Raw genomic sequence first — 144,179 nt, 5'->3', positions numbered from 1 at the left:
CTCAAGCGGAGAACCCAGTTGAGTTATATACAATTCTGTGAGACAATAAATGTATATTTTAAGCTACTAAAAAATATTCCCTTTTTTTAACCTCAAACCTCTCCTTACCATGAGCTACCATCCCATCTCTTCTTTCCTTCACAGCCATACTATTTGACATTCAATGTCTACTTCAGCTCTTCTATTGACTCTACTTTCCAAACAAATATCAGTGACTTTCTTTACTTCCCAGTTCTGATGGGCATTTTAAAAGTTTTATCTTTGTGGCATTTGGTGCTCCTCACTACTTTGTTCTTTATGAAACATATTCCCTGCTTTAGATTCTGTAATTTAGCCTTCTGGTTTCTCTCTTAACCTCATTTGCTGTTTCTTCCCAATCTCCTTTGTAGATTCTATTAAATCTAATTAACTCTCAAATTTGTTGTCCTCCAGGGCTCTCTTATTTACCCTAGCTTTTCTGCTCCATGTACTCTCCTTGGAGAATTTCATCCACATTCACAACTTCAACTCTTAGATATATACATATTATTAACTCCAAACACATTTCTCTGGCTTGTACCTCTTGTCTAAACTCCAGATCTGTATATACAACTGCATATGGGACATCTTCACTTAGAAACCCCAAAGAACTTTAAATTCATTACATCCAAATCATTCTTTCCTTACTAAATCTGCACCTTTTCTTGCAGTTGCCATCTAGGTGAATATCAATCTTCCCAACTTAGTCACCCAAACTAGAAGAAAATAGGATTGTCCATATTCCTCTTTGCCTCTCAAAACCCCTGCTACAATCCAACCACTTACCCAATCCTAATAGATTAATACTCCAAAACAGTTCTTGAATCTTCCCCCCTTCTATATCTACTGTGAGTTTCTCAGTTTGTGCTCTAATCACTTCACACTTTATTATTGCAATAGCTTCCTGTTTTTCTGTTTCCTGAATGGCCGCCCTATTTTCAGTTTGCCCCACTGCAATTCATTTTTCACCCCAAAGTGATCTTTCTAAAATGTAATTTCCTTGATTAAACTCCTTTAATATAATAGCTCTGCACTTTTTCATGATAAAGCTCAAGTTCTTTTTCTTAGTGTGCAATGCCCTACATGATAAAGCACTTGCCTAACTCCCCAACTCCTCCTCCCTCTGGGCACCTTTTACTTGGGACACACTAAATTACTACAAATTCAATAATATGTCAAGCTGTTTCTTATCTCCATTCCTTTGGATATGTTGTTCCTTTTTTCCACAGTTCACCAGCTCATTCTTCAAATTCCTGAAAACCTGTTCCGATTACACAGTTGCACCTAGGTGTCCTCCTTTTCCCTGTTAAGATTGTACCCTGTACAAATCAACAGTGCTACCTTTTCACAGTTCCCATTCATAGTGGTCCTTGGTCTTCTCTGACTCCGCCATTTGCATGTATCCTCCTTGAGGATGAAGAATGAGCCTTACTGATCCTGGACACCTAGTATTTAACACAATTTCTACACTATAAGGTACTATAACTATACCTTAATGCATGCATGTATGAATGAGTTGTCTTTTATTTATTGCTCATTAAGAGCTGAACATATTTGGAAAATGATACCAGCCCAAAGATATTATGATTGCCAGCTTGGTAATAGTAATTACTATCATTTGCTATATTCTGGGTACTATGCCACTTTACATTTATGATTTCCTTTATGCTTAGAATATTCCTAGAACATTTACAGAGATGTAAATACTATTAATATAATATAATTATACCCATATTTTAGATGAGGAAACTGAGGCATCGGGAAGTCTACTAATTTGCCCAGAAATAAGATTTGCCCACAGATAAGAAATCAGGATTAAAAACCAGATCTTTTTGAGTCCACTACACTAAACTACTAACCATGTATAATGAGCTGCATAGACAGTCTAGATTTTCAAATATACTTTCCTATTGTCAGACAACATACCAAACCAAAATGTTAGAAAATTGTCACCATACCTATATATGGCAAATATATGAAAACTAAATCATAATAAAAATTAAATCAATATTTTTTTCCTTCTTTTCTCCCCAACAAAAATTGATGTGCACATGTGGTCAAGTAAGCAAAGAGCTATCCTCCTACCTATTCTAACTCTCGTGCATGTGTGTTCAAATGAAATACCATAAAGGAAGTTTCAGTCTATATTTTGAAAAGTAATTCATACTTGGAATTTTTAATTTTAATTAGTTTTTAATTTTTAATTAATCATACTTGGAATTTTTAAATTTTGTGGCAAAATGTAACAAAATTTCTGCCACATAGAAGGGGTACGATGAATTTGTCAACTGCTTCACGGGTAAGGAGGCTTTCAGGGAGGAGGCAGCAAATTGAGCATTTAACTCTGAGTGCTCACCACAGTTCCCGCTTTGTAGCATCACTTTGATCTCTTACTTATCTATCTTGCTACCTTGTAAGATTTTATTTGGGAAAAGATAGTTTCACTTTAAATAAGCTTGAAAGCCATTTAAATTATAAAAGTGAATTTTCTATGACTGTGTCTTAATGGATTTTCCCAGGAAATTTTCCTTTTGGGGCATTTCCTTTTGGACCCTCCTTGTCCATCTGCTACTTGAAACAAGTCTTTCTTCTTTTGGTCATCAGATTCTCTTGAGATTTGTTAAAGACTACAAACATGAAATATAAAATAGGTTTATCCAGTTTAATTGTAATGCAAGTTTAAATATAGGCACAAATATTACATTTGAATTGTACAAATAGGATTGTCAAGTGGGTAAGAGCACAGAATAGTGCTCTAAAGTTACACTTGCTATGTTCACTCTTAGCTCTGCTACTTTTTAGTTTCATGACCTTAGATAAATTATCTGTAAAATGAAGTCAATAATAGAAGCTACTTTACAGTGTTATAGTAAGAATTAACTGAGTCAACATATAGAAAGGCTCTTTGAAGAGCCCCTGGCCGATAGTGGGAGCTGAACCCTTGGTAGTTGTTAGTAATACTGTTATGATTACTTATGCGTGAGCATTGCAATCCTTGGATGCCTGGACATTGTCCATAAAAGCCAGCACTACTCCTAGCCAGCTTTATAAAAATAAGAGCTCTATGGTTTTCTCTCCTTAGCAGGCTGAAGCAACACAGCATACATCTGGTTCTTGCCTCTATGCAGACCCACTGGCAGGATTGCAAATTCTTGCTTGACTAATCACTGTAGGACCCAAATGCTTCAGAACCCAGAAGATTCCAGAATAATGCTCATCCATCCTCTCTGCCACATATGTGTCGCTCCCTGCCTAGGGATATGAAGTTGTCACACTTTTATTTTCCTTTGGGATCTTCCCTTTGTCTTCTCCATTGGACCAGGGGAGGATGGGAGGTGTCCCTAAACCTTGCTTTTGTTTTACTTATATTAGGTTGAAAAATGGAGTAAGACATAGCCACCACGGAAGACTTTCAGTTTAGAGGGAAAGACAGACAAGTGAAACTATGATTATAGTAAAAGTTTAAGTGTTGGTGTAGCAGTGGATAATATTTTTGTAAGACATTAATGATTTCTTTTTTCACTCTTCTTGCACGAGACTGTCCTCTACTAAACCAGATACATTTTCTTTTTTTTACCACTGGGAAGATTTTATTCTAACTAGAATGCAAAGAAAGAGCCACCATTCAGCTTTTGATTTGCAAAAGAGGGGCCCATGGCAAAACTGTAGTCACAAAAGCCAGGATTTGCTGAGAAATAAGTTATTTCTAAAGTTGAATAGTTTCCCTCTCCATACCAGGAGAAAAACTTGGAATTTGAAGCATGCAATTTTACTGTATGCTCTAGATGGAGAGAAATTTAAGTATTACAACTTAAGGGAAGTTGCCTTGTAGCTAACTAGTAAGAAGGAAGTGGAAACAACTTCTGACTTGAGAGACAGAAGTCAGACAGGGGGATCTAAAGGTGATGAGATGAGAGAGAGGATGATCATGGGTCCCTGAATAGAGCCCCAGCACAGGGGCCAGGTGTAGAGACAGTAAAGTTTTGCTGCAATTGAGATTGCCACAAAAAACCACAACAACAACAAAAAAAAACAGACACATTGAGGCAGAACCCAGGAGTATACATGCTAGTGCCCTGTTTTCCCAGGTGTCCAAACTAGCCTTGAAGCAGTAGAGCTAGAAAGAGTGGAGAAAGTGTCAGCAGAGACTGGACTGCTATGGAACAAATGACTCTCCCTTGGTGCTTACATGATGTAGAAGGAATCCAGAAGCTCCTGGAATGTGGATCATGAGTGCTGACTGGCGAACTTACTAGAGGCAAAGACAGGCCAAGCTGCAGATGGGATGGAGTCACTAGGAATCGGAAGCACCAGCAAGAGCCAACGTGGGGCCTGATTGACAGGAGGGGGTGGCCAAGCTTTTTGGGAGCCATAACCATGTATCACCACCCTGGAAGGACAGAACCTGAGTTACAACAGCCATATGCTCAGTGGAAACTTTAATATAAATACATGCTGCCTCCCAAAGACCAGGCAAGATGAGCTTATCTAGAGTGCCAGAAGCAAGCAGAAAAGGACAACATGTCAGTCATTCACCTCGTCACCACTTCTGCACACCATTAGTTCAGCAAACCTCACCATGCTCCCAGACTCCATCAACTCCCTGGAGAGGACAGTTAGAACATTTGAAGTGTGTGGTTATTTATCCAAAAGAGACAATTACCTTGAAATTGAAAACTTTATGGTTTTCTAACATTGCCAGAAATTCCAGAGCAAGATGCAATCAGTCACCAAAAAATTGAAAAATCATACTTTGGTCCATCTGCATTGCAGGTTATCAAATTTGACCCCTCTGCAGTATAACTGAGTGTACATAGTGCTATGGAAGCCAAGTCAGTTTCTTCAGACTATGGAATTAGAAAAGGCTTCCCAGAGGAGTAACATTGGAAGCAAATGTTGAAGGGCAAGCAGGAATTAACCAGCTATGAAGAAGCTGAAGTATATTTCAAGAAATGCAAAAAACATGAGTCAAGGGACACTAGTCAAATTAAGCATAGCATGTTCAGAGAAAGCAAAGTTGTCTGAGAGAAGGTCAGAGTTTAGGTGCAAAGAGAAATCAGGTTGAACAGGTAGGCTGCCTATGGCTGTGAAGGTTGTCTTGCAAGGGCCTCTGAGTGGCTGAGGGCTAAATAACAGCCTATGTCCTGCTCTCCAAGAGGGATGTGACTACCCTTTTTATTTATTTATTTATGTATTTATGTATTTATTTATTTATTTCCTTTGGGGCAAGGCTGGGTTCACTAGCTGAGCCTTAAATCACCAGGCTTCCTCTGCCCATGGGGGATGCCATCTCAATTTTGCCCAAAGGCATCATAGAAATTAGCAGGGATCCTTTCAATGTGGTCAGATTAAGGAAGGTTATGCAAGTTATTATAAAGAATTTGGACTTTAGGTAACAACAATGAGGAGCCACTGAAGGTTTCTGGGCAGGGATATGACATGACAAAAGAAATTATTCCAGCAGCAGCTGTATGCAGGACAGATTGGAGCCGAGAGACTCAGGAAGTTAATGCAGTTGTCCAGGCATGAAGCAAAAAGGGAGATTCGATGGTATCCATGGTAACTGAAAGGGAAAGATATGAAAATTATTTTGAAGGCAGAAACAACAGGACTTGATTACTGATTGGATATGAGTGTATGGAAGAGGCAGCAGTAATAAATGACTCAGGGGTTTTGAGCTTAGGCAGCTATGAGAATAAATCTGAAATAGGGACGCTAATCAGGACGGCTGCTTTGAGGGAGAAAAGAGAGAGTTGGGTTTAAGGCATGTTGAATTTCACATAATGATGAAACGTAGAAATGGAAATGCTCTCTATACACTTAAAAGGGCAAGACTCAGGCATTTATCCTTTTTTTCCCCACTGTTTTTGTTCTTCCTCCATGATTTTGAATGCATTTTAGGCTCTTTTTCTGAGGGATGTTTTTGGAATAAATTTGTCACTTCCTTTACTTTTAGTAAACTGTGAAGATCATCATCGACCTTGTCTTCAAGTTAATACAAAGTATTATTCAACACCTATTTGTGTTTGTCACTTTGTAGACACAGTTCACAGTAACGGATTCTATGCCCTTAAGAGATTTCCACTCGGAGACAGCCAACATTTGCAGGATCAATATATAGAGAATACAAAGAGTAGAATAATCACTGAACAATGCCAGCATAAGATTAAAAGTAGTATTCATATGTTACGGGAAGAAACAAGGAAAGAGGAAGGACACGGTGCTGGGTAAGACCAGTGGTAGGATACCAATGGCTGGAGATAAAAAGAAAATCCACTAGAATTATTCCTTTTTTGGACAGGGCTAATTTAAGTCATCATCTCCTTAGGAAAAGAAAATGGATTTGAGATGCTCATATCATAATAATTACTATTTTGATTCATCTAGGACTGAATACATTATACCAATTATCTCATCCTCTCCATGGATTTCATGGTCTTCCCTATGCAAGACCATACAGCTATTCTTCAGGAAAGCTGAGCCTCAAACTCAAATTTCCAGCACATCAGATTAAATCACTTGAATGTAGACAAGAAAAACCACAGTGTTTCATGAGGCAATTCAGCTACTTTTTAAAAAGATCAGCATGTAAGAACCTAAAAATATTGTTGCTGAGGGCAGCTTCTTCAGTAAGATCTTCTTCCACGCCTTTTACAAACAGAGGCTCTTCTGTTTGAAGGATCCCAAGGGTAGGCTGCTTATCTCTGCCCGTGTGAACAGCACATCCCTTCCTTCATACATTTCTGTTTGCCTCAGCCAAGAAGTTCCTGGATTTCACAAAGAGGAAGTTGTTTCTTGTGTGGAGCAGTTCTGCTGTGAGTCAGTGTGAAAACACCTGCCTGCCATATCACCTCGCACTATCTTAGAAAGGAGGGTCAACCTTCATCAAAGAGAGAAAGGATGCAATGGCATGTTTTCTTTTTTGACTTTCCACATTATTAATTTCCATTACAGTTTAACACTGTAGGTCCAAATCTGGGCTTGGATTGAGGTGATCTGGTTCATGTTTTTGGCCCATTGATGGGAAAGTTGTTTGACTTTTATCCCAGTGTTTGCTCTGCTGTGAACAAGATTTAGTGAAGGCTTATATGGATATTGAGAAGATTAAAAGCTTGAATGCAAGATGGTGCCTTATGGACACAGGCACTATTCACAAAGTCTGGGGGTGCTAGTAGAGTTCCATTCACGCCTATGGAAAAGTCTCCATTAATTTAAGTTTCTCTGTTGTAGAAATCAAACATTCACTTTTTACTTACATAACATGTTTTCTTGAAGTTTCCTTTAAATTTTTCACTATGCTAAATAGAGGGACTTAAAAAAAAAAGGATCTTTATCTTTTGCAGCTACTTCAATGTATGAAAGCTTGATTTCTTTGCTACCCACACAGTTTCCTCTGGGGCCTTAGCCTTACCAGTAGTCTATGACTCACTGCTTTACTTTTCATAAATAGATGCTAAATACCGTCCCTGATTCTACTGGAAATGGCAGATAAAAATATTCAAGGAAAAATTTTAACTAATGCAGTTAGATTTGAACTAGCAATCAATTTCCCACATCTCTCTTTTTTTTCCTCCTCTTTCTCTTCTATTTTCTACACACCAACCTGCTTGTTATAAACATTGGTTGTCAACCTTTGTCAGATAACAGTGTTCTCTTCATTTCTTATCCCCCAAAATATACTGTAAAATCTTTTTACTGGGAGAAGGATGAGCAGTCTTTGGTCCTCCTCTCTCTTTCTCTTTTATCCTTTATTTTTCCATTCTCCCCCACACTTCAGTTTTTCCTCTCCTATTTATTCTCTCCCTCCCATACCTAGGTCAATCAGGTAACACTACTGACCCTGGAAAAAGTTACTTCCTCCTGCCAGAGACCTAGATGAATTGTCATCTTTCTTGAATGCAAAGATCCCTCAGAATCATCAAGGGGCAGATTCAAGGAAAATAAAGATACCCAGGATAATTTCAAGCCAGGTTTGAGAACAGACCCTGGAGACAATAAGGATTACTACATTTCAGTTAAGATGGTAGCCTGAAAGTAGCAGTGGAAAAGAGACAGAGAGCATGCACTGGGCATAGATACCACATTCTTTTAAAAGCCCTATTGGAAGACAGTTTCTCCATAGGATTCTCACTTTCTGCACATCTTGTAATTAGAGGCACTCACTTTTTTTGTTCTGGACTATCTATCTTTTCAAGGATGTTTGTACAGAAAGTTGCCTTGCAACATATAGAATCTACCTCCAGTGCAAAGGGTAGGCATGCTTACTGCCCACTGTGACAGATCTGGGGCTCCTGGTTTCAGAGTTCTCCCCTGTCATGCAACCTACTCCATGTGCGGGTGTCACCTGGCCTTCTTCATATCACTCTGTGGAAACTGAGGCTCAGGGAACTACCACAAGAAAATTCTGATGCTTTACCTATTGCTGCTACTCTAAGTAATAAAGTCCTTTGTTTGTGACCAGGGAGCCTTCTGTCAGCATCTATGAAACTGTAGCAGGCTAACGTATTAGCTTATAAGCAGGGTAAAATCTCAACCCTTCACAGTCTTGACAATTTCCAGACATGATGATTTTTAGGCTGTCAGAAGGAATATTAGGCTGATAAAAACTTAGGAGCTAAAATTTCTTCTCTATCAACATTTTGAGATAGTTAAATGCACCACCTTCCCCCACTAATTCCCCTTCCATCGAGTCTAATGCACCTTTTTAACCACAGTAATGATGGGCTCTAATGGCCCATTTATTCAGCAGAGTGGATTTCCAAAACCCATTTCCAGATTACAGTTTGTGTGCCAGGATTACCTTTGTTTTTATTAATAGAGAAAGGAGGCGAGCAACTGACTTTTCAATCACTTAATCAACAAATGCATCCTGAGTACCTTTTTGTTACTGTGTTAAGTGCTGCATGAAGCAGCTTCAGTTCTCAAAGCATTTTAACTTCCTTCACACCAATAAAGAAAACTTCCCTATAAAAAGAACCTAAATGTCCAAGCCACTCATTCAGGCAGTAACTAGGAGAAACATTTTTATAAGTCTTTAAAAATGTTGTCTCTAGTCTACCTCTCTCCCAAACAGAAAGGTAACCTCAGGACCCAGACTTAATACCCTTCTGATGTTTAAAAACCTCTGACCTTCAGGAAACTCAAAGACTAAAGAGTCCAGCCCTACCAAGCCAACATCCTTTCGCTACCACTGATTTATAGTAATAATAAAATAAAACATTGCTATCTGTCATTTCCAGTTAATTCAATTCATAATGATGATTATTTATTGAGGGAAAGAGAGCAGTATGAGTCATGGTGAGGCTTTAAGAGCTGGGAAAGGAGCCATGTGAATACACAGACACACACACACACACACACACACACTCTTTCACATCAACTGGAATCATGGCATTTTCTAAACAATGGTGCTCAAATGATAAATGCATTTTACAGTTCAACAAAAACTTAGTCTATCACCTATCTTCAGTCCTTCTGAGCCTCTGTGTTTCCCCAATTCAATCCAGACTTTAACTTCCAACCCAGCACAGTACTAACCACTTCAATTTCAACCACAGTCTTCAGAGAGAGATTTAGGAAAACTGGTACAGCCTGGTTACGGGGTGGGGTGGTGATAAGTGTGCAAACTCACTGGGTTCTACTCCCAGGGTACCCAGCAACTAGCCATTAAGGTAGTGAAGGGATTATATGGGATAGGATAGTCCCAGGTCTTGCATTCTTTCTGTGGGGGCAGAGGAGCCCCCAAAGTTATTCTGCTTCCTGTGACCTACCCAACCGTTTCGTGGCTTGTTTTTTTGTTTGTTTGTTTGTTTTTTTGTTGTTGTTGTTAGCAGCACTGCCTCTTTTCTTTGTATTGGTTGCCCTTTAGAAGACGGGCTACATACATTCAGCACACAGAGAATGCATAGGCTACACTGCTTGCTGTCTTGGCCTCACTGCCACCCTAGGATGAGAAAAGACCTGCTCTAAGTCTGCAAAACCAAATGGGCAAAAAATGGTTAAAGACTTCTATGCAACCAAAGAGATGGAGGAAGAGCCTAAGTTAATGGCATTTTCCTAACGGAAAGACTTTTAGGTAGTTATTGACTTGGAAGTTCTCTCTTCTCAATTAAAAGCCACAGTTATTTATATAACTACTTACAGTGCCTCCACTAAATGAGAGAACTGAAAAAAATAAAGTGAGGCACAGGACAGAGTTATGTCATTCCCAGGTGACCCGCTCTGTGAGCTGACTTGAAAAAGAGAAACTCTCTAAAAGTTCTAGCATGACACAGATCCAGGCAGTAGTAGTAAGGAAAAGAGTAATTAGAACTAAAGAGATACAGCTGATAGAAACTCATCTTAAGGTGTGAACTCCAAGCAATTGCAGACAGAAAGCCTGAGAATTCTCAAGTAGTTTAAGAGCTCTAATTCAAGATGTAACCATTCCAATACAGACCTATGGGAGACATGGAATAGCATCACATGGAAGATAATAAAATCACATCCCAGAATTAGATGAAAAGGGGAGGAAAAGTAAAGCCCTATACATGCACCAAGCAGAGACATTTGCTTAGGCATTCCTGGCTAAATCTTTTACCGGTTCTCTAATGACTTAAGATAGGAAATAGGGCAATTGCTTCATTGAATATTATTTGTAGTTTCATGTGTGTGTGTGTTTATATTATATCTGCTTATTAACTATTTAGTTGAACTTATCACATTCCTTGATATGAGTTTAATTATTCTCAATCCTTTTTGTATTCATCATAATATCCAATGTGAAACCCCCTAGCAAAGTCATAATGAATAATTATTTGGATTAGATCTGCCCAATGGAAAATCATAGAGAAGTTTCTGATAATCAGAGCAAGCAAACAACATTAGCAACAGCTCTTGCAGGATGTTGCTTTAGCAGGTTATTTGGATATGCTACACACATACTGGTAGGCACAGGGCTGCAGAAGAAGGCTCCCAAGAGATTTTGCTGTGGTCTGTAACTCTCCTCAGAGAGGGTATGATTTGAGAAAACTAAATGACTCACCCACCCTCAAATCTTCTCCTTCATCAGGCTGCCATGTGCCTGAAATTCTTTACTCTCTTTGTTAAAGCAAGCATTGTGTTAAAATGCAATTAGAGGGAAAGGGGTGATTAATGCTTTTAGCCACTAGCTTCTACTCAAACACTGATCAGGCCGTTTCTACAGATTAGCTACCAAAGGCTCGTGAATGTAATAAGCATATTTTATGAATCTAATCATTGGGTCAAGTGGTTGGACAAGTAAAAATGTAATTATGAATTTAAAAAGTTTTTGAAATCACAGCAGTGCCAGAAGAACTGAGATGTTAAGTTCCCATGGGCATGAAACAGGGTTGTTCTAATGGAACAGGAAGAGCAATAGACGCAGGTGGAACGGAGGCGTGTGAGCCATCATTGCCAGGGAGCATCACGTAACTCACAGCAGAACAGGAAGAGAGGAGAGGAAAGGGAATCAGCTGGTCCTGAAAAACAAAATGGCTGCCCTAGGCGTTTCCACTTGGCCCTCAGTATTTTTGCTAGTCTTCAGACAAAAACCAAAAAAAGTGGACAAAGATAAAATACCCTACATTCTTGAACATTAAATATGTTAAAAGTGGGTGTTCAATTCAACATTTCTTGAGTCCCTACTCTGAGCCCACCCCTGAGCCAGGTATTCTCCCTCCACAGGGCCACGGACCAGGCTGCAGGGTGAGTGTTACCATAGCGACACGCCAGCTAGAACACCTCATGCCCCACTTACACTGAGCCTTCTATTCTAAATATCCCCAAGGTTCCTCACAAACAGAAATAACTTTTCTTCACACTTCTGAGAAAGGGCTGTAATTGTTGATTACTTATTTATCTATTGCCATACAATTTAGCAATGTCATGCAAAAACTAAGCACTGGGAAAGAAAGAAAATAGACCTTCAATGAGCATGCAAGGTGTTTTTGTCTAAAAGACTACCATCGACTTGACATCTGAGCAGAATATCAAGAGCTCTTAATCCAACTCTCAATTTCATCTGCCAAAATGAGCTTTCATGATGTTTTTAAGAGATATATTTCCCAGCCCCCATCCCATCATGATACAGCTAAATAGTTAAAACAAAAGTGGTAAGTGATACACTAACTGAGGTATGGTAATTCCTTTAGTGGGTTGGGAAGCTCCTAACTTCGGATTTAAGGAAGGGTAGAGTAGCGGTCTGACCTTGCCTAGTGAGGCGTTGCCGGCTGTTGCTGCCCTGGTGGGAGAGCGCCACCTGCTGTATCTCCCCTTTGTCAGCTCCAAGTATCTCAAATGCCCGGGGCTTCTCTGATACTCTAAGCCCCAATTGGACAAGTGTGTTTTCAATTGTGGAATAACAGGAGAAGAAAGGGCCAGCCTTGGAGCTGGGAAGAGAGGAACAGATTGAAGGTTTGGGAGGAGGATTTCTGGTTTGTCTTCACCACCCAGACACATGGTCCTAGGATGCCTTTGGGGAATGTCAGACATGGTTTGATTAAAGAACAAAAGCAGCTGGCATCAGAATTTCTTTACCCCTGACCACACATAGAAGTAAGAACAAGAGACAATCAGAAGGAAGGAAAAAACAAGCCGGAGAAACAGAGGAAAGGAGAGACCAAGTAAAAAACAAAAAAAACAAAAAAATACTCAAAAGGAGAACAAGCAGAGAGAGGAACAGAAAAATAGCTAGGCAGAAAACAATAGAATAGTCTTTATTTCCTTTTCACTCCCTCCTCCTTTTAAAACATTGGTTCCTAATTAATGCCTAGATTCATTACATCACTCAGGCAACAATTCAGCTTCAGAAATTTCTGTCCAGGCTTGTTTATCTGTACTGTAATTTTCAGATTTTGGCATTTTAAATGGGTTAGGTGCTGGGGGAGCTGTGTTCACTTCTGCTGGTGATTTTGCACTATTTGTATGTCATCATCATTTAGTAGTTCTTCTTGCTGTTTAGTTGCTCCATCAGCTTGTGTTTTGTTGCAGGGCAGCTGTGCTGCTGTCTTCTTGCTTCTGGATCCACGTCACTGCTCACATTGCCTCATCCACATATCACCTACATATCAGGACCCAGACCTAAACATGTTTCTTTCCCCCTGGACAAGAACCCTGGGACAGTGAACTTTAGCCCCTCCAAGTGATTTTGAAAGGGGGCAGGTAACTAAAACTTATTGAGGATGTTGGGGAACGGAACCATCATAGGTTATTTTATTTAATATTCCTAATAATATATGCAGTTGAGAGAGGTTAAAGTGTTGTCAAAGGTCAAACAACTAGTAACAGGATTTGAACCTGTGGATCCCAAAGCTCATTCTCTTAGCCTGCATCACTCTGCCCCAGAGCTCTGGTAGCTCTGCCAATCTAGGCTAACTCCAGGAAAAATACTCCTCACTTGCAAGTGTTGCTAGAACTGCCCACACTACCGAAATTGTTATATCTCTGAGTTTTCCTTTTAATAGGCATGTATACTTGAATTTGCATAAGGTAAATGTAGTCATGATGTAACTACCATGTAAGTATAACTACTATGTGTTATGCGAGATCCTTCAGAAACCACCCTACAAAAATCCTGAGACCATCTGAAAACAGACATTTTTTCTGCTCCTAGGAAGCAGATGACGTCATTTCTTCTTATGCAAAGTACAATAAGGCAGTAGGGTGCTTGGTAAGTATTTAAGCAGCTCTCTGTGGGGAAAGGGGAGCCCTAACATGTAGTGTTGATTTCTGTGGTGTACCTACTCCCACTGTAACTTTAAGCTACCCATATGACATCACTGCCGAATTGGGGCAAATTGTGCATAATCAGCTCTTGCAGTCCCACACAACCTGCCTCCAGCACCCCACAGCACAAAGGTCTGTGCACTTATTGCTGGAATTAGACTGTGTGTGCATATCAAGGAAGAGAGCCTGTAGCAAGTACCATGACAGGCAGAATAAGGTTAAGAGTGTCAGTTCTGGAGCCAGATTACACGTAGGTTTCAAAAGTCCAGCTATGCCATTGCTAACTGGGAACTTTGCCAAATTATTTAAATATTCCATCTCGCATTCATCTATAAAATAGGGATAGTAATAGTACTTACTTCATAAGATTGTTGCAAGAATTAAATGAACTAATACATGAATAGTACATATAACCATGCCAGGCAGAGAGTGTTTAATAAATGTTACCCATTGTTATATATTATGTCTTTAGTAGTATTAACCCTAATGGTTATATATATTTGCAATGTCTCAAATAAATTATAAGAAGAATAAGAATGACTTTCACCGTGGGCCTATAATTTCAGTGCCAAGCAAGTCAATGGGAGTGTTGGGAATAATCTCACCCCCAAGAATAATCACCTATTCAGGCTCCGACACTCAGCTACTCTTTGGGCAACCCCTCTCTCACCTCCTGTTGTTGCAAAAAAAAAAAAAAAGCTATGCCAGCTCTGAAACCAGGATTGTTCAGACAGGAGAAAAGTTCCACCCTCAGGAAGAGAGCAGGGAACCGTGTAATAGCTAGATATACTTGGCACCGAATTTCTTTTGGAAAAGAGGGAGTGAAACACTTTCATGAACACATGTCCTTCAGTATCCCATAATTTCTGTGCTTGTTATCAAAAGAACCTATAAAGGTCTTACCCAGAAAAATTAGGCCTCCCTAATTTTGGCAGACACTAAGACATAAAGTCCTAGTCAAAGAGAAAAAGAACAATGAATTAACTAGACATATGACAGAATTAATCCATCTTTCTTTCATTTTCCATCTCTCCTTTTTGAAAATGCACGTGATTATCTTTTCCATTCTGGCTCTATTCCCAATAAATTATGTTTAAGATTTTATTACCTCCTGCTTGGAATATTATAATAGCCATAAAAAATAATGTCCAGATTCCAGTTTGTTCATCAGTTCTTTCAATCTTTTTTTCCTTTCTTTCTTCTTCTTCTTCTTCTTTTTTTTTTTTTTTTTTTTGTCTAACACAGGCCAGGCACTGCTTAAGGCATGAGGGGTCCAGTGGTAAACAGTTGAGTATGACCCCTGCCCTCAAAAAGCTCACATTGTATTACAGGAGAGAAGCAATAAACAAATCAACAAATAAATGAACACTATAATTTTGAATTATGGTCATTTCTATGAAGGAAATAAAGAGGGTAACGTCAAGGGGAGTGTCTCAGGTGAGGTCTTATTTGAAGGAACCAGCCATTTGAAGAGCACAGAGAAGCACGATCCAACCAGGGCAGTGCAAGATGAAAAGCCACAGGCAGGAAAGAGCTTATTCCCCCACTTCCACACCCTCCTTCAATACCCATTACCCACTCCCTGCTTTATCTTCCTAAAATGTCCTTTAAAAGTATCTTTTCTTCCTTTAAAAAGCCATGATGGCTTTACACTTCCTGGCCATCCAAATTCCAGGGCATGACTTTAGAAGCTCTGTACACTCAACCCCAGCCCACTTCCTTGGCCCTATCTGCCCCAGTCCTCTATACCAAGTCTGCACCAAATTGGTTTCCTCACCACCTCCTATATTGTTTCTCACAGTTCTGCTCATTCAGTTTCCACTGAGCTTGGCTTCATCACTTAGCCAAAAACTGTGTATCTTTCAGGGACTAGTTAAGAATGGTGTTCTCTCTTCGTGCATGCTTTCCTTCCAGTCTTTACAATTCTTCATACCATTCATGGTCAACACCAATTATGTGTCAACTAAACTGCCTAGTGAAATCTCTTGTAAGTTTTATTATTTAATTTGTGCCTGGTTCTCTAAGTAGTCACATGCTTTGGGGTAACATCTGCAGCAGGTTTTTTAAGCTCCTGGAGGGCAGCAGCAACCGCTGATATTTAATCGTATCACACAGCACCAAGAACAAGGCCTTGGACCTAATAGGCACTTTCTCTTGATCTGATCATTTCTTCTCTCTGACTTCTTTCATTGCATTTTGCACAACTCCTCAGAGGAGCTTATCTTTGTGAGAGAGCTCTGAATTCAGTTGTAAACCACATACCCTGTACTCCCTTAGCCTTCATAGCATAGTGGACAGGAGGATGGGGTGAGTATAGACAAAAGTGGGAAGAAGTGTTGGGAAAGCTGAAGCACAAGCCAGTTTTCTTTGTTTCTAGAAGTTCCTCACCCCCTAAAAGTCTGAGCTTAATCTCAATTACCCAGACATACTATGGAAATTCTTGAATTCCTCGTTTTCATTAATGTTCAGCAACAGGATATCTATAGCCAGATATAATGCATATGTAAAATTTTAAAATCATAAATTTTAGAGAAAGAGAAGTGAGTTCAAATCCCAACTCCACCATTTATATCCCATGTAACTTTGGGCATGTTTCCTGGCATTATTGAACTTGTTCCTTTATCTGCAAAATAAAGATAATATTCACCTGATGGGATTTTGGGGAGGATTAACTGAATAATATGTGTAAAGCACTTATCATAGTGTTAGTACTAGTAGGGGATATTGTTGGTAGTATTTAGATTCACAAGGCTTAGCAGGGAGCTGGCCCATAGAAAGTACTCAATGTATACACACATGCTAAAGTAAAATAGAATAGACAAGAATAGCTCCATCCCATCCCAGACCCCATAAACAGATCTAGCCTGACCGAGCAATGGATGTTAAGAATGTGCAAAACTCCATCTTTAGGGCCTAGTCTTCAATGTCCAACATCTGTCCAAACAGTTCACTTAAAACAACCCGTTCTTCTTGTTCTCACCTTCTCTGGCTTTCTGAATTCTCCTCTCAGTTTCCACTTCAGGCCTCTTCAGGTTTGATGATCCAGTGGGACATGCCCCTCTGGTCTGACCCTCATGCTCTTAGACCCAGTTGGCAGTCAGTCATATTCTGGGCCCACACCACTCTACTCTGAGTAAAGGTTGTTTCTGCGTCCCATCCTATCTAGGGAGGCCCCTCTGATCTCAGCCATCCCAATCATCCTGATGAGTTACTAGTTACACAGAAATATAAGTCATCTACTTGAGAGATGAATACACATTCAAGTTTGTGATGATATTTTTACTGGCTTCTGGAAAACAAAGTAATTCATGTTTTAACATGGTACATTAACCTGTGCACAGAGACTAATGTTCACTACTGTTAAATCTTGAACACAACCCATAATATACATCCTACAAATGGGATGTGCCAAAATCTCTTGCAATGGAATGATTATTACACACATAGAGAGGACCAAAAAAGGTGTGAGTGAACTTGTCAAAGTTTGTCCTTGGTTTCTTTAGCACCATTCCCTGGCAAACTGTTTCTGAGATTTGCTGCTTTCCCTATTATTTTGCTTTCAGCTAGCTGTCAGTGAATACCCTCAAGGTGTGGACTGACATTGCCTTCATAAGTTTTAAGTGCAAAAAAGTATAAGGCTTAAAATGTAATACTTCCCAATGGCATTTACACTTTTATATAGGACTGTTGAAAAAAGCCTCCAAAGAATGAATCTCTCAGGGTAAGATATCAGATATCTTGACAGAGGTCGAAAATTACATCTGTCCCTGAGATTACATCATCAGTGGGCTCACTTAATCCATCCTCCATGAATGTCAGAGCCCAGACAGAGTACACAATAAGCCACAGAAAGACAGAGGTGAGTTTGTAAAATATGTAGCCCTCTTCTTTCACATGATCTCTGAGGTTAGAAGCAGAATCATCTGCTCCGAGCTGCTCCAAGAAGAGTTTTAGAACAATCAAGGACAGCTGTGAAAAAATCCTCTCGTGGTTTGGCTTCTGACTATAGCTTTTCTATGAAAAGGAACAGCTCCTTTTCTTCAGATGAAACCTGAAAAGGGTGTACTCCCTGTGAAATCCAAATTGCCCAATGATTTTGAAAGAATATTGATACTGAAACATCAACATAGAGAGAAAGCAGCAATGTCCCTTTTCACAACAGTATGACACATAAAGACTGGACATAAAGGTATATAATTCAGCCTACTTGCCATTATTTCCAAAGGGCGATGAATATTTAAATTCAATGAGCTCCACAGCCCCAATAGTCTAATATTGTATTTTCTCTGTGCCTGATTCAATATCACAAAACTTGCCAACTCATTTGGTTAATGAGAAAAACGAGTTATGGCTTAGAGGAGACCACGAAGGAAAAGCAAAGCAACCAGTAAAAAGCATGACAGAACATGAAGTATGGATATAACTTAGCTGAGACACCACAGTGTCATAGACACGGGGAGGGCGTGGTGGATGCTGAGCACAGAGGGGTAGAGACTCTCACCAGAGACTAAAGATGACTGTGGCCAGAAAAGAAAGGGACCTGTAGGTAGGGGGTAGTGAAAGTGATTACTTCCTCCTCCTGAGGCATGTTAGGAAGCCGTTGAGCCAAGAGTATCAGAATGAGCTCAAGCAGAATGATTCCTGTAATATTAAGCCATTATAAGCAAGGTCAAAGACTCTCGCTAGAGGAGAAATATGGAGATGTGACAAAGAGGTTTCCAGCTTCATATAGTAACCCCTGAATTGATGTTTTATTCTAATTAAACCTTAATATAACTCTGTGGTAAGAGTTCCTTGTCCCATACATTCCAATATTTACTTCTGAGAGAAGGAAATGTGCCAACCCAGAAATATTCCATGAAAGTCATTGCCTGGTAAATTTGTGCAAAAATACATAATATGGAGATATTAAACAGCAAAGCTGAGAGAAGTTCTATGCTAAAGTCAAGAGACTAAAATCAAACCAAAATGGTACAGAGTGTGGGATAATTCTGAGAATGTCAACCCAGGTGGGTGGTAAGGAAGTGGAATTATCTCTGGCATCATTTTCAAACTACACATACCCACACACTTGTAGATTCCAGTGGGCCCCCAAAGGAAACCTCCCACCTCCCCACCAAACAGAGGCACACTGCTATTGAGAGACTCAAATTATCAGGAGCACTGAGTGAGAAAAAGGTTTGAGAGCCATCAGAAAAATGGGAAGAAACACTGGTCTACAGTCAGATGGAACTAGAATTGAATTGGGTTTTTTAACTATTTGGTTTGGGAAGATATTTAACATCTCTCTGCCTCTATTTCCCTGTCTTCAAAAATAGGGGGGACAGTAAGAGCTCATTTACAAGTTTAATCTAAAAACTAAATAAGATGATGTATGTGATAATGATATTAAATAAACATTAGTGGAATCTGAAATATATTGTGCCATTCATAACTATCTATGGTATTTTAGTAAATAAATATGTCAGACTCCACCCATTCTTTTTATTTGACCTTGTTTTCATTTATATCAACTTCACCTGGCTTGTAGTAAAAGGATTTCCTGGCCTATGTATTTTTAATCAGTTGGTGGAAAGAAAATTCTCAAAGGAAAGACCTTTTGCTCTATATCCAATGGAATCATTGGCATAGAATTTAGGAAGTTAAGAAGAAATAACTTTCTTACAATTATTTGATTCAACATGGAAATTTCCTTTAGGATTGAGCTTCTTTTTGCTGATGTCATTGGCTCAAAGTAAAACTGCAGAATATAAAGATATGATTTTAGTATGAATAGAGCAAAACTGAAACCATATCCACTAACCTGGGTTTTATTCCTATTAGTGCTACCAATTTACTTGAAGTTGAACAAATAATTTTCTCATATTACAGTTTATCCTACCCAAAAGCCTAAGAAATGCCACCTGCCCATCAAAAAATAACTAAACATGGCATAATTTCTGTAGAATACCATCATATAACTAGGCTTCTGTAAGTCTACATACACACTTAGAGATACAATCTTATTTATTTCTTCCAATTAATGTGTTCTGACATTGGCATATTGATGCTGTAAGATTTGTTGTTGGATCAGATGAGAAGATTATGCTAAACTGACATACTCCTTTATCCATCTAATGGTTTATTCACCTATCTGAAGTTTACTGTGCTCTTTGAGAATCCAAAGTGGCCACTGGTGAAACTGACAAAATGATTCATTTTCTTAGCATTTTGCAAGGTATTCATTTTGAAACATTCAGACCCCCAGAGAAGGGTTAAGTGTAGAAAGAAACACCAAAGAGTATTTAAGACCTCCAAGGATTTTCCCCTTCCTCCCTATCACAGACCTCTTTGCCTCCGCCCACTTAAATTCTGAAAAAAGAAATACAATCAAATGAATATAAGTGTGGGTTTATCATTGTATCTTTAAGTAGAATTGTGCCCCGGTTTTACAAGTTGCATTTTCTTTAGTGTTATGCTGTCATAAACTAAAGTTTCATTTAGCTGAGGTTCAGAATATTGGGCAGAGTTAAGGTGAACATCTAGCGAAAAGCTTTGGAAACACTTCAGGGAAAAAGCTGAAGACATTAGTCACCAAAATAACAGATGAAACAAAATCGTTCTAGAGTTTGGCTCCTTCACCTCCTTTCCCACTTTTACGTTCACTGTGGTAACTAGTTTCAATTCTGGCCCCATGCTGTCCATGAAATAAAACCAAAGGAAACAGAAACTCTATGCTATGCCACATTTACTTCTTTTTATCTTGAATCTAATCAAGAAAATACGGCAAAGTTTCTCATCTCTCTCCTCAAAGATGTTTTAAAATGTAGCTAAGTAAAATATTCAAGAGTTTTTAGAAATCAGATTATCATTAAGAAATAATTTTTAGGGCCAGAAATTTTGCCTAGAGAACTTCCTTCTCTGGAGTTCTGAAATTGCAAAATAATACTCATCATAAATATTCAAATGCAAAGGATTATTTATAAAACAGTTTACAGATAAAGAAACTAAGATTCAGGAAATGTAAATGATTTGCCCTGGCACGAAGCAAGTTAATAGAAGAACAAGATGTTCTCTACTCTTACTACCTTACTTTTTTGTTAATCACTTATACACAAATCTTGAGTACCTATCATATCCAGTACTAAGAGCTGTGAAGGATACAAACCCCCAAAAGTTACAGTTCCTGCTACCAAGGTTATTACTATTACTTTACAGAGCAATAATGATAATCATGATTTATCAAATATTCACTATATGGGAGAAGCTGGGTCAACGTCACAGTCACAGACATTATCCTCTTGATATGAGTGTTATTTTCCTCAATGTACCGAGAAAGAACTAGGATACAAAATGGTCATGTAATTGTATCAAACGACACAAATTCATCATCAGCAGACGTCAAATTTGAACCTAGATCTGCCTGATTCCAAGACCTTAGCTCTTAATTACATCTTAGGCTATACCACACCTGAAACTTAACACTTATCCCCAGAGACATTGGAAGATAGTTTAGCTAAATGTAAAAGAAATGTCCAAACACAAGGTTTATTCATTCTGAAATAATTTAACATAGGAACCTACAGAATTTCATCCCACAGTGGGTTAAAAATGAAAGGATGTTGAATTAGAGGTTTCATTTAAGAGTGGGCCTCCCTAAGTGCCTAGTAGGAAGTGAAACCAAATGATATCTCAGGCTTTCTTTCATCCTATGACTTTAAGAAGAAATAATAACAACCAAAAAACACCACCACCTACAACAGTCTCTTTCTGTGTTTTCCCTTGAATTCAAATGAGCTAAAAAGTGGTAAATACACTGCCAATAAAATAGCTATGCAGTGTCCTTAGGAGAATATGCATGGACTGTAAAGCTTCATGGTGGTGCCAAGGAGATGTGGCAGAGTCTTTCATTGTAAAGCCTGGTACTAAAGTTTGGACAAAGGTACATGTTTGTGTGCAGTGACTAAGCTTGTGTGGGTGAGAGGCAACCACTGCAGATGGCTGAAAAATATGCTAATGTTCAGAGACCCATGTGATGGTTGGCATCCCAAAAGAGAGACAGATGTCTCCTCAAAAGAACCGCAGAACAAGTTGCTTGCTGACCTATTCAGGCTCAGTTCTTTGACTGCATCTCAGGGTCATACGCACATTGGAACCATGGAAGCAACTATGCTTCTCATTCTGCATCCCAAGAAAGAGATAGAGCACCAGAAAAGAGGCAGCTAATTAACACTTGTTAACGATAACTTTCATTGGAAGCACTTTTTTAAATTTTCAGGATGTTTTCACATTCTGTAACACTTGCTTTAGGAATATTGCCTTTGTTCACATGCTGGGGCCGCTACAATGCTCTCACTACTCTCTGTACCTTTTTTCCCCCACGAAAACCATTCTTATACTGATTTTTTTTTTCAGAGTATTACTGGGGTACAAAAAGCTTTGGTTACATAAATTGCCTTTGCGCCACCCAAGTTAGAGCTACAAGCATGCCCATCCCCCAGACACTGTGCACCACAACCCTTAGGTGTGAATTTACCCATCTCCTCCTCCCCATCACGTCCCACCTTCCCAACCCAGTGAATGTTACTTCCCACATGTGCACATTAGTGTTGATCAATGAATACCGATTTAATGGTGAGTACATGTGGTGTTTGTTTTTTTATTCTTGTGATACTTCACATAGAAGAATGGGCTCCAGCTCCATCTAGGATAATACAAGAGGTAGTTCACCTTTTTCTGCCTGAGTAGAACTCCACGGTATACATGTACCATTTTATTAATCCACTCATGTATGGATGGACACTTGGGTTGTTTCCACATCTTTGCAATTGTGAATTGTGCTGCTATAAACATTCAAGTGCATGTGTCTTTTTTATAGAATGTCTTTTTTTTTCCTTTGGTAGATACTCAAGAGTAGGATTGCTGGATCAAATGGTAGTTTCTACTTTTAGTTCTTTGAGGTATCTCTATACTCTTTTCCATAGAGGTTGTATTAGTCTGCAGTCCCACCAGCAGTGTATGAGTGTTCCTGTCTCTCCTCATCCATGCCAACCTTTGTTGTTTGGGGACTTTTTGATAAAATCCATTCTCACTGGAGTTAAGTGATATCTCATTGTGGTTTAGATTTGCATTTCCCTGACAATTAGAGATGTTGAGCATTTTTTCATGTTTTTGTTGGCCATTAGTTTATCTTCTTTTGAAAAGTTTCTGTTCATGTTCTTTGCCCACTTTTTAATGATTTTTTCTTGCTGATTTTCCTGAGTTCTATATAGATTCTAGTTATCAGCCCTTTATTGGATATATAGCATGCAAAATTTTCTCCTATTCTATAGGTTGTCCATTCACTCTAATGATGGTTTCCTTACCTTGCAGAAGCTTTTTCATTCTTGTATTGGCTTTTTAAATTTCTCTCTTCCCCACTAAACTATATGTTCATTTCATGTCAAGGAGCATGACTGAACTTGTTAACTACCCAAAATCCCAAGGACCCAACACAATGCAAGATACATAGTAAGCTCTCAAAAACATTTTTTTCCAGCACCCCTTAGACTATCTATTAGATACTGTCAGATATTCTAGAGGAGAAAAACCTAGAATGACTCTCACAAGGCTGCTTGAACAATATTGTTCATTCATTCACTTATTCAACTAACATTTACTTTGTGTCAGGCATTGCTTTAAGTGATTGGAATGCGTTAGTGAAAAGAAAGGCCAAAACTCCCATCCTTATGGAGTTTGCATGTTATCATAATTACATTTGAAAAAGAAATTGAAAAAAAAACAGGTATTTGACTACAAAAATTATTTTGTTTGCAGATTACATAATGTTGCTAAGTATCACACAAGTTTTCTATCTTAATCGAGTGGTGATTGTCTCCATAAAATCAGATGATTTTTAATATGCAAAATACAACTTAAAGGGGTAGAAAAATCTATTGTAATGGACATCAAAGCTAGCAGTATACTATACCCACCTTAGCTTAGAAGCTTCTCTATAGCTTTAACATAAATGCATGTGTCCTGTTCTTTCTTGCCATCTATCAGGGTTCTGAAGGTAACAGGCACTGGGTTCTGATAAGAATAGAACCATCTGGAGTGTGGGCATGTTCATCTAGAGAAGGAAAGTGAAACTAACATGTAATGTACTGAACTCTTTACACATACTAAGTGATGACTAGTATTTTTACATACATTATCTCATTTAATCTTTACAATAAACAAACAATAAACTAAGTCATATGCCCCCCTTTGTTTTCTACCAAATAAGGAAATAGAGTAAGAGGTAGAGCCATAATTTTATGTATCTATAGAGAGATTATAGCTTTTGCAATGGTCCTAAATCACTAACTTTCTAACAAGTTTATAGACTGACTTAGCAAGTATATTAATGATCTCACTAGATACAAAGAAATTTTGTTGTTCACAACCCTGTGCCAAAAAAGAAATGGGAAATCATTAGACCAGAGAGAATGGCCATCTACATTCTATTCAGCCAGGGAAGATTTTGTAGAAAAGACAGGAACTGGCTACAGTTGATGCTATTTAAAGAAATTCTGACTTTTAAAATTCTTCACTCCTTTTCTTAACAGCTTCTTCTTCTTTTTTTTTTTTTTTTTCATTTCTGTCCTAAGGTCAAAAACTTTTCTCCAGCTGAAAATACAGCTGTCTCATAGAAACGCTGCATAAGAAAATTAATAACAATAAACCCCAGAGGAATCAGGGAAGTGGTGATAAGGCTGCTTCATACTTTCCCATAATCCAATTGGCAACTTCCTTTGGGCTTCACTTGCTGAGTGCTAAGAGGCCGGGAGGGAGGAACACTGGGGCATGTAGGAGGGAGACAGGATGGTGGGAAGGAGCAAACAGAAGAGGGAGCAAAGGGAATTTTAAAAAGGAGAAAGGTCTCCAGCTGGGGCTGGTCCAAGGAAAAGTTGAAGGTCAGCAGAGGAACTTTTCCACAATCCTCTCCATCTCCCTCTCTATTCTCTGCTGCATTTTTCGTCACCTTCAGTTCACCCTCTTCCCAGCTGCTCTGCTTCCCATCCTCCCAACCACCTGAAACAACAAATGTTCCAAATCCAAAGTGAATTTGGGGTATACAGTGGAGCCTCATTTTGCACAAATGTGACTTATATTCTGACTTTAGAACCTAGCCTTGCCACTAATTTTTTTTTCTTTTGATCCTCAACCACAAACAAATCTATTAGCATGTATTAAGGCTATAGTGGCTTAATAGTAAAAACCAGACTGGACTATACCCTGCAAGCAAGCTTGAGAATGTACGCCTATCCCCCATCCTCCTCCAGAGATTAATTGTTACTGCAAAGGCAGAATGCTGTGAAGAGCCAGACATCAGCATTCTTTTTATCCCATCTTTGGTCTAGATCAATGGTAATCAAGTTTCAATATGCTTAGTAATTACTGAACAGCAATATACTTAAAAATCATTTACACTATACTTCAAGATGACTTAAAGGCTTTTAAGCAAAATTTTGTCTCTACAAAATTTTCATCTAGTTTGGACTTTTGAACATGCCCAGCTGCAAATAGCCACCTCCACTAACGTACATATTTCTGGGGAGAAGATCTATAGCTTTTGAAATACTCTCTAAGGAGTCTTTAACCACCAAAGATAAGAATAATTCCTCTTCCCATATCAAATCTCATCTGTCTCATCTCTTATTCCCTTAGAAATAGCTTATTCCCCTGCTAAATTACTGAGGCTTAACTGATAAATTAATCTGAGTTAATTTTTTATGGCTCCTGCACCTAAACAGCATCTGCACTTCCCATAAGACTTTAGTGTCTAAACCCAAGGGATTAAAAACTTTGGGAAAGTTCAAGCACTTTGGCAGATCAGGAAGGGAAACGTCTGGGTTAGGAAGTCAAGAGCTTTTTTAGAGCCTCTTCAACCATGCCTTAGAGGCGAGTGCTTCTTCCTCCTCCAGCAGTTTTCTTCTTGGCTCTCTCTGCCAATCCTACTGCCAGCTCTCATGCCACTGCTGGTGAGTGACAATATCAGTGGGATATTTGTCTGGCTCTGAGTTATCTTTAGGGGAATAAAGTAAAAAGGGAAGCTGAAGAGACTTGAGAACCCTGAAGCAGAGAGAGGTCTTTGGAGGAGACCACTTTGAGACTGCTGCCACCTCAGTCCTCGATTTGTTGAAAGGAAATAGAATAAAATCAGAAAATCCTATAACCAAGCTTCTTTTGAGATCTACCCCATTTACACAGACAAGTACACAGAAATTACAGATCCCAAGGTGATTCATCAGGGCATATACTTTGCTGTTAGAAAGTGCTGCCCTTAGGAAGAGTCTGGGACCCAGGTCCACCCTTGGACAATTCTGGGCAGGAAGGAATGACACTGGGAGCACCTATTCCAACTGCCAGATGAGAAAATCACAAATGTCTACTTGATCAATCTAAAGAATCCACAAATTCTGTGCCTTTGGGGAATGTTTCAGGTCATACCTAGTTGGGCACCAGCTCTCTTCTCTCAAGGCAAAAATCCATACCCTGCCCACCATTGCAGCATAGATCAGAGAATGCATGGTGCACAGAGACATAGAAAGCTGAATCCAGTATTTTGCAGAGCTTGGTTGTAGCTGAACAATTATATTTAAAAGATGGTTAGAGATAATAAACATATTTCCACTCAAAACGTTGCATCTGAACTTTGGGCAATTGCAAGAAGAAATGCAGAAAATTCTATGCAATTAAATGTTAAACCCATGAAGAAAGGAATCTATCCGCACAGAGAGTCTGGGACATAAATAGTGTGACGTATAGAAGTGTAGGCAAGTCAGGCCCTAGATAAAGAACCAAAACAGAAACATTTTCCTTGGTCACATCTGGCAGAGGGTTTTATCAGTTCCTTGGGATGCAAGAATCAGAACTACATCCAGAAAAACAGAATTTTTAGTTTGTTAAATATTATTACTATTTTTCTCATGCCCACTATATAGCAAAGTTCATATAAATTTCATTTCATAATATAGATTTGCTAACCATTCATTAATTATTTTATTTTCTTAATAAAATTCAAGTTAAAGAATTCCTTTAGGTATCATTGTAAGAAGATTTCTGGACTGAGATGAAGCTTCACTGAATCTTGCAATCAAGATTCTGGTATCTAGGCAAAAAATCTAGGTAAGCAACAGATGTTTTTTATCCTATCTCTGTGTCTTATAAACAGCAACTATAATAAATAAAAGGGTATATTTCTGCCACCAGTGTTCTATGGATTTCCTCTAAGTATTTAAGGAGATGTAATCTCATGATAAGGAAGCAGAGATGTCCTTAATACAAAGCTACCAGGGCTGGGCATAGTATGATTTCTTCCTCAGCCTCATAAACATGGTCCCATGTCACCTGAGTTCAGGGATCCCACAGAGCCTGGCCCCCCCAAAAATCTGCTCATACCCACAGTTTCTGCCTCTGGTTCTGAAGCTTTATAACTTTTTAAAAAACACTACTTGCCAGTATGAGTTTTTCAAATTTTAGCCAATAAAGATAGCTCTACCATTGTAAAAGAACAGAAAGAAAAAAAAAAAAGAAAGAAAAAACAATTGTCACATTGATGGCCTCAGTATGATGTTGTGTTCCTCCAAACTCCATTGGAACCTTGTCAAGTTACTGTTCTTCCCTGGTCCTCAATTTACTGACTTGTAAAACAAGGGTTTGGTCCAGAAGATGAGCTGTAAGTTGTCCATTTCCAAGGAATGCAAGAGAATGGTACCCTCCTCTGTGAAAAATTCATCCATTTAACAACAGAGAGACATACCACTGCACATCTATTAGAAGGGCTAAAATCCAAAACATTTAACTACCGTCAAGTATGCAGAGCAGCAGAAACTCTCATTCATTGTTGGTGGGAATGCAAAATGGTACAGTCACTTTGGAAGACATTTTGTCAATTTCTTATAAAACTATTACAGTCTTATAAGCAATCACACTCCTAGGTATTTACCCAGCTGATTTGAAAACATATGTCCACACAAAAACCTTCACATGAATGTTTATAACAGCTCTATTTATAACTGCCTAAAACTGGAAGTAATCAAGATGTCCTTCCACAAGTGGATAAACAAACCTTGCTACATCCATACAATGGGATATTATTCAGTGATAAAAAGGAATGAGCTATCAAGCCACAAAAAAATATGGAAGACTCTTAAATTCATATTGCGGGAGTTAGTGAAGATGGCTGACGAGAGACACCGTTTGTTGGACTGTCCCGGCAGGAAGGCAGGATATCAGATAGTGGAGAGGGGAGAAGAGTTGTAGCTCAGTGCAGATCACAGAGCGAGAGTACAGAGATGTCTGGAGACTATGTGGAGAAAAATTGCGAAAGTGAGAAAGAAGAAGATAGACAGGAGAAGATATCAGTGAGTATCAAACCCAGAGAGGCTCAGAGCCCAGTGAAAGGGCAAAGGGGGATTCCTCTCCCTTTCCTATGTGCCTTCAGTGAGCAATGGGACACTAAGTTTACTGAAGGCTTTTCCGCCCTCCAGGAATCCAGGCATGGAGGCAAATAAGAAATAGTGGGGTAAACTAGTGAGTTGTAGGAGTTTGGGCAGTCTGTGAGGGGCTCCCCACAGGAGAGTGCCATGAGAGGCTGGATGGCCAGCTTTCTGCCATCCAGATACTTCCTCCCCTGTATCTCCCCTATCCACTGCAATGGAGAACGCAGTTTGAGCTCTGGCTGACCAGGAGCTGCAGCCCCTCCCACACCCATTACCACCCTGAGTGTAGTTTGAGCCAAGAAGTTCATGAATAGCCAATTCTCTCCTATGGGCATGCATCTCAGGCTGTTGTCTCCACAGAGAGTAAGTCCCACCCCTCTTCCCTTGAGGACTTGTGGTGGAACATGGGGTGGTGGGGAATTTGGGAACTTCTTACCCAGCAGCTCAGATAAGCAAGCCAGTCCTAGTAACCCTCCAGACATGAGATGGGTGCATGGGGACATAGGGGTGAAGTCTGGGAGCTGGACATGGTTGGCAAGGAAGTCCTCACAGACATATCCAATGGAGGAGTGTGGTGGGGAGCTGAGGAATGGAAAGCACCTATCCCCCCACCACTGGAGAACCGCCATATTGGATAAGAGTGTGGCCTTTAGAGAGGAATAGTCTAGCCCCTGGTTCCATGGCAATAATCATTTAGCAGTAGGTTGTTTAATTTCCATGACTTCGTGTAGAATTGAGTGTTTCTGTTGATTTCCAATTTTATTCCACTGTGGTCTGAGAAGATACAAGGTATAATTCCTATTTTTCAAATTTGTCAAGGCATGTTTTGTGGCCTAAGATGTGATCAGTCTTAGAGAATGTTCCATGTGCTGATAAGAATACATGTTAACAATTCTGAAACCACTGTACATGGAACTGGAATTGTATCCAATTGATAAATGGATGGTGGATAGTGGGCGCCAGGTTTCTCACTGTTGGGGTGAAAGAGTACAGATAAGCAATGGGAGGAATCTGAAGTGATCCACCTACAATAAGTAAAAGTTGGAAACCTCAGTATAAACTCATGTTTAGCCTAATATAGATACCAATGGTCACATATAGAAATGATTCAGTAAGTATAGACAAATGTCTCCTCATTTTGTCATCTGAGACAGCCTGGAAGCAAGATACCCCAGTTGTAACAAGTGTATCTAGTGCCCAGATCTTGCTTTCTAATACCATTCTCCAGTAAAAGGAACTAGGGAATCCTTGGAGAAATGGCTGATTTTAGGACTTGGGCAGAAAATATACAAGATTAACCTGGAACATTTGTAGTTACAGAAAGAAAGAAAGTGCTCAAAACAAAACAAAACAAAACCTCACAGATGGGGTATGTCAAAAGGATACAGAAGGCAACTGAAAGAGCTCCCAATGGACAAAGCTGGAGCAATCCTATGGAGAAGAATTCCAAATAATTTTTGGACACTCCATCCTCAAGGAAGAGGAGCACAATGCACCACTACTTAAGTATAGGCCATACACAAAGATTTTCTTCCAAGAGCACAATATGGAAAGAGAGAGAAAAGAGTAACTTCACTGTGGAGAAACCTGACAAACACTACCTCAAACCAGGAGATCAAGACTAATATCAACTGTGATAAATCATATTGATAGTATGTGCCTTGATATGATGTAATGAAAATGACATTTTATCTCTGGGATCATCCTTTCCAAAACACATTACCCAGTCTAACCCTGGGGGAAAAAAATCAGACAAATCCCAATTGAGGAACATTCTATAAAATACCTGTCTTAGTCCATTTTTGCTGCCATAATGGAATATCTGAGATTGGGTCATTTATAATGAACAGAAATTTATTGACTCACATTTCTGGAGCCAGGAATTCCAAGAATAAAGGGCTGGCATCTGGCAAGGGCCTTCTTGCTGCAACATCCCATGGCTGGAAACAGAAGAGCAAGAGAGGTCAAGAGGGGGCTGAGCTCACACTTTTATAATGGCACCAATCCCACTCATGAGAGTGGAGCCCCCATGGCCTAATCACCTCTTAAAGGTCCCACCTCTTAAAGCTGTCACAATGGCAATTAAATTTCAACATGAGTTTTGGAGGAGACAAACATTCAAGCCACAGCAATATCTGACTAGTGTACCTCCAAACTGCTAGGGTCCCCTAAACAGGGAAAGTGTGAGAAATTGTCACAGCCAAGAGGAGACATGACTACTAAATGTAATGTGGTATCCTAGATGGAATCCTGGAATGAAAAAAGAACATTAGGTAAAAAACTAAGAAAATCTTAATAAAGTGGGAGTTTACTTAATAATAATGTAGTAATCATAATAATTAGTTCATTAGTTGTGAAAAATGTACCATACTAATGTAAGATATTAATATCAGGGGAAACTCAGTGTAAGGTATATGGGAAGACTAAACTGTCTTCACAGTAATTCTGTAAATCTGAAATGGTTTTAAAATAAAATGTTTATTTAAAATATTATTCATTCTACATTGAACAAATGCCCCTATGGTTTTGCATTGCTGGGCTGCACTTTTTATGAAGCAATGAGTAAAACTAATCTCGTCCATGCCCTCAGGGAGCTTATGGTCTAACTTGAAGCAGTGACATTCAGCAAATACATACAAAAATAACAGGAGTGAACTCATGTTGAGAAGTTTATAAAGTCTAATGGCTTCCCATAGGGAGAAGCATCATGTCTTTTATTCTGGGCCTTAGAGCCACAGGCTGCCTGTTAACCTAGACAGCAAGCATTTTCTGTTGATGACAAAGGGGACTCTATGGAAGGTGGTGATGGGTAGGACATGAGGATGCATTAGAATGAGAAGACCCAAGATCAAATTCCGTGTTCTGTCTCACATTAGTCACATCAATTATCTAAGCTGCAATTATTCACTATAAAATTAGATAACAATATTTGCCCTGCAGAGTTGGTATGACGATTAAATATGATTGTATAAACTGCCAAGCACACTTAATATTTACTTTCTGGGGCTTAGCAGAACTTCACACAAGTCTGTTCACTTATTCCAGAACATGTTCTACTCCAACATGCTGTGTTCTCTTTTCTCAGGGAGATCACAAACTACAGCCTTCCTGAGTATGGTTTTCCCCTCTCCCCTTAAATAGCCCTCTCTCGCCTTAGGAGCGCTTGTCTCTCCACACCTGACTTCCTTATCTGTAAAAGCCTGGAATGCAATGATGCTATAACTCAAGAGAACTGCCCAAGATAGAAAAAATTATGTTTCTAGTTGCTTTGCTTTCACACAAGGAAACTCAATATATCTTGCAGAGGGTGAAAAGAAGATTCATCCAATTTATTTCTGGAATCAGGGAACATGCTGTAGAGAAAAGGAAAAAACTAGAGAGTACATTTGAATTTAAAATCTAGGAGATGCTATCTCAATTTGTACACCACTAATTCAGAATTTTTGACAATTCATACAGAATTCATGTTGGTTCTATTGAATAAAAATAAAAGCTAACAGCTCCAGTGCAATATATTTAGTGATAATTCTATTCATATCAATTGACTTGATAGAAACAAATCCATTTTAAATTATATTAAATAAATAAGAACGCACGTTTTTAGACTTTTTAAAATGCAATAGCTAATTTAGTCACATTCTTGATATATGATGCCATATTGTATTAATATTACCAAGCCTGCTATAACTGAGCCCAAGAATACAAACAAAATACACATAAAATAATGCTGAAAACAATGTTTTTGTTAGAATAGGAATGAAAGGAGAAAGCAATGTTTAGAACCTCAAATAAGAAGTAAATAATCATCAGCAAGTCATAAAAATGTATTTAAATTCAGTCCAAAATCCAAACATTGAACATTGTCTAGTAGTCAGGAAGTTAACATTGACTGGTTAATCTTAATTTTCATCTAATTCAGGTGATGACCTCTAGCACCTATTAAAGACATGGATATCTCAGGATGGGCACGGTGGCTCATGCCTGCAATCCTAGTACACTGGGAGGCCAAGGTGAGAGGATAGCTTGAGTTCAGGAGTTCAAGACCAGCCTGAGCAATAGCGAGACCCTGTCTTTACTAAATATATGTACATATATTTATATAAATATATATAAAAGAAATATATACATATAAAAGAAATGGATCTATATAAAAAGAAATATGTATAATAAAAGAAATACATATATATAAAAGAAATGGATATATATATAAAAGAAATGGAAATGGATATATATACCTAAAAGAAATGGATATCTTAACATCTTCACCAACCTTTTATCAAAGACAGGATTAAACATTAGCTCTGTCTCCCTTCTCCCCATCCTAAAATCTGGCTGAGTTAGAGACTATTTAGCTAACTTCAACATTGGTAAATTTGCATATTTATCCACAACACGAGCCTAGAAATAAGGTTTCTATGATAGTATATCCAGATAAGACATCTGTACCAAACACTAAAAAGACTACAAAGAAGATTCTGACGGAAATCCATGTTTTTATCTCATTTATAAATTCATAAATATGTATTTTATTCTACTAAAAATATTCTTTCAAATACATCATTATTATTTCTCTAGCAATTTTAGCTTTAATGCTATTTGAATTTTTTCTAGTAGTATTTCCAGACTTATTATGAAAAAGGTTTAAATAAGAAAATGTTGCAAATCTATCTTATCTAGGGAAACTAAGACAAAACTCTCAATATCCTTTTGTTTACTATATTCATTATCTCTACTTTTTATAGACTTCATAGTTTTCAATGTGTTTTCATAACACTATGTCATTGGTCTATTTTATAGATAATGAAATAATTTCAGAGATACTAAGGATCTGAATTGAAGTCATACAGCAAAAAGTGATGAGCCTAGGACCAAACTGCAGGTCTCCAGGCTATAAAATCCAACTATCTGTAACATAGCAGTACTGCTGCAAGAAGAGTGGTTTACTAAAATAACATTTTTAATTCAAATATTTATAAACATAAATAAATTCATGAGATTGAGAGTGATAAATTTTGCAATCTCAGAGGAAAATAAAATTACCAAACAAGGTGTTCAATTAATCAATGCTGATGACAAATCACATCAGACAGAGAAACAAGTTGAGCCCTCAACATTAATTACCCTGAGAGAGCTTCATTGTGTAGGATATAACTAGTGATGAAGTGTTTGGGACAAACTTGGGAATTCTGCAGACCTGAAATGATTTAGAACATAAAAAGTAAAAATGCTCACAGGCAAACAGATCACCCCTTCCTGCCACACTTGTGTCAGTTGAGATTCTTTTTGTTGGAAGTGACAGTCAGTAACTTAAGCCTGCTTAAGTAAAACATGGAAATTTATTACAAGGACACCACACGGCCTCAGAACTCAGGATCTTGGGTCTGGGGCTTATGATACTAACGTCTATTTTTAAGCATATTTTGCATGGATACTTTCTAAGGAAAAGGGAAGAGGCTGGAGTAAAGAAGAGACAGCTTGAAGGAGGACTCTGGGTAGAAACATCTAAACAGATCTGTTTCTGAGTGCACAAAGCTGCAATCTAAGGGTTCCCACTTAAGTGGGAAGACTTGGACAAGGATGGGGATTGCTAAATTACTGCAGTTTTATAAATGAGGGCAAAGGAGCCAGCCAATTCTAGGCATTATGATAATGTGATTTCATTTCTACCAACAGATTGGTGAGGCCTCAGGACATGAGTTACATGTGTACTAGGAGTGTGATACAAAAGAGAGGGGGGGATTCTCCACACACCAATGGAGAACACAACATGAGATTTCTGCACCAAAGCTGCCCGCATCAGTGGCTTTGGCACAATGAAATAGCTTCAGTACTGGGGAAAGCAGGGGGCAGGAGGGAGGAGGGACCATGGCAAGAGCCCTGGGCAGCAGCATCTGCTTGTTTGGCACTGGGAAATTCGGTAGCAGACCTTACCCTAGGCAGCAAAGCTGGGGATGGAAAGAAGTAAAATGATAGTGTTTGGGGGTGTATGTTCTGGTGAAGTATTCTGAGGATAACTCAGAAGTAATCAGTAAAGACTTCAGATGTCTGGGGTGAATGACACAAAACAAAAGGAATACCATATTTGCATATCGGAGGAAAAAATGGCGGATTAGTGGTGACCTACTGACTCTCTGCTCCCCAGAGTAGCGGGTGAGGAATGTGGACAGCTACACACGAGTGGGTCGCTCTCCCACAAGAACAGCATCTTGAATCTAAAGAGAAAGAGTGCGAGACTAGCAGTGCTGGAAAAAAAAAAATGGTGAATTGGAGAATCCAGCGCAAAGTCCGGAGAGTGCCAGATATACAACAGGGAACAGAGCGTGGGACGGCGGCGCCTGTCGGCTGGTCTGACCCACAGGAGGCGACTCTGCCGCCACCGACCTCACACCCACTCAGGCGGGGAAGCGCCTGAAGTCAGCGCGCAGCTGTGGCACGGGGTGACAGGCTAGGTGAAGAGACAAAAGCGGGAAACATTTTGAACTCTCGGTGCTCTGCGCTAGGTCCGCACTGGGCGGGGAGACACTGGTCTGAGGGGACACTTCCCGGGTCCGCAGGAGGAGTCTGGAGACAGACACCCGCCTCTGGCGGTCACCGGGCCCAGAACAAAGGAGGTGAACCCCGAAAGGGAGGCTGTGCCCCTGGAAACCGCTGAAGATTCGGCTGGTGCAGGGTGGGACAGAGAGTGCAGGACTGACGTGAGCCTGCGGGTCAGGGAAGCAGTGGGGACAGCCAGCAGCTCATGGAGACACCTGCCCACCCCAGCACCGGCTGCCCCGCCCTCGCAGCGCGGTCGCCTCCAGCGCCGGCTCCCTGTGGGCGGCGGCCGCCATTTTGGGGCCCCATGGCCTAGCAACGCTGTGGCGCGTTGGGGTTCTGGGCACCGCCCCTCCCCAGCCCAGCAGGGCAGACTCAGGCAAGGGTCTCACGCAACGCCCCTGCCCCGCCTGGCAGAGCAGGCCCCGCCCTTGGAGAGGGAGAGCAACAAAAGAAGCCGCTTTCTGAACATTCCGCCCCCAACCCGCCGCTTACCTTTTCGCGCTGGCAGGACAGGCCCCGCCCCTGCAGGTGCGGAGTGACGGGAGAAGCCGCCTTCTGAGCTGAGTCCCATGCGGGCCTCAGGCGGGCACTGCCCCGTCCCCTGCCCGCCCGGCTGCTTGTATTTCACGCCTAGACAAACCCTGCCCTTGGAGGAGAGGAGAAATAAGAGAGGATGTTTTCTGGGCTGGGATGTGCCGTGGTCTCAGGCAACAAGCCCCACCGCCAGCCCAGCAGGGCCGACTCCGCCCTTGAAGGCAGGGAGAAGGGAGAAAAGTCTCTTTCTCTGTGTGACTTGTGTGAATCTGTGGGACCTTGGAACTAAGCAAAAGGGGGCAGACGGTTGTTTCCGTCCAGCGGGTTGGCTCTGATCATCTGATAAGAACATAACACTAGGGCTCGCCTTTGGTGCTCAGGCTGCTGCCAGCTTTGGAGCTTACGGACTGGGAAGGAAAATCCTGGTCAGAGTCCTCAGCAATTGCACCAATTGACACCCCCAACCTGGAGCTGCCTTGCAAATGTGGCAAAAGATCCCTGAATAACATATTAGCAGCTCTCTCGTAGCAGCGGATCAAACAACTATAGAAGTATACCCTCTCAGGCTTGCAGGTACCTGTTGCTCTTACCCCACCTAAAGTGACAACAGGACTCAAGTCACCCTTGGGAGTGACAAGACATTTCCCAAAGATTGGGGCACTTGTATACCCTATTCAGGGGTTAGAGTCCAACACAAAAACATTGCAAGGCCGGGCGCGGTGGCTCACGCCTGTAATCCTAGCACTCTGGGAGGCTGAGGCAGGTGGATCGCTCGAGGTCAGGAGTTCGAGACCAGCCTGAGCAAGAGCGAGACCCTGTCTCTACTAAAAATAGAAAGAAATTATCTGGCCAACTAAAATATATATATAGAAAAAATTATCCGGGCATGGTGGCACATGCCTGTAGTCCCAGCTACTTGGGAGGCTGAGGCAGTAGGATCGCTTAAGCCCAGGAGTTTGAGGTTGCTGTGAGCTAGGCTGACGCCACAGCACTCACTCTAGCCCAGGCAACAGAGTGAGACTCTGTCTCAAAAAAATAAAAAATAAAAAAAAAAAGCATTGCAATACCTTGATAATCGACTCCTCCACGCAAACTAAAAGCAACAACAGAGAGGATAACCTCATACCTCAACAAGTGCCTTCCATCTCAAACTAGTGGAGGGCAGCAAAGTCACACACACAAGAGTGATTCACCACCTGGGAGATTAAACAAGGTGTCCAAACTCATCAATCTCCTTTGGCAAGAGGTGAAGACAACAGGTCAGAGATAACCCAACAGGCTAAAACACCTCTAAGGCAACACAGGGCCAGAGCACATCTCCCCAGCACTGTCAAAGAACCTCCCATGAGGGACTTGGAGATAAGGACATAAACCAGTCCCAGGACCCCCAGTTCTCAACACAGTAGCCTGCTGAGAAAGAATCAGCAAAACAACACAGGAAACATGAAAGATCAGAGAGAAAAGTCACCCCCAAAAGAAAATATTCAATCTCCATCAATAGATACCAATTTACATGACATAATTAAACTGACAGAGGAAGAATTACAAATTTGGAGTGTAAGAAAACTCAATGGAATTGAAGATAAAATAGAAACCCAACATAAAGAAGCCACAAGAACAATACAGGAAATTAATGAAAAATTCTCTAAAGAAATTGAAATACTATGGAAAAACCAAACAGAAATTCTGGAAATGAAAGACTCATTTAGGAAACTAAAAAACACAGTAGAAAGCCTCAAGAATAGAATGGATCACACAGAGGAAAGAATCTCAGAGCTTGAAGATAATGCCTATTTGCTAAACAAATCGGATGAAGAAAAAGAACACAGAAACAAGGGATAAGACCAAATCATAGAAGAAATGTGAGATTATGTAAAGAACCCAAATTTAAGAATCATAGGCATACCAGAGAGAGAAGAAAGTACATAAGGGCTGGAAAATTTATTTCATGGAAAACTGGAGGAAAATATGCCTGGCCTGGCCAGAAATCTAGATATCCAGATACAACAAGCACACAGACCTCCTGGGAGACTCAATGTGAAAAGGCAATCACCATATCACGTTGTTATTAGGCTGACCAAAGTAAATATGAAAGAAGCAATCCTTCAAGCAGTGAGATGAAAACAGCAGATTACCTACAAAGGAAAACCTATCAGACTAACTACAGACTTCTCAATTGAAACTTTACAAGCCAGAAGGGACTGGGTGCCTATCCTTAATATTCTAAAACAGAATAATGGCCAACCTAGAATTCTCTACCTGGAAAAACTAAGCTTCATCTATGAGGGAGAAATAAAGACCTTCCCAGACAAGCAATCACTGATGGAATTAGTGAAGACCAGAGCAGCCCTACAGGAAATACTCAGACCTGCATTACACACCAAACAGTGCAAGAGACACTATCCAAAGTAAAATCACTCAGGAGTTAAAGTCTAGAACCTGGATTCCACGATGACTCAAGGAGTAAAACAAAACAACAGGAATTCACTCAACAATATGAATGGAAATCTACCCCAAATATCAATCCTTTCAATAAAAGTGAATGGCTTGAATTGTCCTCTGAAGAGACACAGACTGGCAGAGTGGATAAAAATCCACAAGCCTAGTATCTGCTGTCTACAGGAAATGCATCTAACCCACAAAGATGTTTTCAGGCTCAAGCTCAAGGGATGGAAAACAATCGTCCAGGCAAATGGAAGCCAAAAGAAAGCAGAGGAAGCTATACTTATTTCAGATGACATAACCTTTAAAATAGCAAAAGTAAGAAAGCACAAAGATGACCACTATATAATAGTGAACGGGAAGATCCAACAAGAAGACTTAACAGTTTTTAATATTTATGCACCCAATTCAGGAGCACCCAGATACATAAGCAAACCCTGTCTGATCTAAATAGCATGATAAACAATAACGCCACAGTAGCTGGGGATTTCAACACCCCACTGACTAAACTGGACAGATCTTCCAAACAGAAAATAAGCAAGGAAATAATAGACTTAAACAGAGCTCTAGAACAAAAAGATCTAACAGACATCTACAGAACATTCCACCCAAATAAAGCTGAATATACATTTTTCTCATCAGCTCATGGAACTTTCTCCAAAATTGATCACATACTAGGCCATAAAACACACCTCAAGAAATTTAAAAAAATAGAAATTATACCATGTATCTTCTCAGATCATAGTGGTATAAAATTAGAGTTCAATTCCAACAGAAATACCACTTCACAAATTCATGGAAATTAAACAATGTATTGTTGAATAACTATTCGGTCAAGGAGAAAATACAGAGGGAAATCAAAAGATTCTTTGAACTAAATGACAATGGGGACAAAAGTTATCAAAATCTGTGAGATACAGCAAAAGCATTCCTGAGAGGAAAACTAATAACATTAAATGCTCACATGCAAAAACAGAAAGCTCAAAAATCAACAGATTAATAAATAGTCTCAAGGAACTGGAAAAGGAAGAGCAAATCAAGTCCAAACCTAGTAGAAGAAAAGAAATGACTAAGATCAGAGTAGAACTAAGTGAAATTGAGAATAAAAGAACTATACAGAAGATCAACAAAAGTAAAAACCGGTTTTTCAAAAAGATAAACAAAATTGACAGCCCCCTTTCTAGATTAACAAGAACTAGAAGGGAAAGGACTCTAATAAACTCAATTAGAAATGAAAAAAGAGAGGTCACAACAGACACCATGGAAATACAAAACATTATCTTTGAATACTATAAAAACCTATATGCCCAAAAACTACATAATGTGGAGAAAATGGACAAATTCCTGGAAACATACAACCTCCCTAAGTTCACTCAAGAGGAAACAGAATTCCTGAACAGACCAATATGAAGCACAGAAATTGGAGCAGCAATTAAAAACCTTCCAAAAATGAAAATTCCTGGGCTAAATGAGTTCACTTCTGAGTTTTAACAGACATACAAAGAACACATACCTATACTACAGAAATTATTCCACAACATTGAGAAAGGTGGTATACTCCCCAACTCATTCTACAAAGCCAATATCACCTTGATACCAAAGCCAGGAAAGGACACAACAAAAAAAGAAAACTACAGACCAATATCCATCATGAATACAGATGCAAAAATCTCAACAAAATTTTAGCAAATTGAATCCAATAGAATATCAAAAAAATAACTCACCATGACCAGGCAGGCTTTATCCCAGAGATGCAAGGCTGGTTCAACATACACAAATCTATAAATGCAATACACCACATAAATAAAAGCAAGAATAAAGATCATATGATTCTCTCAATAGATGCGGAAAAAGTATTTGACAAAGTGCTGCATACTTTTATGATAAAAACTCTTAACAAAATAGGCATAGACAGGACATACCTTAAAATTAAGGCCATATGTGATAAACTCACAGCCAATATCATACTGAATGGGGAAAAATTGAAACCATTCCCACTTAGAACTGGAAGCAGACAAGATGGCCCACTATCTCTACTTCAATTCAACATAGTGCTGGAAGTCCTTGCTAGAGCAATTAGACAAGAGAGAGGAATTAAGGGCATCCAAATAGAGGCAGAAGAGACCAAACTCTCACTCTTTGCTGATGATATAATATTATATCTAGAAAACCCCAAGGATTCAACCAAGAGAACCCTGGAATTTATAAATGAATTCAGTAAAGTCTCAAGCTACAAAATCAATACACACAAATCAGAGGCATTCATAGACACCAATAACAGTCAAGCCAAAATTCAAATAAAAAATGCAGTACCTTTTACAATAGCCTCAAAGAAAATTAAATATCTAGGAATATATTTAACAAAGGAGGTGAGAAACATACACAGAGAGAACTACCAAACACTAAGAAAAGAAATTGTAGAAGATGTAAACAGATGAAAAAATCTACCTTGCTCATGAATTGACAGAATCAACATTGTTAAAATGTCCATACTACCCAAAGTGTTCTGCAGAATTAGTGCAATCCCTATCAAAGTACCATCATCATTCTTTACAGATCTTGCAAAAATAATTCTACACTTTGTACGGAACCAGAGAAGACCTCATATAGCCAAAGCAATCTTAAGCAAAATGAACAACCTGGGAAGTATCAGTCTACCAGACTTCAAGCTGTACCACAAGGCTATAGTAATTCAAACAGCCTGGTATTTCCACAAGAACAGAGATATAGGCCTTTGGAACAGGACTGAGAATCCAGAGTTGAAACCATCCACATATTGTCATCTAATCTTTGATAAAGGAGACAAAAATATACACTGGGGAAAATAATCTCTTTTCAATAAATGGTGCTGGGAAAACTGGATAACTACATGTAGAAGATTGAAACTGAATCTCCACCTCTCACCTCTTATAAAAATCAATTCACAATGGATAACAGATTTAAACCTAAGACAGAAACCTTAAGAATTCCAGAAGAAAATGTAGAGAAGACTCTTTCAGACATCAGCCTTGGCAAAGAATTTATGAAGAAGACCCCCAAAGCAATCACAGCAGCAACAAAAATAAATAAATGAGACCTGATCAAATTAAAAAGCTTTTGCACAGCTGAAGAAACTATCATTACAGCAAATAGACAGCCTACAGAATGGAAGAAAATATTTGCTGTCTACACATCTGATAAAGGGCTGATAACAAGAATCTATCTAGAACTCAAAAAAAATCAATAAGAAAAAATCAAACAACCCCATCAATAAATGGGCAAAGGACATGAACAGAAACTTTTCAAAAGAAGAGAGAATAATGGCCAGCAAACATATAAAAAAAATGCTCAACATCTCTTATCATTAGGGAAATGCAAATCAAAACCACAATGAGATAACACCTAACCCCAGTGAGATTGGCCTTTATCAAAAAATCCCAAAACAACAAATGCTGGTGAGGATATGGAAAGATAGGAACACTCTTACACTGCTGGTCAGACTGCAAATTAGTATCAACCTCTGTGGAAAAGAATTTGGAGATACCTCAAAGAGCTAAAAATAGAACTACCATTCGATCCAGCAATTGCACTATTAGTCATCTCCCAAAGGAACAAAAGACATACTATAATAAAGACATCTGCACTCAAATGTTTATGGTAGCACAATTCACTATTGCAAGGATGTGGAAACAACCCAAATGCCCGTCAATCCATAAGTGGATTAATGAAATATGATATATGCATACAATGGAACACTACTCAATTACAAAAAATGATGGTGATCTAGCACCTCTTACATTTTCCTGGATAGAGCTTGAGCCCATCCTCTGAAGTGAGATATCACAAAAATGGAAGAATGAGCACCACATGTACTCGCCATCAAATTAGCATTAACTGATCAACACTAAGGTGCTCACACAGCAGTAATATTCTTTGGGAGTTGGGGGGTTGGGGGTGGGTAAACTCACAACTAATGGACATGGTGAGCGTTGTAGGGGGGAAAGGGCACACCTCAAATCATGGCTTGGGTGTGGCAAAGTCATAACATGTAACTAAAATGTTTGTACCCCCATAATATCCTAGAATAAAAAAAAGAGAATACTATATTTGTACGGCCTTCTGACCTTGTTATTTTTTACCTCTTACCTAATGTGGCTTTGAAAACATGTTGTATGCATCACTAGAAATATGTGAATATATCTCTCTATCTCTATATCTATGGAGTTCAATGAGTATGCCTCTTTGTCACACTATTTGATGGTACATAACAGTAGAGACTTTGTTTTGTGCATTTGTCTGCCCTTGCCTGAGCGCCTTCTGACACATTGTGGGAGTTCAATAAACCTCTGCTGGTTATGACTAAGGCCCTAATGCCTCACATATATGTTACTTATGTGTTACTTCTATTCTCAGTAAAGGATTCTACCCATGATATTAGTGAAGATGTCAGGAAAGTATACATATGGAATAAAGCAACAAAGATCTTTTAAAGCCAAGAACACATCTATGGTATTAATTTTAAAAGACATGCCTCATGTTATATAATACTTACATTCCTGAAAAGTGAACACATTGTAATGAGTTGTATATGAAGGCAGATGGTATTTAAACACTGATCATTTTTTAAAGCCTAGAGTGGATTCATTTGAAAGCCTCTGATTAATATTTTTTGCAGATTTGTATTGCCTCCTTAGTAGGTGTGCAGAAAGGGGATAGTGCAGCAGAGTGAAAAGAGCATGGGTTTAAAGCCAAATAGGCTAGGAATCAACATTTATGGACAATTAACTATTAATAGCTCTGTGACCTGAAACAAGTGTCTTAGATTCACTGAGCTCAGTTTTCTCATCTGTAAAGTGAGGCTACTACTGATTGCACAGTTTACTGTGAGGAACCAGGTAAAGGACTTGTACATAGTAGATAGATATATGTATAAAGATAGAGATATAGATAGATATGCATATAGACAGCATGTTTTATGTTTCTCTCTATGCATTTTTTCAATGCCTTTTCATAACACTATGTCATTGGTCAGGTAGTGAAATAATTTCAGAGTTACTAAAGGTCTGAATTAAAGTTATACAGCAAAAAAGTGATGGGCCCAGGACCAAACTGCAGGTCTCCTGGCTATAAAGTCTGTACCATCTGCAACATAGCAGATATATATGTGCATATATACATGTATATGTAGGTAAACACACCTACATCTCTCTTTTTCCCCTCTATGTATGTATATATTGCACCCATATTTCTTTGTTTCCAAAGAAAATAGCATTTTTTAAATTTTTAAAGTATATGTACAGAAATAAAAGGTAGAAAAACCTATGCGACACAGTCGAGCAAACCATCACAAACTGGAATATTCTGGATAAGAACTATAAAATTTATACTTTTCACCCATTTTTTAATTTTACTGAAATTGGCATCTTAGCCTGCTATCTCATTACTGCTTAGATAAAGTTGACAGCTTCACCTCCGTTCTAAATGAATAAATAAATGGACAAGATGCGCCTTTTCTATATTCAGTCCCTTCATTCCTATGAAAACCCTATCAAGTGACCAGTCAGTACCTGCCAAGGGCTCAGAACTGTACTGAACATATCAGGTAAGATTTTATTGTTTTTCCCCTCATTGGAATGATACACCCAGCTTCCTAAAAAATATTGTTTTTTTATAATTGTATTAATCTTTTAAATCTTAGAAAACCATTTGCTCAAAATAACAATGAAGTACCAGAGTCAATTTCAGATGCCTTTTCTTCTTTTATAACATAAATAGTCTCATAGATGCTGGGACCATTAGTTGCTGTTTAAGGTTCAATATTTGTATATTGGAAGTTGCAAAATAGGCCTCAAATCTACTCAAAACCAATGTGTTTCAATTGCAAGTTTTTTCCCAAGAGGAAATTAGAATAAATTTTGTATGGTAAAATCACTGATTTGCATTCTGAGACCTTAGCTGATTTCCCCACTAATGTGGAAGAATTATACGAAATCATTTCTAGAACACATTTGCCATTAAGTTTCCTAAAAGATTGCTGTTTGAGGGCTTAAAGAGGCCAAAACACAAGTTGGAATTATATGTTCCTCAATGTTGGGAATTCTTTGTGTCAAACAAATTTGTCAGAGTGTTTATCTCCACACAGGACATTAGTTCTTATTTTTAGATTCTCATTAAACCCAGTAAAGCAGGTGTCTGCATAATCTGAAATTCCATTGATATTCTTGCTCTGCAGATAGCAGCAAAAATTATATTGCTCCTTATTATTGGTAATGCTTACCTTAAAATCAGAATCTTAAAAGTATTTTAATAACTGGATTTAAAATGCTCTTTAGTTTCACAGCAATGCAAATGGTTCAATTCTATTCCTCCAAATGTAGTTTCAGAGAGAAAAAAAAAATAACTCTTTACCAAAATCTTGGCTTAGTACCAATATGCCACTACTGATCTCAAGTGTTTCAAATCAAATGACACAATTTGAGATTTAGAAATGATCTTGTAGACTATCATATGGCCCAACCTACTTATTTTAAGGTGAGCAAATTGAAGTCCAAAGCTATCTCTCTTGATCTCATAGCATCGAATAGTGATATGACCAGTTTTGGGAACATTCTCAACTCACAGAGATATAAACAGTAAAAGTTTTGGGGTTTTTTTTTCCCCAATAACTAATACCACCTGTGCTCTGGGGAACACCCCCTCATATCATTTTCCAGACTGGTGAGCATGATCTCTTAAGGTGTCATTCTGGCTCCATAACATTGTAGTCACTTTCAGTAGTTAAAATAGTCACATTTTGGATCTTAAAAGAGTGTGCTCTTCATTAAGCTTCAATGCTCAAGTTTGACCCAAATCCTTCTTTCTCTTTGCCCTAGCTTAGTCTAAATTCATGACTCTAAAGCTTGAGAGGAGAGTGAAGAGAAAGAAGAGGGTTGATGTCTTCTCTCCTCTTTATCCCTCTCCATCCTGCTGTCTATCCTCTGATGTTGAGCTATAAAAGAAGGAAAGGGAGACTATGTCTCCTCTTCTGTGCCTGCCAACACTGAGGATTCTACCCCTTTCCTATTGGGGACCTCTCCTTTCTGGCTAACATGGCCAGACCAGCTGGCTACCCCTTCAGCGTTGCTGATATCCAAATACCCTTGGACCTCTCCTTTCTTCTATTCACATCCAATTCCTTGGTAATCATACCAGTCTGGTTGCTTTTTAATAACATCTATATATTAAAAACTCCCAATATCCAACTGTCTAATCATCATCTCTACTCAGATGTCCAATAGGCATCTCAAACTTAACATGCCCATAAAGCCTGTGGTCTTCCCCATCTCAGCTAATAGCAGCTCCATCTTTCTAGTTGCTCAAGCCAAAATTTGAGTCACTTTTTATTCCTTTCTTCCTCTCATACTCGAAGTCCAATCTTTCCACAAATTCTGTCATCTCTACCATCAAACTTGTATAAGAATCCAAACTCTTCTTAACCATCTGCACTGCTGCCACCCTCATCTTAGCCATCACTAACTAGCTCTAGCTCTGATTATTGCGTAGTCTTCTGATGGATCTGCCCACAGTCTTTCTCAACGCAGCAGCCAGAGTGATCTAATTAAAACGTATAGCAGATCATTTAGCACCTCTGCTCAAAATCTTGTAAAGCCTCCCTGTTTCATCCATAATGAGATCTGGAGGTCTTATGCTAGCCTACCATTCCCTATCATCTCTTTGGCCTCATCACATGCTACATTCCTCCTCACTCACTCCACACCCAATACTCTGATTCCCGGCTTGTCCTCAACAAACACTGCAGGCACATATTTTTTCATTGAGATGTAATTTACATATAATCAAATGTGCAAATCTTAAGTTCACAGAGTTTCAACAATTATATACACCCTTATAACCACCATCCACATCAAGATATAGAACATTTCTGTCTCTCAGATCCTTTTCCAGTCAATTCCCACCCATCCTTATAGGCACTGTTTTAATTTCTGTCACCATAGATTAGCTTTGCTTCTTCTTAGATTTAATATAAATGGAATTAAATAGTATGTATTCTTTTGTGCCTGGCTTTTTTGACTTAACATAATGTTTTTAAGATTCATTCATGTTGGAGCATGTATTCATAGTTCTTTTCTTTTAATTGATGACCAGTATTCCATTGTATGAATATATCACAGTTCATTTGTCCATTCTCCTCTTGATGGATATTAGCAATGTTTTCTATTTTTGACTAACATAAATAAAGCCACTATGAACATTAGTGTACAAGTCTTTGTGTGGATATGGTTTTCATTTCTCTTATGTAAACACCCAGGAGTGGGATTACTGGGTCATAGGCTAAATGTGTGTTTAACTTTATAAAGCAACTCTTGCCTTCTGGCCTTTGCATTTGCTGTCCCCTTTACCTGGAATGCTCTTCTGATAAATACCTCATGGCTCCCTCTTTTGCTTCCTAAAGTTTTTGCCAAAAGTCACCTTCTCAATGAGCTCTACCCTACCCAATCCCATTCCATCCTCAACCCCAACCCTAGCACTCTTGCTATCTCCAGATTTTCCCATTGCACTCTTCACCCTTTAGCATGCTATATCTTAATGACTTATTTATTATACTTCTTGGCTCTTTTCTCTCAAAGCAAGGGTTTTTGGTTTTTTTGTTTTTGCTTTTGTTTTTTGGTCTCTGTTATTTATTAATACGTCACCATTGCCTAGAACAGGGCCTGACACTTATAAATAATTGTCAAAAGGAGGGAAGAAGGAAGGAAGGAAGGAAGGAAGGAAGGAAGGAAGGAAGGAAGGAAGGAAGGGAGGGAGGGAGGGAGGGAGGGAGGGAGGGAAATACAAACGAAGGAAGGGAAGGAAATCAGAAGCAAGGGGCCAATGTCTGGGGTGTCTCTCAAAATGCCAGGTCATCTCTGCTCTATGTGATTTCTCAAGTCTCCAAAGCTGCCGAGGTGTTACCCAACTGTTCCCAGTGAATTTTAGCACTCACTCTTGTCCCATCTGTGCTATTTGTGGGTTTTCTAACCTGTTTCTCTTCAGCACATGCAAGGCGTTCTCTTGTGTAAAAAGCCTCTATATTTTGAGACAGAATTACTAAAATGTCTCACCCATCAGGAGTTAATCTGCTTGGCTTCTACTTTGGTGTGTCTAAATGTGCCTATACGGTATCCCTCCTCTCCTCCCTTGCAACGTGCACCATCAAATAGAGAGAGGAGTTTCAAGCTTCCTCCTCCTCTCCTGTAAGCAGTACCCAAACCTCAGCCCCACCTCTCCTCCATTTTCTCAGACCTCAAAGGCACTCATATGCTCCATTTCCATTTCCAGCTGAATAGATTCATGGCTTGTGTTTCTCTTCAAAGCATTAACTACATAGAAGTAGCTATTATTTACTACATTGCCTAGCAGAAAATTCTAGGATGCTACATTTCTTTTGCCCTCTCAGTACAAGCTCTCACAAATAGAACAACAGAACTAGGATTGCTATTCATTTATTAAGTCCTCTGTTTTTGAGAAAATCAAAAAGTAGTGATGGGCATGTGTGGGGCCAGGGGCTATTTGGGAACTCTCTGTTCTTCCCACTCAATTTTTCTGTGAACCTAAAACTGCTCTAAAAATAAAATTTATTAATTTTTTAAAATGAAGTGATGTCTCTACCTTCCAGATAACCATGAATTCATGTAAAAATCACCGCCTGTTCATTTTCCTACTGATCCACTACAGTGAAATGTGAACTCATTCAGAATCACAGCCAATTCCCTCGTCAAGAAAGTCACTGTTTACTACTGTTACAGTTTAACAACACTGTCTGTCTCAGTAATCTTAAAGCGATTATCGGTGCCTGTTTTGGTCAGGGCATAATCAGGAAAATGCACTTGAAGTATTTATGCAGAGGGTACATAATGCAGAAGTTGATTCCACAAAAGATGGAGCTGAGAAACAAAATGAAATGGTGAGGGGACATCCTTAGCACATCAGGGAACCACTCCTATGCCTAGGCTGGGTAGCTAAAGGGAAGAGGCAAGGTTACCAGAGTCCAGGTGCCAAGGTTACTCAGCAGAAGCCAGTTTCATGGCAAGCCTGTCAGATAGGAGTTAGTGCCCTGGAAAACACATAGCCTAACCAGAGATAACCCCCAAAAAATGCAAATGAAGAGAAATATCCCCATTTCTCTCACCCCTCAATCTCCCACGGGGTTTCCCACTGGCCACAAGTAGCTAGAAGGCTGCTGACACATGGAACCTGGGAAACAGCCTACAAGGATAAGCCCTTCAAGCAGGGGGAGGGCAAGGAATAGATCTGAGGGCAGCAATCAGCACTGTGCCAAAACGAGAGTAAACATATATAGAAGAATTTGGAAAATATTCAAAAATTTCTATCAGAGAGATAATTCTCTGTATGGTGCTATTTCAGAACATTTCAAAATACATATATTAGCATAAGGAAGTATAAATGGCTTCTAGTTTCAGAAAGAAAGGAAGGAAGGAAGACTACTTAATGGTAAAACATTATTAGAATAGATCAATACTCAAGCTGAGCCTGAAAAAGGAAATCTTGTTAGATTCCATCCCACCACAATCCTATTCTCTCAGTCTCTTGTAGCACAAAGATTGGTGGTAATGAAGTGAAGAAAGGAGGTTAGAAGTTTCCGTGTTATTTCTGGCTATTCCAATTGCAGGATAGGAAGAAAGAGAAAGACTAACAGTAACAGTTCAGATCTTATCTTGATACTAACCTTGATGGTTTGTCTATTTTTAAAGAAATGAAGTCAGTAAATAAAACTGGAAGGTAAAGTTTCTTTTCCTTCTATTTGACATCACAAAGTTATTTCATCAAAAAGAAAAGATTTAATCTGAAATATGGTTGTGCCCCCTAAAGTTCAAGAATTCATATATTTCTTAAGTCTATAATTTACTAAGCATAATGTTATGATGAGACTTACTTAGGCCGTTGTTGCATAAGGATTATGATAACTTATTGGCAGTAGAGAGTGCCAAGATTTTGGTTCCAAGACATAGGTCCAAGTACAACTTGGAGTACCTTTCCTAGCCATGTATCTTTGGACAAACAACTTGACAACTCTGAGCCTCCAGTCATTGGAAATAAAATAGTTATGGTCATGGTGCCACTCCACAGGGTCATGGTGATGCTTTGATGAAATAAAGTTCGGTGGCCCCTGCTGCACAAATGTTGGCTTCTATTGCTTCCCTTTTTATTTCAGGGACCCAAGAATAAACTCTTCCTTTTATCTGAGGAAAAAACACCAAACACAAACATTATGTAGTCAGAAGCAACCCTAAAATAGCCACTATATAATTAACCCAGTCTTCAGAAGAGAAAACAATTACAGGATTAGAGAAGGAAAAACACAGACAATTTTCAATGCCTTCTCAATTGCAGCAGCTGAATGAAGACCCGTCAAACTCACTTATGGCACCCAGCTGCATTCCTGAATATTCCCAGCCCTAAAAATTCCAGATGTATAGGGTTCACCTGGTCTGATAAACCATTAAACAAGCTAGCCAGTGATTTTCTAAAAAACAGTGGACTAAATAATCAGAAAAAGAAATGAACATCACCTGGACATTTTTTGTCTTGAAATAATTGATGGAAGGGATGGGGAAAGATTAGTGCTGTGAGTCCAAGTTCCTGGCAGCAGCTTTTTTATTTAAATACCTCCTGGGAAGGAGTTTTTCTAACCAAATTACCCGGTTCTGGTTTTAGTTAAGTTGCTTTGTCTTCCCCTCTAATTGAGAGCCTGAGAATGATCTATTGCAAACCCACTCACTCTTTTTTCCAGAGGATTCTTTTTCTTCATAAAACTACTTTTTCTTTTTCCCATGAAACTACCTCCATGTTACTCCCTTGGAAGAATTTGGCAAAAAATTCATCATGAAACAAATATTTGTTGAAGATCTACAGCACACCACACACACACCATTCTAGGCACCTGTGACACACTAAGGAACAAAGATCTCCATCCTCACGGAGCTCAGGAATGCTGAGTTGGCACTGGGAGAGGGGTAGAGAGTTCTCCCCTGTCCCCTTAACACTCAGCATTCCAGTGAGTGAGGTTTCTGTAAACACTGTAGCCTTTCCCCTGAAACAAGCTTTCATATTGGCAAATAATGGCTTTGTTCCCTTCCCATTCAAACAAGTAATGGAATTTTATATAGCATTTTTTACTCTTTTCATTTCCAGATCTGATTTTGTGGAACTACATATTAGGATACCCTGGCTTTCGTATCCATTATATTTCATTAGAGCTAATTTAGCTTCTCTATCTCCAAGTCCTCAATCTTTCCATCTTCCCTTCACAAACAGAATAATTACCAGCTCATGTCCTTTGACGTCAGAACAGCGCAACCACTCTCGGTGTTTTAGCAATTCAATTCTAGACTTTCATTTGATTCCCTGGACCTCATTTGAACTTCCGTGGGTACAATTCTATCTTAATAAAAGACATACTGACTCTGAGCAAATTTGTGAAGCAAAGACTGGGTGGGAGCTGCTCCACAATTCATGTCTGAGGCTTTTAACCCATTCATTACAGAACTTTCCTTACCGTCCTCCCTTCTGGTTAACAGTGCTCAGGTGGACCCCTGACCTGTGCTTCAAATCTCCCCTACCCAAAACTTGCATCCTATGGGGCACTATCGTGAGGACATTACACACAGCCTAAGTCAGTTTTGCATAATAAATAATCCACACACTGTTAGTTAATCCAAGAGAATTTTTTTTAAGTCAGAGAAAGGTGTTCTGGCTTCATCTTAACCAGCTTTGTATCTCCAGGGCTCAGTACATTTCAATACTCATGTACATTTGATGGATGAATGAATTAAGGAATGAATGGAAGAGAAATATTAATATTATATATGAAAATGTAATCCTGGCAGAGAGAAGGAAACAATGTGAATTTTGTATTTAAGTGGTTGAAAATAGTGTTGGGACCATATCTCCCCCATAATCTTCTGCTTCATCCCCTCCTCACACCTACTTTTACTTCACGATGTTCTATTTATTTGTCTGCCTGTCTCTTCCAATGGACTCTGAGCTCCTTGAGAGGCTACATGTGTTTAGCTGTTATATCCTCTGTCACTAATATTCAGAGTGGGGGAACATTTATTTCCCCACTACTTGTTTCCGGACAGAGAGGAGCAGGAATTTCTATTCTCCTCCTCAGAAGAGAAAAACATGGGAGGAACTTGTGATGTCCCTCTAAGCCCTCCCTCACTCCTCTGCAGGTGGCTCACTTCACTGGAAAATGTGAGAGAAGAGATCAAGCATGCACATCTCAGTTGCATCGGCCTTTCCTTTTGGACCAGGTTTGCCTTTAGGATGGCCATCTCTGTTGCTACCACGCGGTAAGTGTAGGGGGTAGAGTGAAGAGTGAGAGTGTACTGCTTTTCCAGGGCCTGGGGGGTGAGATAAGTCTGCCAGATTTAGGAGTAAAGTCTTAGGTGACCCATGGGGAATAGCATTTCTAAACCACGTTCCTAATCAGCCTTGCCAACAAAGCCAGTTTTCCATCTCTGTCAGATTTCTGCATCTACTACTGACTCGGCTCTGAATGCAACAGCTAGCACAGGGTCTGGCTCATAATATGCATTCAGAAATGGGTGACTTTAATGAAATGGTATTGTCAGAGTCTTTGTGATGCTTGAATGGAAAAGTGAAGAATGAGCTAGATCAGGGCAAGGTCATTCCAATTCTCAGGAAAATGTGAAATCGGCTCTCATTCCAAAACTCGAGGAGTCATTAATTTATTCGGTACTTTGGAGAATAGAATTAGGCTGGGGTGACGAGAAAACATCTCACACTGGCTCTTTGTTTCCTTGTCTCCACTATATCATGGACCTCGAGCGGGGGCACATCTCAGCAATACTTGCTATTTTTATCTTAGGAATTCTCTTCTCAAAGCATGATCTGTGGGTTTCTCCTTGAGCAGATCCTCTTTGGAAAAAATAAAAGTAAAAAAGGAAGAAATACAGCATTGTGGTCAAAAGTATGGGTTCTGCAGCAAAAGGTTCAAATCACAGTAAAGCCACTTGCTCTTTATGACCTTGGAAAAATTATGTAAGCACTCTGACAGTCCAAAAAATTAAAGATATGTCATGGAATTGTTATACAGATTACAGAAAGTAATCTATGTAAAATATTTAATGTAATAAATAATACATAGGTGCTCAATAAGTGCTGGTTTTCTTCTAAGTTTGATAATTTTGTTATTCCTCTCTTAGAGAACTCCAGTGCATATAAGTATACTCAGGGATCTGAATAATCCTGCACTAAAGAAATGCATTTAACTTTGTTCAATATGGAAATTCCTAAATGTATTTCACCAAAAGCTCTTTTTATATGAGTTTGAAAATTAATTCTTAACATTCATGCAAAACTTTGGGTAACACCGTCATAGGATTGTGAATTTAACTGAGGGTCACACACACCCCTAGTGGCCATAAAACCCTAAAAGAAGGAGATGCAATTCAGAAATATACCCACATCGAGCTGGTGGGTCATTTCTGAAGTCTAAGAGTCCAGCTTCCCTTTCACCATCTGCCTTTTCATGGCTCGTACTAACCACAGGCCTTAGTTAATTGAACATACAAAGTGGCACCCATAGGCAATGATCTCAGCATATATTTTGACTCATCATCCAAAGAAATCAGAGATGAAAGCAACATCTAATGGCTGAGAATACATAAATAGCTATTTCCATTCACTTTCAATTACCCTGCAGAGGAATCTGGTCACAGATGAGCTCAGTAAATTCACAATATGTTATCCTCAATAGCCAAGCTGAGCAAAATCACCCAATTTGTTAGAACATTAACCCTCTAAAAGCATGCCTACCCTAATCATTTTATGGCTTCACATGCTTAATGGTAAAGATAAGGGGACCCCCAGGGATTCCCAGGTGTGACCTTCAGTGAGCCAAGTGCAGACAGTCTCCTGAAAACATGAATGCAGGTGGTGCTGCCTCAATATTCAACTTACACTAGTGTGGCTGGTGTTCTAAATTCCCATCTGCACTACATGCATTTCACCAAGTCACCTTGGAGGAAGTTCTAGTCCTTGGAAAGCGAGGGTTATATCTGATTTATTTCTGAATCCCCAGTGATTCACATAATATCAGATACATACAATTCATTCAACAAATAATTTGTTAAATGAAAAATCAAATAAGTGATAGTAAGTAGTTACCTTCAGCAAATACATACATACATACACAAAGGATGGGGTTCTCTTTTACATTTGTCAATCTGAAGGGGAATGTGAAGGCTCTTTTTGCTTGATTCTACCTGAGGAGGAATAGTTCTGAAGCATTGAGACTTTTAGAGTATAACTGGCAGAATAATGTAACAATGGAAAGCACAGATTCTGCACCATACTGTATGGGTTTAAACCTTAGATCTCTCAGTAGCTGTGTGACATTGGGCAAATTAGTTAGCCTTTCTGTGTCTCAGCTATTAAACTGTCAGATAGGGATGATAAGCAAGGCTGGCATGAGGAGTGAATAAATTATATATACATTCATGTGCCACATAGCGACATTTCAGTCAATGATGGACCACATAAGGAAGAGTGGTCCCATAAGGTTATAATACTATATTTTTACTGTACCTTCTCTATGTTTGGATATGTTTATGTACATAAATCCTTACCATTATGTTACGATTGCCTACAGCATTCAGTACGTAGCTGCTGTACAGAGCCTGGGAGCAATAGGCTATACCATCATATAGCCTAGGTGTGTAGTAGGCTGTGCCATCTAGGTTTGTGTAAATACACTCTATCATGTTCCAATGAAGAAATCACCTAAAGATACATTTCTCAGAATGTGGCCCTATCATTAAGTGACACAAGACTATATACATATATACACACATATATATACACACCCATATATATATACATATTTCAGCATCTGTCTATATATATAAATTTCTTTTAAGATATATATGTATATAGATATGTATATATCTTAAAAGAATGTCTGGTACATGGTAAACATGATATAATCTTGAGCTATTAATGTTAAAAGATTAGGAGTAGAGCACTAAAGAGTTTATGAATCCATCCCTCCATGTGAGTTGCCCTGTCTCAATGCTTTCTTCCCTTTTCTGTATCTCTTAGAACTCACTTCTCACAAAATTAACACAGCATGAGGGGCCAAAAGCCTGGCAAGGAATAGTGTATGTTTGTCTGGCCTTGCCCTCTGCTCAGAGCTCTCTGAGACCTAGTAGAAGTGGTGTCTGGTCAAGGACATCAGCTACTGCATGGCAGACTTGTGCCCTTTTGCCTTCCCTTTCCTTCTTCCTGTAGATATCTCACTCACATTTCCCACCACCCAGAGCTCATGATAAATTCTAGCCTTGCAAAGCCCCACAACTGTACCAAAGGAGCTATATCCACATCCCGCCTTGGATATTGAATCAGTGTAACATGAATTTATATAACTAGCAAGATGACTGCTACTGGCTAACCCGTGGTCATCGTAGGGAGTCATGCATTGTAGTGGCTTTCCTTTTGCCCAATGAAAAATGCCTTTATAAAATCAATTTATTTGAGGTATAAATTATATACAATAAAGTACACACATTTTTAAGTGCACAGATTAATGAGGTTTGACAAATGTATACACCTGCATAACTATCACCATCATGAATACATTTTCATCAGCCCAAAAAGTTCCTTTGGGCCTCTTGGTAGCAAATTATTCCACACCAATCCCCAAGCAGCCACTCATCTGCCACTATAGATGAGTTTTGCCTTTGCTAAAATTTCATATAAATTCACTTTTGTGCATTTACTTTTATTCAGCATGTTTTGGAGAGTCATTCATGCTGCTACATGGTTCAGTATTTTGCTCTTTTTTGTTGCTTAGTAGTATTCTAGTGCATGGATATACTATAACTTGTTTATCCACCTATTCATGAACATTTGAGTTGTTTGCTGGTTTTGGCTATTGTGAAGAAAGCTGCTGTGAATGTTCATGAAAAATTGTTTGTGCAGACATATGATTTCATTTCTCTTGGATAGATTCCTAGTCAGGATTGCTGGTCATTTGGAATGGTATATTTAACTTTATAAGAATATTCCAGATTGTTTTTCAAAGTACTCCACCATTTTATATTTCCATAACTAATTTATGAGTTCCAGTGGCTCTACATTTTGTCAACATTTGGTATTGTTAATCTTTTTAATTTTAGTAATTATAGTTGATGTGTGATTTCCACATAAATTATAGAATCAACTTGACAATTCTACAAAAAAAAAGTATGCCATGATTAAGGTAAAATTCTACATCAAATCAGGGAGAATTGACATCTTAACAATATAGAATCTCCCAATCCATGAACATGATATATCTTACCATTTATTTAGGCATTCTTTCATTTCTCTAAGCAAGGTTTTATAGTTTTAAGGTTTTATAGTGTACAGCCTTAATACCTTTTGTTAAATTTATCTCTAATTATTTTATGCCTTTTATGCTATTCTAAATGGAATCACTTTTTATTGCATTTTCCAGTGGTTCATTGCTAGATAATGAAAATACAATTGTTTTTTGTCTACTACTTTGTGAACTTGATAAATTCACTTGTTAGTTCTAGTAGCTTTCTTGTAGATTCCTTAGGATTTTGTACATACATGATCATGCCATACGTGAATAAAAACAGCTTTACTCTTCCTTTCTAATTTGTATACTTGTTTTGGCCTTGCTTTGTTGCATGGTCTAGGATCACAGACTAGGACCAGTATAATGTTGAATAGAAGTGGTAAAAACAGACATCCTCTTTATACCCCCAATCTTACATTGAGCTTTTTACAAGTAAGTATGATATTACCTGTGATATTTTTTGTAGATGCCCTTTATCAGGTTGAAAATTCCCCTTCTATTCCTAGTTTGCTGAGATATTTTATCATGAATCTGTGTTGAGTATGTCCAATGTTTTTTCTTCTTCTAATGATGTTTATGTGTTTTTTCTTCTTATTCTATTAATGTGGTGAATGATGATGAAATTAATTAATTTTTTAATGTAAAACAACTTTGCATTCCCAGGGTAAATCTTACTCATTCATTTTGTATGACCTCTTTAATGTATTTCTGGATTCCATTTGCTTATAATTTGTAGAGTAATTTTGTGTCAATATCCATGAGAGACATAGGTGTATAGTTTTCTCATACTGTGTGGAAAATCACTGGTGGAAAAGACTACGCAAGGGCAATTCAACACACCACACCACAGACACACACACACACACACACACACACACACACACACACACACTGGTTTGGCTTTGTTATCAAAGTAAGGCTCATGTTATGGTTTGAATGTTTTGTCCCTTCCAAAATTCTATTGAAACATAATTCGCAATGCAACAGTAATGGGAGGTATGGCCTTCGAGAGGTGACTGATTAGGTGCCCTTATAAAACTGCTTGACAGACCTAGCCTTATCCATCAACAGTTCACCCCTATTTTTGCCCTTCTCCCTTTTGCCATGTGACCATGCAGTGTTCAAGGCACCATCTTGGAAGTAGAGACCAGACGCTTATCAAACAATGAACTTGCCAGTGCCTTGATCTTGGACTTCCCAGGCTCCATAACTGTAAGAAATAAATTTCTGTTCTTTATAAATAACAGGTTCAAATATTCTGTTATAGCAGCATAAAATCGACTAAATGATAGCCGGCCTCATAAAGCAAATTAAAAGATATTTCCTCTTCTGCTGTTTTCCAAATAAGTTTGTGTGGGATTTGTATTAATTATTTCTTAAATGTTTGATGTCATTCAGCAATGAAGCAATCCAGCAGATCTGTAGTTTTCTTTGTAAGAATTTTTTATTTTTGATATAATTTCTTTCATCGATGTAGGGTTATTCAAATATTCTATTTTTACCCTTGTTAGTAATTTGTACTGTTCAAGAAATACTTATTTCACCTAAGTTGTCCATTTTTTGGCATAAAGTTGTTCATAATAGTCCCTATTTTCCTTTTAATGCTGCAAGATCTCTAGTGATAAATTCTCCTTTGTTCCTGATATGGGTTATTTGTATCTTTCTTTTTCTTTCTGATCAGCCTCTGCTAGAAGCTAATCAATTATATTGACCTTTTTGAAGAATCACCTTGTGGTTTGATTGATTTTTTCTGTTTGTCTACTTTATATTTAATTACTTTCTGTTCTTATCTTTATTATTCCTTTCCTTCTGTTTACTTTGGGTTTTATTTGCTCTGGCGTGTACAGTATGCATTGTCTTAAAGTGGAAACTTAAATTATGTTTTTTTTAATTCTGATAATATTCTTTATTCAGAGTCTACTTTAATATTAATACAGCCATTCTTGATTAGACTTTTTGTCGTTATTTTTTTTCATTCTACCAGTTTTAACTTAGGTTTTAATATTTAAAGTAGGTTTCTTGCAGGTATCACAGAGCTGAATATTGCTTTTTTTATCCAATCTGACAATCTTTGACTTTTATTTAGAGACTTTTGGCCATTAACATTTCATAAACTATTGATATTGTTTGGTTTAAATCTATGATCTTGCTCTGTGCTATTTATGTCTGTCTGAATAAGTTGTTTTCTCTCCTCTGTTTCTGAAGGATATTTTTGCTTAATATAAAATTCTAGGTGAACAAGTCTTTTTATTTTTCTTTCAGCACTTTTAATCTGCTGTCCTATTGTGTATTGGCTTGTACTGTTACTGACAGGAAGTCTGATGTCATTCTTATGTTTTTTGCCCTTTTACTTAATATAACATTCTCTTTTCCTCTGGCTGTTTTTAAGATCTTTATCAATGATTTTCAGAAATTTGATTAAGATATGGCTTGGAGGAATTTTTTGGTTTTGTTTTCCTGTTTGTATAATTGCCTGTTAATTTTATAATTTTATGGTTTTTATCAAATTTGGAAGTCTTCTTCCTTTATTTAATCAAATACTTTTTCTACCCCATTCCTTTCTTCATGGATTTCACTTATATATATGTAGACTGCTTGAAATTATTCCAAAGATTGCTAAGGCTCTATTCATTTGTTTTACTTTTTTTCACCTTTTTCTACTCCCATTTGGGTAGTTTCTATTACTACCTCTTTAATTTTACTAATCATTTATTCTACACTCTCTCATCTTCTGTTATGTCCACCTGGTAACATTTTGACTTTAGATATTGATTTTTTTTATCCCTAGAAGTTCCACGTGCTTCTATTTTTTTAATATTTTTTATTTCTCTCCTCTTTAACTTCACATATTTTTTTACAATCCTTGAGCATCTTTGTTACAACAATTTTAACAAATATTTAAAGCCATTATGTGTTAATTCCATCTTTGTAATTTGTAAGTTTGTTCCTACTGACTTTTTTTCTGGTTTCAGATCACATTTTTCTGCTTCCTCACATGTCTAGAAATTCTTATTGGATACTAGGAATTGTGATTGTTACACTGTTGAGTGTCTAAATTTTGTTGTCTTCCATTAAAGTGTGCTTAACTTTCTTTTGGATCATCTCAATCTTTTTGAGGCTTGTTTTTAAGCTTTTAGGAATGTCTAGAGTAACTTTTACTCTAGGGCTTGGCTAGCCTGCTACTAAGGTGTGAGTCTTCTGGGGTCTCTAATGTTTAATGAGGTCTCACCACTTTGGCTAGTTGGAACGCAAATAACTTTCAGTCAGGTATGATCTCTGGAAATTGCTTGTTTTACAGCTCCCTGTGATAGTTCCTTGCTTGGCCTTGAGGAGTTTTTATCGTCAGCATACATAACTTAATGTTCAGCAACAGACTCAAATAGACCCCAAACAGATTTCTGGTGCTTTCTCTGCACAGCCCCCTACCCTTCAGTTACCTTGCATTACAAACTCCAGTTACCTCAACCTCTCTAATCTCTGGTTTCTATGTCCTCAACACAAGCCCACTGAGTTCTGTTCAGGTTCTCCCTCTCTGTGCTACCATCCATACAGTATAGAAGACTAGGGTCATTGTAGGCCCACATTGCTTATTTACAGTCCTGTACTCCCTGTTGTCCAATCTAAAGACAGTTGTTTAATATACTTTTGTACAATTTTCTAATGTTTTTGTGGGAGAGCAAGTCCCATCTCAGTTAGTTTGTCACATCTAGAAGTGGAAGTCAAAGACTGGTTTGATTGCTATTTTACTTTAGGCAAAATTGCTTTCTGATTTAAGTAAAATTCACATTAATCTACAAAAGACTTAACCTTCGCCTTCAAAGACCATAACAATTCCCTTTTGTCATTGAACAAATTTTGGAGGAAGAGCAAAGAATAAATGGTCAAAGAAGCCTACGGTGGTTGTTTTGGCAAGATTTTCGTGATAAAAGGTTCTCTACTCTTTTCATTTAGAAACAATACCCTGCCTAACCATCCTTCCTCACCTGCATCCTTGATTTTGGATTCCCCATGTAGGATACTATGCTCCTACTTTTTTCAAAATGTCTCTCAACAGAATTTCCTGCCTAATTATCCATCTGTTCAGAGTCCAACGCCCCATTCAGGGCTTATATAGACGGGCTACACTCCAGCAGTAGTGGAGACTAGCTCAGGGTTTATTGCTCTTTACCAAGGTAACACCTGTTCTTTTCAGCAAACGCCTTCTGGAGATAACAGTTCTGCCTTTGTTGTTTAACCCAAAAGAGAACATCTAATCAATCCAGGTAGGAGATCCATCAATCCTCTTGGTCAATCATTGGGAGTGAATATTTTAATGAGATGAGGGCTTCAAATAAGTCTCCAGGAAGGTAGTTAATAAAACTGGAGAACTTTTAGTAACATTTAGCCAAAATAAATCTCTCTCCTTCTGGTCTCCAGCAGAGCAATAAAAGGAACCATTCAAAACAATTCCTACTTAATTGAGCTCTGAGGGATGATGCAGTTATACCCAGCAAGTATTTACAGGTTGTTTTGTTTTGTTTTGTTTTACTATTTTAAGTAATTCATTAAATGGTATGTCTGGAGTTATTTATTTATTAATTCAAGAAATGTTTATTTCACTCTTACTATGTGTCATGCCCTGTCCTAGCCATTCTCTAGTGATGAATTGATATAGTTCCTGTCCCCCAAAGAGCTCACAGTGTCTTGAAGGAGCGAGACATATAATTGGATCATTATAAAATGTGAACTTATTTGATAGAGAAATGCTTAGAGAGCTATAGGAACACAGAAGGGGGATTAATTCTCCATGCCATAGGAAAAGCTTCCCCGAGCAGATACTATTTCAGTAATAGATTGTGGACAATATACCCAAGTTTCTCAGAATTGAGACAATTTTGAACTGTGAATGCTGTAAGAGACACAAGGAGCAGTAAATTAAACATTATAAGATGAAATGGCTATTCGTGGGTCTTGCGAGGAACTGCTGATTTAAGGCTAAGTGAGGATACCCTCATGCTCAATGCTCAGATCATTATCAGAGAGAATGAGAGCAGCTTCAACATAGTTAATTGGATGAGGGAGAAGCCAAAACTCTGTTAGAAGGCTGAGTAATGATAGCCAACAAAGGAGAAATATAATTGACTAACAAGCATACTCTTCATAAAGCAATAATGCCTAACCTAAGGTCCATAAATGGGCTTCAGATGTATTGGGGGAAATAAACCTCCCCATTCCTCAAATTGTCTTCCCATTTTTGGATGTGTGCACATATGTATTTTTCTGGGAAGAGTTTCCATAGTTTTGATCAGTTCATCAAAGCATCATACACATGGTCCCTAAATGTTAAGAATCACTTTTGCGTAGTAGCTCGTCGTATAACGACATTGAATTGTTAAAGCCAAAAGACTCAAATTTGAGACTTGCGTCCTCCAAACACCAGCTGTATGACCCTGAACATGTCCCTTTATCCCTCTGTGCCTAAATCCATCATCTGCCTACCTTGTGGAATTATTGCAAAGGTTAAAGTGTTTTATAAAATGCAAAGTGCTACACTGTTGTTGTTTATAAAAATAACAATTGACTTAAGTAAATGCAAATAGAATTTATTAGAAGTTCCTCGTTGCTCTTTTAAATATGGCAAATGCACTCTAGAGGTTAATATCAATTTGCATGAACCTGTGTGCACGTGCAAACTTTAAAAAATTTTTCAGTGTGAAAGTTTTCGATCATACACAAAGAGAGAAATGGTATAAAGAACTCCCATGTAGCCCCCACTAGTTTTCATAATATCAACATACAGCCAATCTTGTTTCACCTATACCCCCTTCTTCTCCCCTTTCTCTTGTTGGATTATTTCAAAGCAAATCCAAGACATCACATTATTTATGTTTCTTAAAAAATAAGGGCCCCTTTTTTAATAAAATGAATTTATCATTTTTAACAGAACAACAATACCATTGTCACACCCAAATATTACAGTAAATCTTCAGTATCATCACTGTTCAAATTTCCCTGGTTGTCTTCTTGAGGCAGGGTCCAAATGAGGTTCACGCTGAGCCTTTTGTTGCTCGGGCTCCAGAGGTTCACTTGATCCCAACCTTTCCAGATCCTCCCAGCAAGGGCCCTACATGCCCTTCCCCTGAAGCTCAACACAGGCCAGAGATTATAGCAGCAGTTTCAGCCACCAGCAGATGGATGCAGAAATTATTTTTGTTGCCATAGCCCTTATCAACTAGAGCTCGGCCTGATTTTCCTTTCTGTTGCTGCCTTGATTTCTCTGATGAGCTCCTATTTGACTGTTGCTCTCATGACTATCTGTAGTGGTTTTAAAACCTGGCTACAAATTCATTGATGTTCCCCCCCGTTGAGAAGTGATGTCTATGCCCGACTTGAATCTGGATGGGTTTTGACTGCCTTTCTCAGTAGAATACAGCAGAAGGGACACAATGATTTATAAGGCCAGGTCATAAAGGACCAAGGAGCATCTGTCATTTCACTGGAGCAGTCCTCTGTGCTGCGGGGAGGCCCAGACCACACGGAGAGGCCACAGGTAGGCATTCCAGTTGCCGGTCCCCGCTGAGCCCAGTCTTCATGCCATCTCACCAGTCACCATACCTGTGGTTAAAGAAGTTTCCAGATGATTTCGGTCCATAACCATTTGAGTTACTCCAGATGTTTGAGTTGTCCCAGTTGAGACCCCAGTTGTTATAAAGCAAAGCCATCCCACTTAAGTTTAATTAGAGAGTGTGCTGTCTGAAATCCTGACCTATAGATCCATTAGCATTATAAAATGGTTTATGTTTTATGCCACTAAATTTTGTGGTAGTTTGTTATACAACATTAATAATGACCTTAGTTCTTGCTGTTCCTGTTTCCTTGGAGGGCTAAATCCCCAAAACTCCTGCCTCTGTGCACCACATGAAGCATCTATGATTAGGGAGTCCAGCTAAAGAGATGGGCTGAGAGACGTTACCATTCGTTACATAGAATTTAATACAATCTTCATTTCTAATAAAGTGACTCACTCTGGCCCGAGGCTGTGTCTGTCATTACTAAGTTCAGAGGGTCTTGATTTAATTTCTCTGGAGAATAAACTTCTAGATGTCTGGCCTTTTGAAGGAGGACAGAAGAGTTCAAATACTGTAAATTTCAGCAAGACCTATTCATTCAGCCCATCCTCAACCCTGCCTGCAGGTATCAGTCTTTCCTGGGTCATGCAAAGTAAGCTGCCTCTTCAAGTACCTATATTTTAGCTACTTTTACTCTGCTAAGTTGAAATCCCCCATCCGTTAACTTTCTCTCTTCTGCTGGGATCACTTACCTTCTTTTCTCTCTCCTTGTGTATTTGTACCTTGTTTTATTTATTCTCAGGCTTCTGTAATCTACAAACAGGATGAGGAAAGTAGCTAGAGGGCCAGTCTTGTTTTCTGTATGTGGCCTTTCACTCAGTCCCTGCTTCCTTGCCTGCCTTTCATCCTAGCCACACACACTGACTGCTATTGTTGAGTTAAAGCTTTGTTTGGTTTTGTAGGGGTGAAGGGAAACTGCCTCTTACCCTGCAAGTTCACTGAAAGATCAACTCACAATTAAGGCAGATCAATAAGAGAAATGTTTATTTACCATGAGCATGGGGAGAACCACACAGTGATTACTCAATATCCCAACAAAGTTCAGACATTTTTATACCTGTCTTTTTGGAAGTGAGGGGAAATGAGGAGTGCAGGTAATTCTGTTTAGGGGTGACAAATGGTGCCAGGGAGGAGAAATGGATGGGGAGACAGATTGACTTATAAATGATTCTCTTTGCAAATTAAATTAACCTGAGGGACAGGTATTGTATTTAAATGATTTGGGCCAGGTCTGGTTGCATTCTTGATCATTTTTTTCCTGCAATATACTGAGATAACAGGAAGAGGAAGGGAAGTCAATTCCCCCTTTGATCTTTTGACTGAGTCAGTGTGGTTTATGCAGATAGAGGGAAAGCCCTTTCCAATGCTTTTTGATCTCAAATGTCCTTTGATTCAAAATATTATTTATACCAAGGAGTCATATTTCCTGAGCTCCTTCAATTTGCTGCAGACGTTCAAACAAACTTCTTGTTTTCAGCCCTATGCCTCATTCTCACCTTCCATGGTACCTGATAGCTCCAAGTTCTGAGCCTTGCAAGGTATCCATGGGTGTGGATGAGCTTGCTGCTGGTCAGTTTCCCCTTTTGCAGACTGTTCATGTTGTGATCTCCTCTACACTGCTAAGTCATTTATCACTCACCTGCATCTGTTGATGTTCCCATTTTCTTCCTGGGTCTATTCCTTTTAAGTTTCTTTAGTTTTTGTTGTTGTTGTTGTTGTTGTTGTTTTTGTTGTTGTTTTTGAGGTCTTGAAAGGAAGAAGATATAACCTTATGTGGTCAATATACCAAGTTTAACAAAAATTGCCAATGTTTACTTATAAAGTCACCAATGAATAATGAAGTTTTACTTAGATAAAAATCAGGATTGATATAATAGAAATCACCAATAGCAGTTGCTGTATTACATCACCCTCAGCCTCTAATTCACTTCTTTATTTTTACTGGATTACAAAGTGTAAACAAACTTCTAATTCATAGAGAAAAATTGTTGCAAACGATAATGCTTTTAAAAGATTGCTTAGCAGTCTCGTGATACTCTTCATTATAATTGATCCAAAAGCTTGAAAGAGGAGCCATAATAAATCTTTTTTATTCAAAGTTGACTCATGGACAATATCTAACATTGTTCACATTTTGTGCTTTGGTAAGAATTCAGTTTGGAGTGAGTTGATGGGACAATTGCTTAAGTACTACATAATTGAGATCTTTATGAGATACCCAGCAATGTCTTTTAAATCCTCAGGAGGATGCAAATGGAGCACATATGTCCCTCCCTTCTTGCTGAAGACTCATTGAAATGGTAATAAGCAAAAAAGGGGGGAAAGTCCTCTAAGAACTGTAAATGGGAGGGGGACATCAACATATGGAAGTCATTGGTAAATTTCCGTAAGGCAGAAACTAGATGATAAGACACTTGTGGATGAGCAAGAACAGAGGGAGCTCTACCGCTGAGCCCGTCCCAGAGAGGCTGAGGCAGAGGGGTGGTTAGCCTTGAGAGTGGTACCCACCGAAGTCAGGAGCTAATAATTACCATAACTTTTTATTGAGCAGTTATTCCATGCCAAACACTTACTAGGCATTATCCTATTTCATCCTCACAGCAACCCCATAAAACGGAATCTATTTCCAATTCATAGCTGAGAAAACTGAGGCACAGAGAAGTTGACTGGCATGCCCAGGGTTTCACAGCTAAGGCATGAAGCTATGTGTAGAACTCAAGCAATCTAAATCCAGAATCTCATAATTGCTGTGCCATACTTAGGCTGTTTTCAAATGGTTATATTTATTTTGTTTTGCATGTAGATTTCAAACTTTAAGGTTCACTTTTATCCTTGACATTTTATCTGCATTTTTTAGCTGGAAAATACTGAAAGACTAAATTGGAAAATTGAGTTTGTTCAGCTTACTAAAAGTCAGACAGCACCACAAACTCACAAATGCTAAAACTATCTGTAATATAATTGAATCGCAACATGTTACCCATTCATATATTTCTTAAAACTGGCTATTTCTCCATGAAAATGCCATGCACCCACGGGAAGCTTCTGCATGTTACCTAACATTTAATTGAGCACAGCATTCATGAGGTACCATGATGTACTGCTGATACAACTTTATGAGAGGACACATGCCCTCATCTCAATTCAAAAAACACTGGGGAATAAAGGCTAACAAACATATGAAAAAATGCTCAACATCCCTAATCATCAGGGAAATGCAAATCAAAACCACAATGAGATAGCACTTAACTCCAGTGAGAATGGCCTTTATCAAAAAGTCCCAAAACAACACATGTTGGCATGGATGTGGAGAGACAGGAACACTCATACACTGCTGGTGGGACTGCAAACTAGTGCAACCCCTGTGGAAAGCATTATGGAGATACCTTAAACAGATTCAAGTAGACCTACCATTCGATCCAGCAATCCCATTATTGGGCATCTACCCAGAAGAACAAAAGTCATTCTATAACAAAGACAGCTGTACCTGAATATTTATAGCAGCACAATTCACAATTGCAAAGATGTGGAAACAATCCAAATGCCCATCAATCCATGAATGGATTAGTAAACTGTGGTATATGTATACCATGGAGTATTACTCAGCTATAAGAAACAACAGTGATACGACATCTCTTTGGTTCTCCTGGAGAGAGTTGGAACCCATTATATTAAGTGAAGTATCCAAAGAATGGAAAAACAAGCATCACATGTACTCACCAGAAAATTGGTTTCCCTGATCATCACATAAATGCACATCGGGGAAGGATACCAATTGGATATCAGACTGAGACGGGGGGTGGGGGGAGGGGATGGGTGTATGCCTACATGATGAGCGCGTTGCGCACCGTCTGTGGAATGGTCATGCTTGAAGGTGCTGACTCAGGGAGGTGGGGGGTGGGGGAAGGGGATGGAGGTATGACTACATGGTGAGTGCCAGGCGCACTGTCTGGAGAATGGACACGCTTGAGGCTTTGACTCAGGGGGATGGGCGGGACATGGACAATGTATATAACCTGAGCTTTTGTACCCCCATGAAGAGCTGAAATAAAAAAAAACAAAAACAAAAACAAAAACACTGGGGTAGAGCTACAAACCTCATATATAACACATTTGCTTTTTTATAAAGTACAAATATAAAAGTTATCAGAAAAATTTTATTCCAAAGTTTGCTTAAAATGAAGTTAAACTAGGTATCACAAGTCAGCACATAAATTGTGAACCCCATAGTAGATGCCTCAGGGATGTCCCAGCACCAGTTCACAAGCATCCCTTTTCCCATGGGCATGGGATCCCAGCAGTCATGTCTATACTGCATGATTCAGTGCCCTTGGCCACAGTAAATTGGATCTGTAGTTGATATGTGGCTCAATCAGCCAATTGGATTCCCTCTCCTAAGCATTTGAAATTGGGACTGAAAGTTGAGTCAGTCTCTGAAGATATATGGACTCATAGGGTGTGTTGTGGCCATACTTTTGGCCACAAGGCCTGAGGAGCACAGAGAGCAAGTCTTCAGAGAAAAGAATGAAGAAACACACAAAGATGAGAAATAGAGAGTCCTACTGTCCTTTGGTACCCGGTTTCAATCCCTTCCTGAGATCTGGCTGCATTCCAGCTCTTGGTCTATGAAAATGTCCTGAGTTCTTCAAATAAAATTCTCCATTTTTGCTTTTGCTACTCAGGGTTGGTTTCTATTATTTGAAATCATAATCTTAATTTATAGAACCTGTTACGTGTTAAAATTTGTTATGAGTACACGAGACTGTTTCTTGCTTCTTATTCATTTTTGAAGTACTCAAAATATTTTAAATGAATTTTTATCATATTTGTAAACTCGCACAGCTTCTGTGGAGCACAGCATGAAAACCTCTAGTCAAAAGCTGCTGAAGAATCTGAAAAAGGAATGAAAAGTTTGACCTGTTTGAATTACAAATGTCTCTCCACTGGCAAGGTGTAAAAACCAAGCTTCCACTTGGTCAAATTAGCAAGACGTTTTTCTGGAGATGTTTTCTTGTATCTGTTGTTGCTCTGGGCTGAATGAAACTCAAACAGGAGCCCTGAGACTCGAAAGCTCTGCCTGCTGCCCTGGAAGCTGCAGCCTCTGGACTTACTGTCACTGATGCTCCTGCCTCTGCCATGAGAAGCCATTTCATCGGTTTCTCCCTATCTGTTGTCCTTGCTGCCATGCAGCTCATTCCTATTTCCGGGGCTTCTTCAGGCCTCCCCACTCCTCAGAGACCATGCCCAACTTACTCAGAGCCCTGGAGAGAAGACAAAGCCCTTCCTGCTCCTAGACCTTGGTCCACCACTTATCCCCTAATGACTGATAGTGGGAGCATTCCTTTCCAGCAGGCGATATCCTCTCCCCTCTATAAGGTTTCATAGGGTCCCATGGCCTCAAGAAAATAATCACAAAATAATTTGACTCATGGTAGATTTTCTCAAATTTAGATTTTTCAGTCATATCCATAACCATCTCATCATCTTTATTGAGTTGGATCTACTGGGTGATTGGTTGGGATATTAAAAATGCAAAAAAAAAAAAGCACTTTCATTGGTCTCTGATGGCCAGGAAATTCAAGCTACTTATTAGCATAGCAAAATTTAAAAAAAGCAAATGTAAGAAAGCAAAAATAACAAAACAAAAAGTACTAGGGAAGAAAAGGAAGAAAAATAAGAAAAGGAAGAAAAACAAAAGAGCAAAAAGGAACAGAGAGTAGGAAATACTGAAGACTAAAATAGCAGAACAGGTGACAGAGATTTGACTTTGACACTGACACTGGGGCAGAAGCAGCAGGAGGGTAGAAGTGACTGGAAGAAGAAAAGAATCTGCTCCACGAAGATCACCAAAAGGATTCTGTGACATGAGAGTAGCCCTCTTGGATATCTCTGTGCCTTACTGAGAATTTGTGATCTAGGAAGACATTCGCCAAGAAGACATGCAACCTGTTAACCTCAGCAGCTCCATCAAGCATGGCAGAATTCAGATGCCGCCATGCTTATGGTACCCCAGGGGTTTAGCTGCCAAGGAAGCATTTGCTGCATGGTCTGTAATAATAATAATATTTGATGGCAATTTATGATGTATAAGGAATTTTTATAATCATGATCTTACTGGATCCTCATAGCCCTGGGAGTAGATAGTTAACAGCAGTATTATGACATGTTAAAAGTGAGAAAACAAAATGATAAAAAAAAAAAAAATGTATTTTCAATGTCTCCTGACTCCACATTTCACATTTATTTTTCTCCATCACAACAGACTTTGATTCAATGATTAATTTAGTGGAAGCTCAGCTTTGGAAATCAGGTGCCTGCATGGATACTCCTGTTTATTTGAAATAGGAAAATAATTAAAAAGGAAGTGGATATCAAGGAGTTTTTGATATCCACTAAATAAGATAGTTCCTGTGTCCTATCCTACTTAGTCCTACATTTGCCTTTGTAGGAAATCATAATGGCCCCATTTATTGAGCACTTACCCAGGCAAATGGGATTTGCATTTTGCATGCCTTTGGGGGATTTACAACCATTTTAGCAATGAGGAAACTGAGGCTCAGAGAAGTTAAGTAACTTGCCCAGTGTTACACAGCCATACAGGGGCCGAGTCTGAGATTGAACCAGGCTCTAACCTGAAGCCTCAGTTCTTAGCCATCATGCTTTGTGGCCCCTGTCTACAGCACTGTCCAAAGTCTGATGTCAGGTGTTTGTCCCTGAGTTAAGGAAAAGTTAAATTCTCTCCAGCAATCATCACTTTGGAGTACCAGGAAGTGTTGTATTTATTTGGGGGGGGGGGGGTAGGGAGTGGAATTTTTCATCAAAGCCTGGTTTAAACTTTTTGACGTTTATTAAACTTCAGTGATCAGGAGAAATTACTTTCCTGAATTATTCTTTTCACTGAAATTCATGATGTTTGATTTGTTATTCTACTTTTACTGTATATGTCCTTGCTAAAGTTTATCTTCACTATTATTATTATTATATAATTATCTTTATTTACACAAGGCAGAGGGTTTATTTAAAAAAAAAGCTGTTGGGCAGTAGTTCATTTTCAAAAATACCCATCTAATTTTTATATATGCATAAAGTGATTATATTCATGCTAGATTCCTATAGCATGGTCCCTGTCTTTTTTTGTTTTCACCTTCCCTTTTTCTCCAGCCACTCCACATCACTTGCCATTTCTCTTTTCCAGTAGTTGTTTTAATGGTGTTTCCTTTTCCTTATTTTCACTGGTTTGATCAAGCTGCTTTCAGGCCAGTTTTTCCCCTGATATTTTGAAAGCTCTAGCCCCTTTTCATTTCATGAATGGCTTCTTGCCCTTTCCTGTCCCAGGATCTCACTCATGTTTTCCTATTTTAATTGAAGAAATGATACCATCTATTTCTCCCACCCCAGGGTTCTAGTTTTCCAATTTCTCTTTATCCCAGTAAGTTCAACCTTTTAAAATGTGCTCATTTTCCCTGCTGCCAGCCTCACCCACCACAAAACTTTGGAGATGGAATTATTTAGTCCTCTTTCCTATCTCTTAACTCATAGATTTTGCCGAAGATAGTTCAACACCTTTGATATGTCCCTTTCTTTTCCACGAGCCCATATTTACCCTTACTGATCTTGAAAAATTCCACTGTAATGTTATTTGTTTAGATTTAAGGATATGTACATCTTGCAAGCTTCGTTGCTTGCCACTGTTTGGTCTCCATTACGTCTCCATATTGAAGTTTTCTTTTCAGGTTCTCTTGCCTAGCGTCCTTTCTAGAATACTTTCCTCATATGGACAACATGGGTGATATAGTCTCTGGTTATATCCATAGCTAAAATTCAAGTTCTTTCATCTTGACAGGAAAATGATACTTGGCTTGTGTAGGATTCTTAGGTGGCAGGTTTTTTTCTCTAAGTAGTTCGCAGGATGTTAGTTCACTGTCTCTTCTAGTGTTACAGATGAGAAGTCTGATTCCTTTTCCTTTGCAGGAAAGCTATTTTTTCTGTCTGGAAGCTTGTAAGATTTTTATCATCAGCTTTGGAATGTAGGAATTTTACATAATGTATCTTTTTTTAAAAAATCAATCCTATTACAAACTCTTTGATTCCTTCTATTACTAATATGCAAGCAATCTTTTCATCAGCTCCGGGACATTTTCTACTATAATTAATGTCTCTACTCCTTCTGTTCCTTTTAATGTTTTTCCTAGAACCACTTTAAAAATTATTATTACTTTGCACATCAGGACTCCTGGATCAATCTTGAAGGAAAAATTATCTTTTCTTGCCATGTCTACTTTACATTTGGGTTATATCTCATTATTATTCTTCCAGTATGCTAACTCAATCTTAGCAATGACTATCCTCTTCCTTTACTGAAATGTTTGGTGGGGAAATCATCTTTTTTAGGTCAAGAAAGTCTCTTTTTCCCTCATATGCTGGTATTTCTTCAACTGTTTCCTGTTCGACTGTTTATTTCTCCCCATTGGCATCTTTAGTTCATTGTGTATGTATTATTTGCTCTGGCTGATCTTTTTCTGTCTAAATTCCAGGCCCCATTAAATGTCTGTGTATTGTTTGTTAGCTCACCAGGGCTCAGTTTGGGTTGTTGGAGTCCCCTCAGTAATGGCTGCCCCAAGAGCTTTTCTCAGAATCTGCTGCTTTAAGATTTGCATCCCTGAGGTGTGGGATGTAGAGGGGAAAATGGAAGAAGAAGTGAAAAGATGTTTAAAAGATGTAATATATACAGTATATAGCTCTTATATAGATCTTAATTTTAACAAACTAAAAAATAATCTCAGAAAATTTTGAATGCTGATAATTGATAATATTAAAATATATAACTTTCAAATGAAATTAAGGTTATGTTTTTAGAAAGAATCATTTTTGTCTAGAGGTATACACTGAAATACTTATGAATAAAATTATATGATGATTAGGATTTGCTTGAAGATAATTGGGGGAAATTGAGTGTTGGTACAGATGAAATAATATTGGCCTTGAACTTAAGTAGGATGGCTAGTCTTCTTTCCTTTTCTGTGTAGTCCCAGACTTTTCCTCTCCATGTGATCCTTCCATGTGGTCTTTTTAGCAGCATAGCTGGGCTTTCTCTATAAAGGTCTCTCAAGAGCACAAAATTGGAAGCTACCAGACCTTCCCAAGGCTTAGGCCCAGAACTGGTGCAGCATCACTTCCTTTGCATTATATTGGTAAAAAGGAGACATGGGACCATCCTAAATTCAATGCAGGATGAGAATACTGGAAGGCACAATTCATGGGACTAATTTTTGGAGACTGGTACCATAGCCATGTATGAATCAACCCTTTAAAGTTTTAAAGCTAACAGGTCTTCTCTTTCCCAGCTGAGGACTGCTGTACTGCAGCTGTTTGTGTTTAGGAAAGAGGTCATGATCCTTCTCCTGCCCCACTTGACATTTGTCCTCTTCCTCTAGCTTGCTAGTATTTCTGGCCCAGCTGGTACCAAAGCAAGGGGAGGCCAGAGCAGTAACAGGAGTGGGAATTATTACCATAATGGTGTTATTATAAGATGGTTTCACTCTCTGGATTTAGCAAATATTTAGAGCTGATTCCTTCTCTTGTGATGGGATGGGCAGCTATGGCAGAGTTGGTGCTTTTACGTGTTCTTTTGACATCTACCTCCAAGTCACTGAGAACTTTTTCTTGTACTTTCTCTGACATGGGCTAGCCACTTTCCTATCACTCACTGCTCCCCTGAAAGCTCAGCTTTTCTTTTGACTATCTAATAAAGACTTTCTGCTGGAACCCCTCACATCTCATCTGCCACCCACCCAAAGCCATCCTCTTGAGCAAAATTTAGAACAACCCCAAGCCAGCTATATCACATTCTCCACAATTGGAAACCCTATTCATATATCCTTGACCCAATAATCTCTGAGAATAGAAGTTGATCTTGATGCAGTGGCATTTCATTTGCTGGTACCATCAGAGAAGGTAGCCAGCGTATCTGCCAGATTTTAGATCTTCCAGGAGCAGTTGGACACTAGTCCATGTTGTCCCCTCAGTGGCCATGAATTTATCAAGCTCTTCTAGTGAATTCATTGAAGATCTTCGCTTTTTATGGGGGAAAACACCACAAACCTACCTTCTTGGGTGGAGAGGAAGGGCGTACAGCTTGGCTCTCTGCAAAGAAATCTCCTAGGTACCACCCTCAACCTTTTTAGACCCCCAGTGTTGGTGAGAAGTTAAGAATTGTGTCCTGGGTTTTCAGTTACCTCCTTTTTGCAAGCCCCCAGGTGTGGTCCATCTCACTTTGGTATATAGTATCTATCAGCACTTGGTGTCTCAATCTTAGCTTTCAGTCTCATATCCTATGAAAAACAATCTGCATGCACACACTGAACTCACAGCCCTATTCCTGATTCGAATGTCTGTTTTTCACATCTTTTCAAATGCTCCCAAAGGTTGTCTTACTCTATTACTTTAAGATAGGTGGATTGAGAGCCCACCTATATTGAGAACACAGAAAACATGTACTTTATGAATTAAAAATTTTCTTTACCCAAAGGAAAAACGAAATACTGCCAAATGCCCTTTTCTTGCTCCACTCTGTACAGCTTTGCAGATATTTATAGTTTAAGAAACAGGCCACTTCACTGACATAGATGGTCAGAAATTGTGGGCTCATCTTGGTAATCATGGAGCAGGCAGCTGATGACATCAGAAGCCTGGATTGTGGCTTCTGTTTCCTCAGAGCTGCTATGCTGAAGGGAATTACAAGGTGATGCAAAGAAAGTATTCTATTAAATGCCTTTCATTCCTTTTGTGGGGTACTTGTAAATGATTTCTAAAAGAAGTATCTGAATTCCTGCAGCCATGGTTAAACCTTCAGTTGGTATTAATAAAATGTATACTGCAAAAAGAACTTAAGACAATTTGAAATGATGTAGTAATAAGAATAGATTTGACTATACACACACACACACACATATGTACATTTGCTAGTTATTAGTTTTGATTATTAGTTTGACTATAAAAGCACCCAGCTGAAGGACGGTCATGTCATGACCCCGGACTAAGTCAGACTTGTATAAAGTCATTTTAATGTAAAAAAGTTGGATGCAGTACTTATGCTGGTTTTTGGTGTTTGATTTCTACCTAAATTCCACTTTTCCCAATGCCCCACCTTCCTTTCAGCTACTCTCCAGATTTCTCAGGTTATCTCCTCCTTATACCTGTTACACCCCATCATTAATTTCAGTTTCACTCATAACTTTTCAGGAAGCTTCTAAACTGTACAAGTTTTTAGCTACATTGATAATTAAGAAAATAAAAAGAGAGACTCACAACAGAAGCTGAGTGGCCCAGCCCATATGAGTTCCTGATGTCCTAGTAGACACTGTCCCATTAATAGTGAGTAAGAGAGAGATCTAATAACCCTCTCAAAGAATAATCCATGACACATGAAGTGTGCGAAAATGAGGAAAATCTACAAAGAAATGATCATTTAGGAGCCATTTAATACATGTAATAGCTTGATTCAAAGCACACCATTTCCACAGTGGTTACTATAAGCCTCAGGCTATCATTCACGGGGCACAGGATGTATACTGTACCACCCCAGGGTTCCGGGAGTGCACTGATAATGAAAAGCTCAAAAATGCAGGGTCTGTGTCAAGTCTCCCTAGGAGACAATGACTTAGTTGGAGATAGTAGGCTTCTGACTTAGCACTGCTGATTCCCTAAGCCACTAAGCTGTCCCTGAGTGTACTGGGTGCAGGAGCTACCTCACAGATAGATGAAGGAGGAACTCAGTAAATGTACCCAGAGCCATTGGTAGGACTGGCTTTAGAGGGAAAGAAATGTGCACAAAAATCCAGTACAGAAATCTTTTAAAAGCAACTTTTTAAAATAGTGCTTCTGAGTTTAAAAACAACCTATACAAAGATAAAACTGTATTTTAAAACTTATTTTATTGAGCTAATTTTAACACATTGACTGCCACACTAGATAAAAAAAATTTTTTTTTCCCCTTGTGGCTACCGTGTTTTATTGAGAAAATAGAAGAAAAACCTCAAAAACAAAATGATGCTTTATAATTGAATGAAATATTTGTTATTTTTTATTGTTTGCTGTGTGTGAGTTACATGCAACTTGCAAAGTAGTTCTTGTGGCTGCCAAGGTGAAGAGATGTGTGAATTACGTACGCTTCACAAGGCCCCGGGTTCAAAACTAGCATGAGTTAATACAACTCACATAGCAGTTAATGTATTAAAAATGTACACTGGAATTGTGAAAAAACAATTGCATCTGAAAATGGGTTATAATAAATAACAAAACATTCTGTTAACACAGAGTAACTATGAGTATGCTTGCTCTGATTCCAGTGACTCCAACAGCTATGCAGCCAGTGAAAATACTGTACAGTATTATTTAGTAGTGAAGGGCTCTCCCTAGTGGAAATATGTAGGAATTTTAACAAAAAAGGTAAAATCTAAATACATTTCATTTCCTCTTAGTAGTTACAGAACCAAAGAAGAAAAGAGGTGGGGAATAGCTGCTTCATGGATGGACTACATAAGCTGTAGTGTGGTATAAAGACTTTCTTTAAAGTCAAGGGCTCTTAGGCCATTGTAAGGGCCGAGATGTAAGACAATTTTAGGGTTTTGAGTAGAGCAGGTGGGATGGTTTGAATGTTTGTGTCCTCCCCAAAATGTACGTGTTGTATCCTAATTACCAAAGTGATGGTATTAGAAGGTGGGACTCTGGGGAGTTGATTAGGTCATGAGGGATCTTCTCTCATGAATGGGATTAGTTCCCTATAAAAGAGGCCCTAGAGAGCTGCCTTGCCCCTTCCACCATGGAAGCATGCAACCAGAAGGTGCTGTTTATGAGGAATGGGCCCTCACCACACATGGAATCTGCCAGTGCCTTGATGTTGGAATTCCCAGCCTCTGGAACTGCAAGAATAAATTTCTGTTGTTTACAAGCTACCTAATCTAAGGTATTTTGTTATAGCAGCCCCAATGAACTAAGACAGCAGAGCTTCTCAACCTCTGCTGGGACTATTGATATTTGGGGCTAAAGAATCCTTTATTGCATAGGGCTGTTCTGTGCATTGTAGGATGTTTAGCAACATTCCTGGCCTCTATCCATTTGATGCCAGTAGCAACCCCTCGCCAAGCCACCAGTAGTGATAATCAAAAATGTCTCTAGACATTACCAAATGTCCCCAGGTGAGCAAAATCACCTTTAGTTGAGAACCACTGGAGTAGAATAATAACATGATATGACATCTTTTAATAGGATCACTCTCTTCTCTGTTGAGAATAGATATCAGGCAACAGAGATAACACTTACGAGTGGAGACAGTGAAAAGTGGTCAAATCCTGGATATATTTTGAAGTTAGAGCTGATGGAAATTTTGAAAGGACAGCCATGTAGTGAGAAAAAGAGGAAGAGTCATGAATAACATCAAGTATTTGGGCCTGAACAGCTAGAATTGAGTTGTCATTAACTGAGATGGGAAGACAGCAACAGGGGCTGGCTTGGCAGTTGTTTGGGCTGCGGCATGCAGATAAGGAGCACACAATTTTGGACATGTTAAATTTAAGAGCCTTTGTTAGACACCCAAGAGGAGATGTACAGTTGTGTTGAGTATTAAGTCTGGAAGTTAGCAGAGAGGTCTAAGCTGTTTATTGTAAATTTGGGAGTCCTGAGACTTAATAAATAATGTTTAATGAGCTTACCTAGGAAGTGAATATAGGTTTAAAATAAAAAAAGAAGAGACACAAAGACTGAGCCCTGAGCAGCTCTAACCATTTCATGTAAGGGATATGAGAAGGCACCAACAAAGGAAACCGAGCAGCAGCAAGAAAGGTAGGAAAAAAACAGGCAAATGGCATGTTTTGAAAGTCATGGACCTTTGCACCTAGTTTTTCTCTTTACACAAAATGGCTTCATCTTAGTAACTCCCTCCCTAATGTGAGCATTTGTGAATATCTATAATTTATTATACTTTCTGTAATAATTTACCTGGCTGTCTCTTCTAGATTTCCTGAGAATAAGGTTTGTCTTTGCATCTTTGTAGCAACCGGCACAGTGACTAGGACATAGTACATAATACATGTTCCATTGATATTGAAATTTAATAGGAAATTCACCCCTCTGAAATGAAAATGTCCATACAGTAAGATACTATTCATTGAGATTCTCCATTCAAAATTAGCAAAAGCTCAGATATAATTCAAATGACTGTGATGTTTAAATTATGTAGCAGTTTCAAGGACTCAGCCACCAGCATTTGCCCTGCTGGGTCCTCCTGTGAAAGTGATACTGCTCCTGTCCTGCCTTCAACCAGTGTCTCAGCTTTTATTTTATATATTGGGACTCTTGAATTTATTTTACAAAAGAAAATTGGTTCCATAGCTGAAAACCATGAAGCCATTAGTCAACCCTAATATTTTACTGTCATCAGATGTATCAAAAGACATGCTTGAAAGCTGGAAAGCCAGTTAGCCTTCATTTTACCATTTTAGACTTTTTTTTTTTTTTTTTTTTTTTTGAGACAGAGTGTCGTTCTGTTGCCCGGGCTAGAGTGAGTGCTGTGGCATCAGCCCAGCTCACAGCAACCTCAAACTCCTGGGCTTAAACAATCCTACTGCCTCAGTCTCCCAAGTTAGCTGGGACTACAGGCGTGCGCCACCATGCCTGGCTAATTTTTTCTATATATATTTTTTTAGTTGGCCAGATTATTTTCTTTCTATTTTTTTTTAGTAGAGACGGGGTCTCACTCTTGCTCAGGCTGGTCTCGAACTCCTGACCTCGAGAGATTCATCCACCTCGGCCTCCCAGAGTGGTAGGATTACAGGCGTGAGCCACTGCGCCCGGCCCATTTTGACACCAGGGACTGGTTCCTGCCGGCCCATTTTGACACCAAGGACTGGTTCCTGGAAGACAATTTTTCCACAGACTGGGGCGGAGGAAGGGAGATAATTTCAGGATGATTCAAGTGCATTACATTTATTGTGCAGTCAAACCTCTCTGCTAATGATAATCTGTATTTGCAGCTGCTCCCCAGCACTAGCATCACTGCCTCAGCTCCACCTCAGATCATCAGGCATTAGATTCTCATAAGGAGCCACAACCTAGATCCCTCACGTGTGCAGTTGAAAGTAGGGTTCAATGCTCCTATGGGAATCTAATGTCGCTGATGATCTGACAGGAGGCGGAGCTTATGCAGTGACGCAAACAATGCGGAGTGGCTGTAAATACAGATGAAGCTTTGCTCCATCACCCCCCGCTGTGCTGCCCAGTTCCTAACAGGCCAAGGACCACTGCTATCCGTGATAATTACCTAATCATATTGTAACTCTACCATGTGTCAGAGATTATATAAAGTGCTGTGTATATTAATACTTTACTTAGTGCTCATTAATAACTATATAATTACACAGATGAGGAGACCGAAACTCAGAGATACTAAAGCTAACAAATGGCAGAGTTGGATTTGAAACCAGATTTTATTCCAAAAATAGCAGTCTTAAATACTACTACTGCTCTACTGCCTCACATGTATGGCTATATAAAATAACAACAAATAGGTTTTTTTGTTGTTTTTTGTTTTTTTAATGTAAGGATTCCTGTTGTTATGTAAGGGGAGGGGGAAAAGGATGAAAACAGGAGCCAAAATTACACTGTGGCATGATTACAGCCACCACTCACAGATAATGACGGAAGAAAACATACAAAACAGAAATATGAATGTCCCCAGGTAGTAGAATCACGTGTGTGTGGTCTTTTTTTTCTTATTCACACTTTTTTTGTACTGTCCGTATTTTCACTGAGCATATATTGTTTAAGGTGAGCATTATTTGGCAGGCGTGATGGCAGTGGTGTTACTTTTTATTACGAAAAAGCTTTAAATGTACACAAAGGCTGAATATAGTATAATGAACCACCATATATACATCAATCCAGTTCCAAAAATCAACTCACAGCCAGTTCTATTCCATTTATATTCCCATCCATCTCCCTCCTTATATTATTTTGAAGCAAATACCAAACATCATACCATTTTATTGCAAATATTTTATTAGTATCTCTAGGACTCTTGAAAAAACAAACATAGCTGCAATACCATTATCACAGCTAAAAAGTTAATAGTGATTCCTTAATATCATTACATAACCAGTGTTCAAATTTCCAACTGTCTCATAAATGTTAAAATATTTTTTTAAAGTTCTTTTGATTCAAGATCCAAATGAGGTCCACACTTTGTGATTGGTTGATATCACCAAGTACCTCTTATGCTATAGTTTCTTTTCCCCCTTTGCAACTTATTGAAGAAACAGTAGTGCCAATTGCATCCTTTTGGTGTCATTCAACATGATATTCTTGTCCTGTTGCCTATTAACTGGTAGATGCTTGATCGGATTTAGGTTTTGACTCTTTTTGGCAAAATGACTTTATAGATAGTGCAGTGTATTCCACCATTAGAAAACACTTGATATAAGAAACTGTCTCTTCGTGTAATTTTGGTATCTGACGACCAATGCTCATCTCCATTCGATGTTGCAAATTGGTGATATTGTAATTCCATCCTTCCTTTTTCATTAAGCAGAATGCTTTTCTAAAGAGAAACTACCCCTCGTCTACTATTACCCACCCAGTGGTATAGTTGGTACGGGAAATGCAGGAAATACTGAAATACTGGTTCTCCAATTGTGGGCCCTGGGCCAGTGCATCAGCATCACCTAAGAACTGAGCAATGCAAATCTGTGGGCTCCATCCCAGACCTGCTGAATCAGAAACTGAGGATGAGGTCCAGCAACACGTGCTTAACAAGCTCTCCAGGTAACTCGGATGCATACTAAATTTGGAGAAACCAATGACTATACCTTTTCCACAATTCTTAGAATGCTCATGATAAAAGCTATTAGCTTTTTATTGCACTTTATAATACCAAAGTTAGGTTCTAGATTTTTTTCCCATGTACTGTTTTCCCAATTAGTCTATAAATAATCATGTCTTCAATTTTTATCCTATTAAACAACCTACATGGTACTAGTCATATTACAAAGTTTTCAAAAACTTAACTATACGTAGCTTGATTTCATTGTTGCTTTGAAACAGCTCAATTAAATAAAAAAAAAAATATCTTTATAACCTTTCCAGGAAAGTAACTTGCACTTAAGTGGTCTAAACGAATAGCTAGGAAAAGAGTTTCTAAGGTTTGGCCTGAACCACTTCCCTCACATCTGTTGTTTTGGGACTTCACACAGGGAAAAATGGAGAAAATGTGGATGAAGCTTATGGTAGGCTCAATAATGGTCCCCCAAGATCTCCATGCCTTAATCCTTAGAACCTGTGACTACAATACTAATATATGACAATTAGGACTTAGCAGATGTGACTGGAAGTTAAGGAACTCAGATGGGAAGCTTATCCTGTTCACCCAGGTGGAGGTAATGTCCTAAGAGAGAACAGAGGTAGACCCTATAACCAAAGAAGGAGGCTATATGATGACAGCAGCAGAGAGATTTTAAGATGCTACACTTTTGACTTTGAAGATAGAGGACCAATGAGTTCCCAGAATGCAAGGAATGCAGCAGTTCTAGAAACTGGAAAAGGCAAGAAAACAGACTCTCCCCTAGAGCCTCCAGAAGGAATGAGCCCTGCCAACACCTTGACTCCAGCCCAGTGGATCTGATTTTGGACTTCTGGCCTCCAGAACTGTAAGAGAATTAATTTTTGTTGTTTTAAGACACTAAATTTGTGGGCATTTGTTACAGCAATAATAGGAAACTAATACAAAGCCTTTGACAAGTTTTTATTGTGAAATATTGGATTTAGAAAAAAGTACAAAATGTCAACAGTCAAATTGTACAACTACAGTATTTCAATAGTCTATACATGTGAACAGCTTAACAGGTTCACTGCAGAATGCATATTTAGACCAATATAATCTAAAAAGGACTGCAATATTCACAGGCTATTAATACATAAATAACTTGGAGCCAAAATGACCCTCACTGGTAAATGCTAATTAATAGTGGAAAACAGGCTAAGAGCACAATACAGCACACCATAGTATCTCCTTACAGATCCACATTTAAAGAATACCAGCTCATTATGTCAATACACTACAGATCCAGGACTGGGACTCAATTATTAGTTTACACAATTGCAAAAAATTTAAGTTATAAAATAAGATCATGAAGCAAAGAGGGGGTATTTAATTACGACTAAATACTGTGAAGCCACTAAAAGGTTTTAGCCTTGGAATTTACAAAACTTAATTATTTAGACTGTTTACGTTAGCTAACATTAAAATTAAATAATTTTCAATTTTAATGTTAGCTAAAGGGAAGGGCTACTTTCTTTTGTAGCATCTTCAACAAGGTATAAGAACTATTCACAGTAAAACCATAATGACCACTGTGGATTGACAAATGGCTATAAAATAAGAATATAACACATTATAAATTTTAAAGAAAGGTAACAAGTACCTTATGAATTTAGCAAATCCTGCAAACATTAAAATCCATGTTAAGGCATTATCTATCATGGTTGAGAGTAAATTTATTACATGAGGATCTCCAAAATAAACTGGTCTAATTTTTCCAAGATTCTGACTGAATCTTTTACTATCACTTGAAAATAACCTATATTATGCTTCCAAATTGGAAAAAGAATTATTTGGTATCACTTTATAATGAACTATAGGAATAGTCTACAGAAACACACGAATTGTTATAATCATGTGTTCTTAAGAAAGCCAATCTTTGATATGACATAATCAATGCTTGTCTCAAAATAAAACATTCAAAACTGCTACATTTAATAACTGTTTTACTTGAAACAAATTATCTCTGCCCAAAATCTCCTAAGAGAAGAAACTCTTTTACTTTACACAGTGTATCTAGCAATGTCTGAGGCTTTAAAATTGCACTAAAATCTGAACCAATATTGCGTAGATCAATTCCATTACATGCTGAAAACCACTGGATCAGAATATAATTAGTCATTAACTTCAAATAACCTATTCCACCCTACCTTAACCTGTTATAGACAATTTTAAAGACTTTGAGACAATTTACTTATAAACAGTGCCTGAATCTTATAGATTCCAATTTATTCAAAGATAATCACAGACTGGATTAAAAAGTTACTTTTTTCCAGATTTGCCTTAAATTTACAAATTAAGTATGTATACATAAATATTAACTTAGATAACCACACATTATAGGGAAAGCAGATATATCAACCATTATAGAAACATTATAAATTTTAAAGAATTTTTATAAAAAAAGCAAAACATGTAACTTATGAAATAAGAATATGAAGCCATATGACATAAAAAATAAAAATACTCTATTGGAAGTGACTTAAAGTTAAATCTTTGGGGAAGTATTTTGACATAATTAAATGAATTCAATGACCAACAGCTTCCCTTATCACACAGAAATAAACCACAAAATCTTCTAAAGTCTATATGCATTTTGAGTTAGTTCTTAATGCAACCTCAAACATTTTACTAGCAACTTTGATTTCCTTTTGAAATAGGGTTCTGTACATATTCATTTATATACAAACATTTATTAAACATGATTTTAAAACAAACTGTATGTACAAAAGATCAGCATTCCTATAAATAAAAACATTAGCTGGCAAAAAGGCACTTGTAAGTAAAAATCTACAGTAGTTTTTACAAAACAAACACATTTTACCTTGGATACTGTACAATAAACATTAATTCCTATACCAATAATGAAAATGCTAGGTTACTAATGTTAATGATGTAACTTTTAAAAACATATTTACATATACTCTTAAGTTCATTTAATAGAAGCACCATGATTCTTTCCTAAATTTATGTTGATGCAAAGTAAAAACACAATTCTCAAAAAACCAGTGTTTACCCACTTTTCTTGTTTAAAAGTTTTTGTATTTCTAAATTGAAAACTGTTTATCTCAAAGTAGTATAGTGAAAAAAAAAAACAACACAAAAAAACCCTGCTGCTTTGACTTCTTAAAACCATACCTACTCTATTATTGCATGTTGAGTTTTATAAAGAGTACTACTCATGCACTCCTTTACAACTGTTTAATACTATTGCTGGCAAAAAAGTTCCTGGATATCAAATAATTAAAAAGTTACTTCAAACCAGTTGAAGTTTTATTTGAATGTTTTACAACTTAAAAAATGCTGTATATCAGTTACAAAAGTGAATAGGAAACACGCCAATTTATTTGGTGTGCAAAAATATTTTTCCACTACACAGAATTTTAGGGCTCCACAGAATTCTCCCCTACCCACAAATTTACACTGTAAGCAGAAACACTAAACAAATAATTGCTTTCTCAAGGAGATGTTAGTATGCTTCCACTTTTGTCAAACTTTTTACCCTTTGACAATGCTGCAACCTGTTTGAGTAGTTCTCTGTTTTTGGCCTGTGGAAGACAAAAATATTCAAGATTAAAAATGTTTGAAACATTATTAAGAGTCATTCTGAAGAATACTACTTTTTTAATACTGTTCTTTCCATTTACATGGCAAAAGACTTTACTGAAACACTAACAGATTAAATGAAAGAGTTGATACATTTAGGTTCATCTCTTTAAGGCTGAATATGCAGAAGGAAATTCTAGATTGGTTTATCAGCCCCTTTTGTAAATATCATTATTAATGTAATTGTCGACCAGAGATATAACTGGTTACCGAAAAAGGTAACAAAGTGAATCCACTTAAAAGAAGGTTCAGATTTTAAATAGGGAAAACATGTTTGGTCCTTTATCTTAAAAACATGAAATGAAAACTACAAAGATAAATTGTATTTTATAATCAATAAAATCAAAGAATGAATCAAGTGTTGATTTGGGAGTAATATTTCCCAGCAACCTGTATGAGGTCTTTCATTTGATGTTTTCCTTCTTGTAGAACAAGCTAAGAGAGCATTTTGCAAACAATACTTGGAATTTATCAATTTGCCAAAGGCACTCTTAATGATGCTCAATTTTTTTTTAAGCACCCATCAGGACCTGCCGCCTTCTGATCTTATTCTTGTTCCTTTAATCAACATACAGTCATTGGGTGCTGGCTTTGGTGTGATATGAGCAGTTGCCTATCATCACTGTTTTCAGTTTCATGAAAACCTGAAATTGTTTTTCTTGCAAAGATTCAAAATTTCACTTTGCTAACCATCTCAACTTAATTTGTACTTCATTACCAAATGTCCCATCCATCATTGACAAAGACATTGTCCTTGAGCCAATATGCTATGACAATCACTAGTTTAGTAAGGAGGAAGGTGTATGTAGGGACCTTCAGTGAATATTTTCACATTCTAATTGCTTTTGCCACGTTATGCAGTCTCTTAACTGTGGAAACTTAGATAAGGATTCCTGTATATATAAATATATTAACGATCAAGCACTTTTGAAGTTTCTGAGACAAAATGGGGAGAGTGATGAAAACAGTTTAGAACTTGAGCACTGCCCTAAAATTTTTAAACAAATAAAACAATTTTTTAAAAGATCTCCCCTGGCTTTTGTTTGAAAACCATTTTCCTACACAAGTTTCAAGATTTTTTATTATCTAGACAAACATTTTTTAATCTCAATGCTTCACCTTCTACTTTTAGCTTGGTATGGCCAGGTAATACCCTGCCTTCTTCTTTGGGCCACCTTAAAGTGGGTTCCATTCCCCTACCCTTCTCCAATCAAACTTTTCCTAATTAACACCTGTGACCTCCAAAATGCAAATATTCTCAGGGCTACCTTATGTGTGGCAAATCATTTTTTATGTTCAGCTGCATGATTTATAATAGGGTTTCTTTATTCAATGGTTATTAAATAAGGCAATAATGAAGAGCTTCAATTTCAAATTCAATATCCATTTTAAACTTTGAAAACCATAAAGAATTGAAAAGGACTATTCTCCCATTAAAACTAAACAGTTTGAGAAACTCAGAGGGCAAATCAAGTGAGAATGTACCTGGCAGTTAGGGGAAATCAAGTAGCACACTCATAATCAACTGGTTTATTACTCAGCTGACCAGTCCTAGTCAGTGTGGTAGTTTAAAATTTGCCTTTAATTATTAACTACATATTACCTACTTCAAAACTATAATAAGCCCACTGGCTGACTGGAAATTTAAGAAACATAAATTTTAAAATAAAAATTAATGAAGGCCATAAAAAAGGCTATGTTTATAAATCTGCTTCAAAAAGACCTCCACCAGATCTGTAAATTACATTTACATAAAAATGTTTATACTGATACACTAAATGGTTAAAAAGTAAATCTCTAAATTATCTTTTCTCAATTATCAAATTAAAAAAATGAGTTTATAATTTCCACATTCTAAGTACAAAATACAAGAAAATTCAACTATTACATCTTGAAAGCAGTGTTTCCTTTTAATACAGCTAATTTTCAATCTGCATTTATCAGACCCCAATAAATTTGTTAATAAATAAGAAAACAACCTTTAAAATAGCGTATCAGTTGTCAAATGGACACAAGTCCAAATTTGTCTTATTCTAATTTGAGTACACCAAAAATGAATTTCATAATGCAATATTTAAATAAAAGCACATTTAAACTTTTTATCCTAAAATTACTTCATTTTGCACCCTGAAAGAAATCAATGAAATTATTTAAAAACATTTAGAAATGTTGATCTGAAGGAAAAAATATCTGAATAAGAATTACACAGATCCTGCTTTAAGTCCTGGCTCTGCCACTTACCTGCTATGTAACCTGGAGTATATTTTCTCATTTGTAAAACAGAAACTCCATCATCCACCTCAAAATGAGGTGAAAGAACTAATCAAAAATATAAAACACTTAGCCTGACACAGTGACTGGTACATACAAGGCATTCAAATGTTAGGTCCCTTTCCTCTTTTAGCCATTTACCTAAATAAACAGAATTTTTACTTGATATTTTTAGTATTTTACATGATTTGGGGAGTTTTGGGGGGATATTTTAGACAACTTCTTCTTGTCATGTTCAGTGCTTATTCCTAGATTAGATAGTTAAAAATATTTTAAGAACTGTTAGAGTAACATGAATTTTGTGTTACAGGGTTCATTCCTTATCATATAAAGAAAAAAAATCTACTATGTTTACTTACCTCAGTAAAGAATCCTACTAGTATCACTGGTTGCTAATGGGAGTGGGGTAAAAAGACAGCACTTAGCTGTAACAGAAAGTCTCTAGCCATAACACAAAAGATATAGGGAAGTGTTCTGATAAGAAGGATGAAATAGAAAATCTGAGTAACATGAGGTGGTGGGAGCTAGTGTAGAACAAGGGAAATTAAAGCTAAACCTGAGTCAGAAGATGAAGGCTTCTATGTCCCTACTTACTGTATAACCACAGTTTCAACTATAAAATAGGCAAACCATGTAACTCAGAGCTACTGTAAGGAATAAATAAGATAGCATATGTAAAATCATGTTGAAAATGTCCTACTTCTACATAAATATTAATTACTCTTACACTATATGAAAAGTCAGCTATCAAGCAAGAGGAGGTAAGCTTAAGATACCAATCAGGCTAAGTCAAAGAGGGTTCCCCTGTGCTTGCAACTATGATTTTAAAAAACGGAAAACAAATTGCTCTTCTGAACAGTGGGAAGTACCAAGTTAAATCATGTTTAAGTACCACTCACAGTTATTCTGTTATCTCATTCTGAATTTACCTCAGAGCTTTGGTTACATCACATTAAATAAGAGATCATCAGATTAAAGATTTTGTTCTAGGTAACCCTTCAGCATTAATAACTGAATGAGAAAAATAATAGTATCATAAACTAAAAATACTTGCTGGCGGATGAAAAACAATAATTAATGTACAACAAGCCTGGTGTATAATATGGGCAATCTTTCGGGACAGAGAGCAGATGGGCATTTCCATAAATCACCACTTGTTTAATAAATCAGTTGAATGCCTACTACGTCCCAGGTTCTATGTACGGTTCCTTTTCAAAGTTATTTGTAACAGTAAGACTAGGGTTAAGACCAGGCAATCTGTATCTCAAATTTTAGCAGGTTCCTAAATCCTACTAGACTTAGGCTATTTACAGAGAAGCATGAAGAATACAAAACCAAAAGATGGGAACAGCAAATATCCCTTGGTGTTACAATGTTTAGAAAAAACAGGGCAATATGAATTCTGTCCTTCTGAAGCTGTACTCTCCCATCAAGTCTTGGTGGTCTGTGCTGGCAACTTTTCTATGCTTTTAAAATTTAAAACTTCTTAATGTTAAAAACTCTGTTACTAAAGAATAAGTCTACAAATGTCAGAATATATAAATCAAAGAGAACATGTAATTAATTTAGTGTGGTCTCACTTGTGAATGTATGAAACCTAGATGAGAACAAGCTTTGGTAAGGGAATAATCTGTATCTATGTTGGATGTTTACCATCTGTGCATCCCAGACATCAGGTACTACCCCCCCTCTATTATTGTGGTGACTCTTGAAGTCATCATACAATTGTTTTGTGTATTTAAATCCTGCTTAATATATTTTGGAGTACTCTGAGGTTGAGGTGGATCACTACCTGTTGGCATATGAGCAGAACCCTTTTTGGCACTTTGCAAACCACAGTACACAGATTAAGTATACTCTCTTGCCTTGCATCACTGCATACAACATAAATTTCCACCACTTGAGATCCCTGTGTGTTGATTGTATACACCCACCACTCTTCCCATTATTTGGAAAGATACAGGACGAATAATTACTACTGAAGACCCTTATTTTTAACTTAGTTTCATTAATTTGATTTTTAATTTTTTTGCTTAAGCATGATGATCAACTGAAGATAATCCAATGATATTTTCCTCTGAAAACCCCAAGTTTAGGCAAAAGTTTTCAGGATTCATGTACTGAACTATCTTTCAAGTGATTTCAAACAACTTTTAATGGGATCAGGACTAAAAACTATTATATAGTCAAAATCAAAACTGAAAGGCACAATATGCACAAAATAAGGACACCAATACCAATCTAAATCAATGAATGCTATTACCCAAGTTTAGGTCTCCTTGCCTAACGTTTTACATAAATAATGTCATTTACCTGAAGTTGTTCCACAGTTTCTTTGTGAGCTTTTTCCATACTGTTCATCTTTGTTCTCAAATTTGACTCTTGGTATTGAAAGTCTGCCTTGAGTTCAGTTAACTGAGAGATTACAAGAAAAAAGAGATATGTATACATATGCACACATACACAAATGCACAGCATTTTAAATATCCTTCATAATAAACTCACATTTCATTATAAAAGTGGAAGATGTTAACAGCAGTTTCCTGAGTTTTACAACCTCTCTAAAATTTGCTTTGTGAAATGATGAATTCTATCTGGTTTAGTATAATTTTAATGTTAAGATAATACTTGACCATCAGGAAAACATTTCAGAAGCTGCCTTTTTTTTCCCTTAAAAAAACGTGGCTTCACTGACACAGAATTTGACAACTGGTATGCCAACAATAAACTTAATGGCTAATACCTTGGAAAATACCTCATTAAAATGTGCTTCATATTAATATAAACAAAGTAAACATTTAAACTAGCTTTAGGTTAAAATAATCTTTCAATAATAAAAAAAGTTTGATACTGGGCAAACATAAAGAAGAATGGTCATATCGACCAACAGCTGGACTGTTTGTAAGATTTATGTCCAGGATTATGTACACAACACTACTTAACCCTTGAGATAAAAATGGAGAACACCACAGAGATATACAACTAACATGGAAGGAGAAAGGGGGTTACTATAAAATTTGGGCTAAATTAGAAAAATAAAAGAAAAAAATCAGTGGTTTGAGGTAACAAAGAAGGCTACATGACAATTTTTTTCATACACATAAACGACATACATAAAAGTACAATATCTCATGACTTCAAATTAAAAAATAATACAATTTCATTGTCAGAACCATGCAGAAGCAGCTTCAGGTTATTTTAAAACGTTTTTCACTTTGTAAGCCAAAGGTTTGCATATCTTTTTTGTTATTATCTGGTAGTTAGTAAACTGAAAGACATATGACAGCAAAAAGAGGGGAAGTCATGGTGTCTTATACTCTTACCTTTTCAAATAAAGCCCTCACTTTGTCAAATTCAAAGTATGACTAAATTCTTTCTCTCTCAACTTTCTGTATTACAAAAGAATTCCTGTTCTGAAATGCCAATTCACACTAAATGAGTTAAGACAATTATTCTATTCACTATACTGTGAGTTGCCTCCAGATTATGAACTTTGGGAAGATAACCATTGTGTCTTATTTTGTCATCTTTGTAGCCTCATAACCTAGAACAGTGCCTGGCTCTAGAAGTTATTGAATAACAGTTTATGAAATCAATTCAGGAAAATAACTTGGTTGTCTTACATCTATAAGAAAAAGTTACAAATGTGTAACTATTTTAGGTTTACAGTTATTATTTTCCTTTCAACATTGCTAGTTTCAATCCTTAGTTGTTTTTTTTTTAAAAAGAGGAACATTAACAAAAGCAGAACTTCAACTAACTGTACTAATACAGAAGAGTTATGTTACAGAGGGAAAAAAAAAATCTAAAAAAAGTCAATATGCTATAACATTACTATTTGGGTTTGAGATCATTGTTATTTGCAGTAAACTTAAGCATTTTATTCCACTTTTTTCAAGGTTAATGCAGATATACCTGGCTTGTGTCTAAAATTTTGTGCATAAAACAAATTTCCATAAAAGCTTATTAAAAAAATGCTGTCAATCAAAAAAGAGTAAGACAATGACACCCATGACTTGTCCTATATGTGAATCCTAATTTTCCATATACTAAATTTGCTTAAAATGAGGTACAAATGTATTGAAATAAAGTCCACTAACCATCAAGGTGCAGGAGAATGTAACATAAAAATTATTGAATGGCAGAAGTAAAAGCCAGCTTAAACTCAAGCACTACTATAGATACTCAGGGATGGATTATTCGTAACATATTTGTAATCATGTCTTTTTCATAATTTTAAAAGAAATGTTTTTAATGTTCTCCTTCTGCAAGATATTTGCCATAGCTCAAACTACATTGTGTGGGACCATAAAACAAGCACAAAAGTAGGTTCTACCCTTAAAGATGACCAAACATCAGTAATAGCCCCTCTGAGCACCTATATATGCCAGGAACTGTAGTAAATACTTTGCATTTTCATTTAATCATCACAACCATCCTATGAGATAGTATTAATCCTCTCATTTTTAAAATGAAAAAACTGAGGCCCAAGGAAGTGATAGCATTCACTCAAGGTCACATAGAAAGTGTTAGAAATGGGATGTGAACCTAGCTATGGCTAAATGACTTTAAAGCTGTTTCCTGCTCCATGCCTGCCCACTATTATGCTATCTTGATTTCACAGCACAAGAAAACCTTAAATCTATCTATAATTTTGTTAATATTCTTCTTTTCACTAGATGGACAACATATTTGACATTCCTCTTGATTGAACTGATAAGCAAAGTCCCAAAAAGTACAGTTACTTCTTATAAAATGATTTTAGACACCTATTCCTAATCACTGACCACCACATAGGAAATTCCCATACAATTACCTTTCACCAGTTATTTGATCTGGATTGATACATGATCAGTATATTAAAGACTACTTTCAACCAACATTCTTAAATCACAAGGATTTTTAAAATACTCCATTTGCATCTCATTTTTAAATTAAGACATCAGACCTATTTTAAAATTACACACTTACTAAAAACTAAGGTTCAGAAATTATTACTATTCTAACTAGCTCGCAGTTAATTCTTAGAACTAAAATTCTGAAAGAGTATTTTTATTTACTTTGATTAGATGATGGCCTAGACTCCAATTTGGACTTTCGTAATTTGTCTTTATAGGAAACATGCACAATGAACATTACTAAATTGTTAAAAAAAATCTAATAAAATTTGCAATGATTAAGCAAGAGTCAAGATGTAAATTTTACCAGGCTTCAGTGAACCGTGTTCTTACCTTTTTATCTTTTTCTAAAATGGTCTGGTCTCTTTGCTGTAAGAGACGCTTAAGTGACATCACTTCTTCTTTCAGTTGACTTATAAGGACAAAATTGTCTGTTCCCCCACTATCTGCTGACTGATTTATAGAGCTACTAAAAAGAAAAAAATAAAACACAGTTAAATGAAGTAGAAGGAAAATTAGCAGGTGTTCAAATTGCATAAATTAGACAATTCCACAAACATCCTTAAGGCTAATGCAAAAAAATATGTACCTGACAGAAATGGATGCAACTGGCAAATTACCTTACTAATGGCACACATTACATACACCTGCAGAAATATAATTCAGTATTAGCTTTTAGGGGGTCAATATTTCTAGTGTTAAGCAATAGGCAGCCAATTTGTACAGTAACATCAGCAAACTTTTGGCTAATGAACTAAAACAAAGTCACGCTCATATTTTAAATCTAAAAACATTTTCAAAGCAGGTCAATTTAAAATATCACAATTCGATTTGTGTTTCTTTGAAGAATAAAGATTATGTTCTCTATTCAGATTTGTTTTTTTTTTCAAAACCCAAATTTATTCCCCAAATAGAACAATATAGTTCAGTGCCACTTTCTTATTGCCAAAATTAAGTTAATTTTTAACTGATTATGTTTACTCTTCTAGGTGACTCCAAGAAGTCAATGTAGAAAATATATGTTTCTATTCTTTCATCTAGTAATAACTGGCAATCAACCATAATTTTTACAACACTAAAGGAATTCATTTTTACCTATCTCCGTTAGATGGCTTAGATTCCAATTTGGGTTTTTTCTTTGGAGTTTCATTCTGAATTGCTGCAGAGGATTTATGGCTGAAACCAAACATTAATAAGAAAAATTAGAGTAAATAGGGAAGAACCAAATGATAAATTAGTCTTCTTCCCCTAAAGTATTATTGAAAATCATTGATTTTTTTCGAAGCCTAAATAATAAAGTTAAAGGGATATCACATTTACAAAAATACATTTCAAAATACTTCAGAAAATACATTAATGTATTTACCTCTGTTTCCACAGTCCCTGCTCTTGTTCTGGACTTAGATTGCTGATTCTGAAAAATATATAAATGACATCTAATAACATTTAATATATCTACATTTAACAGCATTTTTTCTCAATGGAATCAAATTGTGTGTGTTTATAATTTTTTGTTCAAAGAAAGGCATATTTAAGTTTTCAGACTAAGATAATATATGTTTAATAAATCACATTCAAATGAGATAAATTCTAATCAAATAACTACTAGCCATTTTAAGTTCAGAAAGGTACAATGATAGAGGCTGAATTTTCTTTTTAATCAGGATCTCCACAATTCTATTTAATACCATAGCAAGGGTGGGGTTTATGAGCATGAAACTACCATAAAAGGATTCTATAAGTATAAAGTCTAGAAATTAGTGTACTTTGGCTACCCTTACTATTTGAGACACAAAATTTTTATCTTTAAAGTTAAGGCTTTCCTAATAATCTTAAAATGAGATTCTTCCTTTTGAGTAATTCACATTGCTCAGAATAGTACGTCAAGTAAAACAAGGAAATATTTTTATTTCTTTGATTCTTTCCTAGTATTCTTAAGAATCCTATCCAAAGTCTCTAGCTCTCACTTTAGTTAGTACCCTGGAGAAGCCATGCTTAAACTATTGGGAAATTTCATAGTGACAAATGATTTTACTTTTATTTATAATTAATACTCTCTTTTCCATTTCTCCATAATCCTAATTGCTACCCTATAATTCACTATGAATTCTACATTTTTCCTATTCTTGCACGTCAGTCAATCCTTCACTAACCCCTAGTTTATTCATTCAACATGTATAGAGCCTCTCCTATGAACCAGACACCATATTTATACAATTTATGAGATGTGAGAAGACCTGTGACCTTGTGCAAGTTACTGAAAAGCCTTGAGCCTGAGTAAGTTCCCTCATATGTAAAATGGGTATAATACATAGTTTATAAGGATATGAGGATTAAATGAGTTATACATGTAAAAAGCACTTAGTACAGTGCTAGCATATAAAAAATAAGTATATGTATATATGTTTACATGTATGTATAAAATTTAGTGTTGTTTCAGCTGTAGAAGTTTAATCAAAAGTAAAAAACAGACCAAGTTTAAGAATCACCTATAAATAAATACTAAGTTGGTGACACAGCAGCTATGTTCTATCAACCTGGTTTACTCTTTACTTGTGAGTGAACTGGCAACCCTACTGAGGAATTCAGTTGTTCTTTCGTTTCTTTTACAAATTTCATGATAAGCATTAGCATGCCACATAAGCACTAACCAGATCTCAAAGTGAGAACCATCACATTAATAATGATTTATCAGAAACATCTGAATTACCGTCTTAGCTTTCTGAGAATTGTCCATTCCTAGATTCAGATTGACCTTAGTGCCACTCCCTCACCAATTACCATCAACTGCAGTATGCTCTTCATGTTCATTCTGATCTACAGAATCTAAGATAGGGCCCTACAAACTCTCTGTTCATCACAAGGCCTATAGTCATCAAATGCAATATAGTATTTGTATTTAAGTAACCAAAAGGGAAAAAAATCGGAAGTCAATACTGTCCTCCCTCCTTTTATTTTTGAAAACTGTCAATTCTTTCAAAAAGATTAAGTTACTATCACACAACTTGATCTTCACAAAATGTATTCTGATTATGATTGTGTCCTTTGCTAAGACAAATTTATCTGTAAAGGACATGGGAAAGAGACATTTCAGCTGGGTCTCAGGAATACATCTGACATATGCCATTACGGTATTAATATATAGTTATTTTGTCATATTTTCTTTAAAGGAGGAAACAAAAACAGGAGAGATTTATCTTCCTTTGCTCCTTGGAATACTCTGATATAAAGATCACAAGATTTCTTCAAAATAGCCAAAAGAGAAGTCATTGCATTGCAGTCTACTACTGTCACACCTAGAAAGTACTACAACGTGGTAGAACAAAACATCAGTGCCTCTCTCAATAAAACTTCATCATCTGCTTGGTGAGAGCATATAGTTTAGAATCAATCTCGCTAATCAGACACAATTATATTAAATTCCAAAGACGTCATTATGTGTTCCAAAATGTAGTAGGCATCAGTTTTCTGTAAATAAAATGTTTTAAGTAACTATCTGAAACTTTAAAGACTCGCAGAAAAATTTAAAAATGGGTGGGTATCATGTCCCTGTTTTTTCTATTTTGTGTGTTTATATGCGTTTGTGTTTAACATTGATTTTTCCATGAAGACTAAAATTATATTTCAAAAAACCCTTTATACTACACACATAAAGGATTAAGACTACCACTATATAACCTCCCCCGACCTCAAGTCACTTGAAGAATCAAGTATAGATGACCCTTGAACAACTGGGTTTGAACTGTGCAGGTCTACCTATATGTAGTTTTTTTTTTTTTCCAACCAAACGCAGATCAAAAATATAGTATTTGCAGGACACAAAACCTGCAGGGAGGGTCAATTTTTCATATACTCAAGTTTCACAAGGCTGACTGTGGGACTTGAGTATGTGCAGATTTTGGTATACTACGCAGGTAGTGCTGGAACCAATCCCCCACATATACTGAAGGATGACTACAGTCGTCTGTGTTTGAACCGAGTTCCTAACTATGTGTTTTAAAAACAGCTAAGTACCACTAATTAAAAATATTATTTCTCACATTTTGGGGACCTCCAAGATTAAGAATGCTTCCATCATGGTAACAAATGACAGTGTTATAATCTGTTTCCCGAAAGACTAAATGTACATTTCTCTGTCACTAGTTTAAATTTGTTTTTACTAAAACAAATTAATGACAACTGTGGTAAATATAATTTTTACAAGTAAAATCCTAACAATTATTAAAACAAAAAGGAATACTGAGGCTTTTGATAACTTAAATAATTGAATTATTAACTTCCAAGTACTTGCATTTTGACTTCATATGATAATTTTATAGATTAGTTCCCTAAATGTCCTATCTTTATTACTATGGTAAATAGCTAAACACATTCCATGTGTTTCACACACTGATTAAAGCGAAGTCTTAGACATTTAAGAAGCTTACCGTGTACAATGTAAACTAGACTAGCACACAGTCAGTATTTGTAAGATGTAAACACCAATAAATGACATTAAAATGCCAGGAAGGATTTTAAAAAATATGATTTCAAATTACTTACTTGTGATGGCTACTACTGTGACGATGGTGGTGGTGATGATGATGGTGATGATGTTTTGCATGATGTTGGTCTTTCTCAGTTAGAGATGAAGATGAATTTGAATGTGAAGATCCCAGGCTCTTCCTTTGTTCTTTTGTCTTCTGTAAAACTCTCTTATATGATAAAGTACAGAGCCAGCATAATAACTTTCCATCAACCTTTTAAGAAAATATTTTTATTAGATTAAAGATATCCATAAACTGGCTGTAAGTGAAACCAGGTAAAATAAATTGCTCATCTTTCAGTTATTATATCACACATACACTCGCACACATGCATGATGCATGCACACACACATTCGCAGATTTTTGCAAAATGGAAAATTAAACTTTTCTGAAACATGGGAAAATGCCTGTTGGAGGATTATTATAAAATTGGTAATGACATATGGACCTCCATTAGTTTCAAGGCATTTTAATTTGAAGAGAAAAACATGCTACCTTTTTTCTTATTCCTAGAAAATAAGTATAAATTGGTACACTTCCAAGAAATATAGCTTGAATTCTTAAATCACTATGTAATTACTAAAATAATAAAGTATTTCCTACTACAGTAAGTACTGTAAATTTACAGAAGAGAGCCTTAATGACATATATAGTTGATTCTTATTCCTGAATTTTTGTATTTGCAAATTTCCCTACTTATTAATATTTATCTGTAACCCTAAAAATGAAGACTTACAGCACTTTTGTGGCCATTTGCACATATGCAGAGTGGTGAAAAATATGTGTCACCCAACAGCACATGTTCCAAGCTGAAGTGGAACACGGTGACACTCTGCCCTTTCTGTTTTAGCTCTCAGCCAAGTATCCTTTTCAGTCTATTTAGTGCCATGTTTTTCAAGTTTCTGTGCTTTTTGTTAGTGATTTTGATGTTTAAAATGGTCCCAAAGAGTAGCACTGAAGTGCCGTTTATGGTTCCTAAGTTCAAGAAGGCTATGATGTGCCTTATGGAGAAAATATGTGCATCAGATAAGCTTCATTCAGGCATCATTAGTGCTGTGGCCCATGAGTTCAATTAAATTAATCAACAGCATAGTAAATGTGGTGTCCTTAAACAGAAACACACATAAAATAAGATTATGTACTGATCAACTGACCAACACGTTACCAGAGGCAAGACCCTAATCCTGTACTTCCCTTAGGGACAGTGGTTCAGTATAGTAGTCCCCTCTTATCCACAGTTTCAGTTTCACATGGTCAACTTCGGTCCGAAAATATTACATATTAATGCAATAAGATATTTTCAGAGAGAGAGACCACATTCACGTAACTTTTATTATAGTACATTGTTATAATTGTTCTATTTTGTTATCGGTTATTGTTAATCTCTTATTGTGCCTAACTTGTAAATTAAACTTTATTACAGGCATGTATATACAGGGAAAAAACACAGTATATATAAAGTTCATTACTATCCCCAGTTTCAGGGATCCACTGGGGGTCTTAGAAGGAGAAGGTAGTCTGGAAGGATAAGGGGGGAATACTGCATTCACTAACTCAGTGTTTGTGGCAACTTTATAGAGCATAACTTCCTTAAATAACAAGAATCAATTGAACGTGTGCCTAAGGAGAACGAAAGAGACTTCTTTCCAAAATTGCTGAGACTAAACCTGTAAAAATAAAATCAAGTTTCTGTCTTCTGTTTGTTCACACAAGAAGTGCTGGAGGGACATGTCTTATAACTAGGGTACATACATTGCTGTGGGAGGACCTGGGGGAGCCCCTCAAAGAGATAGTCATCCTCCAAATCAACTGAAACTGATAGACAACAGGAGGCCTGTGTGAATGCTGATCAGCAGAGGAATGCCACATGCATACACATACTTATTAAGTCACTGTAGGTAGAGAAAAACAAACAACGGTTTCAAATATATGCCCATATCAAAAGGCACAAGACTAACTTTGAATTTTATGTGCTAATGTGCCATTAGGTAGTTTTTCACACCAGCAACTTCAAGTAACCAACAAAAGGGTAAAACAGGTGAAAAGATTTATTTAAAACAATAATTAGTTAAATCTCCTGCATTAAATGAGGGATAACCAAATAATACAGAATAGCCATCACAGAATATTTTTAAAGCACGATAATCCTACTTGATCAACATTAATCTATGTAACATGCAAATAGGGAAAAAACTCACTATTCCTGCACTTTCATCTAATTATCTGCTTTTAGGGACCCAAGAATAGATGTCTTAGCAGTGTATTAATTATAATAACTTACAACATGTTTGGTATTTTATTTAATTTCCAGATGATGTCATAACATAAATCAAACATACCTTTCTTCTTCCTTCTTCCTTCCGATCAAAAGCACACTGTTGTTTGCACTGTTCACAGGTCTGAGGTGGTCCATATTTTTTTTCCGAATTTGTACAACGCTGACACTTGGTACCAATAAATGCTGCAATTATGTTACAGTACTGACAAGGCTTGGGCTGAAAAAGATACACATTTCCTTTCAAATTTTTAAAAATATTAAAAATTTGCTACATAAAACATAACAGTATTACAGACATACCTCTGGGATTAAGAAAAGGGATAGATAAAAATTTCTTTTCTGTCAAGTATGTTGCCTTGTCATATTCAATGACATTCATCATGTTTCTATTCATTCAATAAGTATCTATTTCTAGAGTCATGACACTCACTTTTACTCTATTGGAATATTTAAATGAAAAATAATGAGAAATATATGTGTGATTTCCATAGTACATTATATAATACAAAACCTACACATGAAAAAGGTCTCCAAGAATGAAAATAAAGGTACACATGGATTAAAAAGTCTCATGTATCCAGAATTTAGGGAAATGAACTGCTACTAATATCCTGGTTAGTTTAATAACCATATCACTTATCCAAAAAACATTTAATTTTTCATCATATACAGGTACAGACCATACAAGGAATATATAATACAGATGAGTTTTCAACTTAAAAAAATTGGCACAAGCATATTCAACATAAACTATAACACAAATACCTTTTCTTTGATATTCAAAAGAGAATTCAAGACAGTATAGAGTTTTAAGATCAGCACTTTAAACATTATTATTAATAAATAATATCGGCATAATGTACCAATAATGACTAATATACATGTAAAAAAATTTGCAATAGTACAGTGTCATAACTTTTGTGAATAAATATCTAAATTGTGCTGCTACATAAAAATAATTTTGAAGCGGGTTCTGAAGGTGGGGGGCAGAGTTTGATTATGCAAGCCTTATGGATAAGTAGGTTCTCCATAACCAGGGGTTTGCTGTATTTAATTTTTAAAAAACAGCTTCATAAATTTCACCTTGAAATTCAATATACATAAAACATGTACATAATTTGACTGTTTTTAAATGTTGTCACCTTCCCACTAGACCATCTACAGAAAATTTCTTTCATAAAAAATGTTGATGTGTTGAAATATTTAAGAACATAGCAATACATATTTTTTTAAAGGTCCAGCTTTGTAAAAAGCATTACCTGACCGGTAATAGAAACATGAAATGAAAATATAAGACATACTTACTGTCCCAAATTGCTTCACATTTTGAGCACACTTCTTACAAATTGTGTTAGTTTTGCTGAAAAGGAAATTGAATATAGATGATCACATTTATGTAGCTTTCTGTAGCACAATGTTGAACTAAAGTAAACACGAGTCACAGATCTGTAGTTCTTAAAACTTACTCTAATACAGACCAAGGATTTTTTCAAAAATACAAATATAAGAATCTTTCCAGGGTTGTTTTGACCTGAATTTACTTCTCTGCCCATTAAGAGAAATGTTTTGGCCATTTTTATTGTGTATTTTTTTTTTTGTAAAGGAAACAAAACAAAAAATCCTAATGTTTCCTATCTAGTTAAAATCTCCACACTTGCCACTATTAATGCACAGCATTACACATCAGTGCCTACCTAACCTTTCACTTGGCCATTCTCATTATCATGCCGTGACTTACTTATGAAGAAATTATTTGTTCTTCTCTTAGGCTATTTTCTGTGTGTGCTCCCAGAGTGGAATCACCCGTTTAAAAAACTATGTGCTATTCTACTAGATCTCACCCTTGGAAGGCAGTTGGTAACACTGCAGACTTTACCTCAGGTTCCTTAAAGTTTTACAATTTTTTCATAGCTTAATCGTAACTTTATTTTTGCACTTTCAATAGCAAGGCTGTTCATAAAATAATTTATTCTCTATTTCATTATAGGTAGACTGAAGTCTAGTTGTAAAATAATCACTATTTGGCAACATTCTCTCTCTCACCATATATGAAAGGTTTACAATTTAAAATTTCAGAGACTAGATCATTTTACAAAAATAATATAAATATGGGATTACAAGGCCCGAGTGTTCCTTACAGACAACGGCTTGTCTTTAACAATCAAAAACTGTTCAGTATACAAACCTCTCTTGTTGAAATTCTGATCTGCAGTAAGTACATTTTACAATAGGATGCGCAATCCGACATTCCTGCAATAAGACAATACATTAGTCAGTATGTATCTCAAAGTCCCAAATCTCACTTTTCTGGTAGAAAATCATTGCCAAACCTAGTCAAATGTCTAAAACATATCAATAAAACCTGGCCCTCAACGTAAACAATTGGAGGATTTATGTAAGTGGCCAACCACAGTATAATTCCTTAGGGAAGACATAGGTGTCTTTGTCTTTATTAGATAGGGGGGTTATTACAGATAAATTAAGAAAGCTGTCAGGGCCGATTTCAAAGATTGGTTAAATGTGAAACTACTTATTATTTTGCACCGTTGCTCACAGACAGCATCCCGGCTTTAATGGGATGGGAGGAGCTCCAAATCATAGAGCATTCTGTTCCCAAACCAGTCGCTTCGCTTTCCTGGACAGGGAAGAAGGATGCCATCAGCTTTGCGGCTTCGGGTTCCTAGCAAGAAAGTGCAAAAACCGTCCCCTGCCCTCCTGGTGGAAGGAGAGGACAGACCAGGCAGAAAACCGAGATGAAAACATCTCCACCCCAGGGTCTCTGCGGCATAGACAGGTGGCTGCCTCACTCAGCCCCACCCGAGACCCCCGGACGCTGATGGGGCCCGGCCCCCTCCTGGGCCGCCAGGAAGAGGGCAGGATTCTGTCTCCCTCTCAGGGGCCTTCCCCAGCTGATGCCCAAGCCCTCGGAAAAAGGGGTCCCCGGATGGGGAGGCAAGGGCTCCAGACTCCCAAACCCCTAAGGCGCAGGGAAAGAGAGAGAGACTGCGGTGCAGCGGCCACCCAGCCCCCTCGGGTTACGGCCGAGGACACCCAGCCCGCCCGCCGCCCGGCACCTACGGACCTTGCAAAGCTGCTGGCCCTGGGAGAGCTCCTCGAAGGGATAGCGCTGAGTACACTTGGTGCAGGCATACAGGGCCGAGGCCGCCATCCTGCTCCTCAGTCTCCTCCTCCGCCGCCGCCCGCTCCGAGGCGGAGCCCTACAGGGAACTCGAGAGCCGCCGCCGCCCGGGCCGCGGGCTCCTCCTCCTCCCCCTCCCCCTGCCTCGCGCCCACCAGGGCCTCGCCGCCAGAGCCCAAGGCCCCGCGGACGACGCCGCCGTCTCCCTCCGCCTCCACTTCCGCCCCAGTCCACCCAGTGACGCCGTCCCAGCCGCTCCCGCTTAGGCCCCGATAGTGGCGGAGGGAGACGAAGCGGATAGTTGGTGGCAGTTTAGCTGCGCGGCCGCGGATCCGCTTCCTTCTCGGCCTCCCTTCCCCACCCCTGATTGGCTGCGGAGGCTATCGCGTCACTCGGTCACTCCGCCCAACCCCAAACTCCGGCTACGCAGGGAGCGCCCACAAAAGGAGGATGTCACCGGCCAATGACAATCCGATGCTCTCAGCGCGCGAAAGCCACTTTAAACCCGCCCCGCCCAAAGGTCCCGGTCGCGGCTAGTTCTAGCAGCCAGTCCCAGGTTTGGTGAGAGTGCCCCAATCGAATTGGGCAAATGTTCGCGAAAGGTTCGCTCTCTGCCGCTACTTTTCTTCCCTTGACTTCTATTGGACCAAATCATTAAGCCCCTCCTAATCGTATTTGTTATTGGCCAAAAGGTAAGTATTTCACCTGGAGAGGCGTCCCCAAGTCAAACTCACGCTCTCTCCAGCATTTAGTCCGAGTGAACTGATGGAGTGTCTGAACTTCGCATTCGCTTTTATTCTATTTCAGTTCTTCCACTCAGTTGCCACTGGCGACAACACTACCCCGCGCCTCCGGCTCCTCCTCGAGAAGCCCCGCCCCTTCGTAGAATCCCCTCGGAGCCGACTGGTAGCCCGCAGCCTCGCCGACCCTTAGCAGGCTCAGCTGCGCGCTACCTTGTGACGTCACCGGGGGAAGAGGCGGGTTCTCTCCCACTACTGGAAGACGTCTGCTATTTTTGATTGGCTATTGAAGGCGTCCGTTAGGACGTGTGGTTCTTTCAGTGTGCTCAGTGAGCGTGGGCGTCCCTGAGGGAGAGTGTGGCAGGGGGTTCTAAACCCGGCACCAGCACCCCTGCCCTTTCCATCAGGGGTTGGGCTTAGGGTCGCCCCTGGTGGGCGGCTCTCGAGTCTTGAATTAACAGCACGAGAAGCCCGACCGCCCCGGAGCTGCGGAGGTCCCCCTGGGCAGGCAGAAAGATGGCGGCAGCGTCGGTCTCCGCGGCTTCTGGTTCTCAGTTCTCGGTAAGAAGCAGTTGACGTTCCTAGCGCTTTTTGGCGTTTCCTCACGTTTCAGTGCGCTCCTCGGTCCAGCTTCTGGCCCCATCCTGGAGGACGGTGGGGGAGCGCCCGCCTAAATCGGCTCGCGCCACCCTGGGTTCCGTTCACTTCTCCTCTGTCGAGGCTGCACCCTCTGGCTTGCAGTGAAACTGGCTTGGCCCGTTGCATTCCCCGTCCCTCGTTCACGTCCTGGCGTAGTAGCCCAGGTTGCTGCACATTGCCAAAGCTCGGCTGCGATAACTGTGGCCACTCGCCGGCCTGCGAAAACAGAGCTCCTCTGGTCACGTGGGTGTAACGGCGCCTCTTGGAAACTGGCCGAGACCAGGTAGGCGCGCCAGTCTCCTAGTAGACGGCTGTCGAGTAGTCTGCGGCTGCGGTCTCGAGCGCTCTGGTCGCTGCTTGTGCTGTTTCCTTTACCTGTAGTGCCTCCCCCTCCCATCCTCTCGTTAACTTCGTTGCCTGATACTAGTAGCCGGAGCGCGCGCTTTCCATAGTATTAGTAGGACTACAATGTAGAAATGTAGGACTACGATGTGGAAATGCCGTTTTGGAGAGGCGGCCGGGAGAACGGGTCTTAAATATAGTTTTGGCCTCCGCAGGAGTCCCCAGGCAGTTTAGTCACCGGTTTTTGTCAAATTATAGCGTCGAACGCTTAGTGCTTTGGGAACCGCGGCGTTGAGAAGTGATAGGATATTCTTAATCCTATCTCTTTAACCTGAGTTTAGCACAATAAATATATATGGTTTTTTTATTTAACACTTTTTGGGCTTTTTGTGAAGACTACTGTAAAGACTCAGGTTTAGTAAACGTGACAAAGCAAAAGTTGGAACTGTTATATTTCTGTTTAGCAAATGCTTGGTGCCTGGCATACTGTTAGGCTTTAAAATTACACAGATGAATAGGACAGAAATCCTGCTTTGAAGAAACGAGTAGCCTGTTAAGTGTTACCATACTAGAATAATCTAAATGAGAGAGATTAGCAGTGCTTGGGTAAGCTAGAAGAGATTTCCTCACAGGAAGCTGGTGCTAGCTGCTTGTGGAGAGTTGTAATTGCTTGTCACAAGAATCGTGGAAAGATAAAAAGGCACTGCAGACATTTTGGAGTATGTACCAAGACAATAGGTGCTTTCGAAAAACTTGGGATGCTTTGGAATGAGCAAAGATAATAAGGAGGTACAGTTGGGTGAGATGAATTGGAAAAGTAGGTGAAAACATGGGAAAAGAGAAGTAAATGAGGGAAGAAGCCAGGAGAATATTAGGATAAAGTGATTTCATAGAAGCTAGGAGTGCAGGGAGGGAACACTTAGCAGAGTCACCGTGGGGAAATCACACATATTCTCAGCTTTCTGTGGCTGTTAGAATTTGTGATAATGAGGCCAGAAGTATAAGAACGTCTCAGCAAAATGGGGATAACACGTTTGCAGAGAGGTCTAGGGAGGTTAAGGAGAAGTAATGAGTGAGGCAAGAATTAGATCAGTAAAAGGAAAGAAAAATAAGTGAAATAGAAATGTCAGTGGATAGAAGAGATTATATGGGAGATGTGATTAATTAAACCTGGAAGAAAAGGGCTTTTCACTACCATCAAAATTTAAGCACTTGAAGACTGAACAAGGGAAAATTACTCCTATAAATGTTGAATTGAGCTGCACTATGCCAAGGCAGTCTAGCCGAGCAGTGGGACTGAGATATATAGTCAACCCTGAGTCCTTATGGTAGTCTTGACAGAAATCCCCCAAAAATGTTAAATAGAAAACCATATTAATATTTATTGTGCTAAACTCAGCTTAAAGTGGATTAAGGGTATGCTAAGAATATCTAGATCCTTCACAAATCAAAGTATAACAACCTTCTTAACTAACTTCACCTGCTACATCAAAATGTCTACTTTGGAAGCTACTATTTCTTAAAACAAAAATGACTAACTTTAGTTGGTTTCTTGGTGTGTAAGAAATGGCCCTGCTTGGATGCCCCATCAGAAATAAGGCTACCATTTCCAACAGAATTGTAAAAGCACTTTGTCTTAACAAACAGCTAATCAGTAAGATAACATAAAAAGATTTTTTAAAACTACAACATGAACCACAAAGACTGTTCATTCAGATTCAAGGTTGTGAACATTGAGACCTCAGATGTATTCAACTGTATTTAGCATTGATAAACACCTGAACCTAGTTGTAGAAAATGGAGGCGTTTTTACTTGGCAAGGATTTTTAACAAGTAGATTCACAAATAACAGTCTTTAGGAAGCAGAGACCATGTAAATCTCAAAATGTAAACAACATGGAACTAGGCAATAAGTTTCAAGTGGTCTTTTTAAGTATTCTTTCACCACAACAGCAGCAAGAAGAGTAGCAACAGCAGGTAACATTTATTGGTTACCGTGTATCAACTCACTGGTGGAAAGGGCAGGAAAACAACCCTGATTGGGCATAATGAATTTAATGCTATGTAGAAGTATGGGCAGCATAGTGTTGAAATACAATATTGTCTTTCATCTCAGCCTTTTAATATTTTCCCAATAACCAATGCCCTTGTAAGATTTATTTTGGAGAATAATAAAATGAATACTTTCATACCCTTTTTGCATCTTCCTGTTCCTTCTTCCCCCCACACCCACCACCGTACATTTTAAGATCATAGTAATATATAATATTGGGTGTCTATGAGACCCTCTCAGGAAGTCTACAAGATCTCTCTTATCCAACTGCATGTTTGTGGGAGACTAGCTTTGCTTTATGTACTTCAACCAAAATAATATATCTAACAGTGAATGCAGAAGTAGGTAAGAGAATCCAGCATCCTTACTTTAAGCTAGACATTAAAGAGATTTGCAAAGATGTAAAACAGTGACACTCTTCGGTAAATTTTTAAGAGTATAAAGGGGTCCTGAGAGAAAAGGTTTGTGAGGAGCAACTCTAGAGCAGTGATTTTTCAAACTGCAGGCTGGTCTGTGGGTTACAACTCAGTAGTGGGTTGTGGAATATGTATAGTGGCTCAGCCCTTTCAAAAAAGGGGAGAGAGAAAACAGTTCAGCAGATATACCTGTGAGTGAAATTGCATCTTCAGCTTTCCTTGGTTATGCTAAATTGTTTTCTAGAGCGATTATAGCAATATGTTTCCACCAGCAGTCCTCTTTTATGTCCTCTTAAATGGGTGGTATTGTCCCACTTGTAAATTTTTGCTAAGTGGTGCGGTGTGAAGTGATAATCTTGTTCTTTTGTGATAATGTGCTCCAGTAATCATTGATGAGGAAGCACCCTTTTTTCCCTATTTCTTTAGTAGTTTTTTTTGTGTTTTTTCTTCTGTGAAATGCTCCTTCATGTCTTTTGCTTCTTTTTCAATTGGGTTGCCTTTTCTTTTATATAAGCATTCTTTTATATATTCTGGATGTTAATCCTCAGTCTGTTAGGACTATTCCAGATACACCTGGGCTTGTCTTTGGTATCTTTTCATTAATAGGAATTCTTAATTTTAATGTAAAATTTTGGTCTTTTCTTATGATTAGTGATTTTTGTTTAAAAAATTTCTTTGCTCTAAAGCCTTGATTATATTCTTCTATATTTTTCCCTACAAATTTTAAAATTGTGGTTTTGTTTGTTTGTTTGTTTGTTTGTTTGTTGTGAGACAGGATCTCATTCTGCTGCCCAGGTTAGAGTGCAGTGGCTTCATGGTAGCTCACTGCAACCCTTGGAACTCTTGGGCTCAAATGATCCTCCTGCCCCAGCCTTCGTAGTAGCTGGGACTACAGGGCCCACCACCAAGCCCAGCTAATTTTCTTTTTATTCTTTTAGAAACTTGCTGTGTGGCTCAGGCTGGTCTGGAACTTCTAGACTCAAGTGATCCTCCTGCCTCAGCCTCCCAAAGTGCTAGGATTTACAGGCATGAGCCACCAAGCCTGGCCTAAAGTTAAGGCCTTTTAAGTCTTTAATTTACTTGACATTAATTTGTATGCTGTGATGTAGGGATCCTATTTAATGTTTTTACTTAAAATACACAATTGTCTCAGTACTACTTGTTAAAAAACTCATCCTTTTCCCTGGGATTTGCAGTTCTAGCTCTATCAGTATGTTAATTTTCTACGTGTATGGGTGTGTTACTGCGCTCTTTGGTTCCACTCTTGCTTGTTTCTCCCTATGTAGATACCCACTGTACTAGGTGAGTATCTAAAGTGGGCAGGAGAAGAGGTATACTTTCCTTGTTCCTCAAGAGAAATGTTGGCTATTCATGGTCCTTTTCTTCAGTAGAAATTCTGAAACCGGCTATTGGATTTTTGATTGAACTTCTAGTTTAATTTGAGAATAACTGATGTTTTTAAGATATTGAACCTTCTATCAGTGAATGTTAATGTACTCCATTTATTTAGAACTTTAACATTTTTGTAATTTCAAATCTTGTATATTTACGAAATTTATTTCTAGTTGTTTGTGATATATATTTTCATAAGTTGCATTTTCTAACTAGTATATAGAATTATTGATTCTTACATATTAATTTTATCCAGCAACCTTGCCAAACTCTAGTTAATTCCAATAATTGAGGATTATTTGATGTTTTCTACTTAGTCATAATCTGTGAAGTTTGGATTCTTCTTTCTTTTCTATCTTAGTATCTGTTAGTTCTTACCATTGCCTTAATGTGCAGACTAGGAAATGCAGTACGAAGTTGACTAGAAGTTGTTGTGTAGATACCTTTATCCTGTTCCTCATTTTAAAAGGAATGTCACAAATTTTTGCACCATTGAGTTATGTTTGCCATGTTTTTGTAAAACTTTGTATTATCATAAGAAAATAGTCGTTTTTAATAATTGCTGGATATCGAATTTTATTGAATGCATTTTTAACATTTGTTGATAATCATACGGATTTTTACTTTAGTAGGATAAATTATGTTAAAAGACAGTATTCATCCTGTTCTGCATTACTAGAATAACCTCACCTTGATCATATTGTTTTATCCCTTCTGTATAGTTGGTATGAGTTACTCAATTTTTTGTTTAAAATGTTTAAATTTGTTTATCAGGAAATAATGGCCTATAATTTTTCTTTATTACATTGTTACCTGGTTTGGGGATCAAGACAGACTTATAAAATGAATGGGTTCCCTCTTTTTCTGTTTCCTTAAAGTGTTTGTGTAAGGATTAAAGCATCTGTTGAATATTTTGTGAAACTCAAATTGATTCTTTAAAACTGTTACATTGATTGTGAAGACTGCTTAGAGCTCTACATTAAGTTCCTCCACCTTTGGACCTTGACTTAGTTCTCCGATTTTCTTCAACTTTGTATACACAAACCTTTTTTTCAGCTAAACAAATGTATTCATTAACCTGGGAATAATTGCTTTTCAAACCCATTTCTAGTTTGCCTATCAAAACACAGGTCAATCTGCAGGACTCAGTATTGATTTCAGCATTATTAGAAACCTTCCTTTACCACAGTAATTTGAAGCAATGGTCTGTTGTTGAATGCCTCTGAATCTAATTTGCACTTAGTCTCTGTTACATCCAATTTAGCAGGCCACCAGCTCTTTGTGTTTGAATTTTATCTACCTAATTTATTCTAGCTAGGTTGCACATTCCACTTAAAACTAAAACAATACACATTTTTTAGTCATCCTTCATACTTAACACAGTGTTATACAGAGATGTTCAATAAATATTTGAATTTTAAGTGTTCTTAAATAGGATATTTGCCCTAACAGCATAAGCCACCAGTGATCAGGTTAAACATTTTGCCTTTAATCCTGAAATCGTATCCTAGAAACATATTTTGTTGGAACAATTTTTACTGAATGCTTGGAGTCAGATTGGGAGTTGGAAGCCTTAGGCTTTCTACACAGCTTTCCTGTAGCATTTTTGCTATTTGTTACTATTTGATGAAAAGGAAACCAAAAGCTTTTGATTATCTCTCAAGGGATTATCATAACTTTATCAAAAGGGATAATTTTTTAATAAATAATGTGCAGTTCTCTTGTTTTGCAAAGAAATTGTATAATTATTTCCACAGATTTATTAAATGTTTGAGTGTCTTTATCGGAACTTAAACTCTAGTAGGAACAAGTATACATTTCTCCAACAACACTTCTGCACAGTTATTGAAATAACTCCTACAGTTATTTCAATTCTGACACTACCCAGATGTAGCTCAGACTCCCCACACAGTAAGGGGCACAGACTCACAAAACTGCCCCCACTTAAGTCAACAGCCAGAAGTCCTGGGTATCTCCAAGGCACCTTCATTTCTGCTCAGCTGACTAAAACTTAAGGGGTTCCCACAACTTTGCTAGAATGACTTATAGCCCTCAGGAAAGTACTAAAACAGTTGCAGTTTTATTATAATGGATACAGCTCAGGAGTAGTCAAATGGAAGAGACACAGGAAAAGTGTGAAGGGGCTTGCTTCCATACCCTCTACACCACCTTCGCAGCTCATCAGGGTGTTCACCCATCCAAAAGCTACCCAAACCTAATTATTCAAGAGTTATCTTATTGAGATTTCATTACATAGGCATAACTGATTAAATCATTAATATTGTCCATTGGTGATTGTGCTCGATCTCCACCCCTCCCCTCCCCTGAGGTTGGAGTGTAGGGATGGTATTTGTAATTCTCTAATATCAGGTGGTTGGTTTTTGTGGCAACTAGCCCCCAGAAGATATCTTCAAAACTGAAATTACCTAGGGACCCAACCATGAGTCCCCTTGGCGTAACAAAGACACGGCTATATTTGAGAAATTGCAGGAGTTTTTGAATCTCTATCTGGAACCAGAGACAAACTAAGCATAATTTTTTTTAATTATACCACAGGGTATACAGATAATAAAAATATATAGTGGTGAGTGTTTTCAAAAAAAGGTAAGAAGATAGAGTGACAGATGGTTGCTATTTTAGATAGGGTGGTCTGGGAAGGCCTCACTGACACTTTTGAGCAGATACCTGAATGAAGTGAGGAAAGGGAGCTTTCCAGGTACTGTAAACATAGCATATGGAAATGGAGTGTATTGTGCATGTCAGTATGGTGGTCAGTATGGCTGGAAAATAGTGAGGGGAGGAGGGAGATGGTGTGAAGAGAGAGTGTTAGGGTTAGCCTGGGGTTTGATTATGTGGGGCTTTATAAGCCATGGTAAAAACTTTGGATTTTATTCTATAGTAAAAATCTGTTGGAGGGTTTTGATTAGGAATATTACTTTAATTGATTTACTTTTTTAAAGGATCATTATGACTATCAAACTTTGGACAACCGACCAAGGAAGTGGACAAGAGCAGTTTAGAGGCTGTTATGTTAGCCCAGACTAGAGATCATCATGGTGTGAACCAGGGTAGTAGTTGTGGAATTGATGAGAAGTTGAAGAGTTTCTGGATATATTCTGAAGACAGAGCCCCAAAACGATTTAGTACCAGTAAAGATTGGATGTTGGATATATGAGAAATGACCCCATCTAAGGATTTTAATTTAACCTGAGTAGCTGGATAAATGGTGTGCCATGTATTTTGATATGCTAGGAGAGGAGCAGGTTTTGGGACTAACAAGAATTTGGTTATAGACCTGTTAAATTTGATGTGCCCCTTAGATATCTAAGTGGAGATAATGAGTAGTAGAAAGGTGGATATGAGTGTAGAGTTTGAGAGGGAGAGCTCTTGATTCCATATTTAAACTTGAGAGTTACCTGCAAATACTTAGAGGCTTTTTAAAGCCCTGTGAGTGGATGAAATCATCAAGGGAATTCATGTTGATAAAAAAAAAGAGAGAGAGAGAGGCTCTAGGAGGAAAACCAGGGAGTACGGTGTTGCATCCATTAAGGAGAGTTTGAGATGAAGTGATTACTCTGTCATGCTTCTGAGAGGTCATTGAATTCAGCAATGCAGAAATCATTGATTTTGAAGAGCTGTTCCTTTGGAGTGGGTGAGAGGAGAGGTGATTCAAGAGGTGGCAACAATTACAAGCAATTCTTTTGAGAGATTGTTATAAAAGCTGAGAAATGAGGCCAGAACTAGAGGGAAGTCCTAAATTTCAGGCTCTTTCAGGTTTGTCTTTTTTTTTTTTTTGTCCTTAATGAGAATGTGAAAGATCTAGTAGAGAGGGAGAAATAGACATTAATTACAAGAACCAAGTCTATGACTAGGTAAATGGAGACAGGTCCATTACACAAGCTATTATTTCTTTCACAGGAGCAGATGTAGAATGTATGAGAACAGATGTACGTAGGTTGGAGGGTTCTCTTTTGAGACCTAGTTTATTCAGTTAATCACATAATTTATGTGGCTCTCTGATTCTTTTGAGGCAAGGGTGGTAGGGGTGGTAGGCAAGTCACTTAACTTTTTTGAATGTTAAATGGTAGGATGTAGGTAACCAATGAAGACCTAAGGTTCTGTGTGATTACGTTGTGCGCAACTCATGATCCTTTGCAAGACTTTTGACCGTATTATAAAAAATTGAAAACTTACCCTATTTTCCAGTTACCTCTAATATCAGATGTCAATTTACCATTAAATTTGGAAAATGACAAATATTTGTCCTTGTTGTATACAAACGCACTTACTGCAGTAGATTTTGCATTTATTTATAACATGGAAGTAGAATCTTCAATTTTTAGTAAGATTTAAATGCAGTCTAGGTATTTTGATAGCCTTTATTTCAGGAGTTATTTACTGTTATTGTAAATACTCACTGTTCCTTTGTACTTTTCTGAAAACAGATTATTCTGATACTTCATAAATACAGTTCTCCAAAGGTTAGAGTTGAAAAACCTAGTTTGCTGTGGCCATTTGAAAAAAAAAAGAATGGATATTTGAGAATTTTGAACAGCTGGCAGTCGTATCTTCCACCTTAGCCCTCAGCTTCTCTGTTATTTCTGCCACTGTAGGTCCATCTATTAATAGGAAGTCGCCTACAACATATAAACAGTTAGCATCTGTGGATTGAGAATTATCATATGGAATCCCAAATTTAATAGAATGTCATTCATGACAGTGGTGTATGTGTGGAAATAAAGTATTATATTTGGATGTTTGATAAGCCTTAATGTTTTCTTATTGTTTCCCTTTTCTAACTAAATATAAATTCTTTGAGGCAAGGACAATGTCTTCTTTCTGAAGTTTTGGACACTGTAAATATTCAGGCAGTATTTTGTTGATTGAGGATAGAGAAATTCAGTCATTTGTAGCAGTTTCTGGCCCTGTAAAGAGACCATATGTACTTTTCTGAATGTATAGTTCACAGTGCATATTTTTAAGATACAGTTTATTAAGTTCATTGTGAGTAGCATATGTATTTCTGCACAGCATTTGTGTTTGAGTTGTAAGAGCATTATTTTCTTTTTATAGTATCTGGCATATGTCTACATTTAGGAAAATATGAAACACTTTAAAAGTTATATCTTTTTAAATAAATAATGATTGAATTCTGTTGTATGTAGTCGTTGGGTTCTATTTTTTCCTGTTGGCTCTATCCATGTTCATATGGACAGTCAAGTTCTCAGTCTTGAATATTTATGGTTTAAATGCGCTATTTGTGGTTTAAATTTTTGAAAGATAATTTGTATGTTTTTATTTTTCAGAACACCTTAGGTGAAACATCAAGGTCTAATGGAAGTATGGTTCGCCATTCTTCATCTCCATATGTAGTATATCCATCCGATAAGCCTTTCCTGAATAGTGATCTACGACGCTCCCCAAATAAACCTACACTTGCCTATCCGGAAAGCAACAGTAGAGGTAATAGCGCCTAACAAAATAGATGTTGTTTGTGTCTACTTACTGGTTTAAAATTCTTAACTTTGTCCTCCATTATTTTGAAATTAGAGGAATTTCCCCCTTCCAGTTTTTAGCCTCCTCAAAATACTATGCTTTTCTTGTGTTCCTTATATTGATTATTGAACATCTTCATCCGCCAGATCACTGAAGCTAAAATACTAGAGTCACCTATGACTGCTCTTGTCATCTCCAGTGTCAATCAGGAACCAAGACTTGTATTTTTGTTTCTGAAATATCCCGAAAGCTAGTTGGTTCTGTCTCTTTTTGTTCTACTTTGGTTCAGCTACTCATCATTTGTTGCCTAGATGTTCACAATACACTCCTAATTGATCTCCCTGCCCATTTTCTCCTTCTCATCCCCAGTTAACAGGATTTTCACCATTTATTGTTATTCATCATCTCTCCCACTTTAAACAAAAAAGTTTTAGTACCTCTCCATGGCTTACATAAGTTCTTAAATTTTTTTATAACCTAGATTTTTTTTTTCCTTTTCTTTTTTTTTTTTTTTTTTTTTTTTTGAGACAGAGTCTCGCTTTGTTGCCCAGGCTAGAATGAGTGCCGCGGCGTCAGCCTAGCTCACAGCAACCTCAGACTCCTTGGCTTAAGCGATCCTACTGCCTCAGCCTCCCAAGTAGCTGGGACTACAGGCATGCGCCACTATGCCCGGCTAATTTTTTCTATATAGATTTTTAGTTGGCCATATAATTTCTTTCTATTTTTAGTAGAGATGAGGTCTCACTCTTGCTCAGGCTGGTCTCGAACTCCTGACCTTGAGCGATCCACCCACCTCGGCCTCCCAGAGTGCTAGGATTACAGGCGTGAGCCACCGCGCCCGGCCGTAACCTAGATTTTAACTGCCATCCCCAACTCCATCCCTAGCCTCTCTTCTCTGTTTCCTTACCCATCCTTTACTGTGGCTACTTTGAAATATATTTGTTCCTGGAACCTGCCATCTGTATTGGCTTTCTTGCTGCCTTAACAAATTGCCACAAACTCAACAGTTTTAAATAACACTAATTTATTTATTATCTCACAGTTTTTTTAGGTCAGAAGTCTGGGGTCCCTGCTTAGGGTCTTATAAGGCTCAAATGAAGATATTGGCTGGAGCTGTGTTCTTTACTGGAGGCTCTGGGGAAAATCTGCTTCCAAGCTCATTCAGATTCTTGGCCAAATTCAGTCCCTTGTAGTTCAGGACTGAGATTCTGTTGCCTAGCCAACTGTCAGTTGGGAACAGTCTTTGCTTCTAGAAACTGTCCTTGTTTCTTCTCATGCTTTCTTTATGGTCCCCTGCAGCAGCAGTGGTATACTAATCATCTTTGAGATGTTTCTTCATCTATAATACTTTGTATGTGTATGAGAGAGAGGTTTAAATGAAATGTATTTGCTTTATTTGAAATGCTGCTGTATTTCATTTTTTTCAAAATTGTGTTTAATCACTAATATTGCAGCAATTACTTGTGTTACTGATTCTCTAGGTAAAAGACATATTAGCCACATCATAAGCTACACAGGGATTTGTAAATTAGTTTAGGAACTTTTTTGTTCCAACTGAGGTGTATTGTAAGTATCTTAAAAATTAATCTCCTGATGAAACTGTTTTTCAAACTGTGGACTGATTGAACAGTAAAATACCAGGAAGGTAATATCTAAGTACAATTACACTGTAAATCTTAGCCCATAATGGCGGCTCAAAAGTGTGTGTGCTGAAATAAATGTAAGCAAATAGTCTGGTGTCTTTTAAGAATTTCAGTACTTGATATTCACTAAGTAGAAACCTCTTTGGAAGATACTGCATCTCAGTGATAAAGGAAATGTTGGCTGGGTGAGGTGGCTCATGCCTGTAATCCTAGCACTCGCCGGAGGCCGAGACAAGAGGGTTGCTTGAACTCAGGAGTTTGAGACCAGCCTGAGCAAGAGCAAGACCCCCATCTCTGCTAAAAATAGAAAAATTAGCTAGGCATCATGGCACTCACATGTAGTCCCAGCTACTTGGGAGGCTGAGGCAAGAGGATCACGTGAGCCCAGGAGTTTGAGGTTGCAGCCACTGTACTACCCAGGGCAACAGAGGAGACTGTGTCTCAAAAAAAAAAAAAAAACCAAAAAAAAAAAACCCATTAATTTAATAGCTAAAACAATTGGTAAAGGTGCTAATTATCAGAATATAGCAATTAAAGGCTTTGGCAATTAAAAAAATTGTTGCACGACATTAAAACAACAGATTTTAAGAGCAAAAATAAACAACTGAAATTAAAATAACCATGTAACAGAGTTCTAACAGGAAACAGAAGGTCTAAGAATTAGATATGAATTCTTCCTTTACAATATTCTATGTAGTTCTAATGTTTACATCCATGAAAAGAAACTTTTAAAAAAAGTGCAGAGAAAGGCAATTTATTAAAGAATGAAAGAATAAGAAAAATTAAGTGGGCAAATTAATTCACAGAGAGTCAGTAAATATTTAGCCCAGTATGTTACTAATAAAGCAAAATTCTTCTTAAGTGTGACAGTAATATTTTTAAGAAATATAATAGGGAAAGGAGAAAAAAGGAGATGAAAGAAAAATAACTGAGAAAAAATAACATGCAAGACAGCAAACAAGCTTTTATGCCTTCAGAGCACAGGGATGTGAACTGTTTAAGCACTGCCCCAGGATAAGCATTAATATCCATTATACTTTTAGAGCATTTCTAGTATTAATCCAACAATACTTTCAAAATGGGAAGGATAGATACAGAAATCACCATCCCTTTCCCAACTACAAAAAAATAAAGGCGATGAGGTATGAACAAAGGGCCAAGAGAGTTCACAAAAGACATTTGGGGTGGGCAGGGCAAGGTCTATATGTTGGGGAAGCTAGAGGAGAAGACTTTTCAGAGGAAGAAGGAAAAACTATATAATGTGGGCTTTAAAAAAGGAGTATATTTCTATAAGAAGGAAGTTTCAGTAAGAGTACAGCATGTGAAAGGCTTGCAGACTTTGTCAAGGACATTGTTGCTTTGTTTTTCTTTCCTTCCTGGGAGTGTGTGACGGCAGAGAATATAATGCTTAAAATTATAGTTTAGTCCCACTTCCTTAATTTGAGATAAAATTCGCAGTTTTACCTGACATTCCTTTTGCATCATCATTGGCAAACATTAACACAATGAAAAGAGCAAAAAGTCTTACTAGTATTATGAAAATAGTGTTGACATCACAGACCCTGAGAAAGGTCTCATGAATCCTGACCTCCGTGGGCTCATGCATTTGAAAACTACTGTAATAAAGGATCGGAGTACATTCAGAATAGTATTTTGTTCAGTAAAATACCAGGTGTAGGAAGAATGTAGATAGCAGCATCTTGTCTAGAATCTAGATGATAGCTCCTTGAAGGCAGAGATCATCCTAATTGTCTTTATGTTATCTCCTTGCAGAGTACCTTACACATCATGTGTGGTCTACAAACATTTGTTGAACTGAAGTTTACATCAGAAATAAATCTAAACTAAAGCAGTGACGGCATGCTTTGATGAGGGCAGTGAGGAAGATGGAGAAATCTTTGAGTCTAAGTTTTCTAGTATGGATAATAAATGGTGTGATTAAGACAGGTCACAGGAAAAATAGAGTATTTCAAGGAATGGTGGTATTATTTTGGCTATATCACGTTTGAAGTGCCTGTGAGTTAGAGGGAGGTGAATAGTAAGCAAGTGAAAATATAAGTCTGAGTTGCAATAGAGAATGCTACATTAATGAACTTAGGCATCATCAAGGATACAGTAGTGGATGAAGCCTATGAGGGGTTTCTTCAAGAAGAAAGTAGAGGGAGAAAAGAGCTCCGGAAAATACCATTTAAACAGTGAGCTAAAAATAGGAACAGTCAGAAAGGTAGAGAACTACCAAGACAGCAATATGGGAGAAACAAAAGATGCAAATTATTTTCTTTCTCCCTTAATCTACAACAAACTCGTATTGATGTATTAATAAAAAAAATGTTCCAAACAACAGATGAACCTGACTTTGTTATTAACAACAGATAACATTGAGATCTGCTAAGCTTAATGTACACCGTGCACTTCAGTCTTCTAAATGAATGATACACTGGGCTTGAGAAGTGGGTAGAAAGTCTTCCACTCTTTTAGTGCTCCTTGAAGTCACTTAAAGCAGTTTCCAGACTTTGCACATTAGAATCACCTGAGAATCTTCTTGGACTCCTGGCTTTCATTCAAAATATTCTTTTAGATATCTTTTAGATTTTTTTTCTTTTTGTGTGGGGTATGTCCTAGGCATTGCGATTTTTAAATGCCCCCTAGGACTAGATGTGGTTGGTGGCTTACTCCTGTAATCCTAGCACTTTGGGAGGCTGAGGCAGATCACTTGAGGCCAGAAGTTGGAGGTTGCAGTGAACTATGATGATGCCACTGCACTTTAGCCTGGGCGACAGAGACAGATCCTGTCTAAATAAGCGATCCCCAGGTATTTCAGAAATGCAGTGAAGTTAGGGAGGGAACCACTGGCTATGTTAGATAAAGGATGAATTACTGAGATGTAGTAAAGTTTTGCCAGGTAAAGAGTCAGGAAGAAAGGGATTGCTGCTAATTGTCTTCTAATTCAGCGGTCCCCAATCCCAGGCCATGGACTGTACTGGCCCTGTTATGAACTGGGCCGCACAGCAGGGTGTGAGTGGCCAGTGAGCCAGTAAAGCTTCATCTGTATTTACAGCTGCTCCCCATCGCCTGAGCTCCACCTCCTGTCAGATCTGTCAACTGTCTCCCATCACCTCCAGATGGGACCATCTAGTTGCAGGAGAACAAGCTCAGGGCTCCCACTGATTCTACATTATGGTGAGTTGTGTAAATCTTTCATTATATGTTATGATCTAATAATAATAGAAATAAAGTGCACAATGACTATAATGCGCTTGAATCATCCCAAAACCATTTCCTCACCCCACCTTCGCCTCCACACCCCTTGCCACAGTCCGTGGAAAAACTGTCTTCCATGAAAACAGTCCTTGGTGCCAAAGAGATTAGGGACTGCTGTTCTAATTGATATTTTAAATTAATAATCATGGAGATTTTCCTTCATATATGTTTATTAAAACATTTGAGTGCCAACTGTGTGCCACACATAGTGATAGCACTGGAGTTTTAATTATGAATAAAATCCCCCATTCCCAGGGGAGAAGAAAGAGGCAAAGCACGTGCAGTTGTCTGTCCATGTCCACGGGTTCCACATCCTCCAACTCAACCAACCAGGGATTGAAAATGTAGTTATGTCTGTACTGAACATGTACAGACATTTTTCCCTAAACAATACGGTATAACAACTATTTACATTGGATTAGGTATTATAAATAATCTAGAGAAGATTTAAAGTGTACAGGAGGATATGCTAGGTTATATGCAAATACTGTACCATTTTATATAAGGGGCTTGAGTATGCTCAGATTTGGGATTGGGTGGTGTCTTGGAAACAGTCCCCTGAAATAGTGAGGTTTGACGATACCTCTATGTAAAGATTACCTTCTCACCTCGCTAGGAGTGAACCACACATGCACAACTACCAGGGCAGCCCCTAACAGGCTGGGTTTGATGTCCTTCTTTAGGACAGAGAGCATACAGACTCCAGCTACCAACTGAATTATTCTCATAAGAACAAATAAATGGCACCCTCATATTTATTTTAAATGTTATATGAATAAGAGATTGTCTCCTTCCTCAAGGAGCTCATGTTTCAGTGATCATTAAGTAAAAGTTTAAGAAAAACTGAGTATCTCCCTTTGTGTCTATAATTTTCCAGAGGCATTTACACTTCATACATAACCAAAATATTTCATTTTGAACATGTATGTTCAGAAACATTGTGGGTAGTATGGAGGATAAACATTTTAAATCTGGTGTTTGCTATGAACAGTCTATCAGTCTATTTCCTTTCCTTTTTTTTTTTTTTTTTTTTTTTTGAGACAGTCTCGCCCAGTTGCCTGGGCTAGAGTACCATGGCATCAGCCTAGCTCACAGCAACCTCTAACTCCTGGGCTCAAGCAATCCTCCTGCTTCTCAGCCTCCCGAGTAGCTGGGACTACAGGCACACACCACCATGCCTTGCTAATTTTTTTTATTTTTAGTTGCCCAGCTAATTTTTTCTATTTTTGGTAGAAACGGGGTCTCACACTTGCTCAGGCTGGCCTCAAATTCCTGAGCTCAAGCAGTCCTCCCACTTCTGCCTCCCAGAGTGCTAAGATTACAGGCATGAGCCACCGCACCCAGCTGAACAGTCTGTTTCTGAAAGGAAAAATATAGTATTTCAGTATGTTACTTTTTTCTTTAAACAAGTATTAATGAGTTTGCTGCTTCTAGAAATGTTTTCCCCAGCTGTCTCTCTTCCCAGTATGTGAAGTTAAAAAAAAATCTCTGAATTGTTCATTGTTCATTTCTACATAGAATATTTTTCATTCAGGAATTTTTGCAAGTAACATGGTAACGTAAGCATAATTAGCACAGTAGTTTGTGACCTCATAGAAGAGAGGACAATAGAAGGGAAGAAAAAGCAAGAACTCACCCTCATACCTTTTTAAGGAGAAAATGAATGCTTAAGATCTATCACTTGGTTTACCTAGAATGTTTTTTTAACTCAAGAAAGCAGACATGTTTGTAAGAAAAAACTATATATAAAACTAAAAACCTATACCAAATATAACTCTTGAAATGAAGATATAAAATGTAAATTAATAACCTGGATCCAAAAATCCCTAATTAGAAAACTAGACAATAAGAGGATGAAATAAAAAGCTTGCCAAATTTCATTTTTGACATTGAAAATGTTTTCAGCAATGTGTTTATGGGCTTGTGTGTTTATGTATTTTTAAACATATAGTTAGCCACTAGTAGAATAAAGTCATATTTTATCTTTGTAATACTAGATTTATTTTTATAAAGAGCTTAGAAAAAGTACAGTTAATAGTTTCCTAGTTATAAGTAATAGAAACTCTGACTGAACTAGTTTTGGCAAAGAGGAGTCTTTTGCTTTACAAACATGTAAGCAAGGATTAAACAACCAAGAACATGAAGTGCAGTATACAGGTGGACTTTAAGAGTATCAGAAACCACGGGCTCGAATATGGCCAGCACTTTCTCTCCATCTCCTTTTTTTTCCCACCTAGCAGGAAATACAGCTGCTGACAGTTTTGGAGTTTTAAGTTAAACTAATTCTGATTTCAGTTTTTGGGCAGAAGTCCCAAGAAGACAGCCATTGTCTGGGCTTTAGTTGGGTGTTCCCTGTGGATCAATTAGCCAGATTTGTGAAAGGATAATAAAGGGATAAATCAGTTGTAGTTTATACCTATGTTGAGGTAAGAGGAAATTCCCAGAAAAAGAGGTATATCAGTCAGACAAACAGTTTCAAAGATGTATGCATTATGTTATATAGTAAAATATAATAAAAATTGAAGAAAACAATTAACATAAAATACAATGAAAAAATGATTTATCAGGTATTGCAGATGCAATTATGTTAACTCAAAAGAAAAGTCAATATATGCTTCTTAAGTAAAACCTGAAACAGAATGAAACAGATTAAGAATAAAAGGTTGGCACAGATGTATTAGAGCCATACAAATAAAAAGGATGGATGGCAGTATTATCATCAGACAGAATAATATAGACAAATATCAACATTTTCATATAATAATAAATAACAAATAACATCTGGCTTAAAATCAAGGAGGAGAATTACCCAGGTGCCAGAAATAAAATGTTCAAGCCAGAACAGTAAGGAGGATAATAAAGCCAAAAACCTAAGGGAGTCTTGTCATCAGACACAGAAGCCTTAGGTGTTCGAGTACAGTAGGGGAGAAGATAGGATATGAAATATAGGTAGAAATTGGAGAACAAAGCTTTAGGCCCTGGAATACTTCTTTTACAAAGCTGGGAGTGATGAAATTAGAGAAGTGGTATTGGAACAACTCGGCCTGTGGCCTGGGGAAGAAGCTGTGGATAGAAAAGTTAACCTCTGATAAATCAATCTAGATCTATTTCATGTGCTCACTGAGGTGCACACATGAAGACATGAATACATAGAGCTATACAATGTTAGTGAAAACTCTTAATATTATGAATTACATTTAAAGCATACTCATAAATAAATATGATATAAAATGGTGAGTAAAGAAAGGGTAATCCCCCTAACATATAAAAGCATAGAAAAAATCCAAAAGGATTTCAATAAAATATTCATGATTATTATACCTAGATAGTAGGATTATGGGTAAGATTTTTTTTTCTTTTTCATGTTTTTTCTAAATTATCCATATGTGCATTTTTTTCAACTTTTTGAAAAAGACAGTAAAACAGTACACATTTAAACGGGTTGTAGTACTTGGAAGGAATTTAATATAATATAATCTTAAATACTTTTCATTATAGAGCAAGAAAAGAATGAAAATAGTTAAACATTAAGTTTACTAAAGAACAAAAGAAGAATAAGGAAAGTGGGCAAAAGAACTAATGTTTGGCCTTGTATTTTGTTTTGCTTTGAAGTAAAAATGCTAAAGATTTCTAAGGAGATGCTAAGATTCTAAGAAAAACATAAATCTATTCACAAAATTAGAAATAAGGAAAATACAGTGGATTATTATAGTAACTATTATGTTCAGTTCTCTATTAATAATTTTTAATATTTTTCAGAAATTTTTAAACATAGAAAAGGAAAAAAGTGATTGGAAAAGAAATTTTTTTACATTACATCATCAAAGCCTCAGTAAGGCTTGAGCCCCACGTAGTTTTAGGGAATAAATTTTGAGAAGTGCTTGAAAAACAAATCATCCCCATCATATATAAGCCATTCCAGAATCAGAATAGGAAAGCATACACCCCACCCTGGTTCTATTTGTTAATCCTGCATATCCCTATACTACTACTACAGTTGTTCACATATGGAAATGGAGTGTTCCAGCCAGTTTCAGTAATAAATATAGATGCAAAAATAAAATACTAGCAAAATTATGTGCTCTCGAATATAATTTAATGAAGAAATGCAAGAAATATGCCTCAGTGGTTCATTCAAAAGAGGTTAAGAAAACTTAATTGATATTAAGGGACATTTTTAAATTTTCTCTTTTTCTATTACATTTATCTGATTATTACAGGTATAAAAAAGAATTGCTCCTTTTAATATTAATCTTATATCTGGGTTCCTTTACTATTAGTTCTCAAAGTCTTTTCAGTTGATTTTTCAGGTTTCTAGGTGTATGTATTTCATGTTTGTGTTCTTTCCAGTTATAGTCTCATTGAATACCAATTAGCTATATTGTAAAATGTATCAGTCTCTTATTTGGGAGTTGTCATATGCACTGAAAAATTTGGTGAATGAATGAATGATGTTAATAAATGGATAAAATTGAAATACTGGCATAATAGTGAAACCAGAATAGAAGTCTGAAACTGTCTTAGGGATGTGTAAGTAATAATCATAGGGTCTGTATCTTTGTGTCTCTATATATATCGGTGTATGTGTGAATTTAGTATGTGATAAATTTGGTATTTAAAGTTCTTCAGTACAGAAATACTTTTTATTTGACTTAACTGAATGTAAAAACATTTGAAATCCTAAGGGTAATAAAAGAAAATACAAAGTTTATCTGATCTTGAGGTTAGGAAAAACTTTCAAAGTATATAAACAAAGAAAGAAAACTTGATGGGAAATAATGTTAGGTATACCTTTATGAAAGATCAAAACATCTGTACGTCAAAACTAATAACAACAAAACTAGAATTAAAGACAGAAAATAAAATGGAGAGAGGGAAACTTTTTCCCATAGGAAAATGAGCAAAGGAAATTTATGAAAGGGAGAAAATTGGCCAATAATGTATACAAAAATATTAAACTGTTTAAACTTTAACAGAAATGCAAAATAACCATAAGTAGCATGTTTTCCTTATGAGAATGGCAGAAGTTTTCTGCGTTGGAAAAGACATGTACTTTTGATGAAAGTATAAATTGATGGAACCCCTTTTGAAGTTACTTTGTTTCAGAGCCTTTGAAATATAAATATTCTTTTACCCAGTAACTTAATTTTTTAGATTTTAATTATTGATCATAAGGAAATAATCTTTTAAGACTGATTACACTAGGGAATGCTCACTGGTAAGGATAAGGTGAAATTTAGGTATATTTTGATCTCAATTTATGCATGTATAAAAAGATTGAAAGAACTAAAAATGACAGTTGTTATCTCTGAGTTCCTGTATCTTCTATGTTAGCAGTCCCCAGCCTTTTTGGCACCAGGGACTGGTTTCACAGAAGACAATTTTTCCACGGATGGTGGGGCGGGGGGGATGGTTTAGGGATAGATAATTCAAGCTCATTACATTTATTGTGCACTTTATTTTTGTTATTATTACATTGTAATATATAATGAAATAATTATACAACTCACCATAATGCAGAATCTAATGCTGCTCCTGGTCTGACAGGAGGCTCAACTCAGGCCACTAAAAATATAGATTAAGCTTCCATAGCTCACCTGCCACTCACCTCTTGCTGTGCAGCCCAGTTTCAAACAGGCTACAGACCAGTACTGGTCCGCAGCCCAGGGGTTAGGGACTGCAGTCTACATTTTCTACAGTGAATACATATTACTTCTATAATCAGAAACTTTTGAAGGAAAATTTAGAGAGTGCTTAAAATGTAGATTTTAAGAAGTGCTTTTTGTGCTTGACTTTCTAACTCTACAATTGGATTCTGTTACACATGTGATATTTGTTAATAAAACAAAAAAGGTTTAGACAGTTAAAACTGTACTTTGGGGCAGTTTTGTGAATTTTGTGTGATTAGCTACATTTTTTTACCATTATATAAAATCCATCTATGTTGTTACTTTATATTATTTCTATTTGGCAGCCATATTTTCTGCTCTGAAAAATCTTCAAGATAAGATTCGACGCTTGGAACTTGAAAGGATTCAGGCAGAAGAAAGTGTGAAAACCTTGTCTAAAGAAACAATTGAATATAAGAAAGTACTAGATGAACAGATACAAGAAAGGGAGAATTCAAAGAATGAGGAATCAAAGCACAATCAAGGTTTGTTTAATTATGAAGGAAATTAAATTCTATCAATAAGTATTGTGAAATTATTCTAAAAGCAATTCTCTGTTAGTGTTTTCTAGTGGTTAGTATTTTAGGGCACTACAAAATCACACAGTGCTCAAGTGCATTTTGAGGAGCAAATGCTGATGTCATTCATTAAATTTACTGACTGAATGCAAGGCAGATTACTAGCATACAGAATGATTTAGATAACCTGAAAAGGCTTCAGAGGTATGGAACGTTTATATTTTATGTATAGTAGATTTGATTCCTGTTAACAGTTTGTTTAAACTATTCCATGGGTAAGCTGATTTCTGCTTTTTTTTTAATGTATTTTTAGAACTGACATCTCAGTTGTTAGCTGCAGAAAATAAGTGTAATCTTTTAGAAAAACAGTTGGAGTACATGCGAAATATGATAAAACATGCAGAAACAGAGAGGACGTCTGTCTTGGAGAAACAGGTAAGGCACTTCACAGACTGATACTCAAGAGCAGTTAGTTGTGGGGAAAATTAATTGAAATAAAGACCTTTATTCTCAGTGAACACTAACGGTGTCAAGGACTGAAATTTCCTGGGATCAGTTATGGAATCTGAAAGTTTGATTGGCTTTCTTCATTGTTGCATTTGGTAGAGTATTACTTAAATTGGAAAAATACTATACAGTTGTGGCATACTTTTAAGTCACGTGAACTTCTTTGAGTCTACCTTATAAAAAGTATAAATAATCATATGCCTCTGTACCTCTTAAATTTGTTTAAAGACTTTAGTGAGATACTTATTTGAAGATTCTTTATACTTTGTAAAACTCTTAACAGTTGTTATTTTAGCAAAGTATTTTTCTGCTTTGTTGTATCAGAGGTCTTTGTATTTAAGTAACTTGCACATTTGCGAGAGGGCGTCAACATGAGTCCTGAATATATTTTTTAAGGTATTTCCCTTTTCCTATTATCTAGAATTTGTATTCACGAATACTACAATTTCTGGACATCTTAACTCTGTTATACAAAATTTGACAGTTTATGTGCTTAATATGATCTAGATGCTCTAAAGTGTAAAAGAGAAATACTATGCAGCTTTTCTCAATACTTTGAGAAGATGTCTCAGTATTTAATTCTCATATGTATTATAGGTCTCTTCACTATGTTACTGAGTTTATTTCAGTAACCATATTTTTATATTTTCAGTTCGGTCTTTTTCCATCTACTTATTTTTGTTACTTTAATGTACTATTACTCTGTGGTTTTTATTCCTTTTCTCTTTTTGAACACTATAAACAATTCTCATATTTTTAAAGTGTTCATCCTCTTATTTGTGTTATCTACTGATTCTCCCTTATGTTCTTTTGGTTTTTTATGATGGCTTTTTTTTCATGGTGAACTCATATTCTTTAGAGTTGTTATTGTGGAAATTCAGTGCTTCCTAAGTTGTGTGGGCAGCCTTATGAGACAGTTGTGGATTCGCCTTTGCTGAAGCTTGATGACTCTGGTCCAGATTTATGTTAATATGTTGGTCACTATGGCATTATTGTGGATTATACATTGCCTGAATTTTTTATGTTGTTCCCATACATCTTATATACTCAGGCTCCAGTACTGCTTCATGTGATATTAGACTTAGGATCCCTTAATTTGCTTTCAAGTTCCTTTCTCTTTTGCATGTAGAGATTCTCTTTTCTTGATTTCAAGCTAGCTAAGTAATCAATAATTTATTACATTACTATTGCTATTTTGTCTCTGTGGTGGATGAAGTGGAGAAGGGAGGGATCAGTTCAATGAGGTAACTTTAAAATGTCTTGACTAATGTATCTAGGAGACAACTATATAATAGATGTCTTTGGATTATAGTCTTTGTTTCATCAGTAAATTTTAAATAGCCCTTTTTAATAAGGATAATTTCATAAGACTGGCTCCAATGCTGGAAATAAAATATGGTTTGTGCAAATTTTTAAGTTAATGGATTCTTTAAGAACTGTAACTATCACTAAGGTGTACAGAAGGGAATTAGTAGTTCATACAAATTCCTGATAAAATTATTGCTTTATATTGCTTTGCTGTATTCAAATTGCTATTATTATGATACCTATTGTCATAGCCTTATATAGAGAGATATACTATTCATAAGTCCAGTTATTTAGTGTTTTGGTTTTTTACTACTACTGGGCCCCAATTTAGTATATTTTCACTTCTCCTAGTTTAATGGTTTATTCTCTCAGTCTTTAAGTCTGTATATGAGGAAGTCTTTTTAAATCTGTGACTCTAAACCTGAAAATAAAAAGTTAAAAGAGTGTTTTATGTGGAATTCAAAGGAATGTAAAGCAGAACTTAATGAACTACGTAAGAGGACCAAACTAATTGAAAGTATTTGTGTGTGTGTGTGTGTGTGTGTGTGTGTAGCCTATATGTCCAATAAGTCCCTGCTATCCCAGGGCATAGAGATAGTCTCACTCTATAAAACCATGTGTTATGTAAAGTAGTATATATATTAATAGTAAGGGCAATATTCCACTTAAATCAATAATTCATTGATGCCTCTATGGTTTCATCTTAATAGTATTTTCCTAGAATTCCTCTGTATATCTAAATAATTCTAAGAAGGGCCAGACAGTAGCATACAATGTATTCTAAGGTATGCTCAGTGTTTTCCTATTTTTTAATTGTCAAATTATCATACTGTATTTAATGCTGTTTTTCAGGTTTCCTTAGAAAGAGAACGACAACATGATCAAACACATGTTCAGAGCCAGCTTGAAAAACTGGATCTTCTTGAACAAGAGTATAATAAACTTACCACAATGCAGGCTCTTGCAGAAGTCAGTGCATGCATCTTATACTCATTAATGCATATCAGTGTTTTTAAAATTATATCACTGGATATTTATAGCAATAAGTATGTAGGAGTTTTAGGCCAAGCCTAGTGGCTTATGCCTGTAATCTCAGCACTTTAGTTGGCTGAGGTGAGAGAATCTCTTGAGCCTAGACATTCAAAACCAGCTTGGGCAAAATAGCCAGACCCCATGACCCCATCTCTACAAAAAATAAAATTATTAGCCAAGTGTCATGGCACGTGCCTGTAGTCCTAGTAACTCTGGAAGCTGAGGCAGGAGTATCATTTGAGTCCAGTAATTCAAGATTACAGTGAGCTATGATCAAGCCACTGCATTCCAACCTGGGTGACAGAATGTGAGACCCTGTCTCTTAAAAAAAATATATTAATTCATTAATTTTAAAAAAGGAGCTTTAAAAAGAAAAAATGTAAGCTTGGAGAGAATGTTCACATTTTATAATCTTGATGGGCATTCTTTAAAAAAAGGAGGAATTCTTTTTTAAGGAATTCTTTTTGAAAATATTTAAAGATTACGTGTTTTTGAGTATCCTTAAGGTTTGTATCACTTGGATTAAGTTATTCTCTGAGCAAATTTTAAATTGTTGCACTTGGGAAGTATTTAATACCACTCAGAATAAAGTTCCAGATTCAGCCTCCATATGGTCTATTTACCTTCCTACAGATCTGTGTTCTTTGGCTGTAGATTTTACCCATAATTCTGTCCAACTGTGTTACAGCTAACCTTACAAATGACTCATAATTGAACACAATGGAGAGTGTCATGGATGCTGTCAAGCCCAGAGATCCCATTACTAGAGTGAACGAACAAGCTTATTTGTGCTAAAATTCACAAGTGCCTATGCTGCAATATTAAAATTTTACAAATAGATACTGAAGACTTTTCACTCTTACCCTTTTGATGTTTTTATCATAGAAAAAAATGCAAGAGTTGGAAGCAAAACTCCATGAAGAAGAACAGGAAAGGAAACGTATGCAAGCTAAGGCAGCTGAGGTAAGTTAATGTGAGCAAATAGGTTCCTCATATTTCTTAATCCCTCTTAACATACAAATAAACAGTTATATTTGGGCATCTTAGATTATTTGTTTTAGAGTAGTCCAATATATAAATTGTAGATACAGCTTAATGTGGAAATTATGATAATAAGTATTTTTATATACGAAGAGTAAAATTTGAGCAAATCTTCAGCGTATTTCAAATTGTGGAGTTTCAGCCAGCATTTAAAAAATAACAGACTAAAAAATACCAGAGATTATACACATAAGGTAAGTAATCATGTACACCTTATCATGGGTCACTATCAGAAATGTTCAAAAACCATCATTTAGTGTCCTACTTATAGGTACTTCTTTTCTTTGCGCTCAAGACATCAGGACAGAAGTTGAGGTGCTGGGATGCCCCAGTTTCAAACCAAGTGAACCTCCAGACCAGTTCACAGAAGCCACCACATGTGGACAATGAGCTCTACTTTCTCCTAGTTTGTTATTTTATCACCTGTACTGGCCACTGAATAGAATAGGTGAGGCACTGTGGATTCACAAAAGCATTGAGTTTATATGTACTAACTGGAACTCCATTTCTAGGAGATTTAGCAAGACCACTGAAGCAAGTCTGTAGATTCAGTAAAATAAAATATTGGTGTTTTCAACTGAAGACTCTGTCCTTATGAGCTTATTTGCTTAAATACCTCCAGATCTTCCCCTCCTCCTTCTAAGGTCTTTAAGTTTTATGACATTTGCTTGTACCTTTTCTCATATTAACACAAGAAGCAGGTACTGGGCCAGGCATGGTGGCTTATGCCTGTAATCCTAGCAGTCTAGGACGCCGAGGTAGGAGGATCTCTTGAGCTCAGGAGTTTGAGAGCAGCTTGAACAAGAGCAAGACCCTGTCTATACTAAAAATAGAAAAATTAGCCAGATGCAGTGCCTCACACCTGTAGTCCCAGCTACTCAGGAGGCTGAGGCAGGAGGATTGCTTGAGCCTAGGAATTTGAGGTTGCAGTGAGCTAGGATGATGCCACTGCACTCTACCCAGGGTGACAGAGCGAGACTGTTTCCAAAATAAAAAAGCAGGTACTAGTTCCAAGGAGTTGAGTCTCCACGGTTCAGTCTGTGGCCCAATGCCTACAGTGTCCTGGGCTCATCTCATATATGTGACCACAGGAATATAAACATGCTATTATCTCATCTTTGTTATCTTGTCTGTTTGTTCTAGTGCTTCTCTGAACTCATCAACTTAAGATATTTTCTTTCTATTAAACCTGATATATTTTCTTCTCAGTTTTTTACGTTTTGATCAGTTTTTAGGTTCATATTTTTTCCCCTCAGTGTGTTTTCTGAGTTATGTAGCCATATGGCTTTATGACCAACAAATTTTCTCTGCCCATTTCCACCTTGGGGTAAACCACTTTTATATATAGTGTCTTCATATCCTTACTTGTAACAAGCAGACTTATGGGTTGTGCTTTATGTACATTGTGTTGTTGAATCCATTATATGTGAAATGCAAAATTTAACAAATTAATTGTTTTATGAATTTTAAAAATTAATTTATGCTACTTTTGCTTTCTTTTCCATTTAACAGGCAACAAGTAGGGATCAAATCACCTATTGCTGATAATACAATATCCGTAAAGGTTTTGAGTTCTAATAGTGAACACTATTGTACTAGAAGAACAATGACGAGGGATATGTGGTTCCAAGTCTGACCTTGGGCCTTGAGGGTAGAGATCCCTGTATTCTTCATCATTGAATAGATTCTTTCTCCCAAAGAGTGTAATTATGTGGGAGGTATTAGTAATGATCTCAATGTATATATATATATATTTTTTTACACTGAATCTATTGGTTCTGAGTATTGGTTCTAGCATCGTCATCATTTCCTGTGGGGCTTTTTAAATACCTTTAATATACAAATTTCTCCAACATGGGAGGCCCAAAATCATGAGATCTGGACGGGAGCCTGGCATCTGAATTTTTCTCATAAAAACTCCAGACATGTTTGATACATGTAGGCAGATTTAAAACAACCACTATTTAAGACAAGATTTTTTTTAAAGGAAAATTGAGAAAGTTGGTTAAGGGAAAATGACAGTTCGTTTTTGAAATCCTTAGTAATTTCTTGTGAGATTTGTACCATGACATTTCCTTTGTAGTCTCCATACAAAATAAAAATTGTGTAAAATTTTGTAAATGCACATTTAGCTACAATTTCCCATTTTCCCTATGTATGGCGACTTTTGGGATGCCCTGTATATACACCATATTTTCTTAATCCACTCATGAATTGATGGGCACTTGGATTGGTTCCATATCTTTGCAATTGTGAATTGTGCTGCAATAAACATTCGCGTGCAATGACTTCTTTTCCTTTGGGTAGATAACCCAGTACTGGGACTGCTAAATCAAATGGTAGGTCTACATTTAATTCTTTGAGAAATCCCATGCTGTTTGCCATAGAGGTGGTACTAATTTGCAGTCCCACCAACAGTGTATAAGCATTCTTTCTCTCTGCATCCACACAGCATGCATTGTATTTGGATTTTTTAATAAAAGCCATTCTGACTGGGGTAAGGTGATATCTCATTGTGGTTTTGATTTGCATTTCCCTTATTAGTGACGTTGAGCATTTTTTCATGTTTGTTGCCCGTTTGTCTTCTTTTGCAAAGCTTCTGTTCATGTCTTCTGCCCACTTAATGGGGTTGTCTCTTTTTTCCTTGCTGATTTGATTGAATTCTTTGTAGATTCTGGATATTAGCCCTTTATTTGATGTATAGATTGTGAATATTTTCTCCCATTCTGTAGGTTATTTGCTCTGTTGATTATTTCTTTTGTTGTGCAAAAGCTTTGTAATGTAATAAAGTCCCACTTATTTATTTTTGTTGTTTCTGTAATTGCCCTTGGGATCTTAGGCATAAATTTTTTGCCTAGGCCAATATCTAGAAGAGTTTTTTTCTACATTTTCTTCTAGAATTTTTATAGTTTCATGCCTTACATTTAAGTCTTTTCTCCATCTTGGATTAATTTTGTAAGTGGTAAGAGATAGGGGTCTTGTTTAATTCTTTTGCATGCAGCTATCCAATTTCCCAGTAGCATCTATTGAATAGGGCTTTTTTTCCCCAGTGTCAGTTGTTGTCTGCTTTGCCAATGGTCAGTTGGTTGTAGGTAGATTGTTTTATATCTGGGTTCTCTGTTCTGCTCCATTGGTCTGTGTCTCTATTTTTGTAGCCAGTACCATGCTGTTTTGGTTACTATACCCTTGTAGTATAGTTTGAAGTCTGGTAATGTGATGCCTCCAGGTTCGTTGTTTTTTGCTTACCACATTGACTGTCATGCGAGCTGTATTTAACTCACTCTAGTTTCAATCTTAGGGCTATGTGAAGCATATATAAAATCTTGTTGATGTTCTTGTTATTACAATTAATACTGACAATTTAATTCTAAAAACATGGATTAAATGAATGGAAGTAAATAAATTTCATCTTTCTATTTGTGTTTAAGTTACACTCAAAGTTTGTGTTCTCTTTTCGTAATAAAACACTGTGGCCCCAAGGAAAAGTTTCAGGGATTTTTATGTGTGTGGCTTTCAATGTGTTAAGATTGCTTTGGCTATTTGGGCTCTTTTTTGGTTGAAGATGAAGGGTAGAATTACTTTCTCTAGATCTGTGAAATATGATATTGGTATTTTGATAGGGATTGTGTTGAATCTGTAAATCACTTAGGGCAGTATAGAGATTTTAACAATGTTGATTTTACTGATCCAGGAGCATGATATGTTTTTCATTTGTTTGTGTCATTTGCAATTTCTTTCATCGCGTTTCTTAGTTCTTGAAGAGATCTTTCACCTCCTTGGTTAAGTACATTCCTAAGTATTTTATTTTCTTTGTAGCTATTGTGAATGGTATTGAGTCTTTGATTTGACTCTCAGCTTAACTATTATCTATGGAAATGCTGCTGATTTGTGTACATTGATTTCCAGGAGTCTGTTGGTGGAATCTTTGGGATTTTCTATATATAAGATCATACTATCAATGAAAAGTGATAGTTTGACCTCCTCTTTCCCAATTCGGATACCCTGTATTTCTTTCTCTTGTCTGATTGCTCTGGCTAGGACTTCTCGTACTATGTTGAATAGAAGTGGTGACAGTGGGCACCCTTGTCTTGTTCCAGTTCTTAGGAGAATGCTCTCAATTTTTCCTCATTTAGTTTGAGCTTGACTGTGGGTTTGTCATATATGGCTTTTGTAATTTTGAGATATGTTCCCTCTGAGCCTAGTTTCTTGAGGGTTTTTATCCTGAAAGGATGCTGGATTTTGTCAAATGCTTTTTATGCATCTATTGAGATGATCATATGGTCTTAGTTTCACTTGTTTATGTGGTGAATCACATTTACAGATTTATATATGTTCATCCATGTTTGCATCCCTGGTATGAAACCCACTGATCTTTCTGTGATCTTTCTGTCTTTTAGATGTAGGCATTTAAGGGTATGAATTTTCCCCTTAGGACTACTTTTGGTTAATCCCATGGAGTTTGATAGATTTTGTCCCCTTCGGCGTTCAGTTCAAGGAATTTTTTGATTTCCATCTTAATTTCCTCCTTGATCGAAGAATTGTTCAGCAGCAGGCTTAATTTCCATTACTTTGTGTAGATTTTAGAGTTTCTCTTAGAATTGATTTCTACTTTTATTCTTCTGTGGTCTGAGAAGATACATGGTATGATTTCGATTTTTTTAATTGTTGAGACATGGTTTATGGCCTAAGATATAGTCAATCTTGGAGAATGTCCCATGCGCTGATGAGAAGAATGTGTATTCAGTAGTTTTTGGATAGAATGTTCTGTAAATGCCTGTTAGGTCCATTTGTTCTAGAGTACCATTTAAATCCAGTGTTTCCTTGTTTTCAGCTTTGATGATCTGTCTAGGTCTGTCATGGGAGTGTTGAAGTCCCTGGCAGTTACAATGCTGCCATTTATCTGTTTGCTTAGATCTAATAGAATTTGCTTTATGAATCTGGGAGCTGCTGTGTCAGGTGCATATATATTTAAGATTGTTAAATCTTCTTGTTAAATTGCTCCCTTTACCATTGTATAATGACCATCTTTGTCTTTCTTTACCATTATTGATTTAAAGGTAATTTTTATCTGATAATGAGAATGGCTACACCTACTCTCTTTTGGTTTTGTTTGCTTAGTATATTTTTTCCATTCCTTTACCATGAGTCTGTGAGTCCTTGTGGGTTAGATGTGTTTCCTCGAGACAGCAGATACTTGGGTTGTGTTTTTTCATCCATTCAGCTAGCTTGTCTTTTAGCATTCAGACCGTTAACGTTGAGTGATAGAATTGATAAGTGGGATGCTGTTCTGTTCATGTTGAGTAGTATCTCATTGCTTTGTTTTCCCTCTTGTGCTGTTTTATGTGAGCTGTGAGCTTTAGCTTTTTGGTGATTTTACACTGGTGGTTATCTTTTTTGTGCTGATCCATGTATAATGCAGTTCTTAGTGTTTCCCAGGTTTGGTTGTGATGTATTCTTTGTAGTGTTTGCTTGTCTGGAAAAGTCTTTATTTCTCCTTCACATATGAAACTTAGTTTTGGAGGATACAAAATTCTAGGCTGGTAGTGGTTTCTTCAAGAAGACTGAAGATGGGGCCCCAATCCCTTCTGGCTTGTAAGGTCTCCACTGAGAAGTCTGCAGTTAGCAATGGGTTTTCCTTTTTAAGTTACTTGATGTTTTCCCCTCATAGCTCTCAGGAGTTTCTTCTTCTCATTGACTTTGGCCACTCTGATGACTATATGTCTTGGTGATTTCCGCTTTGCAGTGACTCTCCCAGGTGTCTTTTGAGCTCCTTGTATCTGGGTGTTTAAATCCAGAGACAGGGAGGTTTTCCTCAATTGTTCCCTTAAATAGGTTTTCCTGACCTTGTGCTTTTTCTTTTTCACCTTCTGGGATGCCTATGATACTTACATTTGCCTGATTTACATAATCCCATATTTCTCCTAAAGTTTTCCACTGTGTTTTGTATTTCCTTAATTTTCATTTCCAGAAGTTCTATTTAGTTTTTTTTTTTAATATGTCTCTTTACTCAAGTTTTCATTAATTTCCTGAATTGTTTTTCTGATTTCTTTGAGTTGGTTTTCCATTTACTCTTGGATTTCATTGAGCTTCCTTACAATCCATATTTGCAGTTCTTTCTGTCATTTCAATATTTCCATTTTGGTTGGGATCCGTTGCTAGAGAGCTGGTGTGCTCCTTTGGGCATGTGCTTTCACTCTGATTTTTCATACTTCCAGATATCTTGTGCTGATTCCTTCTCATCTGGAGCAGCTGTCACTTCTTGTTTTTTGATTTTCTTTTGTTTAGATGGGTTTTTTTTTCTCCCCCTCACTCTTAAAGGTGTGTCTGGAGTATATGTTGGGTAAGCATCTTCGGCCTTGTTTGTGGGTGCTTTGATGGGGTCTAGGTTCTAGACCCATCTGATGGATGGATGTCTTAGTTATAGATATCCTTAGTGTGATCATTTTCTCAGCTGCTAGTTACTTGTAGGCTGTACAAGTGGCGTGTGTGCATGCACACGCACACACACACGCACAGATTCCCTGTCTCTTGTTGATGAGGGAAGATGGAAATCCTTTGAAATCCTTTCTCTTTCCCCAGCCCCATGGTCTTCTTAAAAACATGAATCACATTGGGATGCCCAGTTTAATCTCTGAGACAGTAGGCAGTGCTTATGGGAAAGAATCAGCCTCACCCTGTATGATTGAGTCAGTAAATGCTATAAAGGGCTGTACAAGTTGTCCTTCTTGCCACTAGATGGTGCTTGCCAGAAAGAACCAGCTGTATTGTTGTTTTGGGGGGCCAGTGACTTGCTCTAGGCCCTCAGTAGAAGCACTCGAATGCCACAGGTGGTGGGCAGAACCCTGGGAATCCCAGGGGACTCATTATTTTCTGCCACTGCATAGCCATCGGAGGAGCAAGGCTAGGCAGGGATGGGTTGGGTAAGCCTGCTTTCCGGCTCCACACAGGCAGGCAAAAGAGCTGTCTTGGCCGGGATGGAGGGGCTGCTCCCAGGCCATTGGGGAAAATCACCAGGGAAGGGCTGAACCAGCCCACCAAGCCAGAAAGTCTGCTCTTGGGGGAAGGGCCGTCTGAGATTTGCAGTCTGGCTGTCAGGAGTGGATTTTGCTCTTCTCTCCCCTCCCCTTCCCTGAGGTCTCCTTTCCCCGTCTGTCTGCAGGCAGGTGCTCAAACTAGCTGAGCTCACCAGCAATGGTGCTATGGGCTGAGAGTTTCCCCATTCGGGATCCCACCCCAGGCCTAGAGCACAGCCTTCCTGTGGGGGAAGGGGTCCTCCAGGAGTGTGCTGCAGCTTGGACATACCCTGCACTCTCCTCTCAGTTCTGCCCATGCGGGCTCCCTTGATTCCCAAAATTAGTTCACAAATCTTCTCCCTGTGCCCCCAAGCAACATGATTAAGTCCTAGGCATATGGGATCTGGCCTGGAGGCTGTCCCCAGGTCCCCCAAGTTCAGTCTTTGACCGTGTCAGGGAGAAGCATGCTGGTCCCAAGTTGCCTGTCGAGTGCTGAAGCAGGTTTGATGTCCCTCTGTTTCAGGGTGTGCTGGACCAGCCAGACAAGCAGCACAGGGCTGGCAGGCAGGGAGCTCACAGTCCAAGCATCCCTTGGTCCACTGCAGGTCTTTAATAGGAAAGGTGTGAGCCCCTCTGTGGAAGCCTCAGTGTGTTGGGTACACCAACAGAGGGGAAGCGCCACTTTTGACAGTCTAGGTTCAGTCGTCCCTGGGGGCACCTGTGCCTCTCAGCAGCAGGGGGTGGAGGAGGAAAAGAGTCTGAGTGGAGAACTGGCACTCTGTCCTTCTCTCTCCCTCTCCATGGAAGGCAACCTGCCCAGAATGTCAAAGCTCTGGAATCACACAGATCCCCCAGGACCCACTGGCTACCAGCAGTCTGGACTGGAGTTGGGAAATGTTTGTGTGGGAACAAACAACACAAAAACAGGGACTGCAGCTTTCTGGGGAAGGACAAAGGCACACAATGGTTGGAGAAACAGTATGGTGCCCACCATCTCGGCTTGGGTCTGTTGTGATGGGAAGTGACCCTGAGAGGGCTGGCAACCTGGTACTTTGTCCTCAAGAAGTTCCCAGTTCACTGGTGGCAGCAGCTTTTGGGCTTATGAGGGTAGAGAAGCTCTCTAGCAGCTCAGGAGCCTGCTCACTTGCAGAGGTGTGAGGGAAGGAGAAACAAAATCCCCACCTACCCTTTTCGCCAGGCCACAAGCCTCCTGGGGGTTGATCTCTGCCAGTATCTTATTCCTTCTTATTCTACTCCACAACTTCTTCCCATGGAAACTGGTAGGTTCTGGCACTTATCCCTCAGAATTACCCAATCTGTGTGTGTTTCATCTGAAACTTTTCCTTCTTTCCAAGAAGATATGGCAGCTGATATCTCTAGTCAGCCATCTTTGGACATTAAAAAATTAAGGTAGCTACTAAGCTTTTATAGGAAAGGGCTTGGTAAGATTTGCTGAAATACCTTCCAGATTTTTTTGGACATAAATTATTGATTCTTTTTTTTTATATAGTAAGTGTGTGAGTTTTTAGAAGAGGAAGAAATATATTTTGCTCTTTAGCTGCTTTGTGTCTGGCACTGTGGTAGCTGCCATTTTTTAACAGAAAAACTATTGAAGCATCAGTTTAAAGTTATATACATTGTATTTAACTCATTAGATAGACTTTATGGAGTAACTACAGATGGCGTGCTAATGCGTTCTAGGCTAAGGAAATGGCAAATTATAACACGGGAGTTCAAGATAAAATGAGATACCAGTATCGATTTAAAATATTTGACAAATATTGATTGGTTCAAGACATAGTCAGCTATGATATGTTTTTCAGTCAGATACAATTGTTGGTTTTTACAGGCTTTTACATGTTATATCTCAAATTTGAACGATAGCTTTTATTTCTACAGCATTAACTTTCAGGCTCTCATATTTTTCCTAGTTGCAGACTGGTCTAGAAACAAATAGACTTATCTTTGACAATAAGGCAACTCCATATGTTCCCACTGCAAGAAGAATTAAAAAAAAGAAGTCAAAATCACCAGAAAAGGTATGAAAACAGGCAAAGTACTGATTATTTGGTAAAATTTATGTGAAAACACTCATAAATCATTCATTACTACGAGAGTAAATGTCTTTCATTCTCACTTTCTTCATTTGGAAGGTGAAGAAAAACTTTACTCCTACAGTTTACTGTGATAGTGAGAAAAAAAATGTGGGTGTGTGTGTATATATGTGTATATATATAAGCATTTTGGAACTACAGAACACTATACAAAACTAGTATTATTAAGTATTGCATAGCCATGTATGGTCTGTTTTTATCATGTTAATAAAATAAAATTGTTTTCCTTTCAGAAGAGTTCTAGGAACTATTTGGGTACACAGCCACATTATAGATTATGCTTGGGTGATATGCCGTTTGTAGCTGGAAAGGTGAGTTGGTCAAACTCCAGATTATTATTTTTTTTTTTAACAACTTAGATCTTTGTATTAAATCTGCACGTCTGCATGTGTGTCTATAAATTGTAGAAACATTTTGGTTTTTTGCCTTCTTTACCAGTGTGCGTCATAGTGATGTGAGAATGAGAAGGGGGGATGGTTTCGTGAGATTGAGGGAGCAGAGAGGAGATGAAAAAGACTACCTTAGAGCAGTTAAAGACTACCTTATGTGGAAGGAAAGTGCTAAAAGCAGAGACGTTGGGTTAAAGAAGCTGTCACTGCAGATAAGGGTTAAGGAAATAAATAGTATATTTGTAGCATTGGGTTTTTAGTATCAATCCTATTGGTTTGTATTTAAATATAAGTAGGTATTTAAGTAAATAAATAGCACATCCTGTTTGTCCTCACATCTAGATCATTTCTAGGACTAATTCTCCAAGAAGCAGTCATACATAGACTTGAATCTTATGTTCCTTTAGCACTTAAATGTAGAGATGATAATGTTGTCAAATATCAAGTACTGAGTGATTTCTAACAAGTGCTTAACTCTGTTAGTTTTTTATGAACTGTTAGTATTCCTGGTTGTATCATGTGTAGATAGCTGGAATACCCAGCTAGATTGTCAATTTTAGCAGCTTGGGAAGTAAACATTCTTTTGAATTTTCATTTTATTTGTTTTTAAAATATTTATTTATGTATGTATGTATTTATTTACTTATAACCCACAGTAAACCCTCAGTGAAAGCTTGGGGAATGTAATATATCAATGGTAACAAGTGTTTCCTAAATGTACAGTTGACCCTTGACCAACACGGATTTGAACTGCGTGGGTCTACTTACACATGACTTTTCAAAAATATATTACAAAATTTGGGAGGAATTTGTGACAATTTGAAAAAATTCACAAACCGCATAGCCTAAGAATATAAAAAATTAGAAAAAAGGTGTCATAAGTGCATAAAATATATGTATATACTAGTCTAGTTTATCATTTAATACCATAAAATAGATACATATTTGTTATAAAAGGTTAAAATTTGTCAAAACTTTTGCCCATACATGGCACATTTGCAGTGAAGAGAAATTTAAACAAACGTAAAGAGGCAGTATTAAATCATAACTGCATAAAGTTAACTGGAGTATACACTGTACTACTACATCTTGTAGTCACCTCTTGTTGCTCTTGCAGTGAGCTCAAGTGTTTGGAGTATCCACCTAAATCTCCACATGAGCACTTGATGTCTCCAGTAAATTGGATATCACAGGTATAAAGTGATGTCTCAGAGTTCTCTCATGTTTTCCATTGTGTTTAGTGCAATGCCATAAACCTTGACTAATACCGTGGGACCCATACAAAGTGCCCCACAAATGGTAACGCCAGTATCCATACTAGAAATGGTGGACATACTCCCAAGAAGCAGAGAAAATACATGATACTACAAGAAATGTTGAAATGCTTGCTATGATGTACTGTGGATTAAGGTCTACAACTGTGGTTGCCTGCCATTTCAAAATAAATGAATCTAGCATAAGGACCATTGTTTTGATTTCAAAAAAAAAAAAGGAAAAAGAATTTGTGAACCATCCCTGTAGCTGCCCTAGCAGGTTTGAAAACCTTGCACTTTTTGCAAAATACCTTTTTATCTGGTATTGAAAATTCAACTTTTATATGAGTTCAGGATTGCTATAAGAAAGGTGTACCTAACTTACAGACTCTAATACGATTTGAGAAAAAGTGAAGTCATATGACAACTTAAAGCAAAAGGAAGATGAAGCATCTAAAACTGGAGAATTTACTGCCAGCAAAGGATGGTTTGATAATTTTAGAAAGAGTTTTGACTTTAAAAATGTTGAGACAGCGAGAGAAGCAGCTTCTGCTGACCAAGAGGTAGCAGACGAGTTCTCAGATATCATTAAGAATATCATTGAGGAGAAAGGATATCTGCTCAAACAGGTTTTGAATACAGATAAAAGTGCCCTATTCTGGAAAAAAATGCCACAAAGAACGTGTGTTAATAAGCAAGAGAATCAAGCACTAGGATTTAAGGCAGGAAGGGATAGGCTAACTCTACTGTTTTGTGCAAATGCAGTTAGTCACGTTTATGATCAGGACTGCCCTTAACTATAAAGCTGCTAAAACTCGAGCCTTTAAGGAAAAAGATAAATCCCAGCTGACAGTCTTTGGGTTGTATAAGAAGGTCTGAACATTGAAAATCCTTTTTCGGGATTGGTTTCATCAATGCTTTGTCCCTAAAGTCAGGAAGTAAGTACCTTGCCAGTAAGGGACTGCCTTTTAAAGTTCTCTTAATATTGGACAAATGCCCCTGGGCACCCCAAACCCCATGAGTTCAACACCTAAGGTATCAAAGTGGTCTAACTGCCCCCATAAACAACGCCTCTAATTCAGCCTCTAGATCAGGGGTTATAAGGACCTTTAAGGCTCATAACACTTGGTACTCTGTGAAAAGGAATATCAATGCTATGAAAGAGTACCTCGATTGAACATCATGGAATTCTGGAAGGATTACACGATCGAAGATACCATCATTGTTATAGAAAAAGCTTTGAAACTCATCAAGTCGAAAACAGTAAATTCCTGCTGGAGAAACTGTGTCCAGATGTTGTGCATGAGTTCACAGAGTCAGTCAAATCATGAAACAGATTGTGGATATGCCAAAAAAGGTGTGGGGGTTGAAGGGTTTCAAGATAGGAATCTTCGAGAAACTCTAGAGCTAACAGACACCACAACAAAAGAATTAACAGCAGATGAATTGATGGAGATGAGTGCTTCTAAACCATTGCCACACAATGAGGAAGAAGATGTAGAAGTAGTGTCAGAAAATAAATTGACATTAGACAGTTTGACAGAAGGGATCCGATGATTCCAGACTGCCTTCCCCCCCCCCCCCCCCCCCCCCCCCCCCGAGACAGTATCTCCCTCTGTTGCCCAGGCTAGAGTGCCGTGGCATCAGCCTAGCTCACAGCAACCTCAAACTCCTGGGCTCAAGTGATCCTCCTGCCTCAGCCTCCTGAGTAGCTGGGACTACAGGCGTGTGCCACCACGCCCAGCTAAGTTTTTACAGTTTTAGTTGCCTGTCTAATTTCTTTCTATTTCTAGTAGAGATGGGGTCTCACTCTTCCAGAGTTGGAGTGCTGTCTAGAAATAAGCTATCTAATGATGTTTATGGAGCCAAGTAAGCCCAGCCATCTGCTTATAAACTGGAATAGCACATAGAGATGGTTGTTTAGTGTTCAAAACAAAATAAAGCCTCAAGAAGGCTACCAGGTGTTTCTTCTTTATGCTGTTTATGTAACAGACATGTACTTAGTGCTTTCTCCTATTTCAGGACAGAGAAATGAATACAATAATAGTCTTTATCACCTGGATGCAGGCTGTTTAATGTATGAAATTGGTAAACACAATTAAAATATATTGTGATAAATGCCATTATAGAGGTATGTTGAAAATGTTAATAGGTGGTCTGAGAATGGACCAATTAATTGCCTGGCGGTTTTAAGGAAACCTTTAAAAATGATACATTTGAACCCATTTTCATAATAAAAAACGACATAAAGTAGCCACACACACAAAAAGCCATCTCCAAATAGTTTGTTCAAAAGATAGAAAGAAATTAAGAGATGGTAGGACATGAGGCCAGGAAGTGTAGGCTGCAGCTAAGTTTGGGTGTTGTAGTCAGTGGATTTACATCAGAGGATTTCAAATAGGAGAACATGATCAGAATAGTATTTTAGGAGGATAAGTGATAGCATTATGGAGTTAAAGATATTCTGAGAGCAGAAAGACCAGTTGGGATATCTTCCTATAGCTGAAGAGATGGGTGCATAAGCCAAGTGAATAATAAGGTGGACAGTAAGAGATGGATTGGAGATATTTCAGAGGTTGAATGCATGGGACTTTATAAGTGGTTAGACTAGGAAATTTATATCCTAAGCAGGGGCTGGGGGGAGGGCCTGAGTGTCTTTTTACCCAGATTATGGAGTAAAAAGAAAATAGGTGTAGAGAATGTAGCTTCAAATACTTGTTTCTTATATCATTTTTCTGTCTTTAGTCCACCTCTCCTAGCCATGCCGTGGTAGCCAATGTCCAGCATGTCTTGCATCTAATGAAGCAACACAGTAAAGCTTTGTGCAATGATCGAGTAATCAACAGTGTTCCTTTGGCAAAGCAAGTATCTTCACGAGGTGGTAAAAGTAAGAAGTTGTCAGTAACACCTCCCTCCTCCAATAGCATTAATGAGGAGTTGTCAGAAGTCCTGCAGACCTTACAGGATGAATTTGGGCAAATGAGCTTGTGAGTTCCAGTTTTGTTTTGTTTTTTAATACATTTCTAATACCTTATTGTTTTTTAATTCTTGGTGACTTTATTAATCTTCCTTTCATTTGTTCAGCCAATACTGCTGAGCACAGTCTTTGCATCAGCCAGTTTACTGGGACTTTAATAAATATACCTATTAAGGGTAAAAATCTCTCCTTTTTCTAATACTTAAATGTTTTAAAGACCAAGGTTTAAGTTTTATTTCCTTGTTTGAGGGCTTGATTTACAGTCATGCATCACTTAACAATGGGGATATATTCTGAAAAATGCATCATTAGGCAATGTTGTCATTGTCCTAACCTCATAGAGTGTACTTACACAAACTAAGCTGTATGGTATTGAGGCCACATGTGGCCTTCTGGGTCCTTGAATGCAGCCTTTCGACCAAATCCAAACTTCACAGAACAATCCCTTTAAAAGGTTTGGATTTAGTCGAGGGGCCGTACTTGGGGATCTGGAAGGCCACACCCCTGGTTTACCCTAATATTCCTAAAGTACAAACCTGTACAGCATGTTACTATACTTGAATACTGTAGGCATTTGTGTTATCTAAACATAGTAAAAGTACAGTATTGTAATCTTAGGCGACCACTATTGTATATTGGTCTGTTGTTGACAAAAACATTGTTATGTGGCACGTGACTACATTAAATTTAGCTAAACTTAAATTAGTTAGGATGTAAGTGTTTGAAGAACAATATCCTTCTCTAGAATACCCTTTCTACATATGTAATACTCTTGTGGGGAAAATAAGAATGTAAATAATTAACACTTTGAAATTAAGAACTCTTTTGCATTTGCCTCCATTGCCTTTCGTGAGCTTTTTAAAACTGTCACTGATAATCTGAAAACTTGGTGCTGTATTCAAAAAATTGAATCATTTTTTAATACATAGAACAGTGTGACTGCATGGTCAATGAGGTATAATAGGACCTAACCGAGAAACATAGTGAACTTAACCAAGCTTTACTTTTGTATATAGTGATCACCAGCAGCTTGCAAAACTTATCCAGGAGTCGCCAACTGTTGAACTGAAAGAAAACTTAGAGTGTGAACTGGAGGCATTAGTGGGAAGGATGGAGGCAAAAGCCAATCAAATAACTAAAGTTCGAAAATACCAAGCCCAGGTAACTTAATTTTCCTTCACTCAAGTTTCTAATGATTAAAAAAACAAAAATAAACACTTTTCTTCAAATATATTAAATAATGGCACTAAATGTATCATAGATAAAGAGCTATAGGAGATATTTCTTTATTGAAGATACTTATTAAGTGCATTAATAATTAAGAATTGATGTTAAAGTGAGTTAGGAAAGACCACTGTCTTTTAGTCACTTAGAGTAGGTTACATCTAAGATACATCTTTCAAATACTGAATGTATTTAATATTCTTATCTTTGTGAATAAACTTTTTCTGTGATAATTTAAATGGTTCAGAGCTTACCCAAGTCTTCTAAAAAGTACCTAGAAATTCTCAATTTCCAAAGGAATAAGTCATATAAATATGTGAAAAAAATCTTTAGCTATATTGATGTTACTAATTATATTAAATAAATCAGCCATTTATTTAGTATTTGCTATGTGCAGTGGTGAAGTCATAGTCAAGGGTTTTCATCAAGAGAGAAACACAACAATTCATGTATTTAAGAGATGACTGTGACAGCTTGGTGTGCGACAGTGAGGTTAAGACAGAGGCTGAAAGACCAGCGAGGCTGTTAACAAATCATCAGAGGTGGTCAGCACTGTGCCGAGATGGTGACTGGAGTTGGGGAGAGGTGGACAGATTTGGAGATGTTTCGGAAATAGAAATATTAGGGCTGCTTGCTGCTGCATACCACATTGAAGGAAGAGGAATTACAAAGAATGGTGGTATTACTGACTAAAATGGAGCAGAACAGGTTTGACTGTCGATTGGTAGCCATATGATAGACATGGTGCCAGGTGCTTTCAGTATGTCATTTAATTTTCATGAAAGGCTTGTGAAGTGGGTGTACTGTTCTCATTTTATAGATGAAGATGCTGGGCCAAGTTTTCTGGGAAGTGCACATATAACCTCAGTGAAATTAAATAACTTGCCCAAGGATGGACTGACTAGCTCACTGGTAAATGGCAGAGCTGGTATACATACTTGGATCTTTTCAACTTCAAAACCTGGGCTTTTTTAAAGCACTTTTTTCCAAAGTTCATGTTTAAAAAAAGAAATACAAGCAAATGATTCCTATAGGATTAATGGTCTAATTTGTTGCTTGTCCTAATTAAACTTAACTTTATGCTCATGGGACACAAACATGTCAGCAGTTTAGCTAAAGTAAAACTAAAGCTCCCCTATTTTAAATTAAATTATTCTAAAAATAATGGAACAAAAATAAAATTAAGAATCCTTTTCATAGCTTCATCCATCTGGAATATGCTTCTTTGCTCAGACTAATTTCTTAGAATGCCTCTCCCCCATTTGTGAAAAGCCTTCCCATCCTTCATTTCCCAGTGTTAGATTTTTTTTGTCTCCTCCATGAGTCCTTTCTCCAACTGACCCTGCCCCCTGATTTTCACTCACCCTATTCTGTACTTTGGCAACAATACTTTATGATACCAGAATTGATATGTTTACTCTTGTTTACTTCTTTGTATATTGTTATATGTTTTAAGCACTGAGTGTTAAATGACTAGTGCAATAGATTTTTGAAGCCTTTAAGAAAATACACCTAGATTATATGACTTGAGTTTCAGTTAGTAAGAGAGTTCTTTTTAAAAGTACTGGTTGGCAGAAGAGAATGTTTCTTTAAGTTCTCCTTTTTCCCTGCCTTGTTTATTTGGTATAGCTGGAGAAACAGAAGATAGAGAAGCCGAAGAAGGAATTAAAAGCTACCAAAAAGACTCTTGATGAAGAAGGAAACAGCAGCAGCCGTTCTTCTGGAATCACAGGGACCACAAATAAGAAGGATTGTGCCAAACTGAGACCTGGAGAAAAAAGCAGGAAAAATCTTCAGTTATTGAAGGACATGCAGACCATACAGAATTCATTACAAAGCAATAGTTTGTGTTGGGATTACTGAGTTGGACCAGGTCATAAATTTTATTCAGATAATCTGTACCTCATCAATCAGATGTTGACAATTTACTCATATTCACTTATGTTGGAATTAATTAGTAGCAGGTATTAAGGAACCCAAGCTTCATTACACTGGCATTTTGTGTATGTAACATGACTAAATGTTAAACCATTTAAATGGAAACCAGGGGAGTTTTTAAAGCCTGAGAAGCCACACATAATCTGTTTCTTTGAGATGAATTTGCTGTACTGATCTATTGCACTTTGTAAAGAAATTACCAGTTTTTTACTTGTGGATGTGATTTTTTTTAAATAGTTCTTTATATGTAATAAAATTAGGTTTAAATTTTCAAAATACGAGGCTATCCCAAGGCAGTGTTTGCTGGAAAAGTCTCATTTTTAAATCTTCCCCTGGCATGAAGTGCCCACTTCCCCTTTCCAATACAACCATTAAATATACTTTGTTTCTACTATTGATGGAGGTTTATCAATATTTCTATATTCAATGTGTTTTCCATATTTAAATATTTATATATATATTTAAGAGGATTTTTGGTTTTGTTTTGCTTTTTGGCATTTCAAACATTGATCAGTATTAAATGCCTTAGTGTATTGCTTTTTAATCCACTGTTAAAATTTTTTTTAAAGACCCAAGCAATCATTTTCAATGAACTGCCTGTAAAAATTATGAAAGAATTTTAGAAGTATAAACAAATTGTCAATGAAACGAGATTTTGAAGTCAAGTTAGAGTGGAAGAGAAAATGGGGGGATGTTGTAAGCATATATACAGTCGCAGTTTTTAAGTAATACCTGTTTATAATCATGCTATTCAGTCAAGGTATTATGGTTTTTAATCTTGAAATTTAGAGAACCCCTTTAATATTCGCTTTTACTTGTGTACAGTATAAATGTAATATAAACTGTACACAATTGTCATGTTAATGTAAATCATAATTTTTAGTAGATCAAGAAATGTTAACTTTTTATAAATTTGCCACTTAAGTCAATAAAGCAGCTCTTTTAAGAAGCACTGAAATTTTCTTTAACAGCCTGTTGTTAAAGGCTTTATTTGATGTAAACTCTCAAAAAATACATTTCTAAATGGGACATTATTAATGATGAGAAACTATAGTATATATAGAAACTATAGAATGTATAGTATTTGGTACTTAATTTCCCATTCTTATGCTTATATACCCAACAAAATTGAATTACCTCATGATTTGTAAGTGTGCTAATGAACACATTAGCCACATAATTAAAGGAATGCCTTTTATATGCCTCTCCGGGAATTGATTGAGATGGAGCTCTAGGATTGTATCCACACAGCCAGAATGAATTGTTGTGGCTACCTGAATACTAAGCTTGTCAAGCCTTTCTACAGTTGAGAGTTCTTAATTTAAGATCCTTAAGTAGATTTGGGGTTATGTGTGAATCTCCTAAAGTTATATGTAAACTTTTGCTAGTGTGTGCCATTTTCTGATGAGCAGGCTTGTACCTTGATCAGATTCACAACAGCGAGCCTTTAGACCTGAGGAAAGTGAGAATCTCTGCTCTGGTGACATGGTAAATATTTGTGTCTCAACCACTATTTCAACTATTAAACTTTTGTTATCTCCTTTTTTGAATTTCAGGTCATTAAATTATATAACTCATTTGAATTGTAGTGGCTCTGAGTCCTAATTAGGAGAAGAGTGATTGAATGATGCTAAATCCCACCCCGTCTGTCAGCTAGGATTCAAACTAAAATAACTGCTCCAGCTTTTGGTACTCTCAGGTGAGAACTAAAAATAAGAAAATACTGCTTCAGGTTTCTCATCTGAGTGTTTACAGTAGAGGGATATGTTATCCATCCACTTGTGTTACAGCAGAACTTTATTGCAGTTCGTTTCAAATATAAGTATCTTCTATGTGTAAGCTGCCAATGTGGATACCAAGCAGAGTAAGAAAGGTATGTTTACAGACTGGTGCTGCACATCTACATAGTTCGTTGTGGTAGCCATGTGCACAGTGCTGTGGGGCACA

The 144,179-nt window shown here is 37.6% G+C and overlaps 2 protein-coding genes across 9 annotated transcripts; one reads left to right on the top strand and one right to left on the bottom strand.

Annotated features, from left to right (window-relative positions):
- Positions 1-79,458: 79,458 nt before the first annotated feature.
- FAM76B (family with sequence similarity 76 member B) lies at positions 79,459-100,867 on the bottom strand. Of its 8 annotated transcripts, none has more exons than XM_045556898.1 (11): positions 99,211-100,864; positions 98,683-98,808; positions 98,314-98,378; positions 97,434-97,488; positions 96,190-96,345; positions 93,867-94,063; positions 90,691-90,738; positions 90,420-90,500; positions 89,658-89,790; positions 86,740-86,841; positions 79,459-82,097 (listed from the first exon to the last, which is right to left on the bottom strand). In XM_045556898.1, exons 1-11 carry the CDS (start codon positions 99,295-99,297, stop codon positions 82,008-82,010), a joined length of 1,140 nt encoding a protein of 379 aa, XP_045412854.1. In that variant the 5' UTR covers positions 99,298-100,864; the 3' UTR covers positions 79,459-82,007. The 8 variants fall into 8 exon arrangements, with proteins under 8 accessions (XP_045412854.1, XP_045412853.1, XP_045412855.1 ...); XM_045556897.1 differs by having other exon boundaries at positions 89,658-89,793; positions 99,211-100,863; XM_045556899.1 differs by having other exon boundaries at positions 89,658-89,793; positions 98,683-98,763; positions 99,211-100,862.
- Positions 100,285-143,775, top strand: CEP57 (centrosomal protein 57). Its single transcript, XM_045556896.1, has 11 exons — positions 100,285-100,568; positions 110,156-110,312; positions 121,224-121,403; positions 121,750-121,871; positions 124,104-124,220; positions 125,169-125,246; positions 134,269-134,376; positions 134,685-134,762; positions 138,839-139,080; positions 140,087-140,231; positions 141,924-143,775. The coding sequence occupies exons 1-11, from the start codon at positions 100,524-100,526 to the stop codon at positions 142,155-142,157; spliced, it is 1,506 nt and encodes a 501-aa protein (XP_045412852.1). The 5' UTR covers positions 100,285-100,523; the 3' UTR covers positions 142,158-143,775.
- Positions 143,776-144,179: the final 404 nt, after the last annotated feature.

The sequence above is a fragment of the Lemur catta genome, chromosome 7, assembly GCF_020740605.2.
Source record: "Lemur catta isolate mLemCat1 chromosome 7, mLemCat1.pri, whole genome shotgun sequence".
In the NCBI taxonomy this organism is placed as follows: domain Eukaryota; kingdom Metazoa; phylum Chordata; class Mammalia; order Primates; family Lemuridae; genus Lemur; species Lemur catta.
Note: the sequence above shows the minus strand (reverse complement) of the source record. Positions and strands in the feature narration are given on the sequence as shown.

Coding starts and splice junctions, on each gene's coding strand:
- FAM76B (XM_045556897.1), bottom strand. CDS start 99,297: ATGGCGGCCTCGGCCCTGTATGCCTGCACCAAGTGTACTCAGCGCTAT. Junction 98,809..99,210: donor AGGGCCAGCAGCTTTGCAAG/GTCCGTAGGTGC, acceptor CTTTCTTGCTAG/GAACCCGAAGCCGCAAAGCT. Junction 90,739..93,866: donor CACAGTAGTAGCCATCACAA/GTAAGTAATTTG, acceptor TATATTTTTCAG/AATCAGCAATCTAAGTCCAG.
- CEP57 (XM_045556896.1), top strand. CDS start 100,524: ATGGCGGCAGCGTCGGTCTCCGCGGCTTCTGGTTCTCAGTTCTCG. Junction 121,872..124,103: donor CGTCTGTCTTGGAGAAACAG/GTAAGGCACTTC, acceptor GCTGTTTTTCAG/GTTTCCTTAGAAAGAGAACG. Junction 139,081..140,086: donor GAATTTGGGCAAATGAGCTT/GTGAGTTCCAGT, acceptor TTTTGTATATAG/TGATCACCAGCAGCTTGCAA.